At 37.8% G+C, this 138,717-nt stretch overlaps 16 protein-coding genes across 31 annotated transcripts; 8 read left to right on the top strand and 8 right to left on the bottom strand.

The window, feature by feature from the left end:
* The first annotated feature begins 19,124 nt into the window (after positions 1–19,124).
* Positions 19,125–30,954, top strand: mrtfbb (myocardin related transcription factor Bb). 5 transcript variants are annotated; one of them, XM_041977360.1, is made up of 14 exons: positions 19,125–19,317; positions 22,295–22,360; positions 23,624–23,679; positions 23,788–23,863; positions 24,086–24,247; positions 24,505–24,686; positions 25,030–25,170; positions 26,039–26,286; positions 26,631–26,763; positions 26,869–27,750; positions 28,311–28,421; positions 28,586–28,717; positions 28,798–28,858; positions 28,949–30,954. In XM_041977360.1, exons 1-14 carry the CDS (start codon positions 19,233–19,235, stop codon positions 29,422–29,424), a joined length of 2,811 nt encoding a protein of 936 aa, XP_041833294.1. In that variant the 5' UTR covers positions 19,125–19,232; the 3' UTR covers positions 29,425–30,954. The 5 variants fall into 5 exon arrangements, with proteins under 5 accessions (XP_041833294.1, XP_041833285.1, XP_041833277.1 ...); XM_041977351.1 differs by having other exon boundaries at positions 19,125–19,332; positions 22,295–22,348; XM_041977343.1 differs by having other exon boundaries at positions 19,125–19,332; positions 25,033–25,170.
* A 140-nt stretch (positions 30,955–31,094) lies between these two features.
* LOC121631717 lies at positions 31,095–34,209 on the bottom strand. Its single transcript, XM_041972754.1, has 6 exons — positions 34,193–34,209; positions 32,863–33,012; positions 32,615–32,743; positions 32,437–32,529; positions 32,029–32,176; positions 31,095–31,891 (listed from the first exon to the last, which is right to left on the bottom strand). The coding sequence occupies exons 2-6, from the start codon at positions 33,002–33,004 to the stop codon at positions 31,783–31,785; spliced, it is 621 nt and encodes a 206-aa protein (XP_041828688.1). The 5' UTR covers positions 33,005–33,012; positions 34,193–34,209; the 3' UTR covers positions 31,095–31,782.
* Positions 34,210–34,400: 191 nt separating this feature from the next.
* snrnp25 (small nuclear ribonucleoprotein 25) lies at positions 34,401–36,444 on the bottom strand. Its single transcript, XM_041975359.1, has 5 exons — positions 36,048–36,444; positions 35,157–35,247; positions 34,948–35,053; positions 34,785–34,859; positions 34,401–34,693 (listed from the first exon to the last, which is right to left on the bottom strand). Exons 1-5 carry the CDS (start codon positions 36,258–36,260, stop codon positions 34,636–34,638), a joined length of 543 nt encoding a protein of 180 aa, XP_041831293.1. The 5' UTR covers positions 36,261–36,444; the 3' UTR covers positions 34,401–34,635.
* Positions 36,445–36,639: 195 nt separating this feature from the next.
* Positions 36,640–38,311, top strand: polr3k (polymerase (RNA) III (DNA directed) polypeptide K). The gene is made up of 3 exons (XM_041975372.1): positions 36,640–36,862; positions 36,977–37,064; positions 37,878–38,311. The coding sequence occupies exons 1-3, from the start codon at positions 36,752–36,754 to the stop codon at positions 38,003–38,005; spliced, it is 327 nt and encodes a 108-aa protein (XP_041831306.1). The 5' UTR covers positions 36,640–36,751; the 3' UTR covers positions 38,006–38,311.
* Positions 38,312–39,318: 1,007 nt separating this feature from the next.
* LOC121633359 (cell death-inducing p53-target protein 1-like) lies at positions 39,319–49,740 on the bottom strand. Of its 6 annotated transcripts, none has more exons than XM_041975328.1 (5): positions 49,633–49,740; positions 47,479–47,600; positions 47,159–47,311; positions 46,171–46,447; positions 39,319–39,743 (listed from the first exon to the last, which is right to left on the bottom strand). In XM_041975328.1, the coding sequence occupies exons 2-5, from the start codon at positions 47,516–47,518 to the stop codon at positions 39,632–39,634; spliced, it is 582 nt and encodes a 193-aa protein (XP_041831262.1). In that variant the 5' UTR covers positions 47,519–47,600; positions 49,633–49,740; the 3' UTR covers positions 39,319–39,631. The 6 variants fall into 6 exon arrangements, with proteins under 6 accessions (XP_041831262.1, XP_041831237.1, XP_041831254.1 ...); XM_041975303.1 differs by having other exon boundaries at positions 47,507–47,600; XM_041975320.1 differs by having other exon boundaries at positions 47,159–47,308; positions 47,507–47,600.
* Positions 49,741–52,160: 2,420 nt separating this feature from the next.
* On the top strand, positions 52,161–76,576 carry mgrn1b (mahogunin, ring finger 1b). Of its 3 annotated transcripts, none has more exons than XM_041975272.1 (17): positions 52,161–52,549; positions 53,233–53,351; positions 53,478–53,566; positions 53,648–53,794; positions 54,347–54,464; positions 54,556–54,622; positions 54,740–54,783; positions 54,867–54,914; positions 55,298–55,366; positions 55,456–55,615; positions 55,716–55,825; positions 55,967–56,181; positions 56,354–56,465; positions 56,539–56,584; positions 56,664–56,768; positions 57,166–57,215; positions 76,562–76,576. In XM_041975272.1, exons 1-16 carry the CDS (start codon positions 52,462–52,464, stop codon positions 57,204–57,206), a joined length of 1,578 nt encoding a protein of 525 aa, XP_041831206.1. In that variant the 5' UTR covers positions 52,161–52,461; the 3' UTR covers positions 57,207–57,215; positions 76,562–76,576. The 3 variants fall into 3 exon arrangements, with proteins under 3 accessions (XP_041831206.1, XP_041831198.1, XP_041831191.1); XM_041975264.1 differs by lacking the exon at positions 76,562–76,576 and adding an exon at positions 57,428–57,545 and having other exon boundaries at positions 57,166–57,211; XM_041975257.1 differs by lacking the exons at positions 57,166–57,215; positions 76,562–76,576 and adding an exon at positions 57,428–59,194.
* Positions 61,448–62,823, top strand: aanat2 (arylalkylamine N-acetyltransferase 2). The gene is made up of 3 exons (XM_041975344.1): positions 61,448–61,676; positions 61,911–62,065; positions 62,168–62,823. Exons 1-3 carry the CDS (start codon positions 61,511–61,513, stop codon positions 62,471–62,473), a joined length of 627 nt encoding a protein of 208 aa, XP_041831278.1. The 5' UTR covers positions 61,448–61,510; the 3' UTR covers positions 62,474–62,823.
* On the bottom strand, positions 62,944–91,536 carry rhbdf1a (rhomboid 5 homolog 1a (Drosophila)). 3 transcript variants are annotated; one of them, XM_041975227.1, is made up of 19 exons: positions 91,169–91,536; positions 75,946–76,090; positions 75,700–75,839; positions 75,059–75,166; positions 72,454–72,667; positions 71,979–72,185; positions 71,628–71,750; positions 71,371–71,531; positions 70,684–70,935; positions 70,467–70,578; positions 70,275–70,349; positions 69,978–70,139; positions 69,771–69,871; positions 69,612–69,675; positions 68,991–69,085; positions 68,814–68,889; positions 65,473–65,573; positions 64,262–64,415; positions 62,944–64,111 (listed from the first exon to the last, which is right to left on the bottom strand). In XM_041975227.1, exons 2-19 carry the CDS (start codon positions 76,060–76,062, stop codon positions 63,692–63,694), a joined length of 2,682 nt encoding a protein of 893 aa, XP_041831161.1. In that variant the 5' UTR covers positions 76,063–76,090; positions 91,169–91,536; the 3' UTR covers positions 62,944–63,691. The 3 variants fall into 3 exon arrangements, with proteins under 3 accessions (XP_041831161.1, XP_041831170.1, XP_041831178.1); XM_041975236.1 differs by having other exon boundaries at positions 75,059–75,163; XM_041975244.1 differs by lacking the exon at positions 75,059–75,166 and having other exon boundaries at positions 62,946–64,111; positions 91,169–91,535.
* Positions 91,537–98,341: 6,805 nt separating this feature from the next.
* Positions 98,342–101,270, top strand: mpg (N-methylpurine DNA glycosylase). Its single transcript, XM_041969418.1, has 3 exons — positions 98,342–98,749; positions 100,142–100,346; positions 100,616–101,270. The coding sequence occupies exons 1-3, from the start codon at positions 98,501–98,503 to the stop codon at positions 101,065–101,067; spliced, it is 906 nt and encodes a 301-aa protein (XP_041825352.1). The 5' UTR covers positions 98,342–98,500; the 3' UTR covers positions 101,068–101,270.
* Positions 101,271–101,742: 472 nt separating this feature from the next.
* Positions 101,743–113,277, bottom strand: nprl3 (NPR3-like, GATOR1 complex subunit). Of its 3 annotated transcripts, none has more exons than XM_041969396.1 (14): positions 112,843–113,277; positions 112,248–112,317; positions 110,802–110,840; positions 109,983–110,115; positions 107,994–108,068; positions 105,920–106,073; positions 105,703–105,784; positions 105,480–105,617; positions 104,121–104,277; positions 103,643–103,749; positions 103,247–103,376; positions 102,752–102,941; positions 102,472–102,664; positions 101,743–102,116 (listed from the first exon to the last, which is right to left on the bottom strand). In XM_041969396.1, exons 1-14 carry the CDS (start codon positions 113,036–113,038, stop codon positions 101,951–101,953), a joined length of 1,830 nt encoding a protein of 609 aa, XP_041825330.1. In that variant the 5' UTR covers positions 113,039–113,277; the 3' UTR covers positions 101,743–101,950. The 3 variants fall into 3 exon arrangements, with proteins under 3 accessions (XP_041825330.1, XP_041825338.1, XP_041825339.1); XM_041969404.1 differs by having other exon boundaries at positions 105,703–105,781; XM_041969405.1 differs by lacking the exon at positions 110,802–110,840.
* A 1,299-nt stretch (positions 113,278–114,576) lies between these two features.
* LOC121632352 (hemoglobin subunit beta-A) lies at positions 114,577–115,513 on the bottom strand. The gene is made up of 3 exons (XM_041973782.1): positions 115,345–115,513; positions 114,943–115,165; positions 114,577–114,835 (listed from the first exon to the last, which is right to left on the bottom strand). Exons 1-3 carry the CDS (start codon positions 115,434–115,436, stop codon positions 114,704–114,706), a joined length of 447 nt encoding a protein of 148 aa, XP_041829716.1. The 5' UTR covers positions 115,437–115,513; the 3' UTR covers positions 114,577–114,703.
* A 6,110-nt stretch (positions 115,514–121,623) lies between these two features.
* On the top strand, positions 121,624–122,422 carry LOC121632364 (hemoglobin subunit alpha-A-like). Its single transcript, XM_041973807.1, has 3 exons — positions 121,624–121,788; positions 121,869–122,076; positions 122,193–122,422. The coding sequence occupies exons 1-3, from the start codon at positions 121,694–121,696 to the stop codon at positions 122,319–122,321; spliced, it is 432 nt and encodes a 143-aa protein (XP_041829741.1). The 5' UTR covers positions 121,624–121,693; the 3' UTR covers positions 122,322–122,422.
* A 4,733-nt stretch (positions 122,423–127,155) lies between these two features.
* Positions 127,156–127,955, bottom strand: LOC121633177 (hemoglobin subunit beta-2-like). Its single transcript, XM_041974998.1, has 3 exons — positions 127,758–127,955; positions 127,446–127,668; positions 127,156–127,348 (listed from the first exon to the last, which is right to left on the bottom strand). The coding sequence occupies exons 1-3, from the start codon at positions 127,847–127,849 to the stop codon at positions 127,220–127,222; spliced, it is 444 nt and encodes a 147-aa protein (XP_041830932.1). The 5' UTR covers positions 127,850–127,955; the 3' UTR covers positions 127,156–127,219.
* A 1,336-nt stretch (positions 127,956–129,291) lies between these two features.
* On the top strand, positions 129,292–130,062 carry LOC121633187 (hemoglobin subunit alpha-1-like). The gene is made up of 3 exons (XM_041975009.1): positions 129,292–129,511; positions 129,597–129,804; positions 129,934–130,062. Exons 1-3 carry the CDS (start codon positions 129,339–129,341, stop codon positions 130,060–130,062), a joined length of 510 nt encoding a protein of 169 aa, XP_041830943.1. The 5' UTR covers positions 129,292–129,338.
* Positions 130,063–131,809: 1,747 nt separating this feature from the next.
* LOC121629434 (hemoglobin subunit beta-like) lies at positions 131,810–132,594 on the top strand. Its single transcript, XM_041969109.1, has 3 exons — positions 131,810–131,901; positions 132,028–132,250; positions 132,349–132,594. The coding sequence occupies exons 1-3, from the start codon at positions 131,810–131,812 to the stop codon at positions 132,475–132,477; spliced, it is 444 nt and encodes a 147-aa protein (XP_041825043.1). The 3' UTR covers positions 132,478–132,594.
* Positions 132,595–135,442: 2,848 nt separating this feature from the next.
* On the bottom strand, positions 135,443–136,982 carry LOC121629139 (hemoglobin subunit alpha-1). Its single transcript, XM_041968718.1, has 3 exons — positions 136,863–136,982; positions 136,570–136,777; positions 135,443–135,666 (listed from the first exon to the last, which is right to left on the bottom strand). Exons 1-3 carry the CDS (start codon positions 136,955–136,957, stop codon positions 135,538–135,540), a joined length of 432 nt encoding a protein of 143 aa, XP_041824652.1. The 5' UTR covers positions 136,958–136,982; the 3' UTR covers positions 135,443–135,537.
* Positions 136,983–138,717: the final 1,735 nt, after the last annotated feature.

Below are 138,717 nucleotides of genomic sequence, written 5' to 3'. Positions count from 1 at the left end.
TTGAGCAATTGTAGAAAAAGCAAATGGATACTTTTGGTTGTCCAGTGTATTAACAAAAAGTACTGTTACCCCTCTTTTCACTCAGTGTAGTTTTAGGTGCCTCTTATGGTTCAGGGCACATTCACACCAGCTTTTTTTAATTTGAATCCTAGTCCATTTGCTTGGAAAATCCGCTTTGAGGAATTGTGAATGCACAAACTGCAAACAGGAAGCAGATTACAAAGCAAAGTGCATTGTGGATTCAATGTGTGGCATTGTAAGTAAACACAACCAAAACATATGCGTGTGGGACAATATGCAACTCTGGCCATGAGAAATTGCTTGCAGTCAGACATGGAAAAAATATGATCAACCCAAGACCTAGGATCTGATGCAGCTCAGTATTTTGCTGTTATATGGTGGAAACAAAAGTGGTCCTGCATTAACCAACAGGTTAGCAAGTTTTCTTCTCTATTGGATGTCTCATCTTCTCCTTCAGAAATGTGTTATGTTATTCAAAAGGTACATTTTGTTTGAGTAGTGCAGTGTGAACGCAAACTCAGTCTGGAAGAATGTTGCACCCCCAAATGAAACAAGTCCCCAAACGTATCAAGTCTAGCAGACTATCCTGGTGCAAATGCAGTCTCAGACTAATCTCTTTATTAGTATTGAAACAACCTCTATTTGCAGCTTCAGTCTCAAATCGTACTGGGCATTCTTCATAGAACAGTCCTACTTGAAGGCCGACAAACAAATCCAAATATTCTGCCAGCTGTGTTGCTGGTCAATGAAAATCCAAATGCTTCAACTGATCCAAGATCGCTGGGTGTCTAAAGAAGCTCAAAAGGGTTAACTTGCCCTTGCTCCCACACACATTGGCCCTCAATTTTCAAATGAACAAAAATCTTTGCGCGGCAAGCATTTCCATGCATTTCCATAATTTGGACATGAGATTGGGACACAATCAAATCTCAAGACAGGTCTGAGATTATGTATGCAAGTTTGAGTCAGTGTGGATTTGCATTGCAGCACAACAGATCCTGAAGATAATAATTAAAAAAACCTCAAACCGTCATCTAAGTATAAGCAGCCACATATGCAGTACTCAGACTTAACCCACTTGTAAAAATGCATATTAAAATGGAAATCCCAAAATGAATAAAATAAAATATCTTACTGATACCGTTTGGAGTGCACACCAACGCACTCAAAAGATGAATTGGGAAAACAAACATGATAAACAGCCTAAGCCCACACATGACAATTATAATAGCTCAAATTTAATTGTCCTATTACAATTTGAAACAATGATAAATAGAAACAGAGATGTGTGTTTGCAAACAAATTCATACCTATTTTCACTCTCAGAACATCCCCTCTGCCACAGAGAAGGAGCACAGGTTCAACAGTGCGCACACACGCGCACATGTGCCACTGTGGAGCGCTGCTTTGAGTTGCTGAAAGGAAGGTGGATGTGTCTTGGACCAGCGGGGGGAACGTTGCTGTATTCTCCAGAGAAGGTCTGCAACATAGTTCTGCCGTATGCAGTCTTGCACAATATTTCTCTGGCTAATGAAGCCTTTGGATGCCCCGGCTCAGCCAGAGGAGCGGATGCCCAGGGAACTGTGCCCAGCACAGCCTCCATTGGGGGCTGTACGAAGGAGACAGGAGCCAATCCATCTTTTCTTACAAGTAGTCTATACATTAAAGCACTCTATTTAGTCAGTAGGCTAATGTTTCCCATTCTGTGCTCTAAAATGTGCAGTTCTTTACTGGGCAGGTGGAAATTCTATAAGCTGTCCATTTTCTCTTTTGAGGCTACAAAAAGTGGTTCCATATAACAGAACCTTGAACACAGTAATGCTTAGCTAATGCAAGTAAACACACACAACATTTACTAGTTTGAAAACGTTCTATTTATTGTTCTTTAAAGTATTCAGTGATTGCTTAGTGTGTCGTTTAAGAATTGTGACTTTAAACAGACATGAGCTATTATCCAAATTAAAAACTGTATGTACTGTATATATTACTTATTAAGAATTTTATTCATACCTCAGCCGGAGTCGGGTCAACAACGGCGAGGCTTACTGCCTTCATGATACTGTTCCATGTAAGGTTTTTTATTTTTTATATTTTTTAGGCTGCCAAACAGCACCATTTATTCTTTTTCTACAGTTACTTTTGTTGGCATCTAAACTCAATGGTTTGACCTCACTGGGAGAGGCCTCGACCACAAATAATTAAGGGTGTAACATGTAAATGACGATGGATTTCAACCACCGCATTTATCAAGACCCGATCATTCCTATGGTGGGATCGGTCAGATACCAACGTTTCATGCATGACATGTGGATCCAATCGTAAGATCATTCCTCCAATAAAAAGCACACTCATTTCCACATTTGTTTGATAAATGAGGACCACTGCTTTAAGATGTCTCCAAAACAAAAACAGTGCAGTTGTTGCTTGGGATGCAAAAACATCTGCTTTTAAAATGATCATGATAGATAACATAGAACTGCCACAAGAATCTAATTATACAAGGAAATCCAAGAACTATGACATGATATTAACCCGAATACACACACACACACACACACACACACACAAAAACCTGATACATAGGAATATGCAATATATAAATTACATTTTGAAGTTTTGAAGGAGAAAGCCAGCAGTAACATACAATACAGTCGAGGCTCCCTATAACATGGCATTTAATGTGAAAGTGGTTTACTGTATTAGGGTTTTATAGTTTACTCTGGTGACAGTATGACCTTGACAGGAGTCTTGTAGGAGTCCAGACCTCAGTCTAGAAAATAGAAGAGGACATCAGTGAGAGCTTTAGCTGCTTGGGTCTCCTGAGCAATGTAATATGAAACACTATTCTTCGATCAGGCCTATTTTCAGCCCACACATTTTACTGGAGCAAAGCTGATCTCCCTAACATGCACCTGGGAGATTTTGGCAGGATTGCACACACACACACACGCACACACAGACACACACACACACACACACACACACACACACACACACACACACACACACATCAGAATATTTATGCTGCCACAACATGTTAATCCATGGTGGGGTTTTTGGGTTGTTTTTTTTTTGTTTGTTTTTTTTTTTTGTGACATGGCCAAGCTGTTTGTGTCAAAAGTAGAACAGTTTTCAGAACTCTTCTCTTTACAGCAGATACAGAAACTTATTTATCTGCTGTTTCTTTCCCTTTGCAAATGTAGATTTCCAAGATCATATATCTCTTCATATCTTGTCCAATATTTTCATTTATTAATTTCTCAAATTGGGATTATAGCCCTAAATTTGTCCAAAGATGTTTCCTTTTTACACAGATAGTTATACTTCTTATACTTCTCACATATACTATTACTTGTGTTGCTGAATACATGTATTAATGCCCAAAGAAAAAAGGTTCACTCTAGGAGTCAGTGTGAGCGCGAATGGTTGTTAGTCTCTGTGTTGGCCTTCCAACAGACTGGTGACCTGTCCAAGGTGTACCCCTCTTCTCACTTACTAATTGCTGGGATAGACTGCAGCCCCTGCAACCCTGAACTGGACTGAGCGCTATAGAAAAATGAAGGAATGAACGAACGAAAAAATAAAGTTATATGAAATATACTCATTACATATTAATTTAATGGAAATAGCAGGGGGAGACTTTCTGTATGTTTTCTCAGTTTTGTAAAATTTCTGACTTTTTTGTTTTTACTTGATACATAATAATGCAGGTTAATTTTGCATTCGTTTTGCACCCTATCTCTTATCTAAACTCTCTTCACTGAGTAAAAGTCAATTCAATGTTGACTCTTGTCTTATATCTTTCTCTGTCACTTTCTCGCTTTTTTGCCCTTGCTTCCTTTAATAGTGTCCTCTTGTGTTTCTTTGGTGAATAAACTAAAGTCCAAAATGTTTAGTGTGTTAATATCCAGTTGCTGGCATTTAACACGGTGCCATTAAAGAAAAGTTCCGTTTCCATCTGATTCTCCAGGCTGGACCACAAAGTTGTTAAATGCGGTTTCTCTGCCCCGGGATGCTGCAGGGCAACAATAGCCCCAGGAAGGTGCATAATAAATGTCACTATACAATCAAAACAGGTGAAAAGCACAGACTTATAAGGTTGGCACTTATATAGTATTCCTTTAATTAATTGATTATATAACCTTTTGCTTCATTAAGTACCTGTAAGAAGAACTGTTGTGAGTAAACCTGCAAGCTTGAACTTACCATACTTTAATATATCAACTTTATCTATAAAGTACTTTAAAACAAACACAGCTGAACAAAGATACAAACAAAAATCAAATAGAAAAATAAAATCAATGAAAACATCAGACATAAGAATAGCTAAAAATCAACACGCCGAAACCAATCAAAACATATACAAACAAATAAGTTCAAATAAAAAACTAAGTCTTTCTGACACTAAAAGCCAAAGAATAAAAATGGGTGTTAAGGGGAGTTTCAAAAGTGGACAGTGAAGGCTTCTCTAATGTGCAAAGGCAGCGTATTCCACAGTTGTGGAGCAACAATGGAAAACGCCTGTCCCATTTGAGGTTCCACCTGGACTTCGATACCTACAAGTACCGACGTCCAGGAGGAACTTAACTTCCATTTAAGGTTTAACTTCCATTAAACATTAATTGGGTTGGATGGGATGGAGTCAGTCCACATTTTCAGGTCTTTCTAGTGATGCTCTATTGGGACCAGATCCAGACTGTGGCTGTGTCAATCCAGGACATTCGCAGAGCTTTCCCAAAGCCACTTCTGTGTTTTCTTTACAGCTGGCCTTAAGTGTTGTCTTGCTAATAATGAAATCTGCCCCTGCCTGAGATCCCAAGGACTCAAAAGTTTTCACTCCATTATCCCTTAGTGCACCCATCTTTCAGAGTACAGTGTTTATCCAGATTAGTCTCCAGTTCCAGTCTGCTGAAAACTGCTGCAGTCTATTAAAAGCTCAAATCCAGACATAATACCTCCTCACTGGGGAAAACTAAGAACTGCCATGTGTGTTTTTCGTTAGAGCTAAAATTAGTGTCTAATTGTTGATTAGTTTGGAAAAAAATTAAGAAAAGATAACTGGACTGGTCACTGGTAGATTAAATGAAATGTAAATAGAAAATCTACTCTAGTCTATGATCCTGTCTGTGGAAAAGAGAGGTAGTTTTTCCCAATGCTCTGACATTTTATACCTAAAATATGAATATGGTAATTATGAGAACAACTGTGGAAAAAAAAACTGTGATGAAGATGATCAGATTTACACTGGAAGTTTTGATTTAAATTGTGTTGTTGGTACAACTCTGCAGAAAATAAATATTAATTGGTAAAAAAAAATACACTTGAAATGAATTAGGTGCTATATTCCAGTGTGCAGAAGCAAATAGCAACATCACAATATGCCAAACACTTTTTAAATAAACCAACTTTTGATATGAGCTTGTTCTTTCATGTCAGCATTGCTTTATTGTGAGAGCAAATGAACAACTCTGAGCTAAATGCAGCAAATGGAGAAAAGAACAGGGCTAATGAGCTGTACCCAGGAGGATTTCATATCATCCCTTCAACTCTTATCTGTTTAAAGCAAATGCAACACTTTTCCAGATGATAGTACCCTGAAACACCTCTGAGGCACCAGGGAGTTTTTTTTTCTTTGCTAAATGACACTCTGGCTTCTCAAATAGTTCTGACATTTACATTCAGTACAGGGAGTCAAGTCATGGCTGCAGTTTTGTCAGCCTTAATTTCTGCTGCAGACTCCGAGGACAGAACTATATTCATAGAAAGGGATTTTGCCAGTTCTGTTGCACTTATGTGTTTTGGCATATGCCACTGTTTTTCAGTGGATGCTTTAAAATAGTTGAGAATGCAAATGTGCACTTAGATTTATGTTTAAGATCCTTTTTTTTTCTATTTTACATTAAGTCGTAAGCATTGTCACTTTATGTGGGCAACTAAGGCCAGCGTTAGATGAGAGGTTTACTGGGAGCTATTTGATGATAAGGTTTGGTGTTGCATGGTGTTTTCTGCACATAGAATGCTTATTTCAAATGAGTGGTATTTCGAAGAACTGGAGTTTTTGGAAGCTCTGCATTAAACTGTTATCCCTGCAACAGAACCCAGATAAGCATTTGAAAATTAGCTGAATTAATTAAATTGAATTACATGAAAGTTAAAATCACTGACAAAATAGCCTGCTCTGCTTTTCATATCATTCCTGACCTAACTGTACCACAATGTGCCAGCTTTTATGACTGTCATGTAGCCACACAGCATGAATACCTGCCTGAAACTTATCTCAGTAAAATACATTTAGTATTGAACACAGCACTGTTACACTGTGACTTCATCATTGTAATTCTTTGGTATTTTAATTGCTTGTAACTGTTCGTGTATAAATGCAAAGCAGCATGCTGAGAGGAACTGACATTCAACCCTTTTTTTTAAGACTTCTGACAAATGTATAGTCTCTCTTCATACTTTAAAAAGATAGCATTTCAAAATGAGTAAAATTTGAGTAACTGTCTATTTAAATCAACTGTTATTTTAGAGAACTTGGACATCTTATAGCAGTACCATCCTGTATAATAATGATGGATTCCCTCCAACAATTTGCTTCGAGGGGAGAAAATCACTAACTAATATTATCACAGTCCTGTAACTCCACTTTGGGGACAGAGCTGACAGAAGGCATATGGACAGAAGGATTTTAAAATTATCTCTGTGTGGTGCAGAAGCAACACTTCAGAAATAATTTTGGCCTACTAGATTCAAAGGAGCCAAGTAACAAGCTATTGCTCATAAACACTTCAGTGCTCCTTTGGGTTTGTGATTAAATTTCAGTTCATGTGTAGTCCCTATGGTACGCTGTAAAAAGAGCCTTATTGGCTTATTCATTGATCTGTCTCTTTTGGTCATATGTTTATGTTAACTAGATCTAAGTGTCATATAGGTTGTCTTTATCTTTGATTATTTGCAGGTTTGCATGCACCTTATGAAGAAGGGTGAACTTTTTATAGGTCAAACTTCACTAGACTAAAATATTATGTTTCAGCGGCTTTATTGTAACACCAATTCTCCAGCTATAACAAAAAGAACCTAACTCTGACACACTAACCTACTCAATTATGACACTTAGGAAGTATAAAAAGTAGACATTTACGCAAGAACAGAAAAGCTATCTGTTGTTTTGGTATCATGAAATAATTTACACTGAATCCAAAGTTCGAATTTTTAATGTTTCCTGGAGGCAAAAAATAAAATAAAATAAAAAAATAAAGAAAATAGGTTATTCGACGGCATCTCATTTTATACACATATGCGCTGAAAACTGTTGATGATTTGGCCTGACAGGACAGTTTGAAGAAGTTTTACCTAAAACTGGCCAGGGTTCTTAGCATGTAGCAGCAGCATACCTGGTTATTTGTGCTTCTATTTACCTTTTTTTTAAATGTGCTCTTCTGTCTGATGTTTTCCTGACAACAGGTGACATAATTTGATTCCTTTTCACACTGTTTTTAATAGAAAGTTTACTAATCTGTTTTGAAATCTCTGTTCAATGAATAGAGAAGCATTTTGCTAATTTGCTGCAGCTGCTGGTGGTTTCACTCCATATTTAGCCGTCATAAAATATATCATTGCTTGCCATATCCTGCTACACTCATTATGTGTCACTATGAGGAACACTTATGCCTCCCGAGTAAAAACAGGGCAGCGATAATGGCTTCCTTCTCTCTCCTCTGCCTATCAGGAAGAAAAAGACGTGAGTTGTAGTAGTTGAAAATGGCTGAGGGCCCCTTCTGTATGACAGTCGTATTTCACCAGATGGCAGTGTAATTTAAATGAATGTGATTTGTTATGTTTGAACATACCTACACCTCCACAAATTCTGTTGTAACACTACTGTTCAGTAATATGATTTCAGAAACAAGATCTTTCCTAAGGGATATCATGATTTTATTTAAACAGTATTAAATATTGAAATTAATTGTTGTATCTATCCTCCAATGCCTGAAGGATAATGTAGCAAAATGAAGTATTATGAAGGAGCAGGAAATGTGCCAAATATGTGGACCAGGGCCAAGGAGATAAATTGAGGTATTGTTACTGATTATATGGGTCAGAAATATCACATGCAGTATAATAGCTTTTTTTAATGGAGGTCGATCATTGGATGTCTGCATGTTTATGTTGTATTTGTATTGTGAAAGTATCATTATATATTGTTTGCAAATAATATTGTTATCCCATGTCCTATATACCCATACATCATGAAAATATTTTATTATGTCTAAGCCACTTTACAGATGAGAAAGAAACACAAGTTCTTAGTGCCCCCTTCTGGTGAAAACTCACAAACAGTATCCTATTTAGGAAGAAGCACAGTTTTGTTTTCAAGTTACAGTAGGACTGCTTCACTTAAGAACAGAACAAACTGTCTTTTGAACTATACCTTGAAATAAATGTATTAAAAATAAATAAATAAACAACAGCAACACAGGGTATTTCATGTCTGCTACAGCAAATAATTTAGTTTGTTTTTGTTTGTTTTGTCTTTTAATGTTTTCCTTTACTAAGATATATATAAAGATTATGTAGCTTTTAAACCTGGGTTTGGGTTTTTTTTTTTTTAGGTAACTGTAAGCTAAGTCAATTAAAATAGCAAATAATTATTTATTTATTTTTTATTTATTTATTTATTTATTTTTAGCCTAAATGTTTCTCCTGATCTTAATTTTGCAGTAAGGCAAAAAAAACAAAAAAACACTTGTATTTAAGTTCAAATCTGCCAGAGTGGGGTTAATGTAATGAGCTGTGGGAAAAAGTGGGGTTTCAGATAACAATAAACACAATAAATTAGGCTCCTTATCGAGGAAAACAGTTCCTCCAAGATTGGTCAGTGAAATTCAGTTCTAGGTTTTCTCAGCAGCGCCATTAAGTCAACCAAAATATAAACCAGAGAAATGCCAACCAACATTTTCAGGTTATCTCATGGCATCGTGTATTTTGTGTAAAATAACATTTCTTCTTCTTTCTGGGTAAGGAAGAACTACTCTCCCAGGAACCCTTGGCCTCTGTAGCCCATGATGCATTTGCCATGTGGGTGTGGGATCTGCAGTTTACTGCTCCAGGCCTGAGTAAATAGTGCAGCAATTCCAGGCATTGCTGTGAATGGTGGAGGAAGGAAATGTCTGTAATCAGGGTAACTTCACTGTTTCCCATAGTGGAGTCAGGAAGTAAATCAGTTTCAGGGAGATGTCAGTAGATGAATAGAAGAAGCATATCTGACAGACACAAAAGCTCCCTTTTAGTGACCCTCCAATATTTTGGTAAGCCTAAAGTTTCCTGTAATTCATCATATATTTTCTCTCATGAAGTTCATCTTCAATTGAATTGTAAAGAATTAGTTAATAATAATAGTTTTTATTTTACTTTGCACTGCTTTCAGTTTATTAATTACAATATTCATAATCTGAAAGCAACATTGCATACTTTTTATTCCTGGGATTGATAGACCAGTTAATTCCTCCCTGTGGACTAGATTGTGTTCTTGCAGCCTGTTGCTCAGACTGTTCGTCTCTTGAGACTAAAACCATGGTTACACTACCTGTTATTCCAATGAGCAAATATTATTCCTGATATTTTTGCGGGACAAAAATGTTATGCATGTCATTTGGCTCAAAATTAACCTTAAGGAGATTTTCTGTTCACTAGGTTATAGCCCTCAAAACTAATATGGAACTACTCCATTTTTATAGCAGTCTGTTTACAGGTGGCAAGGAGCGCAACTGCATATGTAAATAAAGTTGTATGTTTTGTTTTTCCTAGATCGCTTGTCTCAGAAAATGTCACGTAAGACAGAATCTGTTAAATACAGATGCTAATGGAATGATATCAACAAAGGCTGGGAGGTGTGGTAAATAAGACACCTTTAGTCTGCCTTTTTTTTCAGCTGAAGTGGTACCAGTTTGATCTATGATATTTTTGTTGTGTTTTTTTAATCATTGTTAATATTCTAAGAGCACAAGAATGATTTGAGGAATTTCAACATACTGTGTTATTTGCACAACAAAACTGAGTCCTAAAGAATGATCCAGTGTAAGGAAAGAGGTTTTTGACTTTCCACTCAGGCATGGAAAAGTTATGTGGTGCCACCCTGCCTCTGTGCAAGTCTGGTGCATTAACAGTAATTTAGAATAATTACTTCTTTTACCACAAGGATCTCCACAAATCTCAGGATTTTTGATGACATCATGTTAGCTTGTACACACACACACATACAACTTTACACACGAAATCCAGATTTCTTTTAAAGTAATTTTATTTAACGGCATTCAACACCATATGAGGACTATAGCTGACGTAAACCATAAACTCTTGAGATGAAGCTGCATGCCTGTGGTTGTTATAGATGAAATGTAACATTACACAAAAATCCTGCTTGGCATAAATCTGCTCATGCTTGTTAAGATATCTTTAAAGATTTAGATTTTTAAAAAATGATAAATGTGGGAAAAAAATATCAAGAGCTAAAAAGGAAATTTGAGAAATGCAGATTGAATGTAATATATTCAGTGGCAGACAGGAGGCCTTCTGCAGCCATGTTGCTCTCTGGAAGCTGGCATCCTAACAGCATACAGTATCGATGTCTCTGGTTTCAAAGATCTATTTTGTTAGACCAAAACACAGAGTCCCTGTCTGGCTTTCTAAGCAACACGATAAGTTGCAGCATGCCAGTGAGCAAAGTTATTTTTGTCTGTGGCTGACCCCCAACCGACCCCCTGCCAAGCACACTTCTGGCTGGATCCAACAACGAGGAGAGAGGGGAGTGTCACACAATATGTGCAACTGCACACTGAGTAACAGCCACTGGAGGGTTAATTAGCCTTACAGGAATGTTATGGTTGTTGAAATCAGGGAATGTCAGAGGGGAAGTGTGACAGAGCTGCATATCCTTTGCCGTAGGTGTAACCTTTTATTGTAGGGATACCGTTACCCAGACGCACACATTTTTTCCCTTCATCCAGCTTGCTTTGGCTATACATTAAGCTATTTTTAACAGCACAGTCTTTGCCTGTTTTAAAACGTTGAGTTAATGGCTGGATAATGTGATGTGTTTTTTCATTGCAAGGCTTTTGTACTTCTGGTACTGTGAATCTAGCATTTGTTACATAAGTCGCTCAGCACTCCTTAATTGGTGTCATACCTTTACTAAACTCATATGAACCCATTTTAAATAAATCAATAACAGATGAACAACTGTAGTTCGTGACTCTAAATTACCTAATATAAGTTGATAATCTCTTACCACTCTATTTCAATGTTAAGGAAAACAATGCAGTTTGCAAACCTTTAAATAGCACCTCTGTTAATTGGTGTAAATATAATTTTGTGAAACAGATGGCTGAATTGGCAGTTTCTAGACCTATATTTTTATCCATTAGCTACACCTATTTTATCCTCTTGAGGGTCATGAGGGACTAGACCATATCCCACCAGTACATTTTCACATCCATGGTCAATTTAGTATTACCAGTTTCAACCTTTACGCATGTCTGTAGATGGAGGGAAGCAGTAGTGCCTAGAGAAAACCCACACCGGTGGAGGAAGAGCATGCGAACCCCTCACAGAAATAACTTTCTTGCATCACTGTGCTGCCCATAAACATACTTCTCAAAATTAAAAAGTTAGAAGGAATGTAAGCAATGACCACTGTCATGTTAGAAAGTAAATCCTTAACATATTCTTTGAGAAATGTTTAACTAAATATGGATACAATTTTTTTTTTTTTTTTTTTTTTTTTTTGTATCCAGCCATGAGTGCTAGTTGATAAATGTGATCAATTGCAGGTTTTCTGGTGATGGTTTTGATGTGGCCAAAGCTGCCACAGGCCGGCCTCTTTTAGCCTTTCACAACTGCTGCTTGTAACACAGCTTCAAAGAAAACTAGAGGCCTACAGGGATTTCCTTCTGGCTTTCCCACCATCTGCAATGGTCTGCATGGGATTTGTGGCTAGTGGGCGATGTGGAGGCTCCCTTGCAACCTCCTCAGCTTGTAGAATCCCTCTAAGCATTTTTTAATATATTCATACTTTTATATCCTTATCCATTTAAAGGCTGATGTTAACAGAACAGTCAGAAACATTTGATGTGCACCCCATCGTAAATGCACACTATGGGTATATTGTTTTCAAATTAGATCCAGGTTTAATACTATACCCCAAGCCTTTATTCAGGATAATACAATGGCAGGATTCCAGATTTTTTTTTTACCAACCTAACAAATAAGTCAGGATTCAGGCTTGAACTGTCACTGTTTTATAATCATGCAATCAGTCATCCACTTCCCAACACTTAATACTTTGGCTAATCCTTTGATTAACAGATTGAGACTTTTGATTAAACCAAACATCTGTTTTTGGTGCAACAGCACAGATTCAAGTCACCACACATGCGTTTGCTACACTAAATCCGTTTTATTGAATCTGACGACTTGGCTCACTCCGAGCAAGCTGAAAGGGTAGTGTGTTAAGGGGGGAGAGCTGTCCTCTCTTCATACCTGCACCTAGATTACTTTTAATGTGCATCTCATCCAGCCCTGCATGAGATTCTTCCTGGAACCACCCCCACTTAAAATCCACAAGGAATTTGACGCACTTTGGGTTTTGTAGAAAATACTTACATGAGCTGAAAGGGCCCATGTGAATGTCTCCTTCATCACAGCCCACCTGAACTTGATTACCGTGTGCCCATCAGCAGGCACCATCAGTAAAAGACAGAGTTACTACTAAAGCCTTTAAGAGTTTTTTTTTTTCTTCTGTTTTTTAATTGCTTCTGCTCTTTTCAGTGGTTTTATCTTTCATGTTATTCTTCCTATGTCGTGGAAGCTAAACTCAGTGTGTTTGCTGCAAAATGTTTTTTGACCTTAACTCTGAACTAAGAGTAAAAGTAAGCTAAGCATGATTTAGCAAATCTAAGCATGTGCGCTAGTTTGAAGCCTCACAAGAGAGTTGATTTTAATGACTGCTTTGATGATCAAAGAAACTTTATCTGGGGGGAAAAAAGTGTGGATTTTCAAGTAGAAGCATAATTTGGCAGAGGAGGTCAAGAAGAGTCTAATGAGATTGTCAGAGTGATGGGGTTGTGGTGCACTTTCTTACCAGGACAAGATTATAGCTTAGCCAGATTAACTATCTGACATGAGTGTTAAAAGTAATCTTAGGAAACATTGTAAAAGGTAAATGTGCAATTGTGTGCAAATGTGCAGAGCAAATATGCAAAAACAAAGAGTTTTAGCTTCTGTTTCAGCTAAACGCTGTAATATTTATATCATACGATATTTTGTACAAACACAAGATGTGACATCATAATGTTCTAAAATAATGTCACAGAGGGATTCAAGCAGAATATTAAACAGACTGAAAGGAATGCGCATTAGGTCATAAAAAGTGCAAGAATACTTAAATGGTATTAATGCATTAAGTTTGTTTTACATCCTGCTTCTTAAAATCCCCCCTCTTCTCCCCCCTTCCAGGGACTTGATCTTTCCGAATTCTATAATACTGAAGTCTTGATGGCATGCAGCCGAGAGGTGCTTTAAAACCTCAACAGATTACAAGAAAACAGAGGACACATAGTTATGCATGGTTCCACAGAGCAAGGTTTAGTGGATGATCAGCTACACCAACTTATACTCCATCTAAGATCCAATTTGTATCCAAATATGTATTTTACTTCACCACTTAAACATTGTGTGGGGTCAATTTTAACTTCTCTTCAGGAGCATCCTCATCAGAGGAAACAAAGCTGTTTGAAAAATCATTATGCTGTGAAGCCAGAAAGGAGGATGTTGTTGTGAACCCCTTGTGCCATCAGAGACTCCTTACATGGCTTCTTAGGTAGTGCTTCTTTAATTAACTCAAACAGCAGATGTAATTGATCATTTAAATGCTTTTTAGCAAGTTATTTCTTATCATTAAGGCAAGATCTGTGCCTTTTCGTCAGTAAACTCCTGTCTCATTAATAAACACAAATAGTTCATGATGCATTCTGCAGGAATAATATTTATTTCTGCTTTTCCAGTAGCAGTGCAACAATTGGTTGACCATGACCATGTATGACTAGGCCTTGCTTTGTTTGTCCTCCTGCTACAGCTGCAGGGATGGTGAGAATAAGATCTACAAGGGGTCAAGCATCACAGTTTAGTGACACATTATTCACACTGGCCATTTACGAGCAAAGCCACTGTGTAAAAACAAACCTTTTCAATGATTTGTTTTTGGAGTGAAATAAGGAATTAGATAAAAATTGACTTTGGATGCCAACCCATAATTACAGCTTAATCAGCTGCTTAAATCAGAGTTTTTCTTGGGAAAATAGCTTTGTTATGTATATACTGTTAAACTATTTTACACTGTTGTGAGACTGACTTTTTTTTTACCTATTATTATTTGCTGAAAATATTTATCTATAATTCTGTTTGACTTTGTATCCCCATAAGGGATAAAAATGGGATTATGTCCATCACTTTGTGTCTTGTTCTCAATAAGTCAGCGAGAAGCCTTTATCTTTAATCGTTTTATATAATTTATTACATACAGGGATTTCTGGGGAACATTAAAGTGTCATTTTATATACATGGGGAACCAAATAAAAATATGCCAAGTGTTGGTAAGTATGTAAGTACAGACATACTTTTTGGTGCCACAGCTCCAAAGAAGTGTGGTAATTGCATGTGTGTGAGCGCCTGGAAACATCTGAATAAGCCTGACTACCAAGTTTTCCAGCTATAAATTCAGCTAGAACACTGTTCATTTCTTTATTCATCTGTTTGAGGGTTTTGTAGAAAATACTTACATGAGCTGAAAGGGCCCATGTGAATGTCTCCTTCATCACAGCCCACCTGAACTTGATTACCGTGTGCCCATCAGCAGGCACCATCAGTAAAAGACAGAGTTACTACTAAAGCCTTTAAGAGTTTTTTTTTTTCTTCTGTTTTTTAATTGCTTCTGCTCTTTTCAGTGGTTTTATCTTTCATGTTATTCTTCCTATGTCGTGGAAGCTAAACTCAGTGTGTTTGCTGCAAAATGTTTTTTGACCTTAACTCTGAACTAAGAGTAAAAGTAAGCTAAGCATGATTTAGCAAATCTAAGCATGTGCGCTAGTTTGAAGCCTCACAAGAGAGTTGATTTTAATGACTGCTTTGATGATCAAAGAAACTTTATCTGGGGGGAAAAAAGTGTGGATTTTCAAGTAGAAGCATAATTTGGCAGAGGAGGTCAAGAAGAGTCTAATGAGATTGTCAGAGTGATGGGGTTGTGGTGCACTTTCTTACCAGGACAAGATTATAGCTTAGCCAGATTAACTATCTGACATGAGTGTTAAAAGTAATCTTAGGAAACATTGTAAAAGGTAAATGTGCAATTGTGTGCAAATGTGCAGAGCAAATATGCAAAAACAAAGAGTTTTAGCTTCTGTTTCAGCTAAACGCTGTAATATTTATATCATACGATATTTTGTACAAACACAAGATGTGACATCATAATGTTCTAAAATAATGTCACAGAGGGATTCAAGCAGAATATTAAACAGACTGAAAGGAATGCGCATTAGGTCATAAAAAGTGCAAGAATACTTAAATGGTATTAATGCATTAAGTTTGTTTTACATCCTGCTTCTTAAAATCCCCCCTCTTCTCCCCCCTTCCAGGGACTTGATCTTTCCGAATTCTATAATACTGAAGTCTTGATGGCATGCAGCCGAGAGGTGCTTTAAAACCTCAACAGATTACAAGAAAACAGAGGACACATAGTTATGCATGGTTCCACAGAGCAAGGTTTAGTGGATGATCAGCTACACCAACTTATACTCCATCTAAGATCCAATTTGTATCCAAATATGTATTTTACTTCACCACTTAAACATTGTGTGGGGTCAATTTTAACTTCTCTTCAGGAGCATCCTCATCAGAGGAAACAAAGCTGTTTGAAAAATCATTATGCTGTGAAGCCAGAAAGGAGGATGTTGTTGTGAACCCCTTGTGCCATCAGAGACTCCTTACATGGCTTCTTAGGTAGTGCTTCTTTAATTAACTCAAACAGCAGATGTAATTGATCATTTAAATGCTTTTTAGCAAGTTATTTCTTATCATTAAGGCAAGATCTGTGCCTTTTCGTCAGTAAACTCCTGTCTCATTAATAAACACAAATAGTTCATGATGCATTCTGCAGGAATAATATTTATTTCTGCTTTTCCAGTAGCAGTGCAACAATTGGTTGACCATGACCATGTATGACTAGGCCTTGCTTTGTTTGTCCTCCTGCTACAGCTGCAGGGATGGTGAGAATAAGATCTACAAGGGGTCAAGCATCACAGTTTAGTGACACATTATTCACACTGGCCATTTACGAGCAAAGCCACTGTGTAAAAACAAACCTTTTCAATGATTTGTTTTTGGAGTGAAATAAGGAATTAGATAAAAATTGACTTTGGATGCCAACCCATAATTACAGCTTAATCAGCTGCTTAAATCAGAGTTTTTCTTGGGAAAATAGCTTTGTTATGTATATACTGTTAAACTATTTTACACTGTTGTGAGACTGACTTTTTTTTTACCTATTATTATTTGCTGAAAATATTTATCTATAATTCTGTTTGACTTTGTATCCCCATAAGGGATAAAAATGGGATTATGTCCATCACTTTGTGTCTTGTTCTCAATAAGTCAGCGAGAAGCCTTTATCTTTAATCGTTTTATATAATTTATTACATACAGGGATTTCTGGGGAACATTAAAGTGTCATTTTATATACATGGGGAACCAAATAAAAATATGCCAAGTGTTGGTAAGTATGTAAGTACAGACATACTTTTTGGTGCCACAGCTCCAAAGAAGTGTGGTAATTGCATGTGTGTGAGCGCCTGGAAACATCTGAATAAGCCTGACTACCAAGTTTTCCAGCTATAAATTCAGCTAGAACACTGTTCATTTCTTTATTCATCTGTTTGAGGGGGTTTAGGGGGGCTATGTTCCTCTGTTACAGCTTACATAAACACAAAAAACCTCACTGCCTGTCTCTCTTTTCAGTCTGTCTGTTAAAAAACAGCAGCACGTTACCCAGGTCATTAATAAGAGGCTTTGGCATGGTATGCTCTAAAGCTCAGTAACATTCTTCATCCCTCCTAAACTCAAATGTTTCTTTCCTTTCTTACGTGAATAATTTTAGTAATATGTATCATTTAAAAGTAGAGTATTTGACCATGTATAAGTAACTGTTCAGTCTTGGCTATGGTCTAAAATTACCACCCACCCCACGCTCTCTCCACAGTGCTTTGACGTCTAATCATTTCGATTCAGTGTTAAGAACTGTACGGATTTGCTTAATGTGTTCCGGCTGCAGTAGATGTGTTGTGTGCTATGTGATGGTTGAACACTGGTGGGCAGTAAACAATCAAGACCACACATTTGGGGTTTGAAAGTAAAATTACCCAACCACTGTAGTTTGGCTTACAGTAGTATGTTATTTGGGAATCTTTTTTATAAGCTAAGTTAGTGTGTAACACAGTCCAAAAAGATAGTAGTTGTTCAATGGGTGAAGATGCCCTAAACAAAAGCCTGAAGCTCTTGAGGATAAAGAGTTTATTAGAGTGTTCTTCATCACAGACCTGCATCATGAATCCAACTGCTTAGCAGCCTCAAATGCAAACTTGTGCTATTGTTATAGCATTATTGTGTAGACTTATGTCAGTAAAAACATCTGGACAGATGTAAACACTTGTAAAAAGAAATGTGGTAATCATCAAATGACTGTTAATAACAGAAAATGATAACATTTTTGCGGAGCTGTGAAGATTCTAAGCTATAAATCATCAATGAAAATGACCTGAAACTGGATTTGTCTTCATACTGAAGCAGTCTTAATACGTTACATATAGAGATATAATTTCTGAATTTCTCAAGTTGATTTGAAACTGTATTTTTTGGCTAGTAAGACAAAAGTGCAAAGCAGATGAGGATAACAGATTATGTTTGTGGGACAGAAAAAAATTTGTAAATTCAGTTTTTTTTGTTTTTTTTTGTTTGTTTGTTTGTTTGTTTTTTGACTATTGGATTTAGAAAATGTGAACTCAGAGGAATTCTGTGTATGTGTGGACTCTGCTACACACTTCTTAATGTTTTTCCACATTCCTAAAGCTCATCCTACTATTGTCATGTATTTTTCATCTACTTGTTGTTAACCATTGTTCAGTCCCAGCAGTGAAGTGTTATAACATGTACCTGCATCAGTTCCCTTTCATTTATCAACACAGTATTTTCCCTGTCCCACACTATTTGATATGCATATTTCTAGATTCAACAAGTGAAAATTATTTATCCAAAACAAAGCAGTCAGTCCTCGTTTGCATACCTTGTCCTATTCAAAGACACGATAGAAAAACCATGAAAGACTGAGAGCATCTGCGTCTTCACCTTAACATCATCCTTGGGATAAAAAACTCCCTTCAATGCAAAAGTCCATCCTGATCCATCAGACATACGGAACTCATCACAATTAGTGTAATTCTCTGTTATCTCATTTCCTGTTAGTGTGACTGTACTCACAAATGATATCTAACCAACATCATTGCCCAAGACTAAAAATACTTTTGGACGAGCCGTTGAATCATTTGTTTGTCATTGTTCCTTTGTTTTTGTTTTTAAATCACATTCTTTATATGTAAGTAACAACATAGAAGTTGTATTCACCTCAGCAGAATAGCTCATATGAAACCAACATTGCTGTGAATCAGTGGTATTGCAACGGAAAGCAGCAATAAAAACTATGATCATACATGTAAAAACTCCTCTTAATTTGATTCCTGAGGACACAGTGTGAGTTTTCCTGTCATTGTTATTTAGTGCAACAAAATTTCGACACTCATGCTGTTTCTTGTGGATTTGTGTGTAAGTAAAATTCCAAACAGCTTGTTTTGATCAGCTTCTTCTTTTTTTTTCTTTTTTTTTGTGTGGTTTCATGCTGCACTCATCAGTGAGTGGAGCTATGTGACCCAGTGAGGGTTAATATGAGCAGCACTTTGTTCCCTCCTCCATGACGTTGACTGTGCACTCACACATTCTAACACACTTATACACAAAGTTTCCTCACTGAAGCCAGCAGACAGGCAGAGACACAGCAAACAGTCAGAGCCGGGTCTTTTTTCCCTCTCCGTGATCCCCACTGGCCTCATCACTCCATGGGACTCCAGACCTGGCCACCAAGCAAACCATCGCTGTCCTCCATGGCCTGCCTTGATGTGGAGACCCCTTCAATCTGCAGGGGTAAATTCAAATCAGGTGCTTCATCTTTCTGTAACTTATTTCTAATTTCTCATTTTGATTTTCTATTGCATTTACATCAGTATTGCACACCCCCACCCTTTTTTTCTTCCTTATACTTGTTCAGTTATACTGATACTTCTTGAAGCACACAGGTCGTGGTAAAAAAAAAAAAAAAAGGCAGCTTCATGACAACACTTATTCTTACAGGGACTAAATTTTTCACTAGACTTTTTATGTTAAAGGGACTGCTGTCCGCTTTTCTTCTGCTGACAGCTGTTCAGCTTTTTTACATTTCTTCTGTTTTATGTTAGCTCTCTTTGGATTGCTATTTTATTTTTTTTTGTCATGTGAGATATGCATGAATTCATTCCTGTAATTTATGTGCACACAATAAGCTTCTTTCAACTGAAGTGCAATAGTCAGATATGCTGCTGATCAAGACTCAGATCATTATTTGCATATTTTTAATCTTCTATGTTTGCATTCAGAATACTTTCTTTAAACTAGGGCTTGTGTAATAAAAAAGAGAGCAGGCTTGTTACTGGTGTTCAGGTCCGAGATGAAAGATCCAAGTTCCCTTATAGCACCTGCAAGTTAATATTGAAGCTTTTGTCTTATCTAACCTCTGTGGTGAGATGCAAGGTATGTGACAATGGGTTGGTTTTTTTTGTTTGTTTGTTTTTTTTGTTTGTTTTGTTTTGTTTTGTTTTTTTAATATATATATATATATATATAAATATATATATAAATTACAGTATTTGTAATAAAAATATATAGTAAATATAAATTCCTTTCCATAGGAGCCATCACATAAATAAATAAAAACAAAAAAAGATTAAAGTTCTGTGTTTTTAATAAATATTTAAGACATGACAATGTCTGTGTGCTTCACACAAAGTTGGACAACATACCCACTCATTGGGACTGAAGCTAATTAATTTACTTGTTGATTTGAATGTGGATCTATTTCTTAGGTTATTTTAGACAAAAAGTTTGTAGCCGATCCTAGTCAGTGATAGCTGACTGTATCATCTCATCTCTGTTTCTTTTTACACTATAACAGAATATTTCAGTTCATTTTAATCTAGGTTGACTTTTAACATCATATACATTTTTTTGCTAAATTAATACTGTCCAATGAGTTGTGCTTCAGTATATCTCTGGTTATGAATGCCTCCAGCTTTTCTAAAATGTTTATAGTCTCAGGATTTATAACAGCAGAAGTCAACATAACCCAGTGTCAGTCTGTTTCTAAACTAAATTCAGCTTTGTCTGGCAAGCACCAGTTTTTATTTGTACTATTTCATGGAAAAACAAAAGTCAAATAAAGTAAAATGACTGATGGGAGACCTCCAGGGATGATTTGCTGAGAACAACATTGGTCTGAGATTAGAGATTACATCAGTAGACAAGGATTCCAGCTGAGCCCCCTCTCTGTGTTTCTCCATAACCTCTGTTTACGCTTTGCTGGTGAGCAGGAGTACTGAGCCAGTTTGCATCACAGAAAGGTTAGCCAGGGTTCAGACTGAGCACAAGATGACACAAAGTGATGAGGACCCTGGGCATGAGCTGCACCCCCATAGTGATTCTCAAATTAAACCCTGCATTCTCTCCTGGTGCTGGAAGGCAGCTTTTTATATTATTGACATGTAGTAGTATGCACTCATAAATTTTCTTGCTCGTGGCATTCTTTCCAAGTCACAGTGGATATAAATATTGAAACAAACCAATAGTTATTTTTTTATAATCTGATATGATCAGTCTCAGGCTGAACATAACCCCCCATGGCCTGAGTTTGTAATAGGAAACACAGCGGGTGGAGCAGGCACACTATGTTCTCTGTTGTGGAGTTGATGGGCTACTGTGAGAGTGGACTCGGCCTTCCACCCTTTGCCGGCTCTTGTCACTCTGTGTTCCCTTGCCCACCAGCTGAAGCCCATGAGCATCCTCTTGATTCCTCATACAACTGGAGATCCCACCCCCTTAACTGCCCCCAAATTTCATGGTTCCCAGGCCTTGTTCTCACAGCTGCCTGGTTTATTTTTGCTCGAGTGAGTCACAGAGGCCTATTCGGACACAGCGCCTTTCCCAAGAGAGTTGGGCAGGTCTGTATTTGTGTGTGAGTGGGAGCTGTTTCCCTCAAGCCTCTGAGTAAATCGAGCTAAGTTGACTGCACTTCACTACAGTGGTTATGATAAGGACTTCTTGTACCTCACGCCACTGCCTCATTCATTACAATCACCTATTGCCTTCTCCAGAAAATTTTTTTTCTCTGCACTAGGCTATGTTTTTCTACTAAAGCAACATGCCCACGCTCACTTGTTTATAAATGTTTAAACTAGGATCTTACTAGAGTTTACATTTTTGGAAAAGGAAAAAAAAAAAACAGAGAACTATCCAAGTGCTGTATGTGAAGCACAGATGCAAAACTCAACAATTTCTTCTGGAAGATAGTCATGCCTTTGATGTTTCACACTAACATAACCAATTGCTGTTCATCCATCCAGAGCAAGATTATGCTATAAAAACAATTTATTAAATGGACACGAATGACTTGACTAAAACCAGATTTTCTTATTTTTGTGACAGCAGCCCTGACATTAATCCTTCTTGTATATGTCTGTATCCTGCTCTGGAGTTACCTTTTTCTCATTGCATTTGCAACCCACAGAGATATTGCCTGTCATCAGGAAGGATCTCAGTCAATCACACCTTTCAAGGCAAACTGCGGTACTCCTGACAACTCCAAGTCAAACCATACAGGAAGTGAATAAAATCTTTGTGGTGGTGACCAGGATTTACTGTTATACCTTCAGGGTAGCATGTTGATGGAGAAATAATGACTATTTTTGTTTCATTTGAAGGGTTGCAGGTTTCATAGTTTAAAACCAGAGATGATTGTGTGGTGACTCACATGAGTTGGTTCTGAATGGTAAATGTTTAACTCTGACCTCTGTGTCTCTCTGTTTTCTCATAGTCCTCCAGCTCTGTCTACAGCAGAGGAGAACTCGGGAGCAGCTTGTGGATCAAGGTATCATGCCACGTGAGTATTACTATTCCAGGTACAGCTCTAATGAATTTCCTGCTAATCATTTTTATCAGTTGGCTGCAGCTATAAGATAAGAAAAAGAAATTCTTCCATTATAAAAGCAAAATGAAACAAAACGTATATAAAGTGTAATACAATAGTTGTTTCGTTGTACTAATAAACTTTTAAAAAATTATCATTTAACCTGAAAAGACAAACTCTTCTTTTTTACCATCCTTTAGTGTTGCAAAACGGGAGCAGATTCAGTCCTTTTACTCTTTTCCTTGAGTGAGCATTTTGTCTAAGAGCACAACCAATAAAAGACAAGCTGAAAGTGTGACAAAATCCTGCTGGTATCTGGAAAGCTAGTGAGAGAAAAAGACATACCTCGGTGTCTTACCCTGCTCTGTCCTGAGAAGATTCCCGTGGACATGTTTTCTGCTCCTTTCTGGCTCCACACAGCCACATGAGTCAGCTACTGGGTCCTCAGTGGAGGTCATTCGCCCTCTTTGTTGGCCTAACCAACCGTGGCCTGGACACAAACCTCCCAGGACATTCTCCACTATGTACTCTGCTGCTCCTACACTTATAGGCTCGTGATAGGTATGCAGTGAACTTAAAGTAATAAGCAAGAATGTTTTGCTATACTCCTCTGACACACTCCTTAGAGTGCCCAATGGATGGTGTATCCCTAAACTAAACAAGAGCCAAAGTCAAAGGTGACTAGTTGATGAGGCAGACCTCAGCTGACGCAGGATGAGTTTATTCTGAGTGATCAAAGAGTAATTTGCCGCAGAATGGAAAAATCTTTTGAGTCAGTAGAGGTTATCCTTCCTGTTGGACTCCTCCTGTTTGTGAATCAAACTTTTTTGCAGACCAGCAAAGACAAAAATATGACCAGTATAAGTACAATGCAAATGAAGTTAATCGCTTATGTGAACATTCTTGCATAAATTAGAGATTGATGCATTACAGAGATTTTAACTTGTACCTTTTTTTACTTATACCTTAGAAGAAACTATTTGATAACTTTAAGCTACTCAAATACAATAAGTCTAGCTGGAAATGTGTGTTTTCGGCATTTTTGCATTTGTAGGAATATGTATCAGTATGTTATTCATTATGGCTTATAACTATAAACAAAGAAAAAACCTTTTCAACTCTAAAAATTGAAAAGAGGTGGAAATGATTGATGATAAAATACAGCTTTTTAATCTCTTAAAAGAAAAACAGAAAGAAAGAACCTAAAAGAAAACCTACTGATTTATATTTTCCCAGCTTTGAAAACACCTGCTGCCTTTCATGAGAAGATTCGCAGCCTGGAGAGAGCCAGGGTAAGACACAAACTCGTGTTTTCAACTTTAACATTGTCCAAGAAAGTGTTGGTCTTCCTTCAAGTTATGCCACCATAAAATTTTGATGAAACTTGTGTTTTTCAACAGACTGGGAATTTTTTAAAACACAAACTCTGCAGCAGGCCAGAGCGCTCTGAGCTGGTCCGTTTACACATCCTGGAAGGTAATCCTTAAGTGTGCACTCAGTGGTTAACGAGTTTTGGGTGAGGAGGAGAGTGAGGTAGCTATCCAACTGTCTTCACTTATTATTACTTGTTCAACAGTCTGTCCAGATAAATAGTTTGGAGGTTTACCAACTGTTTGAGTGGTGAACCTCTCAAACAGGTTCACCTCTGCATGAGATGCTGGCGAAATCATAAGTGAACATCATCTTTGTGTTTATCAGAAACACAGGTGGAGCCCTCCCTGCAGGCCACACAGATAAAGCTGAAAAGAGCCAGACTGGCTGATGATCTCAATGAGAAAATCGCCCAGCGGCCTGGACCTATGGAGCTGGTAGAGAAGAAAATCCTGCCGGTTGACTCCAATGTGGAAAAGCTCATAGATGGTAGATGTTCATCAGCTTATTTATTAAAAAATTACAGTGTTAACCAGAAGGTTGGCTCAAGTCAGCATGTCAATAGATACCCTTTTACCAGTATTTAGTGATATTTTGGCTGTAGATTCACAAATGCATCTATACATTGTGGCTATCAATTAAAAATGCCAAAAGTTCAGTCTCACAGTTACTTCATTCTCATTTTTTTGTTATCCTTAAAATATTTGATAATAAATGCTCTCTTTTTACTGATGCTGATCCTGCAGGTGGTAAGACCAATCAGTCAAATCCCTCAGATGTTTATAACTTTGATGAGGACAGCAGTGATACATCATCACCACAACTTCCTGCCAGCCAAGAATCTCCCTGCTCCATGCTGGCCTCTCCACAGGAGTCTGGAGGGACTGAGGCCACATATGCTTCTTCTAACTTGAACACCCCCATACAGGTACAACAGATATTATTAATCGATCGTTGGTTAAAAGATGATTATATGGTTGGGTGGACCAACTATTCCTGATAATTAAATGACTAATCAATACATTTTCATGCTTTAATAATCAATTTTAGTTTATAATTTCATTTTCATTTGTGTGAAAAATAAGATTTTATTGCTAAATTAGACTCAGTCAACTATATACACAATGTACAAACATATTGAATTTTCTCAGTGTTTCTCAAGCTGTTTTGGTTATGTTATCCCAACTGAGGAGCCTATCTTTCATGGAATGATAGTTAACAGACATAGCAGCTTTTCTGTACTAAATTAGCTCTGTCGTTGCTTTTCCCAGCAGTCCTCAACACTCAGCGCACAGTCTGCAGCAGATGTAGTCAACCTTGTACAAACCACCGAGCGGCAGAGCAACCAGCAGCCACGTCAGCCCAACAATGCTGTTGTGCCCAGCACTTCTTCAGGGCCAGTTCTTGTGAAGGTGACTCCTCCAAGCAATAGCTAATTCATTCAAAAGGTTTCTTAAACTTAGAGAACAAATAGTCTTTTGCTCATCTTTTTCATAGTCAGCTGCTATGACACTGACCTTTTCTACTCTCTGTCTCCGATCAGTTCAATCTATGTTTTGCGTTTTTGCATGTTTTCTTTGGACAGAGTCTTTTTGTCATACTGACAGTCACATTAGTTTAAGGGTGAATGAAAAGTCAGGGTTCAGCCAAGTAAAAGGCAGATCAGAGAGCAGAACACTCAAGATATTTTACACATCTTGCGACTTAAATCTGTGCCAGCAACAGTTTGTCTTCCATAAGGGTCAAATAACAGGCTAGTCATCCATGTTAAGGGTCTGTAAAATCTAAGCCATCAAAGAACAGGAGTAAAGCAATAATTCATGCATTTGTCATAATCCAGTTATAGTGTGTGCATAAAATAAACTCCCCTCTTTGGAATATGATATAGGCATTAATTTGACATATTGGAAGATTCATGCTTGTTTAACACGGCCTGAGTTTCTGGTTTCAGAGCTGCCTGTTGCTGAACCTGTTGCTCCTATGCCAAGCCATTTTCATGCATTTAACATGCTGTACTTTCAGGTGGTAAAACAATAAGGCTCATATTTACACTCTCCGTTTCCTCATCCTGTCGTTCTCATCAGGTGTCAGAACAATGTTCCATCTTAATGCTTGAAGCTATAAAAAGGCGGTATCAGTTCCAAGTCTTGCAGTGTTGGTACTGGCAAATGCAAAGTGTTGTCCTCAATAAAATGGACTGAGCTCACTGACAGAGATTGAATATCATCCAGATGTTTTTCTCCAGTTTTACATGCTACTCTTCTGTGATGTGCTCTGCAGCAAAGCTTGGCGAAGCTACCTGCTGACAAAAGCCGCAGCAAAAAGAGCAAAGAGCCCAAACCACAGGTGAAAAAGTTGAAGTACCATCAGTACATTCCACCCGACCAAAAGCAAGAGCTCAGTGAGTTGCCAATGGACTCCTCTTATGCTCGCCTCCTGCAACAACAGCAGCAGTTCCTGCAGCTCCAGATTCTAAGTCAGCAACAGCAGCAATACAACCACCAGGGCATCGTACCAGCCACTCTAAAGTATGGCACTAGTGATCAACACATGCTGTCCTTCACCACAGACAGATTTATAATCCTCCACATAGTTAAGATCATCCAAAAGTGGATATATTAACTTTCTCTACAGATCTCTATATAGGGTTTTTTTTGTTGTTGTTTGTTTGTTTTAATAAATCACATCAACACTATGTTTCACCATTTGCAAGGTTATCAGTCTTAATTGTTTAACAACAGCTGTTTTCTGTCTTAATTACTTAGCATTTCCTCCCCAAAGCTTCCTACACAGTAGCAACTCATTGTGAAAAATGGATGACTTATTTTCTTTCACGTCTCCACTCCCTTCTCTTCTTGTCTTATAACAACAGATCAACAACTGAGGCACAAACCAGCTGTTCTGTTCTTCTGAGAGGAAACACTCCGTCTGCTCCGGTGCAGCTCCACCACACTCAGACAAATCACAAACCAAATCATTTACCAGCTAATCTGGATGAGATGAAGGTGACGCATTCCTGCCTGGTCACAGTCTGATTATAACAACTACATGAATGCTGCAGCGGTAAACAAACATTTTGAGAAGTGACTCATAATCTGTTGTCTTTACAGGTTGCTGAGCTGAAAATGGAACTGAAACTCCGATTTTTGCCTGTTTCTGGGACTAAAACAGATCTTATAGAGCGGCTAAAGTTGTTTCAGGAGAGCTCTAACATCCATAGTGTTCCTGCCATGGAGACAGCAGCATCTCATTCTGAAAACACAAAGCTAACTCCTCCTGTTTCTGTCATAGCTTTTGAAGTGTCACATCTGGGAATAGAGGACAGTAATATAGCAGACAGCCCAGCAAAGCTGCTTTTTGATTCTCAAAGTCATACTGCTCCATACATAAGCCCCCCACACAGAGCATCACACGAACAACGTCTCACAGAGACAAAGTCCAATGAGAAGGACTCTGAAAAGGACAAGCGTCTGCATGAGAAGGAGCAACAGATTGAGGAGCTGAAGAGAAAGCTGGAGTATGAGCAGAAATTGGTGGAGGAACTGAAAATGCAACTGGAGGTGGAGAAAAGAAGTCAGCAGGGGGACTCTCCACCTCAACTTAGTCCCCTGGTTGAAGTCCAGGTTAAAGAGGAAAACAAGACGCTGTCAAACTGCACAATGTCCTGCAGCTCTCCTGGTTTGTCAGTATTGGTCAAACAGGAAGAATCTGCAGATCAAAACCATGTTACCAGTCCAAATAAATTCATCGTCAGTCACCAGACCATCACAGAGCCTGAAACCCTGCAGTCTCTCCAGGCTGGATCTCAGAACCTCCTGCCCACATCTCTTCCTGCCACTGTGAAGCTCCCTGCCAAAAACATTGAATTACGCACTACTGTTAGCGGCGCAGCCCCAGGCCACATACAGACCTCTGGACAGGTGCCACAGAAAATAAAGGTCTCAGCAGCAAAACAGCAACAATGCAGCACTCAAACACAGCAACTGACAAAGGTAAGAAAGCACTCAGCATCTGCATGAACTGCCTATATCTGTCTCCTTACTTTGTGGCCATTTTAGACAAATACATCTGATATGACATGCACATCTGGAATCTTCTTTTTTTTTGGAGGGGGGGGAGTAAATACAGAGTAAGTTTCACCTCACAAATGTGGTGCCATGTTTTCAATGGCACTGCCCAAAGTATAACATACCACATTTAACAATCATTTCTGTTCTGTGGGTAACGTGTCTTACTTGTTGCCTCAGTTATAACAGGCCTTAGCTGAGTGATGAAATCTTTTCCTACTTGCATCAAAAGAGGTAAAAATATGGTTATGCAAAACATAGGTGAGTGAAGGGTGACCAAACTGGCCTCACTGCCCTGTGTTGGTCCTCTGCTTTAAGCCCTATATGCATGCAGAATCAAACACAGTGTTCATGAGTTACACAGCACAGCACTGCTAATTTTACCATCCGATTCACACTTGTTTGGCCAGTTACACAAAAATAGTACTTCTAAATAAAACATTTTATTGACACTGATCATCTAATTTCTTCATTTTTCTCTGCAGACATGGAGTGTGAATACCAACACACAAAACTCTCTAAATACATTCCCAGTGAGTGGATGCACCGCAGTAGCCTCCACTAATAACGCTGTACCAAAAGGACCAAGAAAAAAGGTAGAACATTTTTATCTTTACTGCTTTTGTTTTTTCACTTTAGGAAATGTTACAAGTGCATACTAATTTTTGTAGGTGAAGAAGCTATTTAATAAAAAGTCATATCAAATGCTTCCTGTTTTCATTTGATTTGAGGGCCTCTTTTCTTTTTGCCTGTTAAACAGTCTCCCTGTTTCAGCCCAACTCCTGTGATTTTACAGCAGACAGAATTCACAAACCATGCGTCAAAAAGTAAAGATCCACCCCGCTATGAGGACGCAGTTAAACAGGCACGCAGCATGTCATCAGCTGCTCAGGTAAACCTGAACAAAAATTCAGATATATACTTTAAAACTGTTTTAAATAAGACCTCTTATGATGTTTTATTTCTATGCAGGGTCCCACTGCAGCTAGCCAGCAGATGGATGACCTGTTTGACGTGTTGATTGAAAGTGGTGGTGAGGAATATTTATTTTGGCACTAGTAACTTGGAAGATAAAGCCCTAATGATGTATTTACTCTTGCTATTTGTGCATTTGCTTTTTCAGAGATCTCCCCTTTCATCAGGCAGGACCCTCCTAGTTTGGACAAACCTCTCCCTGTGACAGCCAGTGTAACCACCCTTCCCATCAACACAGTTTTGTCCCGGCCACCACCCTTAATACAGGTGGCCCAGCTTCCTGCTGCACTGCTCAACCCTGCGAACAGCTTGGCAGCCTTGACCTCTGACAACCAGCTGGGAACCCTTCTGGATGGCACTCTAGTCACTGACACTGAGCCACAGGAACTAAAGCTGATGGAGGAATTAATTTCACCTGTGATCGTTATGGACGTGGACTTGAATGAAAACATGCCACCCTCTGCTCTGAATATGCAAAATACCACCACCACAGACAGTATGGATTGGCTGGACCTTACTCTGTCTGTGCCAGCAGAGGGTGTTAATCCTTTGGACATATCAGTGCCAGTAGGTGTCTTCTCCTCAGACTTCCTGGACTCTAATGAAATACACCTATGGGACTGAGTCTTGCTAAGGTGATTTTTTATTTTTTATTTTATTTTTTTTAATCTGTAAGGTAATTCATTCCTATTTCATTTTTACGTGTCCATGAGACAGTAAGGGCTGTTGGGCATTTTCATGACTCTGTTCTGCTTTTTGCCCATATATTTCAGCTCAATAATAATCTGATCATGCAATGTGAGCTTAGTTAGTTAGTTTAGTTATTTCTTTTTTTAATTTTTAAACACTGATTATATATAGGGTATAGAGTTGATGTAGATAAACGGTACTGGCAGGTTAAACTAAAAGTAGATTTAATTTCTAAGAATTCCATCTGAAATTATTTTATTGATTTATGAGTCTGCTTGTACTTAATCAGTTACACTCTGTGTGATGCAGCAGGCAGGACAAAAAAGATGTGCTAATCCTTTTTGAGGATGGACATTCACTGCTTATAGCCAAAGGTTGTTTATTGCCCTGTCTTATAATGATTAATGCTATCATAACAGACTATAAACACACAACGCCCTCATGTTCCTGATGTGTATGCAAACCTAAATCAGACATTTAATGGAAGCTGGAGAATGAATTTGACAACACAAGAGACCCAAAAGCAGAAGGCATAGCATCATCGACCAAACCAGTCCTTGTTGTTTCTTTCTTTCTTTCTTTCTTTCTTTCTTTCTTTCTTTCTTTCTTTCTTTCTTTCTTTCTTTCTTTCTTTTCCGTAGCCGAAGCCTCTAAGAGAATCTTTACCAACAGTTAAAAGAAACTTCTTACAAAAGTAATCTGTTGTGCAGTATTTACCTTTATTTGTTTCATTAAAGTAATCTTTTTTTTTTTTTTGCAGTTTACTCAGTAAGTGTACACATCTCATGATTTCTTTGCACAGTTATGGAGTTTCAGCCAAGTTACAGACTCAACCTAGACACAATGATAACATCAACACACTCAGATAACTTCATATATTATTGTATTTTAGTGACATCTGCTGGCTGGTTGACTTAAATTAGCTTCAGTTCAGGACTACAATGGTTTTTCTGTTATAGCAAAGGTCAAATTACATAACTGAGAAAAGTAATAACACTTATAGTCAAAGAAAACAAAGTGTACAGTGTAATGTAGGCAGTGCTCTGTATGTGTTTGGGTGTAAAATACAGTCAGTCTTTTTCTTTTTTTTCTGTCTTTTTTAAATAATCGTTTTTTTAACGTTGAAAAAAAAAATGTCTCTTTTTTGCCTTTGGAGTTACGTGCAGGAGTGAGAAATAGCTCCTCTTTTCTTTACGAGAATAGTTTATATGCTCTTCACACAAGGTATATTTGTTACTTTTTTTATACAAACATAGATTCAGCTGTTTTATAAATGCAACAACTATTTCAGATTTCACATTTTTCCTTTAGGTACAGATATACACATTTATTAGGTTGTCAATAAAAAAAAGATGCACAAGAAAATTTGTAAATTTTTGTAAACAAGTTAGAACAATTTAGGAAACACACACACACAATCATACTTTCTTTTTCTCACACACATACAGTATCTCACAGAAGTGAATACACCCCTCGCATTTTTGCAAATATTTCATTATATCTTATCATGGAAGACCACTATAGAAATGAAACTTTGATTTACAGGACACCAAACTATAAAAACTAAACTTTGATATTCTGTCAAAGTTTAATTTCTATGGTGTTGTCCCATGAAAAGATATAATGAAATATTAGCAAAAATGTGAAGGGTGTACTCACTTCTGCGAGATACTGTACACAAAAGCACTAAGCACACATAGAGCTCACACCCCCCCCCCCCCCCCCCCCCCCCCCCCCCCAACCACATTTTAAACAGTCTCTAACACAGTAAGTCTATAAAAATAACAACATAAACAGGTATATGTCTTGGCACAGATGAACCAGGTGAGGAAACAGTATCTTAAGGGTTCCTTAGGGATCCATTTACATCGAGAGCCACCACAGAGGCATGACCACAGAGGTCATCGCCACAGAAACTGCCCAGACCAGAGCAGACAGGGCCCAGACAGTAACCATAAAGCTGCCGTGCAGGGCCCCAGCCACCCAGATTATCACATCAATAGGAGAACTAAATGCCAAGCTCAGTTTCAGTATAATACACATTTACATACAGGCAAACATTACATGTCTCTGTTTACACATGCCCAGTTTAAATCACTAAAATATCATCCAAGTGCCCAAGCTGACAAGCATCGGTACTTACTCACTAATATTCAGTGCACTCTGCAATGAAGGATGATACCAAAGAAACTCTTTCGCAGTCTCAGCAGTGCTCAGTTGTTACATCATCATTAAATGTATTTCTGTTGTCTTCTCAGTGCAAACTTCAATCTCTCACCCACTGCTTCACTCTCAGAGTTTTTTTATTGTAACGATAGATGTCCGACACTTTGGACATCTGTGCGTGGTGGACTTGAACCTGTCCATGCAAAAAGGAAGGAGGCAACAACCAGCCACACAGCTGCAAAAGAAGAAACAGGAAGAAAAAAATGAAAGTAAGGCTGGAAGTAGCTACACAAACAAAACAGGTGCAACAAGGCCTGATCATATCTGTAAGCAAATATATCACCAAACAAAGGGGAGTGGAAGAGCTCTTACCCTATCAAAGCTGTCATAAAACACACCATCCATGTCACGCTGCTAACAGAAGTACAAATCTCTGTTGTGATGAACTGCCGGCACTCTGGGCACTGTGTCCTGGTTGGACTTGATGGAAGATTCTCCACGTCCAGGATCACTGCAGGGGCTGCAGATGGAGACATGTGCAAGTCGAAAATGTTTTAGTCCTGTACATGCACCAAATTCAAAGCATTTTAGTCTTTGTCATCCCAAATGTTTTTGATGAGTTCAGAATGATATAAATGAAGGGAACAATACATTATCAGCCTTTTTATCCTGTTTTCATCAAATGTGACAGCCATTAAGTGCATTTCGTAGAAGAATACTCACAAAAGTGAAGCAGTAATCTACAAAGTTACAGTGAGTTTATATGGATTGCTGGCTCACCGGGGTAGGCAGGAGGAGCCTCAACAAAGAAAACATTTGAGGCAGGAGCAGGAACACGAGGGCGTCCATCTTGACTGGAGGCAGAGGTAATCTCTGACAAAGAGAAAAAAACGTGGTTACAAGACAGAGTAATATAGGATGGAGTAACGATCTGCTAGAGTAAAGGTTTTTGACTAACTTTTTGAATTTTTGTCTTTGGCTTTCATAACGTTTTCGTAGCATTTTTGGAGTTCAGTCTTCCTTTCAGTGAGCTCTTTGAGTTTGTCACAAATTTCTTTAATTTCTTGCCTAGTGGCTGCTGCTTCCTCTGTAAATAAACAAAGCAGAATACAGAAAATACACACAGGTCATACATAAATTGTAAGAGAGCATATAAATTAGGTCAAGCTTAATATTCATTGCATTAGCTAAGGTTTCTTATGTCACCTGTTTCTCCAAATTCAGCACGATCCCTCAACTCCTGAAATATACACAGAATTTTCTTCCTCTCTTCAAGTTGTTGCCCCTTGAGTGAAATGTGTTTCAGCTCTTCAGATATTTTCTTCACCTCCATTTCTGAAGAAGTCATGATGGCAGCTGAAAAGGAAAAAAAGTCCAGCAAAGCCTTTGATTGTTTTCAGACTGCTAAGCTTCATATTTTAGAGCATGTGTTTACTGCGTGTTTATCCTTGTTTGGCGTGAGACATTTATGCAAACACACCTAAAGCACTAGTGATACTGTGGGTAAATAATTCTGCAGAATGTGAGGACAAGAATTTGAAACTTTACTTAACAGACTAATATTTACTCATTCATAGCCATCATGTGGCCCTTTCATCGCTCCAGAAGCTGGGTGGGCTCATAAGATGTGGAATTGCACACAGTTATAGTTATTCTTGTCTTGAGATGTGACCACCAAAATTCAATGGTTTCTAAACGTTTTTTTTTTTTACATAAGACACAAGGTTAAATACTGTGAAGATTAATTAACAGGATATGTGGTTTTTTGGTTTTTCAAATACCAAAATTATAAACACCCTTAATTATTAAATGCACTTGATGCAACATACTTAATCACTTAATCCCTGCCAATATTTTAAGAAAAGAAACTAAAGTAAATTAAGAATTGCTCACAATAAGGTCCACAATATTTGTTCTTTGTCTACAAGGATATCTAGAGACTACAAAGTTTATTTCCAGGGTAACAAAATATCTTTTTCTATGCCTGAGTAAATGCCTGTTTTGTTTCTCCCCCATTTGGCAGAAAATAAAACAATTCTTATAAAACCAGGCTAAAATGATACCATACACACAGATCCTGATGATGACCTGACCATGACGACAAGATATTTCAACACTGATGTTGCACTTAAACACATTTGTGGTCTGGTTTTGTGAACATTAGGATCTAAACTATCCAGAATCTTTAAACAGCAGCTGGAAATAAACAACATGTTGCTGCATTATTATTTTTCCAGTCAGTAATTTTTTCAAAAAGGCTTCAAAGGTCCATCCATCCAATTTTTTTTAGAGTTATACTTATTTAGATATATTATGCTCTATGATCTCCATTTAAATTAAGCAGCAAAAACATTAAAAAACAATAGCAGACTTGTCGTGCTGTCACGAAACAGGAGAAATAAAATTCACAACTACCACAAACCACTAGCGGTAAAATAAGAGAAATAATGTACTCATCAACAACTCCAATACTTCAACAAATAACTTAATAAAGCTGCTTAAAAACGGCATACTGAAGACAAAATTTCTGCATTACCTAACTCTCTCAGTTGCTCCTAGCGTGTCACTCACACCCATGCATGTGACATTCATACAAGCTGAACAAGTGAACAGTGTTCAAGCCTCTCAGGAAATATTCAAATCATCAGGAATTTATAACTGCCCTAGGTGGAAGATGACAGGATTTTTGGAGGATAAAAGTCCAGAAAAATGTACACATATACACACTGGTACGTTTTGATATTTTTATTCCAAAGATTTTTTATTTATTTAAAAGAAATGTTCTAGAAAGATATGGTCTCAGGAAATAGTAATGACAAAAATCCTTTTTGGAAATGCAACAGTTTATATAAACAATATTTATGAAGTGTTGAAATAGATAAAAAAATATCATTGTCAAGTCCATAAAACTGGTTTGACTGATACACTCCACAGGAATTGAGAAGATTTTTTCCCCTGATGTGGCAAATGTTGGTTCTGTCACTTCTTCTTAAGTCTCTTCATGAACGTCACCTCGTCTCTGTTCCTGATCCCATAACTGAAGATATAAAAGCATCCAAAGAAAGAAAAAAAGTAAAACAGTGTTGATGGTAAAGCAGTGACATTAAGTGCTATTTTTTTACACTCACTCTTTAAGTCTCATTGTGTCATCTTCAAGCTTCTCACCCTGAAATACTAGATGATAAGTTCTCCAAACATATCTCCTAGGAAAAAGGAAAGAGGAACATCAATGTAATAGTTTTCCACGTCTCTTTTATGTTCTTGTGTTGTGTGTTGGGTGAATATTCCTACCAGCTGACATGTTTCACTCCACCTTCTCGCTGCTGTTTCAGCTCCATGAATCTGCGAATGGCCTTCTTCAGATCAAGGACAGTTGCATTTTGCACCACTACTATGGCTGAAAATAAAGGAACCATATAAAAGATGCAGTGATGATCACAATATAGTAGCCAAAACATAGAAAAGAACTAGAATACAAAAGAAAAAATCTCAACACTTACGCATAATTTCCCCATCTGCCTTTGCAACCTTCACAGTCATTGCCTGGCCGTACTCCAAAGCAATCTGAGAATTCACCTCTTCTAGAGTCACCTGAAGATAAAAAATATTCCAGATTCAGACAAACCTTGATGTTTTGATGCCTAAGGTCAACAAACAAATTCATTCATTATCAGAGGTCTCACAAAAAAAAAAAAAAAAGCTTTAGAGACCAGGGAAACCATTTCAATAATCAATGCATTTTTTTAAGTAATCTTTTTCCATGAAAATGACCAGCAGTAGTTTAGTAGTTCCAGCAGAGGGTTTTCCATCTTGGGGTAAAGTAAGTTTTTAGACAAGGAAAGATACAGAAGATGGTCATTAAAGAATTATTAAATCAAACTGTATAGACAAGAACCTGCAAATGTGGTGGGCTGAATGTACCAGTCAAAAATCTGGATAGACATCTATTTTAATTAATTAATTTATTTATTTTCTCGGCTGTATAGAAACTTTCTACTGGTACTGTAAATCCAGTTTGAAGAAAAACTGTAGCCAGATTATATTTCACAGATTCTAAAATTCCTCTCAGAAGTATGAAAGAAAAAAGTAAAATGTTTTTCCACTTGAGTTGTTTAAAAAATGTGATCAGACTGTTGTAATAAAGCAGAAACAAAAACTGGACTTTTCACCACTATAATCCTAAAATACACATTTAAAAATGTAAGTTTACATTAAATCAAATACGAATATACTGTATGTGAATATACTGGATGTACTTTATAAGCAGGTTTGATTAAAATAGTATCTCGAAGCACCTGAATCTTTGACATGCTTTGATGATAAAGTTACAATTTAACATCCGTTTCGCTCCATTTTTGCGTCCTACTGAAAATATATGAGTAACAGAACACCTGGATTGGCAGATCACATAGTAAAGGATCCTGAACCAGTTGGGCAAGTCCCTCCTCGAAAATATCCAAAATTTCTGAATGCGGAAGAGAATCCTCATCTTCCTCTTCTGCATCTGGACCTGCGTCTTCTGTCAGCGTCTCCTTTTTAACCTCTTCAGTCTGTCCAAGTTGCTCTCCTCCGTCTCCAGCACTCGGATTCTGCTCCTCCTCCATCAACAGCCACGAAAATCCTTCAGCAAATATTAAGATGTCTGGTTATCCTCTGGGGCGTTTAAACTGACAGCAAACAACGGGAGAATTTTAAATTGTATTATTTAAAAGTTTGCCCAAAATAACTGCTGAAGACACTTTAACAAGGGTTTGTTGTTAGGTGTGCACAGTGTGAAATATTACACCGGAAGGGTAACATAGCACATCATACATGGTTCCACTTGGTGAAAGTAAAATATGATGTTGGTTAATCAATTATAAAATCATATACTAGACTGACCTAACATTATTTAACACAGTTTATATTTTTCTAATTGCTGCCAGAGCGTTGTTTGAAGAGAAGTCTGTACGCCTCTTGTTTCCCATCGAACTGTATAAAAAGGTACACTTGTTTTCATCTACTTCTTTTCCGCTGTGACATACGAACTAAACTTCATACAGTGGAGACTGAACAACTTGTTTAACAGCACAATTTGATTTAGTTTTCTGGGAACATGTTGCTTTTTTGTCCAACTTGTGGAAATGTTTTAATTGTCGAAGAAGGACAGAAGTGCATGAGATTCGCGTGTAACACCTGTCCTTACGTACATAACATCACAAGAAAGGCATGTTCCGATTAACTATATAGCTCTCACGTCCATGAGCGGTGAACACGTTTCTTGTTTTACAGATAGTTTGTTATGTGTGTGAGTTTAACATAAGACTCCTTTTTTTTGCAGGTAAATAATAGAAAATATCCTAAGATGAAAGAGGTGGATGATGTGCTTGGTGGAGCTGCTGCGTGGGAAAATGTGGATTCAACTGCAGGTAAGTCACGTTAAAACGATTCACAAACCCTTTATGTCTGGCAAGAAATTGAGCTTCCACAATCCACATCTTTTTTATTAATGTCAGTATCATGTTTATAATTACACATGTGAAATCACTGTTAGACCAAAGACAAAAATGGCTTATAAATCCAGAATTACGCATAGCAGACATCCCGATACGCCAAGTTAACAGCAGAGGACAGGAGTGCAACAGCGGCATCAACTTTAAGTCACTCAACATTATTAAAATGGTGGAAAACAAGGTGGAAATTTGACGTCACCAAAGTGCTTCCAAACAAATGCATGGGGACTTTTATGATTATGTAATCATGATCACAACTTGTAAATAATTGCAATCTCATTATTAATTTTAGCAGGTCCTCACAGTAGCCCTTTTAAGTTTTAGTCTGTTATGTAAAAATCTGTACACATCACACCGGTTATAAATTTTACACTGGCTTCCAGTCAGTCACAGAATAAATTTTAAAACCCTTCTGATTGTTTACAAATCCCAGAACTTTTTAGGCCCAGAATACATCTATAATGCTTTTATGTAAAGCACTTTGAATTGCCTTGTACATGAAATGTACAATACAAATAAACTTGCCTTGCCTAATATAATACTGTCACCATTATTTAATGTCATTACACAGTGTTTCCTTAAGAGACTATACATGGGTCAATAAATTTCCCAGATCCCAACTAATTAAACTAAGTCCTGGATGTACTGTAATGTTTGAATTTCTGCCCTATGTGTTTTGTTAACTCCCGACAGACTTGGATCCAGAATGACATTTATATCTCTTTACAGAAAAGTGTCCTAAGTGTGAACATCCTCGGGCGTATTTCATGCAGATTCAGACCAGATCAGCTGATGAACCCATGACAACTTTCTACAAATGCTGCAATGCCCAGTGTGGACATCGGTGGAGAGATTAACACTTCTGCACTTGTGGTTTTGGGATGTTTTAAGATCATTTGCAATGTCTTTTTTGCTTTTTGGCACATGTGTATATATAAGGGATGTATTCTTTTCCTCTGTATTTCATATTTATTTACAGCACTGACTTTACACTCATTCATGTTGTAGATGACATTAAAACAAGTTTCCTTAATGATTTTTATTGATAAAATAGTAGCTGTATACAACAGTCAAATTAATTGTCTTACATAGTTACATTGTCACGGACATATAGAGCAGTGCAGATCAGCAGTCTCCACATCAATATTAAAATTTTAATGCAATCTTTTAGCTCAAAGTGTTTTTTCTTGCAACAATCTTGCAACCTCAAGGAAAATTAAGCAAAAAAGGAAAAAGAAAAAATGATGCACATAGTCGGGGAGCCAGTAGGTAAAAATAGCGTTTTGTAATGTGAACTCATGCTGTTCACTGTTGGTGTATTTTGTGGAATTTGCTATTTGCAAGTCTAATTAAAGCTTATTCCTAAAAGAGAACTCAGTTTCATTCAAGAGACATCTATTTGTCATCTAGCATGCATCTGAGCAATGCAAGTAGCTGTAAAAAGGGCGGATGGCAAGTTCGCAGGAGAACATTGTGGGATTGCTGTTCCACCCCTTATTTTTTCTTTTCTTTACTACTTTACCAGTGAAAATATAATTACTCTGGAAAGGTGCAACAGCCTGACACAAAATGTTAAGAAATGTCATGCAGTCTTACTTGGTGACAAAAATCTGTCACGCCTACAGTGAGTCCTCTATTTTCTAAATAAGTGCAAGTGTGGTTGGGTTTATTCAGCTACCTACAAACAAGTTAAAGCCTAATTATGAGTTGCTTTTCTTTGCTGAATCAATTTTCCCCCAGTTGAGTAAGAGGGTGAAGTTTTTTACAAATGAAAGGGGGGTGTATTTGAACTTAAAGTGCAAATGTTGACTTTTATAAACTATAGCATGGACAGAGGGCCTAGGTAAGTAACAGCTGACTGGAGCCCAGAAGATTAATAATAAATAAATAAATTTCTTTGCTAACTAGGTAATCCTCTCACATTCCACAAGTGATGAGAAAAACGGGGAAAAAAAAGGACTGTTAAGATGATCAGACAGACGAATATTCACAGTTGTCAACATTAACTTAATAAAATAATTGATAAAATATCTGAAATTAAAAATAAAGATGCTAACCCCAAATGTTTGAAAACATGTACTACACAGCTAAATTCACAGATGAGTTCAAATAAAGTGACCGTTTTCACAGCTCTCTTTAAATAAGTTTTCTTCTTGTTTTTGTTTTTTTAAAATTCACATGCATACTTGCAGACAATATGTTTGCCTGCAGCTTGTCCACCTCTGGAACTCTTTGTAACCTTCATTCTCTGCAGTTCAGTCAGATTTTTACATTCCAAATCCATATTTATACATTTAAGAAGATTATGGAAATATATATACAGTAAATATTCTGTGAGCTAATGAGAAAACTGCACTAACAATGTAAGAGGGCTACACAACACTATGTAAAAATTGGGGGTGGGCTGTCACTATCAGCAGGAGGAGCTATGATTTCATTTGTCTGTGCATGTACATGGCTCTGTGGCATACAGCTGTCGGTGGTTAGCATATACGCTTGTATGTGTAAATGTAGCCCTTGCAGTTAGGGCAGGTGTGTGTCACATCCTTGAGGTCATCAATCAGGCAGGGAATCAAGCAGCAGCCGAGATCACATCTGTGGAAAAAGGAATAAAATTAAATTCAAGCACCTGAATGTGGTTATATCATGTATGTGCATTTATTCACAAAGGAAGAGGGTAACCGAGTGGAAGACAAACTTATTAATCTGAACAGTTGGGGAAATTCATAAAGCATCAGGGTAAAAAAAGTTGCTGCGTGTGAGAAAAATCCTAAAAAGTTTTAATGTTAATATACACTGCCTGGCCAAAAGAAAAAGTCTTCACCTGATTTAACTAAGAAATGGGTAGGAGCCTGCTATTAGATAATTCTGCATGGGTGAAACTACTAAAACTGGGTAAAGAACTGTCTAACTGATTGAAACTGGAAGAATAATGAGTAACCATCGCCTTCGAGGAGGAAATAGGGCAGAAAAAAATCCTGGATGGTGAACTGCGGGGAAATACCAGGGCTATGTTAAATAGTGAAAGTAAGAACATTTCCACACACACACAATGCAAAGGAAACTCAACGGACCAGGACTGAATAGCCTTGTAGACATAAGAAAGCCACTAATCAGCTAGGATAACCAGAGATAAAGGCTTCAATTTGCAAGGGAGCATAAAGATTGCACTCTGGAACAATGTAAGAAAGTCATGTGGTCTGATGAGTCCAGATTTACTTTGTTCCAGAGTGATGGGAGCATCAGGGTAAGAGAAGCAGATGAAATGATGCAGCCATCATGCCTAGTGCCTACTGTACAAGCCTGTGGGGGCAGTCTGTATGATCTGGGGTTGCTGCAGTTGGTCAGGTCTAGGTTCAGCAATATTATGTTCCCAAAGTATGAAGCCAGCTGATATCTGAATCTACTGAATGAGCAGCTTATTCCATCAATGGATGTTTTCTTCCCTGATAACACGGGAATATCACAAGATGCCAAGTGGGCTCAAGTTGTGAAAGAGTGGTTCAGGGAGCCATCCATCCATCCATTTTCTGCCGCTTATCCGGAGTAGGGTCGTGGGGGCAGTTGCCTAAGTAGGGAAACCCAAACTTCCCTCTCCCCGGCCACATTCACCAGCTCATCCGGAGGGATCCCGAAGCGTTCCCAGGCCAGCCAAGAGATGTAGTCCATCCAGCGTGTCCTATGTCTTCCCCGGGGCCTCTTTCCAGTGGGACGTGCCCAGAACACCTCACCAGGGAAGCGTCCAGGAGGCATCCTAACCAGATGCCTGAGCCACCTCATCTGGCTCCTCTCGATGTGGAGGAGCAGCGGCTCTACTCTGAGCCCCTCCCGGATCACCGAGCTTCTCACCATATCTCTAAGGGAGAGCCCCGCCACCCTGCGGAGAAAACTCATTTCGGACGCTTGTATTCATGATCTCGTTCTTTCGGTCACTACCCACAGCTCATGACCATAGGTGAGGGTAGGAACGTAGATCAACTGGTAAATCAAGAGCTTTGCCTTTTAGCTCAGCTCCCTCTTCACCACGACAGACCGATGCAGAGTCCGCATCACTGCAGACGCCACACCGATCCGCCTGTCGATCTCCTGCTCCACCCTTCCCTCACTCGTGAACAAGACCCCGAGATATGTGAACTCCTCCACTTGGGGCAGGACCCTATTGCAGACTCGGAGAGAGCACTCCACCCTTTTCCGGCTAAGAACCATGGTCTCGGACTTGGAGGTGCTGATTCTCATCCCAGCCGCTTCACACTCGGCTGCGAATCGCTCCAGTGAGAGCTGAAGATCACGGCCCGATGAAGCCAATAGAACCACATCATCCGCAAAGAGCAGAGACCCAATCCTGAGGTCACCGAACCGAATCCCCTCAACACCTTGGCTGCGCCTAGAAACTCTGTCCATAGAGGTTATGAACAGAATTGGTGACAGAGGGCAGCCTTGGCGGAGTCCAACCCACACTGGAAACTATTCTGATTTACTGCCGGCAATGCGGACCAAGCTCTGACACCGGTCGTACAGGGACCGGACAGCTCGTACAAGCGAATACGGCACTCCATACTCCCGGAGTACCCCCCACAGCAGTCCCCGGGGAACACGGTGAAATGCTTTCTCCAAGTCCACAAAACACATGTAGATTGGTTGGGCAAACCCCCATGCCCCCTCAAAGACCCTGAAGAGGGTGTAGATCTGGTCCACTGTTCCACGACCGGGACGAAAACCACACTGATCCTCCTCAATCCGAGGTTCGACTATCCGACGGACCCTCCTCTCAAGCACCACTGAATAGACCTTACCGGGGAGGATGAGGAGTGTGATCCCCCTGTAGTTGAAGCACACCCTCCGGTCCCCCTTTTTGAAGAGGGGGACCACCACCCGAGTCTGCCAGTTCAGGGGAACTGTCCCCGATGTCCACGCAATGCTGCAGAGGCGTGTCAACCAAGACAGCCCTACAGCATCCAGAGCCTTAAGGAACTCTGGGTGGACCTCATCCACCCCCTGGGCCTTGCCACTGAGGAGCTTTTTAACCACCTCAGCGACCTCAGCCCCAGAGATAGGAGAGCCAGCACCAGCTACCCCAGACTCTTCTTCTTCATCGGAAGAGGTGTTGGTGGGATTGAGAAGGTCTTTGAAGTATTCCCTCCACCGCCTCACGACCAGAATCTCCTCGAAGCCGTCCAGAAGTCATTCTCCATGGCCTCTCCAAACTCCTCCCATATCCGAGTTTTTGCCTTAGCGACCGCCGAAGCTGCGCTCCGCTTAGCCCGCCGATACCCATCAGCTGCCTCTGGAGTCCCACAGGCCAAAAAGGCCTGATAGGACTCCTTCTTCAGCTTGACGGCATCCCTTACTGCAGGTGCTCACCAACAAGTTCGGGGGTTACTGCCACGACAGGCACCGACGACCTTATGGCCACAGCTGCGGCTGGCCACCTCGACAATAGAGGCACGGAACACAGCCCATTTGGACTCAATGTCCCCTGCCTCGGCCGGGACATGGTTGAAGCTCTGCCGGAGATGGGAGTTGAAACTCTGACAGGGGACTCTGCCAGATGTTCCCAGCAGACCCTCACAACACGCTTGGGTCTGCCAGACCTGACCGGCATCCTCCCCCACCATCTGAGCCAACTCACCACCAGGTGGTGATCAGTTGACAGCTCCGCCCCTCTCTTCACCCGAGTGTTCAGGACATGCGGCCGCAAGTCCGACGACACGACTACAGAGTGGATCTTCGAACTGCGGCCTAGAGTGTCCTGGTGCCAAGCGCACATGTGGACACTCTTATGTCTGAACAAGGTGTTTGTTATGGACAGTCCATGACAAGCACAGAAGTCCAACAACAAAGCACCACTCGGATTTAGATTAGGGGGGCCGTTTCTCCCAATCATGCCCCTCCAGGTCTCGCTGTCATTGCCCACGTGAGCACTGAAGTCCCCCAGCAGAACGAGGGAGTCCCTGGAAGGAGTGCTCTCAAACACCCCCTCCAAGGACTCCAAAAAGGGTGGGTACTCTGAACTGCTATTTGGTGCATAAGCACAAACAACAGTCAGGACCCGTCCCCCCCCACCTGAAGGCGGAGGGAGGCTACCCTTTCGTCCACCGGGGTAAACCCCAACGTACAGGCGCCAAGTCAGGGGGCAATGAGCATGCCCACACCTGCTCGGCACCTCTCTCTTGGAGCAACTCCAGAATGGAGGAGGGTCCAGCCCCTCTCAAGGACAGTGGTTCCAGAGCCCAAGCCGTGCATCGAGGTGAGTCCAACTATATCTAGCCGGAACAGCTCAACCTCACGCACCAGCTCAGGCTCCTTCCCCCGCAAGAGAGGTGACATTCCACGTCCCTAGAGCTAGCTTTTGCAGCGGAAAATCAGACCGCTCCACCCTTTCAGGCTGAGCCCGACCGGGCCCCATGGGCAAAGGCCCGGCCACCAGGCCTCCAGGCCTGGCTCCAGAGGGTGATCATCATAGGGGTGATTTGAGCCACATTATTTTCACCAGTGAGTCCAGACTTGAACCCCCACTGAGAATCTGTACTGGAGAAGGCTTTGTGCAGTGGTCGGACTCTCCCATCATCAATACAAGATCTGGGTGAAACATTAATGCAACACTGGATGGAAATAAATCTTGTGACACTGCAGAAGCTTATGGACAGCAGTTTTGATTACGGCACATTCGCTGCCTCAAAACTGAAGTGGGTCCAACAAAATATTAGAGTGCGCAACCTTTTATTTATTTATTTTATTTTTTATTGGCCACTTTCTTTTTTTTTTTTTTTTTTTTTTTAAACCAGGCAGTGTACATGTCCCTGTTTAACAAAGCATAACATTAAAAAAGGAAAACAGTTAAGAGTATAGAGGAAGATTATTAAAATTTAAAGAGGCTAAGCACAATTTGTATAAGTATATTATACATTTGTATATTTGTATATTTGCAAGTGCACAAGTGTTAAGAGGATGATGAAATGTGTGCATAAAGCTCTGTGGGTGATGCACCCATCAATTAGCTGTGTTGGCTGGTAGTGTGCATGGCTACAATACCTCTATGTAAAATTGAACATCACAATGAGTACAATGTGTCTCTTAAGCACAGGACAAAATATCTATCGGAGTCAAATTTGTTTATTGCATAAAATGATCTATACAAATAAACTATTTGGGCCTTTTCATTTCAGTGTCGAACATTTGTAATTTGTCTATTTTTTTCTTTAAAAATAAATCTTAAAAACCCACCTACAGCAATCAATACAGATACTGATCAGACCTAACATTTCAGATTCAGTCACAGACAGACTGCTTACATCATGTTAAGATGGTCTGATTGTGTTGTCCCAGATTTTCAAATAGTAAAGGAAAAAGAGGCAGTTATACTAGGGGGTCATGGAAATGTACATGCTCTGATAGCAACGGCAACTTTCTGACGACAGCTTTTATACCACACACGCCCCAAAGCCTCGGAGTTTAACACAAGGCACAGCAACTTTGTGTTAAACTGCAGTCTTACCAAGTCTGACCATCTAACATTTATGCATCACTTTCAAAGCACAAAATCTGAACTGCATACAGTCACATTACTGACGGCAGATGCATTGATTTTCAGAAAAATTCAATACATTACATGATTAAAGGAAATGAACAAAGCTGTCTGAGCTGCTGATTTTGTTTCTATTTGTGGCGAGAGGACAGGAGACACTAGACTAATCAAATGTCTCAAATGTCTAGATGTGGCTGGGGTTTTAATACACACTGACTAACAGGCTATTACAACTCTAAAAAGAATATAGTCAAGTAGGGCTGCACAGTATCAGGAAAACATGCGATATGCAATAACACTGTTGAAAGTTGCGATGAAATTTGATCTGCTATAAATAAAATAAATAAAGCTGCTGCTATTATGTTTTCTCATACAGAGCTCCACTGGCAAAACTCTCATGCACAGACATCTGTTGAACTTTATAGCTCGTGCTATAATAACGCTAGTAGCGTGTTTTAGCTAACGCTAGATTTTAGTAAGTCTTGATAAAAATAATTTGGTCAAACACAAACAGATCATGTGCTATGGTGTCCTTCAGCCTAAAGACTAGAGATAAAATAGAAACTTTACCACCTTTGCAAAAGTTTAAAGACGTTTCTTTACCAACTTTTGATAAATTCTAAGGAGATTTGTTTTATATTCCAGTGTTGATTTTCAAAAGCAGTTTGTCAGATGAAGCAGAATTTTAGACATTAATGGATCGATGATGGATGACTGATATGAAAAATAGAATAACTTTGATAACGCCAAATAAGATGCCCACATCAGTTACAATGGACCAGTGTCTAAAGTCATGAGTCCAGAAATCCACAGTGCGTCCTTGTCGGCAGATATGAGATAATGAGGACTCGCAAAAAAGAGGCATCGCAACAAAACCTCAAGGGGGTTCGTCTATAGCTCCTTGTGGTTGTACTGTAGGTGGCAGTGGAGGTTAAACATGTCCTCTGATGTTTGCCACAAGTATGCCACATGTCTAATGTTTAAAGTGTCATCTTTCTTCTGACCAACGTAGTTCCAAATATCCGATGTGCTGTTCTGTTTATCTACACGTTCTTTTGCCATCAAAACACTCCATGTGCTCTAGTGTCGCAGCCATTAGCATCTACATAGAGCAGGTATCCTTTAGAGTCTCTTCGGTTCCCCATTAACATGCACAGAGCATGAACACTTAGTAGAGTTTGGAACAGTGTCATGTCACTTCCTTAAAATTTGCAAATGGGGACGACAGTTTAGGCAGTTGTTGCAATATGTATATTGCAATGGCTAATTAAGCAATGAAGGTAAAGTTTCAACATATTTTGCAGCTCTACAGTCCAGTCATGTCATATACGAACAGGAAGGTCTCCTTTGTGCTAAGATTAATGACTGGAGTTCCAATGGATGCATCAGAGAAAACTCCAGTTACAGCTCGGCCTTTTAAAACCTACTGCTAGAGTTACTGTTAGAGTTCTTAAATGACACACCTATTAAAACTTGTAACCTACAAAAAACACTTACCCTACAAAAAAGCAGAAGAGACAGAAAAGTGTGTTCATGAGGCCAACATCGTGGGAGATCCGGGTGACAATTGCCTGCTGGCAGTGTGGACACACAGTCTGCACTGGTGAGGTCTGGAACATTTCTCCCTGCAGTACTGTCACAGTGGTGGCTGCACCTGGAGGAGCCAGGACGGTCGCTGTGTGACCTCCCATGTGAACAAAGTGACTGGGACCAGGACCCATCTGTCCTGGCATTGAGTAAGCATAGTGACCAGGAGGAGGTGGGTAGGGACCGCCTGGAAAAAATTAATTCAGGATCTTAAATATAAACATAACTCTGCGATTTGAACTGACTTTGCTGAATAAACACATATTTAGAAAAACACAAAAAGAAAACCACAAAGACAGTCAAAGACGAGCATAAAAATTATATGAATACAAATTACAAACACATACATACATATATATCTATATATACATATATAGATATATATGTAGAAAGGATCTTTATTTCAGCTATGCAGGGGCAGGTCAAGAAAAGTTTTGATGGATGCCAGGCAGGACTTGTAAACAAGAAACCTATTTTATCAACAGTTGTTTACTTTAGGTGACGCTGCTGTAGCACTTTTATCACTGCTGCACAAACACTTACACTTCAGTGATAAAAGGCAAAACCTGTTTTTAATCCAGATCATCAGTTTTATCAGAATTTATATCAATGTTGACTGTTAAACTTCAGTCGTCACATCTGGTGGTAGTGCTATTATCACCATGGAGACGGCTGATGAGAAGCTGATATATGAATTATGAATTATGATCTAGAACATGGTAGAGATTATTTAGAACAACATATAGAAGTACATTACATGCTGCAAGTTAAGTTAAAAACATTTTTTCCTGGAAGTTGATGCTGGACTAAAGAAATGAGTAAAACAAATATAAACCAACTGTATGCAGCAGAAGCATGATGTTCTGTGTTCATGGTATTTGCAGAAAGTCTGCAGCACCTTGTGTTAGTGGAGGCATAGGCATTGGCATAGGCATGGGTCCTTCTCCTGGGACATGTGGGGGTAAGAAACCTGGCTGTGGTGCCTCATATGGTGGAGGACCATAGTCTGGAGGTAGCAGCTGTCCTTGTGAAGCAGCTGTTCTTACATTTTCTGAAAGATACAAAAATTATACTGAAAACAGCCCTGTACAAGTAGGAGTCAAAGCATTTCTAACCAGATTAATAAATTTAAGAACATGTAAGAAATTTAAAATTAGCCAAACAAAGAGAATCAAAGTTAAATCTGAGCCATTATTGTGAGTACTCATTAACATTCACCACAGTCCAGCATTTCTGGCGATATTACCAGGTTGTCCATTCTTCTCCTCAATGAGGGGGGCACTGGGACCTCCGGGGTACGGAGGGGGAGGATCACTGGACATACTGGCCGGATGTCTGGGCTGGAAGATGAGTTTAACACGTGAGCACTGATCTCAGCTTTATAAGTCCACATTCACTATGAAAAATAAAATATGAAAAGCTTTAAGTCTTGTCTAACTGCTGTCAGACACAGATTAATAAAAATGAACTACCAGAGACACTATCAAACTACTCTGTCATTGCTAATGTCACATAAATAAAAATTTAACATAAACAAAGTGAAATGAAAGTTTTATGTAATGAGAACTTTTCTGTAGCCCTAATGCATTGGATTGCATCACAATACTAAATAAATTAAACCTAAGCTGTTCCAAGCTTTAAATGTTGTAAAAATAAATAAATAAAAAACATATAATGAAGTAATTATGTTGATTATGTCTATTTATATACTATTAGCTCAGCAAATTTTAGTCAAACTAAACCTGGAATTAGAATTTACTGACTTATGATTACCAAACATAATGTTCCAAGGAAAAGTATGCAACAGAGAATACAAGAACAATCACAAGTACTTAACAAAAACCCTGTTGGTCATCAGAAAAGTCAAGAAGACAACATGTTCTTTTCTTCTAGTCTGTCTGAGAGCTCATGTTTCAGCTGGAAGTGCTGCTTTCTCTGTGTCTAAATAATGCATTGTGATGGAACGCAACGTCCAGCAAATGTTTCAGAAAAAAACGTAAAATGGATTAATGAAAAGAAAAAAAGAAAAAAAAAGGAAAAACAGAAGCAATTTTGTATCTGTTTCTTTGTACCTGTTTCTGGCTCAAAAATGTGTTAGATTTAGTCAAGAGTGTGTGTTCAAAACACACAATTAAAATTTACACTCAGTGAAAAGCACTGTGTTTTATCTTTAAACTGTTTACATCTAATTTGTCCAATGCATTCTGGGGCTCAGATGCAACACCTGTACAACAGACCTCTCAAAGGTTTATGTCCAACTTGATTATATCCATATAAAAAGGCGTTGCTGTATTTCAGAGAATTTTTACACATAGTCTATTAAATGGTAAATGGACGGTACTTTTCCAGTCATGTTGACCACTCAAAGCGCCTTTAACACACACTCTGTTTTCCTTTATTTGATTATTTATTAATCTATTTTATGTTTCTCTAAAACATTTGCTGGCCATTGCATTCAATCACAATACATTATACTTGTACACCTTTCACATCAAAACAATGTTTATAATGAAAGAACATCAAATGTGCAGCTTTATTATACACAAAAAACTGGTTAAAAACGATTACCTGTTGCTACTAGGAGAATATTCTACTTAAGAAGCCTAACACATCTGCCACAAGTTGTACATGACCTACAATCACTGCAAACACATATTATTAAGAAAATAATTTATGGATGAGGATATTTTTTAGCAATCAAATACAACAACAAATACTCACTATGTCTTTAGTAATTAATAATCTAGAAAAATTCAAACGAGAGAGAGAGAGAGAGCAAAAACATGTATCCCTGCAGTTACGAAAACATGATTGTTGCACTTGTTAACTACCAGTTTCTCAGCTAAAATAGCCACTAAGTTTATTAATACCAACGTAGATAATCCTGCTCAACTCCAGTGGCACAACTAAACATGAATGGTTTAGTTACGTAATATAAATTAACGGATGTCAGTGAATAAATGAAGCTTAAAACTATGATATCAATGAACACACTTGCTAGCTAAGAGAGAGGAAACATGAAGAAATTAAACAACCAGTTCTAGTGGCAGGTTAATCACTTGTTATTTCCTAATTCCTTTAGAAGACTGGAAGCTGACTGACGGCGAGTACTGAACTCAGTGAGGTAACTTTGACAACTATGTGTTTTTTATGCACGTCAAGCTACAAGAAACAGCTTAAAGCTAGCTGTTGCTAGCTTGCTAGCTAGCTTGCTAGCTAGCAACAGCTAGCGTCGCCATTCTTGACAGAAACAAGATAACAAGGATATGCAGAAAAGACGTGAAGTGAATCTCCAGAAAATTGTGGTTGACAAAGGCGCTTCTAGTCGTCACTGTAATTAACCAGGTGTCAATATGTTTGACGTCAAATTACCTGTTTCCAGGAGAAATGCCACCAGCAAGCGGTGTAACTGAAGTTGTTTGACGTTAGCTGCTCCGAAGCTCCTGTGGAGAGTCAACATCCGCTGAGACGGATTTACACTGACGTCATTAATTATGATGTACACCGGTGTCCTGACGATTTCTGTAACCTCTATTATTTACTCACTAGCACCAAAAAATAAAATTACAAATTGTAAGGTAGCACAAGCATCGTGACTGAATTTATCAAAAAGTTGAACAAATTTACGCGAATTTACATACTCCTGTGAGAGAATAAACACACCAAAAATAAACATCTGCTTAATCTTGACAGGTTGATTAATGCCTTATACTGTCATCTCTTATTCCCACTGTGAAATAATCACAAGTATTTTACATATTTTTTCATCTATGTTAGAATGTAAAAGGAAAAACAAATAAGGATGTTTGATTTTAAAGTATATGACGTAAAAGTTGGTTTGCCAGCTCATATTTGCACAAGCTAGTCACAAATATTGAAACAATCACTTTAGTTATCAGTATTGTCTTCATCTCATCAGTAACTTTTTAAGCTTTATTATATCAATCCTAAAAATTGGCTTATTGTTTGTATTGTTAACAATGTCAATCAGACATAAAATAGTGTTTTAAAATTCTTTAAGGACTGTGATGACCAACACAATTAAAAAATTTAATAACAGCTGATAACGATACCAGTGCTTCTCTAACATTAGTTTCGTAATAAAGAAAAATCTTTTCGTTACCAGAAAATTCTGGAAGGATTCTGGATGGAGTCAGTAAGCCCCTGCTGCAGTATACCCATTCACACCTGGATGGGGTTGGCGACACAATAAGAATCACTTTTTTATTTTGTTTTTTATTATTATTATTATTTTTTATCCAGTGCATTCAACACCATCCTGCCTCTGTGTCTGGGTGTCAGCTTGTCCACCATCTCCTGGGTCAATGACTATGACAGGTATAGGTACCTGACGTTTCTCCGGGAAGTGCTCTGTGTGACACGGTGGTGAGTGATGTGGGAGCTCCACAGGTGACTGTACTGTCTCCCTTCCTGTTTACCGTATACACCACAGACTTTCAGCACAACTCCAGTACGTGCCACCTGCAGAAGTTCTCTGAGGACTCTGCAATGGTGGGGTGTATAAATGGTGGACGGGAGGGAGAGTACAGGCAGGTGATGGACATTTTTGTGGAGTGGGCAAGTGAAAATCACCTGATGCTGAACCAGACTCTAAGACCAGAGAGATGGCAATTTCAGGATAACAATGGCAGCTACACTGCTCCTTTGCATCCTGAGGGGCAGTGGAGATGCAAAGGGGGAGGAACATTACCACTGTGGAGAACTTCAAGTACTTGGGTGTGAACATTAATAATAATAATTTTACCTGAATATTGTGAATAGTATATTGTAAATAGTACATTTTATCTATATTTTATATTTATATACAGTATATTTATATATGTATACGTATACAAGTGTGTATATATATTTTTTATACACACTCTCTCTCACACACATCTCTCTCTCTCTCTCTCTCTCTCTCTCTCTCTCTCTCTCTCTCTCTATATATATATATATATATATATATATATATATATATTTAACACCTCTTATCTTTTCTTTTTCTTATATAGTATTTTTGCGTCTTACTGTTTAATTTTACTCAATTTTTCTCTCTGACATTTATGCTATAGTATCACCGAAATTTCCCTTTCTGGGATTGATAAAGTAGCCTATGTCTGACTCAGATAGTGCACAACACGTGGGCAATGTGAAGCCTTCTCGTGGTCATATCGAAGAACTGCAAAATCAAATTAATCAAACGTGTCCAAACTAAAACGTACAACCTTAATGAACGGTAAGTCTGTTATTTTGAACCCTGACAAGAAACTAAAACAATTAACAGAAAATTGTAACATTCAAATTAGTTACTTACACAGATTATTTTTATAAACAGCTCAATCAGAAATTCGTGTTAAGGGAGCTCAAATGACTACCTAAAAAGCCAAGGAGTTGGGTATACGGAAAATCAAGGTTGTTTACTGCCCTCGTGTGTTCATAATTCAAAACTGCGACATTTAAACGAGTCGAGGTAGCGTTAATGTTAACGTGCACACATCCGGTGAGGCGAGTACTTAAAAAATAAAATATCTTATTGACGAACATTAAAAATAGCATTACGTTGATTACCCTTAATTTTAGAGGACACTGATATAAACTACATTTTCTTATGGCTCATTGGAAATTACGCAGTTCAATAATTATTTGCCTTTTCTCACAATTGACACAAATTAAGTTTGTTTGTATATGACGTAAAAAATGGTAAATGAACTGTAGTCATCTTGACCACTCAAAGATGTGTCTTGCCTAAGGACACTTCGGCATGTAGTCAGTAATCTGGAATCGATCCACCAACTTTCAGGTTGGCAGACGACTGCTCTTCCTCCATCAATCAATCACAAATACTATCTGCTCACCATTTCCTCCTGGTCAGGATTAATAAGTTCCGCGCACCCCTGTCCTGTCTCTTAAAGCGAACGTCAACACTTAACAGGAGACAGCCAATCAGCTTGACTCTCTGCTACGTTAGCGCAGCTCAGGCAAAACAACAAGCTCGTTCAGAAATTGTGTTCCTCTTAGCAACAAATCCACCGAGAATTCAAGCGTTGAACATGTCCAATTAACTAGGGATTTTATATCTGGTGGATGTTATATTTGTTTAGGCCTCGGTTTAGGCTAAAGTCAGAGCTAGTCTGAGCTACTGACGCGCCGTTAGCCACTAGCTAAGTGTTGCTAGCATCGGCGATCCAGCAGAGAAAGATGGGGTCCATCCTGAGTCGCAGGATCGCTGGTGTTGAGGACATCGATATCCAGGCTAACTCGGCCTATAGATTTCCACCTAAATCTGGTAAGTGACTGACAGAGGCGTCTGCTGCAGTCGTATATCTCATAAACACGGTTACACCGAGTGCAGTAGTTATTCGCTCATTATGTTTTTACTGTGAATGATCATCAGCCATATCTATTGATAATCGGATGATCGGTGTGGAGGAATTAGTATCTCGGTGTTTTCAGCCAGGACGTCACGTTTTGTTTATTTTTTATTATTTATCAGACACCGATCCTGTTGAGGAGTGTCAAATAACCGTACCCTTGTAAGCTCATAATGAAGTTGTTACAGAGCTGTGATCATGACTGTTGATCAATGATCATATTGAGTAACATTGTAAGGGAAAACACGCCATCCAATTATTTTATCTTTATGAGAGATGCTGCACGAGCTGAGAGTCATGACCATCATATGACTTTGTGTAACACCCATTAAAATCAGATTTAATTTACATGAAAACATTTCAATCAGCTGATTTTAAATTAAAAAAATAGCAGAGAAATATGTAAAATATAAGATTTTTACTACCAATCTCATTGAGGTTATGTAAAATATTGTTCAGGTAACTGTACTCCTGCTTCTGCAATGAAAGAATTATAATACATGAGCCCACTTTATTGTGCTAAAAGTAGTGTCTCCATGTCATATTGCTGGCAGTGCCTTAATTACTCATCCCCCCACCTGCTATTTTTTTTCTCCAGGGAATTACTTTGCTAGCCACTTCTTCATGGGAGGAGAGAAATTTGACACACCGCATCCAGAGGGATACCTCTTTGGGGAAAACATGGACCTGAATTTCCTTGGAAATAGGCCAGTGCAGGTGAAAATATAATTTCATGTTTCATTTAGCTTTCTGTAGTTCTCTACATTTTTTTAGTAGCAGTATTAACAATGAATGACAGTAACTTCACTTTAAAGATCACTCCTATTGCTGTTCTTTGACCAGTTTCCATATGTGACACCTGCACCTCATGAGCCTGTGAAAACCCTGAGGAGTCTGGTTAACATTAGAAAGGACTCTTTGCGTCTAGTCAGGTAAAGATGGTGAGATAAAGTGATAATACACAGTTTTAAGTCAAAGAGATTCTACAAATGCTTGTCAAATCTTGATTCTAGATATAAAGATGACTCTGACACATCATTGGAGGATGGTGGAAAACCAAAGGTCCAGTATGGTGTGGAGTTCACCTTTGACGCTGACGCTCGAGTAGCAATCACCCTCTACTGTCAGGCGTTTGAGGAGTTCTCCAATGGGATGGCTATGTAAGAATTTGATCTCATGACCTTTCATTTATGGGGCATATATTAAGTCTGAAACTAACATAAACAAAACCATATCCGACCTTTTATTCAGTAGTTTTCCATCCAAATGACACAAAGCGTCATTTCCATCTGTTTGTGTTCAGATCAGATTTAGTCAAGTCACACATGCACCTCTTCACGCAGCTTCTTTGTTTTAGTGTGAAACTTTGTGCTGGAACACTTAACGCCCTTTTTTATGATTGTTGAGATTCAAGCTTTAGAGCACAAAGTCTAGAATAGATACAATGGGTCCTTAGCAACAGTAGTCACCATGGATACCGTAGATAAGGCTTGGATGAAGATGAATGTAATAGTCTGATCTGAAGTTAATGTTTTATGATGAAACTTGGGATCAGATGTTGCTGCTGTTATGTTTCTCCATTTTAAATATGTTGATTAAATATGAAGTTACCAAATAAAGTGAATAAAACATCTCACACTTTTTTAAGTTTGTTTGAGCACAGGGGATTTAATTTCTGCACTGAAATGAAGACCAGACTCTTGCCTGTATAGTTACAGCCCAAAGGATCCATCCATGGTCTCTGAAACTGTGCATTACAAGCGAGGAGTGAGCCAGCAGTTCTCCATGCCATCTTTCAAAGTAGATTTCAGTGAGTGGAAAGAGGAAGATGTAAGTTTAGAGTTTGGTATTACATCACAAAAGCAGACTGCATTGATACATCAGCCAGTCAAACTAAATACAGTTATAATTTTCTTTAAAGCTGAACTTTGACCTGGACCGAGGAGTATTTCCCATGGTAATCCAAGCTGTGATCGATGAAGGGGATGGTAGGTCACAAGAGCTGCTTAACAATCAAAACATTTATTCTGTTACTGCAAATTTTTGCACTAAATCTCTCAATGTTCGTTATTAATGTTTGTGTATTCTGTTTTTGTCTTTTGAAGATTGTCTTGGGCATGCTCATGTACTTTTGGCAGCCTTTGAAAGAGTATGTACATGCTTATAAATAGTAAATTTGCAACACTTATGAAGCTTTCATTTGAGCTCAAACACATTTCTTTTTACTTGCAGCACGTTGATGGCAGTTTCTCCGTCAAGCCACTGAAGCAAAAGCAAATTGTAGGTCTAAAAATTTTCTTGCTTTGATACTGACTTTTTATATATTATTTAGTTTAGGAGTGAAATTTACTTTGGGTAAATTTTTCACTTGAAGCCTTACTAGTTCATCATCTGTGAGTTTTAATGTGCATTAATGTCATTAATTCAGTAAAGATACTTGAGCTTAATGTAAATACAGTGGAAAGCCACTGATGTTTGGATGTTGACAGTAGAACATCTTTAATGATGGAGACAGTGCAGGAAAATATTTTTTTTTATTTCACTTCAGTTTTCACCATCAAACTAAAAGCACCACTACAATCTGCAGGCAAACAAATCTGATTTATTTACAGGGTCAGTGGGTTCTGCAATATTGTCTCGTTTCCTTTTCTGTAATTTTATAGGTGGACCGTGTGAGCTACCTCTTACAGGAGATCTATGGTATTGAGAATAAAAACAACCAAGAAACCAAGGTAGCAGTTGACATATTACATATGTATGACTCATGATGCTGAATAAAGGCCAGCTATGCTTTATTTTGTTAAATTGTGCTTTCTTCTAGCCATCTGATGATGAGAACAGTGACAACAGCAATGAATGTGTTGTCTGTTTGTCTGATCTTCGCGACACACTCATCCTGCCCTGCAGACATCTGTGCCTCTGCAACTCTTGTGCAGACACTCTGCGTTATCAGGCCAACAACTGTCCCATCTGCAGGCTGCGTAAGAATGGCTGAATTGTTTCAGTTCTTTGAGTATGTTCAGTAATGACATGTACTAAATTATTATCATGTTTAATTGTACTTTGGTTTATTCTGACCAGCCTTCAGAGCCCTGCTGCAGATTAGAGCTGTGAGGAAAAAGCCTGGAGCTCTTTCTCCTGTGTCCTTCAGTCCTGTTCTGGCTCAGACTATGGACCATGATGAGCACTCTGTAGGTGTCAAGCACATCCTACACATTAAGATCTGCTAGTGTCAGCCGTGCCTCTTAGAGTTGCATATGAGGTCACATGTTATTTTTGTCTTAATTATAAAACTCCATAAACCTACCACCTCTGTCTGTAACTCCTCGCAGGGTTCAGATTCGGTCCCTCCCGGCTTTGAACCCATCTCGCTGTTGGAAGCTCTGAACGGTCTGCGGTCAGTGTCTCCTCCCATCCCATCTGCTCCCCTGTACGATGAAATTAACTTCTCTGGAGGTCTGGGAGGTGACAGCCGACAGCTGAGCTCTCCGGAGCATTTAAGTGATGGAAGTCTGCAAAAAGGCAAAGTTAGCAAATCACCTGACAGGTAATGAGAACATTGTCATGTACGTTCACGTCTGTTTAAGATAAGAAACAATAAATAGAACGATGGGTTCAAATTGTCTCACAAAAAAAGTTTAATTGTAACAAAACTCTAGGAGGAAGTTCATTTCATGTCATTGTAATTTCCTCATTTTTGTGCTTTGTTTTCTCTCCAGCACCCTTAGATCACCTTCTTCTCCCATCCAGGAGGAGGATGAAGAGAAGCTGTCAGAGTTGTCAGACGCTCAGCCACACACACTCCTCTCCAGCAGCCCTGCTCCCACAGACGTAAGCTTCCACTTCACAGCCTGATATTTCAACGTTGACACTGCTGCAGACTGAACCTCTGTTTTTCTCCCAGGCCACAGCAACCGAGGACGTGGCAGAATCCCTCTCTCCAGATGACGGTGAGTTTTCTCATTTTGGCACTTGGTCAGCAGATAATACGTTGTAATCTTGACATTGTTGCCGTCTTGGGTGATCCAGAGGACAGGATGCATTCTGGGGGAGACATCCTGCAGGACTGCAGCAGTGAACACTGCAGCTTGACCAAAACAGAGAGTGACCCAGCGGGTGATCTGTCTCTACCTGGTGAGAAATCCACTGTCAGGAAAACTCAGGAGATGTTCCCGTGTTGAAGCTTGAAATATTTTCCACACAGGAAAGGAAGTTGGTTGTTTAATATTTATATCATCTGTTTGGGAAGTAAGCACTGAAGTAACCTGTGCTTTCCGATGACAGAGCAGATCTGCTGACTGCTTCTCTTAAACAATATTATCTGCCTCTTGGTTACTTTTGACTCTATTAAAAGTTAAATCTCTATTCTGGTTCTTTAGCTCAGCGTCTTTCATCTTTAATAAAAGAATTTAGGGCTGTGATTTCCTGAGCTTTGCATCTAACCTGTGTGCTGTTGCCTCTGTGTGTTTTCCTAACACTCCTCTCCTGTTCCATGCCATCATTTTCTCTTGGTACTGGTTCACTTTTACAGCTCTAGGTCCTGATTCCTGCTCTATTGGTATGGAGGAGTAACTGTGGTATGTAGGCTTTTCTGTCTGCTTTGCTTCTGTACGTACAGGCTCTACTGCTCCCTCTTCATGAATACATTCACTATTCTCTACTGTAGTTAGGAAAAAAGTTTGCACTTTTAAGCAAGTTATGGCTGCTTGTCAAGCCTAATTTATTAGGATTAAGCTTTTTTTGTGTGCATCACTGGTCTTCCTGAAAGTCTGATGGTGTTTCTTCCTCCCCAGGGTCATCAGAGTCCACAGAAAGTCTGAAAAGTCAGAGCACAAACTGCTCCAGCCAGCCTCTCCTGTGTCCCACAAGCAGCCTTCATATGGAGGATGAACACCTCAACCCCTGATTCATTCCCAGCTTTATTTCACAAAGATAATCCAATCCCTTGATTATTTTCACACACACCCAGACCCCTTCCCCTGCCCCATCATCTGCTTGCGTTACGAGAGAAGATGGTAGCCCTGAAAAGAAGGTTAATGAGGGAGGATCCTGCTCATTCCATCAATTCTTCAGATGTTTTCAGTACCTTCCTCTGGAAAAAAAAGTTTAATTTTGAAGAGATTTCATTAACTCTCATGGTGTTTTGTGTCTTGGCTGGAATTGTGGTCTTTTACGTAGATTCCAGAGATGTATCACTACCTGCTATGGTGGTGCTTTTAAGCACACTTACTTTAAATTAAATGTGTATCACCTTCTTAACACTAAACTCAAAATATTTTATAAAAGCAGTTTGTTTAGGTATTGTATTAATTAGTGAAAGACATCAGATTAATGATTATGACTTGTTTTCCTCTGTCAGACTGAATGATTTATGAAGGCATTTGAAAGCATATTACTAGTGTGTCCATTTCAGATGATTTTGCAATAACAAAATCATTCATTATTCATTCCTTTTAACAAAAGTGTACAATGAAATTATGTTAAATCATTTACTGTCTTAAACATGACCATTGTCATAATTTAAAGTGTTTATATCTATGTATGATAACAACTAGAATCCTGTGTAGTTAGTTCCAAAACTGTATTCTTGCATATCTTGTAGGAAAAATCCAAAGTTGAAGTAATGAAACAACATTCAGTTAACATTTACATTATTTCTTTTATAATAAATAGGATAAATAGGACTATAGATTCACATTCTAACAGCTAAATTCAAAGATGTCTAAAGCCAGGAACAAGCATAGATGACCCACCTTCATGTATGCTGATGTAGTACTGCACAGCACGCGTGCTCGTCATTGATGTGGCCGATCTCTGTAGTCTTCTTTTTATTGTGGCAATGCCAGTGTTTGCTCATGTTGTAGCTGCAAAAACAAAAAAGGGGTTGCGTGTTTGTGTGGCTGCAGCGGCTTTCCTTACCTTGGTCCTGTATGTGTAGCACCATGCATATATATATATATATGTGCCTTGAATTAATATGGCTGCCTGCTTGTTGCAATGGACATTAGTGTTCTTAACAAATTCTACAATATACAACAGTTTCAGCCCATGGAAAGCATTTATGATGCTGATGTACAGAGCTTTTCTTGTTTTTATATTGCAAACTTCATGCTTCTGGAAAAGTGTATCTTGTCATTGATTAATATTAAGTTGAACTGTGCATTTACTTTATAATGACCAAGTATCAATTATGCATTTAATATTAGTATCTCAAGCTTGTATTTTACTGGAAGGAATAAATCCTTTACAACAGATGCAAACTTTTTTTTTTTTAAATATATATATATATATATATATATATAAAATCAGGCTCACATTTGCATGTGAAGTTTCACTTCCCCCTCCTCCGCCTTCCTTCTGTGGTTATTTTTTCTTTGTCCCTTTCTCTTCTGTGCCATTTCAACTTGACACTGTGCCTTCCTGTTCTGAACACTGTTGACCTGGTATCCAGGATAACCCCGCAGTAGGTGGTTTTTGGCTTTCTGTTAAATCAATACCTGTTTTTCTGTGTAAATAGCAGCATGTGTAAATCAATAAAGAACCAATATCCAGTACCTCAACTACCAGCTGTTTCTTTTTTTTTGTTGTTGTTTTTTTGTGTATTTGAGTCACTGCAAGACTTAATATGATTAAATGACTAACGTGTTTTATGATTTTCTAAGATGTGTCAATATTTAGATATAAAGGACTGTGTAACAGGTGAGTGATGATAAAACTCACAAAATGCTAAAAAAAAAAAAATTGGCTGCAACTTAAGGAAAATATTAAACTATTGTATGACCCTGTGGGTAAGCTCTAGCAAGAAACAGAGCTGTGCTGTTACTTTAGTCATTCTGCCCTTAGACTACCAGTCAAATGTTTGGACACTTTCCAAATGGATTTAATGGGAAAGTGTGTCCAAATTTTTTGATTGGTAGTGTATATTGCAAATAACATTTGAACTATGGATTGTTGTAAAAATGAAATCAGAAAGTTATTATGCAAATGTGCAGAGACTGATGGGAGCCAATAACCAAATTTGACTTGACAATGAATGTAAAATGTAAATGAAACAGCAGGTGTAAATGATTAAACAACGAGGACTGAACCTTTACTTTTATGATTTATTTTTTACTTTCACTCCCCTTTTTTTTAAATAAGAAAAAAAAGACACACACAACACTTCTGAACAAGCACATATAAACTGGTGTTTAATTCAGAGATAAATAAGGCACAGTGTGGCTCCAATATTGTTTGTAAAATTATACTTGACTGATTATTTATATATATATATATATATATATATATATATATGTGCAAGTATGTGGATACAAATATGCACTCAGTGAGATTAGAGCTTATGATGCTTTGAGCCAGCGAAGGTCAGTGTGTGAGATTAAACTGTAGACACAACGTCTGAGTATAACCAGCTCTTATTAATTCACAGCTGAAGTTCTGCTGCTTAAGCAAAAAGTGTGAAAGGTTGAAATGTCTTTTGTCTGCTGTTTCATCAACAGACTGGGTTTGTTTTTGTTTTTTTTGTTTGTTTGTTTGTTTTTGGGAAATGATGAGGAACTACTTAAAAACTTGTCCCTTCCCTCCCAGAACACACAGATGGGTGGTATTCCAGGCCAGAAAAGGTAATTTAACCCCCGGACAATCATGTTTGTCCCTCACATCAGATGATCACAAGAGATGTTCTCGCATTTGTGATTTGACCAGCTGTCCAGCTGACGTAGCTGATGGCTTATGAAAGGAGATTTCCCAAACATCACTGTATCCCAGACAAAAAGACAGCAGTGGGGTAAAACATTAATCTTTAAAGTTATTCTGATTTGGTTTGCCAACTCTGGGGGTTTAATTTTTGTAATGATTGCTTAACCTCAAGCCTGATTATTGTGTGAAGTCTAACTGCACAAAGTCTAACACAGCTCAAAATTAAATTACAGGTCTTTACTTTGATTAAGAGGGAAACAACTTAAAATAATACTAAACAAGAAAATGGCCTAGAACTAAAGGAGAATCAAGATTGCATGTAAGTTACTTTTATCTTATTTAGAGAGAATTTGTTGGGCCCTTTGAATAATACCATGTTGACATATTGTTGACAGTCTGTAAACAGGTTTACCTCAGTCTAGTAAAAGCATGTGCCCTCTCATTTTAATTAGTCTGTGCTAAATCTCTTTAAGGCATGAAATCATCCCGACAACAATCCACACAAATCTCCCTCCTCACTTTTGAACAGTTAAATTAGCCCACATGCCCTTGATCTCTTAAAACATGTGTATCACCCCATCCAATCGCACCATACCTTGTTCATTCCCACCCTGAAAAAACATACACCTAGTAGGCATATAGCAAAAAACACTTACAATACCTAGGTTTTTTTTTTTTTTTTTAGGTGAAAAGTTCTTGCTGTAACTACATTGACAAGAGGTTTATCAAATGTATCTTTAAGTAGATGCTGTAGCTATAAAGTTATCTGTCTCATCTACTTTGCTGAATCCATTTCCAATGTATAAAACATATGGAAAATGCATCAAGAGCACAACACAAGGTCTGTCATTGAAAATGGGGGGTGGGGGGGGTGGGGGGGATTTGAAGAATTTGGAGACACGTGCACAGACAGCTATCCTGCTTTGAGACAACCTCTTTGCATTAAGAGATCAGGCAGAAAGAGGAGGAGACAGCAGGAGAGGCACGAAGGTCAGCATCTAGCCTACTGACGTGAGTTAAGAGTACAGAGAGAGCTGTAGGACAAACAGATCAAAGAAGGTTTAACAGGCTTTCAATTCATTTGACTATTATATATAAATATACTTCTAACAGCAAAAGGCTGAAAACGAAGGAGGCAGATAATAATAGGAACCTTCTGTTCATTGTGATATTGCGATATCATGACAAAGCAGGTCAGCGGTTCACCTTTCCTCAAGCCCTTCTACATGAAGTCGACTGTCAGAGTGGTCAGCCCTCTGCAACAGAGACGACACACACTTCCTGCCAGCGAGTTCAGAAACCTCACGCCACAGGATGCCATCAGTGTGTTTGAAATCGAAAGGGAAGGTAAGTGTAATTTTCTATTCACAAACAGAACATCTTCATAATGTCTGCAAAATGTTAATTTCTGAATAAAAGCACAACGGACTTCCCAGATGTATTAATAAATACACTGTAGCAATGCTGCTTTTGGATTGTAAACTTAATTCTAATGCCATTTTAACCTTAAAGAGTTTTACTTTCATCCTTTTATTATAATTACTCCCTTGATAATAACTCACTGAAATAATTGCCTCCCAGCCTTTGTCTCTGTGTCTGGAGAGTGTCCACTTACCCTGGATGAAGTGCTTAATTTCCTGGGTCAGTGCCCTGAGCTGTCTCTGGGTTGGTTTGAAGAGGGACAGCTGGTGGCTTTCATCATTGGCTCTGGCTGGGACAAGGAAAGGCTCTCACAGGTATCAAACATTAAAAACTGAAAATTCCTCACAAATTCTGATTTCTGCGACTTATTATGCTTTGATATCATTACTGGTTTTATCTAATCCCCTTTTTTCTAGGCAGCCATGACTCAGCATGTCCCAAACACCCCAACTGTGCACATCCATGTGCTGTCTGTGCACCGCCACTGTCGACAGCAAGGCAAGGGCTCCATTCTCTTGTGGCGCTACTTGCAGTACCTGCGCTGTGTGCCAGGTCTCCGCCGAGCTCTGCTGATCTGCGAGGACTTTCTGGTGCCCTTCTACCTTAAGGCTGGCTTCAAGGAGAAAGGGCCATCAGAGATCTCTGTATCCAATATGCAGTTCCAAGAGATGGAGTACACACTTGGTGGGCAGGCATATGCAAGGCGGAACAGCGGCTGCTAACCTACCCCACCTTCCTTCTACTTAATCACCTCTAAAATGGACTCAGGACAGTATAAGATAAACAAAACATAGCAGAAAGATGAAAGAGCCAGTATGCATCATTGGCTTGGGTTCAGCATCATATTGTCAGTGTTTCCTTTGACCCACTGATAAAGGAGCAATGTCCATGTGAGGACAGAGGAAAGTAAGAGTGAATTTGTTTCTTCAAGCAACAAAATGAACTACTTGCTTTTTGCAGTTAATAATGTGGCTTATCAGACATCAGATCATATTCTCTGTTACCAGTAGCACACCAGCTTTGAGCTTAACGTTTTTCCAATCACTCTGGCTGCAGACTGTACTAAAAAGAAGATAAGCAGAAAAAATCTCACAAACAATATAATTTTGAGTTCTGAGATAAATATATTCTATTTTTGTAAGCAAATAAAATATAATAAATGTATCATCATCATCCATGACGGTGAAAGTTGCTAGAGGGGCTGCACACTGATCATTCAGCTTTTACAAGTTGACTGATGGATTGATTGTTAGTCGATAACTGAAATGTTTGTTGTTTGATTTTAATAAACTGCAAAACAACTTTAAGGAATCATTTCTGGCAAATAAGACAAGTAGCACACATTTTCATTTTGTAGATTTTTTTTTACTGTTTTTCCTTTTTTGTTGTTGTTTTCTTTTAGTTACATGTGTCTAGACAGGTAGCTAAAACACTACCATGTTCAAACAATAATCACTTCTTGAGAAGCAATAAACAAAAGGAAACATTCGAGTGCTCAGCATAATGTAACAAAAATATGGCAGTAGTTGGTAGATTTATCAACAAGGCACCAAAGGTATCAATATTTTTGTCCCTGCTTCTGTATGAGGTTGCCTGAATAATAATAAAAACCATATCTGGATTATAATTGTATAAAATGATCCTTCTCTTTGTACCAGCAATTGCTTCGTGTATTCCTGCCTCTCATGTAAAGGGCAACTTGGTGCTTGATGAGTTTCTGAGGTGCCATAGCTGTGGTTCACTGGACAGTGAAGGAGTGACAATGACTGCCTGTGATCAAGGAAACAAATAAATGAAGTCCTTATGGTGAAGGGTACAAGTATTCATAATGACAGTGAAAGAGCACAACCACATTGTTTTAGTTCACAGAGAAAAGGGGGTGACTGTCCCTTCAACCACTTCACACCCATTGACCTGATACCTTCTGCTATGCTCACACTTCAGTGGAGGTGAGCGTTGAGGTCATATTTCTCACAGAATTTGTCTGTAAAGGGGATGCACGTGAGTAATTCACACCAGTCGCACTTGATTGGGTAGACATAAAAGAGCACCACAAGGCCTGAAAAGAGACCAACAAACACCAACAGAAAGATGATAATCTGACAGCGTTTGCGGTAAAGGTCCATTCGGCCAAAGCTGATGTAGGGTAAAAAGGCGAAGGACAGGAAGAAGCCAGAGATGAAGCCACAAATGTGGGCAAAATTGTCAATCCAGGGCAACAGCCCAAAGGCAAAGAGGAAGAGCACCACACATAGCAGTTTGATGAAGGCCCTCCAGGGCTGCGCCAGGATCTGCCAGCTCTGAAACAGCTCCACAAACAAGCATGCCAGGATCCCAAACTGAGAACCTGCCGGACCCACCTGAGACAGAGACAGCAGAGAAAGGAAGTACCAGGTTAAAAAAAACTTTCAGAAACATGTATAACTAAGTCACAGAAAGATATATCTCATCATACAGATGACTAAATTATGTTATATTTTGTAATCTGTGCATATATTACAGGTGATCACCTCCGCTCTGTAGGGCAGGAAGATGGCTGAAGCCAAATTGCCAGTGATACCACTGAGGATGTAAATGATTGATATGCGCAGCCAGCCTGCCAATTTCTCCAAGTCCCGCAGGATGGTCATCTGGAAAGCCACCGACACCAGACAGTGAAGGATCCTGGGAAAGGAGACAAAAGTTCATGTGTGTGTGATACATGTGTGCGAATGTGGGTGCAAAGCTGCATGTGTTGAGAAGATAATCCCTCTGTGCACGAGAGGCAAGCCCCCCAATAGCCTAGCAGGCGTGACTTTGCACAACAGCAAAATCAGTCTTTATCTCACTAAAGCTTAATGAGTTCATGTAGTGAGGGCACTTTGTTTAATTACCCAGGAGAGAGATAACAGACAACAGAAGATGAAGCACTACTGTCCTTAGCTGTGAGGTCAGCTCTTTGTATGGACTGACTGACAGATTTAAGCTGCACCAAAGTAAAGCTTTCAGTCTCACATGGCGCACTCAATATATGACTGCAAGTGATGAGTTGGATCATGTGTTAAACATTTGTGACATCTGGAAGACAGCTGGAGCAACTCTAGCTAAGAGTAAGAAAGGACCTCATATGACAAGATGTTTCTCTCTTGGAATATTAGTGGTATATAGTAGAGAATGACATAGCCTGCAACTGGACAAACCAACTCTACTAAGATTTTTAAAAATTATTTATGCTGCTATAGTTTATAATACATAGTGTGCAGTGGGAATATGTGCATACATAATGCCACTATTTGTCTCCTACTCCCTTGCTTTATTTGTCCATTTTCTTTTACAGTTGTTTTTCTCTCATCTATTGATTATGTTGACTTACAAGTTCTGCTTATACACACACACACAACCAGACTCAATTTTCCCTGCACATCTAAATACATTTGATAAATAATCTGACTCAACAGCCCTTACAAACACTTATCTAGAAATATACATAGTTTTAAAGATGTATTTACAAACCAAACTGTACTTCTGAAGAGCAAAATTTGCTTTAATCTTTTTAATTGAATGCTAAATTGCTGTTCCGTGAATTTAAGGTGCCTTTATAAATTTACTTTGAAACAAAATTTGTTTATAAATTCTTGAAATATTACATTCAATTATTCCATTTCTCCTTTAGATTAATTTGTCAGGAAAATGGCAAAACAAACAAAAGTGCTTTGAGAGATCCTGCCAGCAGCCAACTCACCCAGCATGCAGAAAAAGAGAGAGCCAAAGCCTGTAAAACTGATCTGGAATCTCAGGGTTGAGGAAAGGCAACAGTCCACAGACATCATCCATGCAGTGCACCTGGAGAAGGACAGAACACGGCATAATAAGTTGTATTCCTCAAATGTGCTACATTTTATACAAAGTGAGGAAAAATATGACTCATACTATTTAAACAGAGATCAGAAGAAAACACATGATCCACATTTCTTAAAGAGAAATGTTTGATGAGCAAATCAAACAGCACACCACACTACAAATAGTGTGTGCTGTTTTCCCATCAGTACTGACAGAACAGATAGAGAACACACTGAAATATGCAGGTTTTTTTTGTTTTGTTTTGATAGATGGCTAATGGTCTGTGCCTCTTAGTGACGTGAAGATTTGTTCTTTTCAAAGATTCGGCTCTTTTGACTTGGCTTCCTTAGAAGAGTCTGCTCTTTCGGTTCCCAAATAGCTCTTCCTTTAGTATCATTCAGAGCTTCTGTTTTAGGGCTGGGATATACTAGCTGTGAACGCAAGCATACGTCTGCTGTAAACGACGAAATCACAACGCGGCCAAAACACTCAATACTGGAGGTCACCGCCAGGGGCAGTACACAGCACTTGGACTCTGAAATAGCAAAAAGGTCAATCTACTGGTCACATTGTATTTCCAGGATATTCAACCCCCCAAAACGCTTCCAATTTGTTGCCAACTGTTGAGGCATGATTGTTTGTCACTAAGCAACGAGGAGGAAAAATCATACAGATGCAGGTAGTTGAGGACAAGAACTGAAAGACAGCCTTCGAAACTATCTGCCCTTGTGTGTACTTCTGACAGGTCATGTTCATGCTCTTGTTCGCATGAGCGCCTCTAGCGTTCAAGTCAATATTACTACTCGCACATGCGACAGTTACCTGCTGAAACACTCGTAATTTATATCTGACTTCCCAGCTTTTTCTGAGTACCTGGGGACTCATTTATCAGCCGTGGATATGCACAGAAGTGTGCATAATGTGTGCGTACGAACACTTCCACACAAAGTATGGGATTTATCAACTTATACATAGAAAAATGTGCAAATTTAAGCTCAATTCTTACCATGCATAAGCACAAAACCTAGTGGTAGAACAGTGAAACTCCAAGTAAAACACACAGAGTCACAGTGTTCAGCAATCTCAAACCTCCCGTTACCTAATAAAAGTTCTCAACTAGTGATGTAGTATATAATTTGAATAATTGGTGTAACAGGTTTGAGACAGCTGTGACAGGGCAATTTAAAAAGAAAATTCATGTAACATGGCTTATCTTGCAATATTGGTGGGTATTGTGAACCGTGTGCTACGCAGGAAGCGTGTTTTTAAAGAGTGTGCTGAACTGTTCAGCGACCGCACAAAGTGGCTTCTCAGCATGTACTGCTTCCCCAAAAATATCCTGTTGAATTTATGCCATGATTTGCAACCCATGTTGGAGCGAGAGACAAAACACACCAAAGCCATCCCAGTGCACACCGAGCTCCTGTCCACCCTGGGATCCTTGGCCTCTGGAACATTATAATGGGAAATTGGACACACATGCGGAAATTTGCAGCCAACACTAAGCAGAATTATGCTGGCAGTGTTGGTTGCAGTAATTTCTTTGGCTCCAACTTACACGAAATTCTCATACAGACCTCACCAAGAAGCTGAAATTAATTAATTTCACGCCATTGCTGCATTTCCAAACATAATTGGAGTCATAGAGTGCACCCACATCTCAATAAAAGCACCATCAAATATAGAGTTCAGCTATGTGAACAGAAAAGGTTTCCATTCAATTAATGTCCAACTAATATGTGATACACATATGTCTCTGTTAAACATTGTTTCCTGGTGGCCTGGAGGAATATACGACTCATTTTTTCTGGAGAACAGCTCTGTGGGTGTATGCCTCCAAGCAGGAGCTGTGGAAGATGGCTGGCTGATTGGTGAGTGGTGCAACATTTCAAGATTAATTTCTGTGCTCCATAGGATTTATTATAGCATTTCTATAGGTGATCAGGAATATCCACTAAAGCCGTGGCTAATGACCCCCGTAGCCAACCCGAAAACCCAGGCGGATCAGACTTTGATGTTGAACCATTTCTTTTTTTATTTCTGAGACACCTCTTTCTTCTGATCCAACAGACTTAACTGCAGCCATTACCTTCTCCCAAGCCATATTTTTTCTTTTGTTGGTTGCATTAAGTGTTCCAAACAGTATTTTCTAATTCTTTCTACTTCTCATACAAGTACCTTAATTTCGGTGTCAAGAGAAATTGCTCTTCTTCGCCCTCTTAACCATGATTTCGGAGAGAAAAAAAGTCCATTCAAGCATTCTTAAAAGGGATTGTTGCTACCATATATAATCAATTAGAGGCATTTCTGAATGCAAATGAGCCTGAACATGCACGAGCATGGATATTTAAACAGAGTAAGCATGTTTGATAAATCAGGATTGTTTTTTTTCACTTACACACATTCTCAATTTCACTCCTACACAAGAATCTAGAACCTTTTTTATCAGTAGTTGATAAATGAGGACCGTGGTCTGACCACTACCCTCCCTGTCTTCTAAAGGTCCTTCCGCCTTTATATAGTGGGATGATCGTTGTCTTTCCTCGTATGTAACTGACCTCATGATGATCCCATTAAAATAAAGTCCCGCCCCTTCTAACGATTTGGCTCTCTTAGGCAGGAATCTGTGTTTCTCGTTCACTACAAAGAATCAAATCTTAGAGCTGGCTCATTCATGACGATACAACTTTACTGAGCACTGTGAGAGCTAAGCTGTGAAAGGAAAACACTGGGAGCCAGCTCTCACTCAATGCGAGTCGATTCTTCTGATTCACTACAAAGCATCGGCTCTCAGAGCCTCATCTTTTCCTCATGACACATCACTAGAGCCTCTCTGCTTGAGCGTGGCTCTGGTGGGGATGTCTCTCCAACCTTGGTGATCATGATCTGCGCCTGCTTTCAATCTCTTCATCAGCAACAGCATAGCTTTCTGGTCAACCTTGCACTTATTGCCTGCTCATCGGTTCACCTTGTAGCAACTAAATTAGGCCATTCAAGCTGCTAGCTCTATTTTTTTGTTTTGTTTTTCTTCTTCATCTCAACCAGTTGTCTAACACTCTTCTCTCTGCACCCCTCAGGATATCCACCCTGCCTATTGGCGCCAGTCCCTCTGTCAGCTCAGATCCAATTTGGTTCAGTATAAATTCAAACCTTCTATTACTACAACTCAGTTCTGTGTCGACTTTTGGATCCTTTTGACAACCTGTAACAGCGTCAATTTTTCTTTTGTGCAGAGCTACTTACTTGAGAGCAAAGAGTAGCCTCCTCATGAAAGTAGCCCTTCATAAAGTCGCAATATTCCCGGGATGTGATTTCACACCTTGAAGAAAGCAAGTATAAATTATTAGGTAAAAACTGTTAATTCATGTTAAGTATAATCACTCAAGAGTAAATGTTTCTCATATGATGAGCTCTCCTCACCTCCCTTTGGTTCCAATGCAGCAGGGTCGGCCTGTGATGGTGCAGTCTATATGAGGCAGGTTGGTATGGTTTCCTGTGTTGTACCTTGTACAAATCTACAGGCAAGATCAGAAAATAAACAGTCAGATCGCCAACTCTAAACCACAGGATATCTTTCAATAATATTAAACATTTATCTGCAGACACACCAAAATTGCAGTATTCTGTACCATTTGAAACATCACAACACTTTTAATACAAGTTAAAAGTTGACTTTTGGAATACCTTTTGAGATAAAACTATTAATTTAGATAATGCCCGGGTTTTGTGGATGTGTGCAGCTTCATAAGATGTCAAAATTAGATGAGAAACAATCCACTTTGAAAACTGTCACACCACATGCATGCATGCTTCAGTTTGAATAAAAAAGTAAGACTGTTACTTGTAATATTGCCAAAAGCAAACTTTTTTGCATTTCTATTCGTTTTGTGCCATTTAAAGAAAAAAAAGAGCCATTCTGGAGATTCTGTAACAAAGATTAAGATCAAATTGTGTAAATGATTTTAGGCAACCTGATACACAATTTCCACACTAAGTATTTACTCTATGTTGTAATACCACACAGTGTTAAGAAGTACTTACTGGCCACTGTGTGATGTCATCAGGCCATGCATGAGGCGACACTGAAGCAGGCTCCAGACATATCCTGTAAGCAGAGAGAGCAAAACAATACACATAAATGTTAAAACTAATGCCAGTAAATCATGCAAGTATTAAATTGAAGAAGTACTTGTGCCTTACCTGGGATCCTGATGGCACACTGAACCATACTGCCTGTCTTTACTATTCAACTGGGGAGTGCTGGAATGCTGTGGCCACTTCACCCACACAGCTAAAGTACTCTGTAACAACACAAACAGAGATCAGAACTGCCCATAACCTCTCTTTATAGCTAAATTATAAAGTTAAAGAGACAAAAAAAAAAAAAAAAGCTGTGTGTTTACAGACCGAGCATTCTTCTTCTGAGGTTTGGACACAGCCAGAGCGATCATTCCGCACACAACAGGCAGAGTTGCGTTCAACAGCTCTCTTTTCCCTGATTAGCTCATGCACCTGCTTGTCTTGTCGCATGCATGGAGAATATTTGGCCCCCAAGTGGATCAAGGCTTCCTTTAAAAAGAGATAAAGGTGCAAAAGAAAATTCAAATCTATTTCTATGCAATTATAAGTTGCATTGTTTATCAGACACTATGAGAAAATGCAAAAAAAATAAATAAAAAAATAAATAAAGTAAAATGTTCTTACTGAACTAGGCCCGATCCAAAAGTTCTCCTGCTGCACAAACTTGACATTTTCATACACACCTTTGTTTCTTAAAACCTAAATCAGATGATATTCAGACCAGAAACAGTACAATCAGCAATAAAAAGAATTTTGATTGGATGAAAATGTTGCCAAGGTGTCAGAGATCCTTAACACAGCTGAACCAGGACTCACAGAATCAACCGTCTCGTGCTGGGAGAAGCCCACTGGTGCAATACCATAAATGCATACAGCCAAGATAGTGATGAGTAAATGGACAAAGGTGATCCAGTATGTAAAAAAAGGCCTAAAAGAGACAAGGAATGTGTATTTAGAAACAACAACAGTATTTGTCATCTGTCAGTGTCAGACAGAGAAAAAGTATTGACTGGAGAAATATGAGGAGAAGTACCTGTGGTCATCCATATCCTCAATCTGCCTCTTGACATAACTGTCGATGCGCTTGCGGTAGGTGCGGTTTGTGAGTTTTCCTACCATGCCCAATCCATAAGGCCTCTTCTCACGGGCAAAAAGCTTCTTGACAGGTACAACAATGCGCTGTCCACGCCTCTGTCCATTAACACTCACCACCTCTTGACGCAAGGGCACCTTTGGTGGTCCCGGAGTTCCTTCTTTGGCTTTTCGCCATCCTCTCTCCAGAGGTCTGAAAGGGGCAAAAACAACGCAATCTGACTGATATAGGTCAGGGAATTATGAAAATGAAAACCGGAGGAGGTATCTGCTCCTCCATACCTGGACCCCTGATGTAGGTCATCTGTTGTCTAGAGGTTAAAAAACAGATTAAAACTTCTCATTTTTGTACACGATTTGTTATCAGTAGCGGAGAAAAAACTTTACTTCCCTTATCTTTTCCCCTGTTTTTATTCTCAATTGGTTCTCTTGTTCTCAATGTCTATACACAACACTTTTCCACAAAAATATAGCACAGATCTTTGTCGACTTAACTACCATGTGGTTTAGATATTGTATGTTCTTCTCACAGAAAAACTGCTTTCCAGTAACCAGAATCACTTTGAATTATTTTTAAAAATGTATCATTACAGCCTCACTGACTAGTACTGAGGAGGCAGTAACTCACAGCATGAGGTGACTTCTCTCTAGTTCAGTCTTATCTAGGGCGCTGCCAGTCAGCTCCATCTCATCTTTCTTGCCGCTGGGTTCTGCCTCTTTAATGGCTGCCTCAGATGGCGACTCAAATACTTCATCTGCATATGTGGACATCTCCTCGTGCATCATATCCTAGAAGAAACGTGGTTAGAAAAAAGTGAGCAGAGGAGCAAGAATTTATAATTTGCAATTTTAATTTTCATAAATGAAATGTAACTGTATTTTTACTCTGGCAAAAAAGGAAGTGTCCAGTTCATCAGGAAAATCAACAACATCTTCCTCCATGAAACTGGCAGGGGTGAAGCTTCGTCTCTGAGCTCGTTTTAGAGTGCTCTCCCGTAATGACCGTCCCTGAGAGATACATACATACATACAAACATAGACATGCACTTTTTTTATTATTACTGTTATTATTATAGAATGTCTCTAAGTTGATATTAATAAAATTCCTACAAATGCAGAAAAAAACATGAAAATACTCTTATGTTACCCTTGTTTCCTGTTTGTGCGTGTTAATTTGGTATGCAATGAGCATATTTGAATTTAATCTGCTCAGTGGATCATGTCCTGTTCACTCACTTTGACCAGCGCTGCTGCGGCCCTAAAGCTCATCTTTGCAACAGACTCCCTCTTACGGCGGCGAGGCAGCCGGTTAAGACCTGAGCGGGAGCTAGTAAAAGAGCAAATTGAGGCAGCTCCAGGGGTGATGGGGGTCTGAGGTACACTGTAGCCATCCACCTCCTCCACCATTCGAAAGGCCCTTCCACGCGCCAATGGATCCACAATCTAGAGACCAATAGTTTAGTTAAAAAGTTTAAAAATATGAAGAGATCAAGAGAGACATATTTGATATGACACATTGAGCACTTAAGGGATGTTTTTGTTATAATCTACCTCTTGTTTTTTTTAATACATAAAACTTTAATCATGAATATTATTAAAAGTCTAAAAAAAATGTAATTTTTCAGGTTAAAAAAAGACAAAACAAGATTGCCCACCTCTGCATTACACACTCCTTCATTTAACTTTCAGAAAAGCAGCCACATCCATTTACCTTCTGCATTCCATGCTGTGAGCTGGAAACATAGAGGGGAGGTGGAGTCTCAGTGCTGGTCAAGGATATGTTGTCCTGGCTGGGTAAATCCATCTCTCGGATCACCTGTGGTTTGAGCTTTCCATAGCGCATGCTGCAGTGACGCAGGCTTTTCCTCTGCCATTTTTGGGTGGCATCGCCATCCTTACTAACCCCAAACCAGTCCGCCGTTCCCCTAATATCACAAACACCAGCTTTTTAACTTAACTTTTCAATGTCAGATTAATTAAAATCTTAGCTCCTGAAAACATTTAGTGCTACACTATATTGCCAAAAGTATTTGCTCATCCGCCTTGACTCTCACATGAACTTAATAGACATCCCATTCTTAATCAAATGAGTTCAATATAACATTGGCCCATCCTTTGCAGCAAAAACAGCTTGAACTCTTCTAGGGAATTTTTCCAAAAGGTTTAGGAGTGTCTATAGGAATTTTTTACCATTTCTCCAAAAGCGCATTTGTGAGGTCAGACACTGATGGATGGACGAGCCGACTTGGCTCTCAGCTTCCGCTTTAATTTATCCCAAAGCTGTTCTGTCAGGTTGAGGTCAGGATTCTGTGCATGCCAATCAAGTTAATCCACACCAAACTCACTCCTCCATGCCTTTATGGACCTTGCTTTGAGCACTGGTGCACAGTCATGTTGAAAATGGAAAGGGCCATTCCCAAACTGTTACCACAAAGTTGGGAGCACGAAATTGTCCAGAATCTCTTGGTATGCTAAAGCATTCAGAGTTCCTTTCACTGGAACTAAGGGACCAAGCCCAGCTCATGAAAAACTACCCCAAACCATAATCCCCCCTCCACCAAACTTTACACTTGGTAAAATGTAGTCAGACAACTGCCATTCCCAGACTCTTCCATCAGATCGCCAGATGGTGAAGCGTGATTAATCGCTCCAGAGAACACGTCTCCGCTGATCCAGAGTCCAGTGGCGGCGTTCTCTACATCACGGCATCTAACGCTTTGCATTGCTGTTGGTGATGTATAGCTTGGACGCAGCTGCTCAGCAGTGGAAACCCAATCCATGAAGCTCTCTTTGCACTGTTTTTGAGCTGATCTGAAGGCCACATAAAGTTTGGAGGTCTGTAGCAATGGACTTTGCTGAAAGTTGCCGACCTTTACACACTATCTGCCTCAGCATCCGCCAACCCCGCTCAATCATTTTACAAGGCCTACCGCATCATGGTTGAGTTTCTGTCACATGTGGCATTTTATTACAGTACCACACTGGAATTCACTAAGCTTCTGAGAACGACTCATTCCTTCATAACTGTTTGTAGAAACAGTCTGCATGCCTCGATTCTTGATTTTTATACCCCTGTGGCCATGGAAGTGAGTAGAATGCTGATTTTCAGTTATTTGGATGGGTGAGTGAATACTTTGGCAATATAGTGTATATAGAGGACTGGGACAGCAAACATGAAACACTCCCAGGATGTAAAAAGGTGCCTAGATAGTGCAAGTAGTGGGCAAAGTAGAGAAAACAAGCCTTGACATGTTTATGTCAAACACACAAGCACACAGAGACCCAGAAATACTAAATTTCTGGGTCTCTATTGTCTCGTGTCTAGTGTCTCTTTCTGGCACTCTATCCAAGCCTTCGTGTTTAGAGAGAATAAAAGAGGGATTAGCGAAGTTCTGATGCTGCAAATAGAATACTGATTTTCTGAATCTTAATGAAGATCAGAAAACAGAAAATCCTATTCTGAAAATTCTAACAGACAATGAAGACTTCTTTGTTTCCCAAGTTTTATTTGCAATCTTTTCCACTCTGTGCATTCTGATAAACCTTGATGTATAAACATGCAGTCATGTTGTTGATGTGGCAGCTTAATAAGTACATGAACAACAGCTTTACTGCTCCCTGAGGCCAGGATGAGGAAGTTGAAGCATTCCTCAAAGGAAAGCTAAAACATGCAAGCTGTTTCTTCGCCAATTAAACGCTGTGAAGTGAGTTTTCAGTCAGTCAAGTCAAGTTCAGGTTAATTTATTTATCCTACTAGTCTCTCAGCTCTACAAATTTTTAACACATTCAAAGAACAGGTTATATTTTAGGATATTATGTCTGTGTCTTTCTTTACAACACCAACTTGTTTCTGTGAACATGATTGAATATTGTTTTTGCTTGCCCTTATCTAATCAAAAACCCCCAAAAGGGAGGTTCAGATCTGGTATGCTTTCCTGCAAATGATGACTCACAAGCTCAGCACATTTTTTCATTACTTCAGCTTAAAACAACTGTAGGAAAATGAGTAAACCATTCCAACTAACCAGCATAGCCCTAGTCAACTGTAAAAAATAAATAAATAAATAAATAAAATGAGGATGTATTTGTATAAAGGAACTACTGTTCATTTCAGGGCCTCTTATTAGTCACTTAAAAAAGAATATTTTATGGTATTATGACTAGCAGGAAACAGCTGGTGACAGATTTACAATTACTGAGAATTCTATGATGAACTCTCACCTAAAACTAATCATGACATAAGCATGACAGTCTTAGGGCACATCTTCATCTGTAATTCCAAAGCTCACAGTTTTGTGAAGCACTTCCTACCATACCTGAGCAGAGTTCTGGAGAGAGAGTGATGTTTCCTGGTGCTGCGTCGTGCAGCCCGCTGCCCCTTAATGGGGACAGTGTTAATCCGCTCAAAGTGCACTCTCCTGCTGCTGTGACCAGGCAGAACAGGGCCAGAAGGTGGCGAGAAGGGACAGAAGGAAGGATGACAAAAGAGAAAACAACAACAGGAAGTGAAAAGGAAAAAAATGCAGCCAAATAGTGCTGTAGCCATCATGCAAAGACAGCGAAGCAGGCAGTTAGTGTTCTGCTTAGCTCTGAATATTAGCAAAGTTAAAACCAGATTGTGATCATCAAGATTGTAATCACAGTTGTAAAATTAGCAGGAAAAAGGCTAAAGAAGGAGAAACACTACAGTTGTCAAGAAACATTTTGTCATTTGTTTTTTTTTTTTCCCTTCGCAGGTCACCAATATCCTTATCATAATATCATAATTGTCTGACTAAAGTTTCACACTGAAGCCTAAATGATTTAAGCAACAATATTTGCTTTCGGTTCTGCATAAGACATGATGTTTTATACCAGTCACAGAAATGAAATCATGAAATGTTAGCAATTAATCCTAAACTTGTGTATACTGTGTAATGGTAACATGCAAATTTAGTGATTTACTACGTGGTCTTACCTTTTTATGGTCTGTGTAATGGATGACTGACGTTGCAACACAGGCCGTCGGGTGTCAAACAGGTCACGTGGTGGAGACTGAAGGTGAGAGGTCTCCACCGGCATGCTTATACTGCGCAAAAACCCCTGCCTCTTCATCGGCTAAACAGGTGTGGATGCATTGGAAAAGTGAGAACACAAAGCATGCCGTAACAGTAAATGACAAAAGCGTTAAATACAGAGAAAGGCATTTATTGAAATGCAGCACCTGAACAAAGGTAGAAGGCTCGTCAAGGGACATCTGAGCCGTGGGAATGTCCAGTCTGAGCCAGGGAGGCTTCTTCCTCTGCAGGCTGCTGGTGCTTTCCCGCCGTGGTTCAGCCATGTTCTCCGTCCCACCCCAGGCCTGCCAGCTATGTATTCAGAGGACAGATGACATAATCTATGTCACACTCACTTTCAATTAGGCAAATCCAATCTTAAGAAATATCATAAAGTCAAAATTTGAATTTAAAAGTAATTGTGAAAGTGATTTTATGCCAAAATTGTTTCACAAGAGGGTGCTGAGGGTTCTGATTTGATTCAAATGTGGGAGTTCACATGTTTCTGTTCACTGGATAGTAAAGGGAAATCCACTGAGAATACTCTACAACTGTTTACCCCATCCCAAAAAGCATCACATTCAATTAAAGCCATGTGCTGAAGAGTGAGGAAGTTTGCAGTCTTAAAGATAATCCCTTAATTTTCATTTAAAATCAAACCTAATCCCTCTTTGTGGTCTAAAGTAGCTCTGCTTCCAGCAGACATCAATCAGAGACTAATGACTGTGTGCGCATTCCCATGATGAGGCTCGTGGGCCACAGGAGGTGCACAGTAAACCTCAGCATCAGACAGTCTGACTGTAGCTGCAGCCTTGTTATCACCAGCCCTACATTTTATTGTTCCACCATCTAACCTCACTTCTCTGGGCCTGTTTCCTGTCCTTTTCTTCCCACAATTACCATGGAAAAACTTAACTAGCTTGCCTTTTAAAAGCTAACATTTGCATTTCATGAGATATAGCATCCCATACACACAAAGTTAAAGAGGGTGCATCTTCTGTGGAGCTATTATAAAACTAAATGAATTAGAAATATCTATAGAATCTTTCCCATCCTCGTGTTAATTTTCCACTAGTATATTTTGTTAAGTTAAATTGCCTCATAAGATCATTCTCACAAAAATCTCCACATCAAGAGTTTTCACCAGTCAGACCAAGTCACACCCTCACTTCTCATGTTACAACTCAAGTGCCTTGAAGAAAAAGAAAAAAAAGTCAGTGGCATTTAGTGACCACATCTGTTTTACATTGGCATTTTAATGCACCACAGGTTTCTGTTTTAAACCATGTGATGATGGGAAGTGTTGTTAGTGAAGGAAAATCTCACACTGAGTGTGGCAGGGTTCACCGCCAGTATCTTTGCAGTTACAGTCTAGGTCTTTCTGACCGAGCTGACATTTCTGAAACAATACAGTGGTGGAGACAACTACAAATACCTGAGAAAGTTCAGTGTTTATAATAAAACTAGGCATACTTTAAGTTGTTGCAGCACTGTTTCATATTCATTTTTTATCTGTCTGGAATTGTTGGCCTTGCGCGCATTCTAGTTGTTTATCGAGAATATTGCGTGACCTCTAGTGACATTGTCAAGACTGTGATAAAAGATTAGCAAAGCAGAGTAGACTAAAGCTGACTAACACAAAGCCAGAAACAAGTCAGGAGAGAGATAAGACCTACAGACAGCATGACATCATTTTAAAATTATTTATTCGTTTTCTCTTTGGGCCTATATACAGTACTTTTTTGTGATTTAACATCATTTCACATTATTAAAAAAAAGGAAAACTAATAAAAACAAAATATAATATTTCTTATCAGATATTAGTATAAGGAAAATATAAATGTGCCACGAGTATTTCAGCTTTTGCAGGGCTCATTGTTGCAATAACAATTCTCTATCTTGCTCCAGGCTAGAATATCTAGCATTTGATTACTTTTGCCATTAGTTTAAACAGGGTTCCTGATACAGAGCAGATCAGTGAAGGGGGAAGGAGCATCCGCTTCTCAGCTACAGAACGAAACAGGCTTGGATGGGAAGCGGTTGACACGATGAGCTAATTTTACTTCAGGCTTAACCTCTGGTTGCTCTGAATGCTCACACACAATAAGTATAGCACATCATGCAACCAAATTTGATGCTGAAGCATTGATACAACCAAGCAGCTACTGTTATGGTTTCCAATAGTCTGCTGACCAGTGTAGTATAAGAGTGTACGCTTGAAGCCCATGGTAAACCTCCAAAGTTCAGCAAAAATCAAAGCCAAGAGACTGGGAACTCTATCCTTCTTTCCCTCTTGTCTGCTTCCAATGTCAACAAAGCAGTAAAACTGGCAATGGGCTGCAACTCGTGTTTAAGGAGGAGTTTAGCTGGAACAGTTGGCATAGTCATTGCTAAAATGCCAACACAAATATGATCACCTTCCATGCATTTCTCACTGTGAAAATTACAAATCACAGCACGGAGAAGGTTAGACTCAAGGCTGGTCCTTGCCTGAGAAAAATTAAGCATTATAAGCAGGAAGTCCTTCAAAAGCAGATATCCTTGGGGAAGAAGCATTGAATACAGTCTCTGGCAAATATCCAGGTTGGAGGATTAGCTCTTCCTTGACAGCATGTATTATCTAGGTTCATGAACGAGAGAAAATTAAAGAAGAAAAAGCAATAACTTGGTGATACAACACAACAGTATTCAAACTATTTTACTTGCTACTGTTTAATAAATGTACCATAATGTTTTGTCTTACTCTCAAGGTGGTTGTGTAGCTTTTTTTCTGCGATGGATAGTGTAGGGTAAAAATTTGAAGCATGTTAGTTTCCCACCATATTTACATTCCCAGTGCTGATTCGAGGCTCACATTCTTTTGACCACCATGATTTAATCTATTTTCTCAAAGGATTTGTTTTGACTTCCTGAGTCACATCTAAAGAGGGAAAACACTCGCATCAACAAGTGAGCATTGGGCCTTGTAAGACTGGCTTCCTGCTCTGTGTAAAAAAAAAAAACCTCACACTTCCCACTCAATCACAAGACCCACAGCTTCCCTACATAGATTGTTTTTCATTCTGGGGCTGACACTGCCTGTCCAGCACACATTAGGCAGCAGAGGACAGACAGGCAAACCAAAACACAGAGGACAAGCTTACATTTCTGCAGGTGCAAGAGACATTTGATGGACCACAATGACTGGGGTTGACAGGCATAACCAGTACCCTAGGTTGTTGCGGGGAGCTGCAAACTGTTACATTATATTCTGAATACAAACTCGGGCATGATGGAGTTTTCAGTGAAAACCTTTCAAATAATCACTTATTAATGGTCTCTAGCCATGTAGTGAAAGACGCTAGCTTATGGCAATAGCCGAGCTGTCACAGGTGAAACTTTCTGTAAAAGAGAAGACAAGCTCAGCTGAAAGAACTCCAATTACCAACTGGAATGCACTGAAGAGCATGAGAGAAAAGGTCTATGGAGAGGGGGCTGTGCTGCTGCTCTGTTATGTGCTTTATTAATGTCAGAACATAGTTATTTTTTTCTGATTGCTTTTATGCTTCAAACATGTGTATAGGCCTGCAAGACAGTGCTGCTCTCTTGTTTCACATACATCATAAATAAATAAAATAGTAATCAGGCAGAGGCCCTTTTATAGTAGTCTCTTTTCTAAAGATGCTTAGTCCCACAGGACAGAACATCATGAATTACCCAAGTACATGTGATTTTTAACATTTTGCAGGTAGAGAAAAATAATAGTTGACCAAAACAAATTCAAAGTAAGTTAGCCTTAAAAAATATTTGCATATTGTTGAAAAGCTCTCAATCCAAGGACATTTAAAATCTCTATGTGTTCCCTACCCACATTCCACATGATTCCTGGCTGAAACAGAACCAAGCTAAAATGGCAGAGCTGGAAACCAAATGTAGTCCAACCATAACGGACAAGAGCTGGCTGGTTTCCGGGCACTTTGTGTCTTCTACTGCTACGTCCTTCCTTCACAGGAGAGTGCAGCCACACTCAAGGTGGCTGAGAGAGCTGCATGAATGAGGCTCACAGAGCTACAGTGTTGTGCCAGGTAGGGTCCTGCTTGCTCACAGGAGGAATTTTTGAGCCAAGGTGGCCAGTGGAAAGGAAGAAAGCCTGCCTAGCATGCATAGACAGGATGGACGACCTTATTAATCTAAGTGGAGGAGAAGTCAGGAAACCTCATTCTTGAGACCTGCAGTGCTTCCTGGCCTCAGGCCCTTTTCCACCTTTCCCTGTGTTTCTGCTGCTATTTTTTTTCTAGCTTTCGAAAATTATGTAGCATTACACTTTTTATTGTATTAGCAAGGTTTTCTATGCTAAACAAAGTTTTAACGGTTGTTTAATATATGTAGTTTCCAGGTTGATAAATAGATTGCACACAAAAACTTGACAGCACAAACCGGTTATCATAGATTTTCCACATATTCTAACAGTTAGTCATTTACTATAAATGCTCCTACTATTCATTGTTTCTTATATCACTCTCCACACCGGAGGCAAGGCTTAACACTGGAAACAATGGAGTGAAATTGCACTCCCTAAGTTTTACTTTCAGCAGCAGAACTATGAAATTACAAAATATAAAGAGATTTAAAGATTTTTTCCTTTATTACCCAAATTAAATGACATTTAGATAAGATCACACTAACACTTCAGTCATGTGTAGTTTCTATAAGAATCTGAGGCCCAACTGCATATTAACTGCAGAACAAGGCTTTTGATCTTTATATAGCACATTGTGCCGCTAGCTGGAGAGAATTAAGAAGCTGGCAAAAACTACAAAGCTACTGATATTTCATTCAGGTGAGAAGAACAGTAACAAAACTGTGACAAGCACTAAAAATAAATGTGTTAAAAACAGAGCTGGCATTAATGCCAAAAGACTTTATAAGCTGTGGATGCTGATTTAAATACAGAATAACGACTGATGTAACAAAAGCAAATGTTCAGCTTAATGTTATAGAATCACTTATTTACAACAATGAAAGCAATGGCTCCTCACTCATCCAAACAAAAGCCACAATAAAGCATAAGACCCCTGTGTCTTTATTCTTCTTTTTAATTTAGTTAATGAAGGAAAATACTCTACAAGCAGCCACAGGCCAGAGGGAAGTGCAACTGAGCACTAGTAAAAGCTGCAGTCATCTGAATTAACCCTAGTGACATGTGACAGTCTGTCACACCAAACCAGCCCTTATGACATAAAAAAACACACAGAGAGACAGCAGAAATATCTGTTGCAGCTGACCCTGAGATCAAGTGTCACAGCAAGCCAGGGGGCATGCATGGTGGACAGGCAATGCTGCTGTGACTAGTAAGGTAAGGTAAATAGTGGGCATGGAGAAAACCTCAAGCCAAGAAAGGTGGAGCAGCTGTTTTGCAGTTTTCCCCATGTTTTTCTCACAGATCTTCTACTTCAAGCTATAAGCACTCTGTCTATTTTAACAATACAAACTCCCCATATCAGTTGCAGTGGTTTCAGTGTGGAGTGACAGATTTGTACACAGTCCAACAGTGGCTCTCTCACAATCAAAACACTGTTTACTAAGCGCCAGAGATATGAATAGCTCATAAAATTATAAATGGCTTCTTAAGAGCAGTCTGTGTGCATGTGATCTATTTAAAGAGCTCCTCTGCAAATCTACATTTGGATGAAACTGAACCCAACATAACAAACATCGGACAAAAATAAGACTACTCCTCTCAAATGCTGTGCTTATCAAGTTGATATAAAGAAGCAGATGTGTGCACTGATCTCTGTGAAAGAAATGACCACCTGTATTTGCCATTATTCAGCACACACTCCTTCCCTTCTGCTGCAAAGTCTTAAATGTTGCCAGACAAGTGCAAGAGCTAGATGATTGTGCTCTATTATTTTATCAGCACAAGACCAAGTCTTTCACTGTGAAGTAATATCCTGCATAGGAAATCAATATGGAGGAGTGGTGAGGCATGTTACATCACACAGAAACTAAAATAGCAAATGTAATAATGTTAATTTTAGTGTGTAAACCAACAGAGAATCATTCAACTGACTATTATCTCTCCTTAGGTTCAAGTTTTCATCCTTTCTTTTGCAATGAAGAAGAATAATTATTATATGTGTGGCTAATTCAGCACCTGAATTATTTAATCATGGTGCACAGGTAAATTATTTACAGTCTTTCTGGAGCTACTGTGCATATACTGGTAGCTGCACATGACATTTAGCTAGGCCATCTCTTTTCTCGCTACTGTTAACAAGCCTGTTTTCAGCTCCCTACGGGAGATTGCAAAGGCTTTTGGTGGAAAAGTAAAGCTCACTTTCTAAACCTGTGTAATATCTCACAGTGTTTGTCACTCTAATCTTCAGGAAGCAGCTGACAGCAAAGATTCCCTTACTATGGGCTATGTATTTATAACACGAGTCAAGACAACTAGATAGGGTATTGTACAATGACAAAACAACTGTGTGTATACTTTGAAACCACTTCAGTTAGATCAGGTAACACCCAGTTAAAAGAAAAATAAATTAAAAAACAAAATCAGCCCACAATGAAATGGCCTTAAATATTTGGGGATTAAGCAATTGGTAAGCAGCTAGTTTGAGGTTTGGATGCTAGAAACCTTTTGTTTGCCATAAAAGCTCATCATCAGCTTACTGTATCTCTACCTGTGGCCTACAAGAGTGGGAAAATCTGGTAGCTCCTTAGACCTACTGCACAATTTCACACTGGAGTATAGAGAGTATGTGCCAGGACAGATAAAGTGTGTGTTGAGTGCAGTTAATGAAATTCAACAAGATGATACTGACCAGAGACAGATATTTAAAACTGACTGGAAAGTCTAATTTATGATCTAGTTTATTCTGCTCGTAGGGTTGAAAGGATAATTAGATTTAGTAAAACATGCATGCAGTATTGCTCTTATGATGCAATGAGTAAAATGAATAACTTTGTTTTCTAAATGTTTTTCCAAGCAATTATATAATTTTATAGGCAATAAGTTCCATAAATCTAAAAGCCTTTGTTAAGGCTTGGAAATACTTTTGCTGCAATATGAAATTTCCAAATCAAATAATAGGCTGTCAAACCAGATTGACATCATGACAAAGATGAACATTATAAATCTCTATTTGCAACTCTCTCTATAATCATGAGATCAACAGCATTAGCATCAGAATTTTTAGTTATCTTTCCCTTCTCTGTAACGTACCCTTGTTACATGCACTTTTTTAAATTTAAAGTTTTAAATGAACATTTGTTTTAGACAAAGGGAGGTAAGTCCTGTTTTTTCTTCCCCCTAATCCCTGTCCTCCAAAATGTGTCCTGAGACTTCATACAAGCATCTTATTGTCTACAGGAGAGTTGGCATTCTCTTGTTAAGTTAGTAAGAGAAGAATTTATGAAATAGCGTGTCTTGACAACATGTGATCCCCATCTAAATAGTTTCCAGCATGATATCAGCCTGAATCAAGGGTACAAAAGGCTTCATTGTATGGGCTGATGTGAACTGAGCTTGAACAGGGGTCATTGTGCAGTCTGATCTTAGTTAGAAAAAGGAGGAACAGGCTCTAGTTTTTATTCTTCCATCAATGGAAATGGCTCACCAAGCAAATTCCCAGCTTAGAAAATTACTCAGTGTGAGGCACAAGACAAGTTAACTTAATAATACTACTGCAAATACATATGGATGATTATATAGAAAGTTGAATTCAGAAGAGTAATTAAAAAAGTTTTCAAGCTGTGTTACCACTATCGTAACTGCTATCTGATCTATCATCAGGAATAAAAATACTTCACAAAAGGACAGCCATTAGCTTTGTCATGTCACATCCTCTGGAGGAGACCACCAGCATGAAGAGGTCAGGTTACTGCTTGTTTTACTGGTGAGAGCTAGGAGGAAGGAAATGCAGAACAGAGGAGGGGTCAATGTGTAAATGAAGGCAGGAAACATGCTCCAGACTAGCTGCATTCTCTGTGTCCGGTCCACACGACCACGGAAACAACATACATTTGCTCACATGCACAGGAACACATCTACACTGCATGTGTAAACATACACATCCCATCCCTGTCATGATGGGATGTACGTCACCTTATGCCATAAATAAAAGACCTTCTTTAAGGCTGGCCTGCTGCAAATTCATGTGCAAGAATGAGGGCAGCAAGAGATTCCAATGTAGTGGGAAGTCAAAGCTGACATGGCCTGTAGTAGTCAGATTAGCCATAGTAGAATAGACTGAAATTTGGAATAGATTTTGTATGATCTTTAGGAGTCATCCAAAGTCAAGTGTTGTTTGAAGGAGTTTCCAAAGAAGATCAAGTGTAGATAAGAAGTGTAGAATACAGAATTCTAATTCAGGTTATACACAATGACAACAGAACTCAATTGTTCTTCACCATGTTGCTCAGAAGCCATCCAAATTGTCATGCTTCCTTTTTATTGATTTATTTATTAAAGTAACCTTCATAGCACTTTAATAAAGATCATTATGAAGTCATTTCATGGAGTTGTTGAAATTAGTCAAAGGCTTCAAGGGATATGTACACTTGGGCACATGTGGGTTGTGAATTTTGAACATAATGTATATGTCAAGGAGCATACAGATGTGCATGCAGTTGTGCACATAGCATGCAACACCAGTACCTTCATCCCTTACCAAAACACATTTAGCATAACTAATCACCGTCACAGAGCCTCTGTGAGGGATATTATAATACAAACTTGATTTTCTGCAGGTAGGAGGATTAAATTTTATTTTATTGTAGAGATAACAGCAACAGAGACCTATTTAATCTTCAGGTCCATCTCTGGATTAGAGAGAGGGAAAGCCATTAAAGTTCCACATAAAACCGCTACGTAATTTTAATAAAGCTACCAAATTTGAATCCCTTTCATCTGTTGTACAGGCCAACACACGGATGAAAGAAAAGCCAGAGATGCAGGGAGCTACCATAATGAGTGTTACAAAGTTATTCTGGTTGGGCATTATTTGATTGACAAATAAGAACATATTTCACCATTTCTGTGATGTGGTGGGAATCACACAGATCAAACATCAAACAAAAAAAAAAACAAACAAAAAAAAAAAAGATTATAATACGTGTTTCTGATATAGTCCTTGGCATTTCAGTCCACAGGAGAAATCTTTTGACTTGACAGAGAAGCAAATGTGGGTCACCAGACATTTTAGCAGAGAACATAAACAGTGTAGATTAGGGAGCAATGACTCAGAAAAATGTGAGATGAGATTCAGTGCTCTGTGTCACAACAAGTGATAATCATTTAATGATGTCAATGGCCTACTCAGGAGAATCTCACACAGATTACAGATGTGTGGCTGTTGGTTGGACTATCTATTGGTTTGAATATCACTGAACTCTTAAAATCTGAATTACTAGCACACTTTTAGATGATTACTACAATTATACCAAGTCTTTTCAGGGAAAATAACATGAATATTTAACCATTCTCTTCTAACATCAAAATGGTTTTAACATGGATACAATTGCACCAACAAAAGATAATGCACATCATTGCGTTGTAAGGGAACACCGAGTTGATCACGTACAGGCAGAACTGCTAACTTTGAGCTGGGCTCAGAGTTGTAAATCTGACGATGAAAGCTGAGGAAGAAGAAAGGCTGAAATCAAGCAACAGGGACAACAGATCTGTGGAAAACTCCTGACAAAAGCACAGGAAAAGAGGGAAGCCTAGGGCAGGTCCTCTGGGACAATCACAGATTCAGTAAAGAGAAGGCCTCCTCACTCCTGATGTCACACAAGAAAACACAGACTCTTTGTATAAGAAACTAAAGTCAGTTTTTCCCTCAGGTCACAACACACACACACACACACACACACACACACACAGGGGCACTTTAATAACCCCATTTATGGTTTGACAACCTTGAAAAATACTGTCATGAAATTATTAGGAAATATGTTGGTGAGTAGACAGAGTGTCTGATTAAAAAAAAGAGAGAGAGAAGTGAAACCAAGAACTTGTTGATCCAAATACAGAGTGTACAGCAATGAATTACTTTTCATTTTCATTAGTGTTCAAGTTTGTTTTTGCCCCTTTCTGTGGGCGTATATTACACCACATAGTGATCCTCCAAAAAGATGCCTTCACTATAACTGGGTGTGATCATCTGGGCACCATAAATGAAATGCTTTACATCATTTTCCCTGGCATGCAGCATTACAAGCTCTGTCTACTGGCAAATGAAAAGTTGGTAGTGTGATGAAGAAGAAAGATGTTAACAAAGGAAGTGTAGTTACTTGATCAAGTTCATTAAAATGTGTAAAATAGTGTCTGGATTGATGCCATATCATTTACTTTGACAAACAAAATAAATAAAGAAGAAAAGAAAAAAAAACAGATACACACACCACCAGTCAAAGTACACACTTTCTCATTAAATCCAAAGAGAAAGTGTGTCCAAACGTTGGACTGATAGTGTACATGATCAATTACCTTAAATCTATTTGTGTTAAACAGTTCAATATTCATGTAGTACGACTGCATTTTATGACTCCTCAGCAGTAGTTTTTAATGTTATAAAAGTTCTGTTTCAGGCAAACCTATTCATACTCTTACTGGATCCACCTCTTCTGGAAAAATAAAAGCAGTAAAAAAAAAAAAAAAAAGTCACAGGAGTCCAAAACACACCCTAATTTTTGGGAAAGCTGCTGGAATGAGTTTGGTGCATGGTATGTCATGTTGGTGGGACTGTTGAAACACTCCAGATATAAATGTGTGTGCACTTCCATTCTGGGAACAGTCAACTTAAGTTTAGCAGTCTAGTACACAATAAGGATTCATAGCCTGTGGGTATGACGACTGGCTGCGCCAAAGATAGAGGGGTGGGAGTGAAGAAGGGGTGGTGGAGTGGAGTGGGCCAGGGGGAAGGCTATCCTATTTAAAACACTCGCTGCTGTATCAGGGCTTGGATACTGTATCAGTTAGGGTGTTCCTTGAACTGGCCCTCTGGTTGACAGTGAGCTAAGGAAAAGTAAACACACTTTTCAGTGCTGCCATTACAACAATGTGGAAACGGAAACATAAAAAAAGGTACACTATATTCTAAATGAGCTAAATCTGTTTGTGTGTAACAAAAGACATGCACTTCATGCATGCTCTGACTGGCAAACTCTTTACTTTATAAACAATGACACTGATCTACACAAAAATGAAGTACACTTCCAACAAGGACACTGCATCAGTTTTTCAAAACTTAACAAGTTAGCTTAACTACTGTAATTTAAGCCTGTGTGAACTGTGACTGTTACGGTCTCTTACAGGAAAAACTTTGCATTTGCTAAATTCCTGGCATTTACATTTCTGTCTGGAAGTGTCTGGTAAGGATAAATATTTCTTGAGTTACTTGCAGACACACCCTCTGAGAAACTCTTAACACTCAAAAAGGAAGATCAAAGGTCAAAAAGCCATTGCTGTGTGTCTGCTGCACAGTCTCTGAAATACATGCAGTATTCCTACAGCTCTGAAAATGAGCTTTGCGTTGAGGTGAAAAAACTGCAGATACCAAGTCAGCGAGAACACCAGCCATGAGACTAAAAACACCCTGTAACTAATAACTACAAATTAGATGTTTTCATCTTTGACACTGCTTGATGCTGACCTTAGCTAAATTAAAAGTGAAAATAATTCGCAGTGACATGTATTTTCTTTGTGGTAACATATACAACCTTCTTCCCAACCTGTGCATCAAAGGTTTCTGGACAGTTTGTGAAAGTTGGTTGTAATGTGGCTGTACAGCTCATGGCAGATGAGGTGCTGACTGAGAAAAAGGCAAGGTGGCATGCTGGCAGATGGAAGCCTTGGAAGCTTAGAGGTAGACCTGAAATAGCCCTTCTGCATTACAACATTGCATCACAACTGACTTCATTGTCATGGCCACTGCTGCATCATGCAGCCACAAAGGTGTCAAAGGAATGGTATAATTGTATGCAACGAGCCAACAACAAGGGAATACAATGGCATTGTGCAATACTTTGTGTACTGTATTTCCAGGAAACCTAGCAGCCATAGGATGATGATCTGTACAAACAGTAAGCACTTTAATTAAACTCCTGTACCAAAACCACTGTATACTGTGTTGTTTTGCATAACCTGATGTCAAAGCTGGATCTACCTTCTTACATTCCCCAAAGCAAATGAACAGCAGACACAAGTGACAGCGCTATGCATGCCAAACTATTAAAAACAAAAGAAAAAAAAATCACTTTTCTTCTTTGACAACTCAGTCGAAACTAGAACCACATCAGTGTCAATCATATCCGAGCTTAGCAGTGACGACGACAGTGATCAAATGCCGCCTGTGGAGTCTCCTGACATCATACATACTTGACAAGCTTTTAAGCAAGTGTCGGTTAAAGCTCAGTTGTGAAATCAGTTGTAACCCATTTACTTGGCAGGAATGTATTCATACTGTTTCTCAAGTGGAAGAACGAGTTTGATAACATGCTTGACTTCTTTAGCTACTGCTACTGTGGCCTATATTAAAAGAGATCATCGCAGTATACAAGTCTCAGTCGCACCTTCCATGCAGAACAGACCCTGACAATGAAGAGAGATGCATAATATTCTAACTGATCAGTTTTATTTTGCTATAAAATCGTTAATTTCTTACAAACATTAGGTTTTCAGTGCTGTACAGTCAGAGTCACTCATGACCAGTATATATATATATATATATATATATATATATATATATATTAGGGGTGTCAAATTATCGCATTAATTGCAATTAATTAATTACAGTCGTATTAAGCGCCGTATGTTTTTTAATCGCGTTAATCTATTTTTTGATCTCTAATTTTACTGTTATTGTATGTGAGTTTATATATATATATATATATATATATATACATACACTACCGTTCAAAAGTTTGGGGTCACTTTGCCATGGGATTCAATAGGGAAGTGACCCCAAACTTTTGAACGGTAGTGTATATATATATACACACACACACAGTCTTTTTTAAGTAGAATTGATTATTTTGCAATGAATAAGGTCAAATCTGTATGCAATAGGCAAAAACTCACAAGAAAGACAGAAAGAAGAAAATGCCCTAGGAAAAATGAGAAGAATACTATCAGTGTTTATAAGAATGTGAAGATCTGAGATACATAAATAGAAAGCATTCAAATCATAGTAAATAAAAGAACCATCAATAACAGAGACAGATAATACTAGATAATAGTAAATTTCCCAAATTTCCCAATAGTAAACATTAATTTCAAGAACAATCAGAACAATCATAGACCTCTACATTATATCCTCTTGCCACATGTTCTTGAAGCTACTGATCAGAGGCAATTTTACAAAACGAAGAAAATAATGTAAACTTGAGAATGTCTAAAAAAAGGGGGATTCTTTAGTAAGCAAGTTTAGTAATAAAGAAGTGTCTGTGGGTTAAATAGCCCAAGGTTATTTAGAGAACCATGTGCTCTGCACACATGGAACTGTTCAGCTCAGTGACGTTTGTTTCTTGTTAACTCAGACAGGCAAACTCAAGAAAAAGACCAACAATCGCAGAGGGTACGCCCAAGTATGAGAACAGGCAGTGTTCTTCCAGGAAATCTAGTTGCTTTGCAGTCTTCTAAAAACTGCATCATCTCATCAAATCTACATCAGTGCCCACTGTATGGCAAGTATGTAGACACACACACACATTCACCAGGAAATAAACATGTTCTAAAGGATAGCAGTGAATTAAGTTTGATAACATGACCACCAAGCATGAAATCTTGCTCCCTAGTTTATTTGAAGGCAACATCATGAAGAATTTATACAGAACTATGCACTTGGCCAGAATGACAGACAGATACTGCACTATGAGTCATGCAGGCATGACTACAGTGTGGTCCCCTCAACAACCCCCTGAAAACTTGCATACCAGCTAGTCAACAAAGACCAGACTGAATGATAGACCTGCTTTAGCATAGCTACTCCCAGCTCCTTCCTGGTATCACTTACCCATATAAACATCCAGACATACACACAGTTTGGTATGCCCAGAGTCCAGTTGGAGCAGATACAGAGGATGAGCATGATTGCCACTGTCACACATCAGGAGCTTGCTTTATTGGTGTGATTACATCACCCTTAGCTATGATCCCCCTGCTGCATGTGATAGTGTTTCAGGAACACTGGGCACACAACCCAGGCCATGTGCACTTGTGTCCTGTCTGCCAAAATAACTCAGCAATTTCTAATACAGTATGTCTACAGTTTCACTTTAGTCTGCCCAGGTATTGTAGGCCAGCGGTGCGTGTAACCTGTCAACATTGTAGTTTGTTAATATGTAGGCTGCTTGAGCCTCCATCCTGGAATGTTTGACTTCTGGTGAGTCAAATTTAGACATTTAACTGGTATCTGTCAGTGTATGATTTGGTGACTTTCTACAATGAGTCATTTTGAGTCACATTGTATTAGTAACACACAAAGACCACAATTCAGAAGAAAACAAAGATCTACGGATAAAATAACATGTTGAGGTTCAACAAGGCTTTCAATAAGATGATGTGACATTGCTTCTTTTCTAAACTCATGAATTATGTAATATATATATATATATATATATATATATATATATATATATATATATACGTATATACGTAAGGAAATGTGTGACACTAATATGAGCCTATTAATATGAGTTTAAAAACTGTCATCAAGAAGAAAGGTGGAGATGCTGATGATGACCAGAAGGAAGAGGACTAGGAGTGGGAGTAGGAAGGGTTATGGTGGGACTTTACGTGACGTGTTGCACGATTATTCACGTTTGCACGATGCTCATTGATGCTCAGTCTTTTTGTTCTCCTGTAGTCAACCTCCAACCACATAATGTAATAATAATAATAATAATAATAATAATAATAATAATAATAATAATAATAATAAATGAAAACAACCAGCTCATATGGCTTTCCTGCGGAAAATAAAGTAAGTAAACAATTCACTCTGTGTATTATTGTGTACAGAAGGCACATTTTACATGCCATTAATTCCACTAGAAAATCTATTTGATGTGTTGTCTTTATCGTACTTTTTAAATAGTTGATTGGGCCTTAAGGTGGACCCAATTACAGGCTACAGTATAAGCACTTTAAATTACAGACTTTGACAATGACAACTCTGCTACAAGCAACTCAAATTGCGCAGCACTTTCCGTTCTTACGAGTGTCGTTTGTTAGGAACCAATTAAATATAAAGGATTCCCATGCTGACCAGTTAATTGATCAGTAATTCAGTCGACTAGTACACGCTAGTTTCTCTCGATCACGACGCGTGAGCGCTTCTTCCGACTGCTGCCTTTCGTATGGGCGATCCCACATAGTAACCAAAAAATTACACAACTTACCCTTATAACAACCAGCTCAGTTGATGTCCACCAGTAAACAAAATATCCGGATTCAGAGATTTTTTCCTCCCACAGGCAGCAGATTTCTGATTTGTCACATCATCCTGGCTGCGGCGCAGCAATAAACGCGCTCCTTTTACACCCCGCAGATATTTAAGCCAATCCCGGTGCCGTAGTATACAATCGTGTCACTCCTGATCACAGCAGCAGCAGAGGGAAAATAGGACGATGTAGCCGAAATGTGGCTGCTGTCCAGTCCTGTGCTTCGCTGCTACGGACAGAGCATTCCCATACTGCTCCATGAAGCGACCGGGTAAGTTCCCCTCTGCCGGTTGTAGCCTAATTCAGCTTGGTGGAGAGGCAGCCCCGCCCTGGACTGAAGACGGTCTGTGGGGAAGTCAAGCCCATCTACAACTCTAACCAATCAGTGTGTACACAGGGAGGCGCTGCTTCTCCCAGGTTAAACTGGGGGTGACTAAGCGATATCCTAACCAATAATGCGTAAGGAACTAAGCCTTGACCATCATGACCCACACTGATTTCTACACTAAAACTTTACATTTTCTGCAGGCTGCATATCACACAACTCAGTAGGTTTGCAGTTTAGACCATAACACATTGGGAGGAATAAATAAATAAATAAATAATCCATAGTTTTGACGATTTTGTCTGCTGTTCATTTTTAAATCTTTAGAGTCAGTCTGGAGTTCCTTTGTGACTAACAGGAAGAGACCGTAAAAACACACAGAATGTCAAATTATTTGTAATAAATAGGCTACATAACATTTTTCTCATCACAGAGATATCACTGTCAATTGTTATCTTCTGGGATTGTATTGTTTATTTTTGTACAAAGAGCCAGAATGTCACACTTTGAGCAAACTTCAAAAAGAAAGTTGCAAGGATAGGACATTTTGTACTGAGAGCGGTCTCCTTCCTATTGATTTTAGTATTATAAACTTCACTGCGGTCTTTTTTACCCATAGTTTACCAAGTTGCTTTTGAACTGCATCTTTAATATCTGGAAAATTGTTAGAGGACTAAAATATGTGGATGTTTTAAAAATAACCTCCTTTCATCTGAAAGACATCAAAATCATATTTCAGCAAACCTGTGTTAGAGTATGGGTAAGATAGGGATAATTGCTTCTCTGAAAAAAGGTTTAATGACAACAACAAAGTTTAAAACACAAATCTTCACATTTTTCTACTTTTAGGCCTCTTTTTGGACAAACCATGCGGTGTTTGCCACATGACACAATGATCATCACAACCCATGAATCACATGCCCATGAATGCTGTGCTGTCAGTACGTTTTACTGAAATTACGTAATCCTGCATCATTATGGATCAAGTGAAAAAACTGAATGAGCATCTACATAATGAAGCTTCACACTAGGCTTTATTCTGGATCTGCTGAGCTAACTAAAGCAAACTTCACCTGAGAACTGTGTGCATGTGCAATGTCACTAAATATATCAGTCATAATCAGAATCTACTGTAATCTGCAACACGTGCAGTATGTTGGCTATGCATCACACAAGGTGGAAATATTAACAGCAACATAAAATAATATAATTATGCTGTTTTGTAACAAAACCAAATCCAAATGGAAAATCAAAAACTCTTTTCTTTTACTGCAAAGGTGGGAATTTAATTTGTTCGAAAAAGCCTCTTCTGCTGCAATGGGTAATACACCCCGTGGCTCCATTTAATGAAAAGACCATTACACTGCATTCCATCAGTGAAAGCTCAGATCCACCGGGAATATTCTTCAGGAGTGAGATGGATGTTAGGAAGCAGAGAGGATCTGAGTTGCTGACAAGGGGCACCAAGCATGAGGTTTTCCTCAGATGGGATTTTGAGGCACAAGTATCTTAGTTATCTGGAGAAGTCTTTATGTGTCTTAGTTTATTTTTGGATAAGATATTCTTCATCTATTGTGCTTTTTCATAGTAAAATTAAAAAAAAGTGTTTGCTGTAAACTATTGTTATTTTCTATTTCACAGGAGCCTACGTGTTAGTCAACTTAAAATTTATCCTGCATTTGTTTGCCACAACTTGAACTGGGGGTGTTTACTAACGAGCCCCTATTCCTAAAGCAATTAACATTCTTTCTGACATTGCACAATTCTGATACAGGAAATATAACTATGTGGTTTTGAGATTTTGTAACTCCTCCTACACAGCTCTTTTCCCAAAAGAGAAATCTGCTTCAATAATCATCCTGTTTTTTCTTTTTCTTTTTTTTTTTTTACTATCACCACTGAATTTTGTAATTGGGCATCAAACCCTACAGATACAAACCAGTCACCAGCTGGTACACAAGGTTCTGAATAAAATAAAAAAAGAAATAAAAAAAATAAATCTACAGCTTTCCTATTCATCTCACACACATGAATGTCGGCTAGCATGAGCAACACTTCAAATCAATCTCATTCAGAAACATCCTCCTGCATTAAATAAGCGATCATATTTCCACCTCTGGAATGAGTTTATCAGACCTCATCAACTCTTTTACATATACTCTGCTTTGTAAGGGTGGTTCAATGACCTACCAGGAGTTGCTGATTGATATACCATGAAGTCACAGTAATTAATAGTGAAGTTTCCCCTGAGACTAAGGAGGGTTGAAGCTGGGTCAAAGCAGCTTTACGGAAGCTACACAGAACCTGTACGAGCACTCAAGGCCCCCCGAAGGCCCATCAGTCAAACTCAGATAAAAGGGTTGAGTGCAAGGATAATGTTTAACTAAAGGGACAGTGTCAAACGGTCCATAAACTGCTTCCTCTTTCCTCAGAGACAAAGGAAAGACAATCCTTTCTGGGGTAAAAAATTTATTTTTGCTCGCAAAGGGATGACATGATTTACCACGTCACTCTCTACTCTCTCATCTCTCTACATCTCTACATCAACACGTTTTCTCAGCATTGGATGAGGTGCGACTTCAAATGTGGTTTGAAGTCATTCTGATGGAACATTCAAGGCTTATGGTGTTAAATTATGTTGCAGTATTAATGATAAAGGCAACTTATTACTATAATATGTTCCAGCGGTAGGAGTATGAGCAGCTTTCACTGTGTGGTAGATATTATGTAGATTTATATGCCCTTGTTTTTTAGATAAGTAAGATCTGAGGCAGGAATTTCCCTCCCTGTGTGACTCAACAGCTACTCTCTCTTAGAGCTACAGGTGTTAGCTGACACATAGATATTGTTATCATCCAAGAAAGGTCAGAGGGCTGAATAAATCAATCAATAAACCAAACTGCCGAAAGTTTTTGTCTTTAAATGATCAACTAAAACAACCCTAATGTACAATGTACACTCACATATGGCCATATAACTTGCATGCACTTGTAGATCCCCAGATGTGGACAGAGACAATCTTGTTTCTTCCAGTGCATAACTTTATTGTGCACTTGTGTAAACTAGGTCACATTTGAAGTAATGCTTCCATCTTCCAGTGAGAGACCAGCCACCTGTGCAGCACACAACACACCTCTGTTGCAAACAAGGAAAGACGGTCATGAATCATTCATTATCATCAATTATTAATCCCATTGCATGTAAATAGCTACCAGATTCCACTGCCTACAGTCTTAGCAACAGACAATCTTTCAAAATTCCTTTTTCTTATGTAGGGATGTTACTTAGATTAATGTTAGTTACATGTTCCTTTTCCAAGCAAGAAATAGTACAGCTGACATGAAGAAATAGTCAGTTTTCCTTACATGGGGTCCATGTTTATAAATAAATAAATAATAATAAAAAAAAACTTAAATAATAAATTATTTTGTAAAAGGTAGATTAAATATGGCTGTTTTTTTATTCTAATTTGTTTTTCTCATCACTATAAAAACATCTCTGAAAAAAGTTTATAAGGATTGCTCATGCAACAACACAACCGAGCGCAGACTGAGACAAGAGGTTACTTCAGCATCTCAAATGCTATGATGCATTGCCACTAATAGTCTATCAGGTTTATTTACACCAACTAACATCATGTCCCTTTTAAACCTGGCTGTCATTAAAGCAATTAAACTGTAAGTCTGTAAAAGTAAAACTAGCAGTGTTTCACTAAAAACTGCAACACTGCCATCATGCAGCTGGATTGGTTTCTGTAATATGTGACACTTGATCTGTTAAGTGTTGCTATTCTGATTTGGGATTCAATTACTTGTAAAGATTTTTGTAAAGAGAAAAAAAAATCAAACTATATGAGCAAGCCAAGGATTAAAACTGTCATTTTATATTTTCTTTAAACTTACAGTTTATGCAGGAAAGCACATCATTGTTAAAAATATATGTCTTTAATGTTTCCAATTACGATATTTAAAACTTACATTTCACATAAAAGACAAAAATAGTCTTATTATTTTAGCTTGTTACTTCATTTCAGTCAAGTGTGAGATGCAATATTTTAGGGAGCTAGTTATAAACCAAAGATAGCAATTAGCCACTGTGAAACTATATACAGCTTATAAATGTATTTTTACAGATTAAAGACATGTTATAAAAAATTCAGACATGAACTTAAGCTAATCATACACCCAATGAAAAATCTCTTTCTAATTTGCCCTGTATAACAAGAACCATATACGCTAAAAGTTAAATCCATATCCAGTATATGTTTCTCTGACTCATATTTTAGTAAGATATTTATAGTCAGACAGCATTCTGCTTGTCCATCTGCACAAACAGATGAGTCTCTAGTGTTCCTGCTCAGTGTCGCAAGCGGCGAGGTGCCTGCTGGAGATGAAAGTGATCCAGAATGCAATGCCAAAATGTGATTACTAAGATTATCAGTGGCAGCAACAATGACAGTGGCATGGCCCAATCTGCATAGTACTCCTGAAAGGCAATGGAAACACAGTCATTGCAGACAATGGCCCTCACTGGTTCACTAGTGATGACAAAGTCAACAGCCCATGCCAAGAGACTTCTGCTGCACATGATCAGCAGATTTTTGTCTGGAACTTCAACAGATCACTGCAGTTCTTTAGGGTCATAATTACTGAATGGGTTTTTGTCATATTTTTCAATCATAAATGCAAATATTCTAATACGGCTCATTTCTTTTATGGTCCACTTTGTTAAATAAATAAATGAAATCACAACAAATTTTGCTTGAATGGTTCTGTAAAATAAGATAATTGCATAGAAACTAATATAGAAATATACAGAAATAGCATCAAAACACCAACTGAGCTGCAAGATGCAAGAAAGGGCTTCATTATCATATGTGGGGGATTTCAGAACTCACTCTGTGCAGAAGAATCTGCAGCAAAACACTGTCAACATTAAGCACAGCAGGCAGAGGAACATCAGAACCACAGGGAGGCTTGACAAATGGCACTGTGGGGCAAACTTGCAGCAGCAGAGCCACAAAAGGAACAGCTCTTACAGTGTAGAAAATGATGTAGCATCTATCTGACCCAGTCAACAAAGGTTTTCCTTGTGAATAAACTTAAATTCTGCTAAAACTAGCAAGAAAGAAGATTGCCCCTTGAGTGTACAACCTAAACAAGTTGGTTAGCTAAGTTTTCAGAGCTCCTGCAACTGATGAATTCTTTTGGATGTTGATCTGATGGTGTTATAGCTGCATAGGCAGACAAATACACAGAAAAATCAGAGGTGTGGGTGTTGTTGATTGCATGTCAATATCAAAGTAACCTACAAGTGTTTCTTTTTTTATATTTAAATCCATCATCTATCTAAAATAGGCCAGATAAAAGTGTTTTTCTTACTTAAAAAAAAGAACCTAACAAAAACAAACTTAGGTGGGTTTAATTCAATCACATCGTCATCATAAACATGCAGCCATGTACACTTTACAATCAGCACTTTGTCTCCTCAGTACACTTGTACTCTACTCATGAAGCTAAAATATGTGGCACAGACATGTCACACACAATTAGTCTTCCAAAGAGTCACATGGAGCAGCAGTCCTTGGGGCCAAACTGGCGCCATCTACTTCCTCAGCAGAGGCAGTCTAAAGCAACCAAGAGCACGCATTCTCTATTTATAACCTATCATTATCCAAATGAGGTTGAAAAGATAAGACAGCAGCAGGAGAAGGCCACAGGTTGCAAAGTAGCTGTTAAGGTCAATTCCCTTCCATTCAGTTCAGCTTAATTTGTATACTGCCAATTCACAACGTCATCTTAGGGCATTTTAAGGACAAATCAGTTCAAACCAGTTCATTGTGATCCAGTCAGGACTCATACAAGCCAAATCATGAACAATAATAGTCTAGCTAAGGAAACCAACGGATTCCATCAAATCATAACTTTGATTTAGTCCCCCATCATAAGAATGCACGGGGTGGCAGGTGACAGTGGAAAGGAAAAATCTCTGGAAGAACCCGGCTCAGGGTGGGCGGCCATCTGCCTGGACCAGTTGGAGTGAAGAGGACAGGAAAGAGACATCAACAGGCACTGCAACTTTTAGTAAGGGAGACCTGCTGAGAAGAGGGGATGCCAATGTTCTCATAAGTTTATACATGGAAAATAGAGTGCTGAGACAAAAAGGGAAGGAAGTACTCAGGGCATCATGAGACTTCGCTCTGCAGTGCAAGCCTATGACAGCATAACTAAGGGATGGCTTACCACCCCTAACTGTAAGGTTTACCAAAGAGGAAGGTTTTAAGCCTAATCTTAAATGCAGAGTGGGTGTCTGTCTCCCAAGAAAAAGAAACCAATTCTATAAACCTGATTTATAAGTGAACCAAAGGACAAATCCTGGTCAAAAATAACTCCAAGGTTGCTCGCTGTAGTCCAAGCCAAATTAATGCCATCCAGTTTAATTACATAGACCATTTTGTTCTAAGTTTATTTCAGGTCCAAAGACAATAACCTCAGTTTTGTCTGAATTTAAAAGGAGAAAATTTAGAGTCATCCAGGTCTTTAGTCTTTAAGATTTGTAATCTGACCATCTGATTGGTTGCATCAGGCTTCATGGATAAGTATTGTATATTAGTGTCATAGCACAATAATATATAGTTTTCTCTTTTTCTCTAGAGTTAACAGCAAAGACATGTTTAACTTTAAAAAAACTGCGAGGACATGAGATGAATCATGCATAACTATAACAATTACACTTCCTATTAAATAGCAATAAGATATAAAGCATTGATCTAATTTTCGTACTCAAAATAGGGAGCGGGCCCTTTAAGAAACACAAAACAACCGTTTACTTCCTGTGTGTTAGCACGAGCCAATTATTACTGAGGTCACAGTGTCTGCAAATACTTAAAGGTATTGCCGAGTTTATCAAGATACAGTCAATGAAAATATTTTACTTTTAAGTCTGACGAAATTTACAGTAAGGTTATGGCAGGAAGAAAGAGAAAGATGCTAACATTAACAGTAGCACATGAACAGTCAGGATCATTGAACAACCACAGAAACCGGACGGAACAGAAACTTAAAGATTCACCTGCCAAGCTTAAATGTGAAAATGAGAAAAGTGTTGAGACCGAACAAAGTTATTATTTCAGAAACAATGATCAACAGCCCAGACTGGGGGAGGGTTTCTTCAGCCAGCCTTGCATCAGTTTGGCTAAAGCATTCCTTGGCAAGGTACTGCTCATTATTATTATTTTTTTTATTATTATCATTGTGAATTTGAGAAGGTACACAGATCCCATACAATTGCTATTTTAAAACGGTGTCGTTTCCGGTAACTATAGTCTTAACGTAGTAGTCTACGTAGCTTTATATTAACTTGCCAATTCAGTATTTATTTATTTAAATACTGATATAAAAAGTGAATTCTACGTCGTCTTGTGTGAAACATGCCCATTCCATGTTTCCAGAACAAGCACTGACAAAACGATTCCCACATTTCAAAGACATGTTTAATTTCAATATTGGTAGGCCCTATAAATGCAACTGAGAAAAGAAAAACAAACAAAAACAACAACTTAGAGGGAAATTCAAATAGAAATACCACAGTATTACAGGCCAAACAGGGGTTTTGGCATCCGAACCTCAAGTCTCAGATGAGTATCTGACCCTTCCAACGCTAGATTTATCAAGAGTGGTGATCACAATCCATATTTCATAACACTGAAAAGTAATCAACAAGACTGTAAACCATGTGTGATTGTCTCTGACCTGCTGTGCTTGTGTTGCCTTCTCCTAATGGCAGCATTATGAGACGTTTAATCACCATTTTTTTAAATGATTTTATCAAACCTTCTACATTAGAGGGCGTAGCTGTGAAAATATCTTGCTATTGCTTTGTGGTTTCACTGCCATTTCAACTTGAAATGCTTGCAAACAAAAATAAATACCCATACGTGTTATATATAGTGGTAGAGGAAATGACACTTATATCTGAGCTAAAGTCAAATGCGTCATTAGGAATAATCTTCTCAGAGCAACAACAATTTCTTAATCTGACACTAACTAGAAATACTTACTATACCATTTTTTTCTTCTGTAGTTATTGACAAATTTATCAATCAAATGATAAATTGGGAGCCAATTAATATGCAGTATGAAAACCATTTGTAATAGCTGAAAACCAAGGCCGTCAATCTAAAGGTTATTTAAAAGAAACATTGCTCTTTACAAAAGACATGTAATATATTTTAATTCAACCAACCTAACTAACATTTTGACCAAACCATATTGTTATACACAAATCATGCTTCTACAGGCACATTTTTGGAGTTGAGAGTAGGATTTTTTGGCCCGCACCATCAGGGTTTTTATCATCAATCAATTTTAGGTTGATTGATGTATATATTTAAGTAAGTATGAGCATGCATGGATGTCTTGTTTGTCTGTGTTGGCTGTGTGATGGACTGGTGACCTGACCAGAGTGTACCCTGCTGAGATACACTCCACTACAGTCAAATCACAATAGTCAAAAGCAAAACAGAGTGTTTTACAAAATAACATTTGAACACTTTCCCTATGTGATGAACAGTCATAATAGAAACAAAATTGGCCTTCTCCTGATAGGTGCTGGTCCGCAAGTGTGCAGATGGTACCGAGTTGCGAGGGAGGATAGTTGAAACTGAAGCCTACCTTGGAGGGGAGGATAAGGCGTCACACTCAGCAGGAGGCAAACGTACCAAGAGGAACACAGCCATGTTTATGAAGCCAGGCACAATTTATGTGTATCCAATCTATGGCATCTATCTTTGTATGAATGTCTCCAGTGAAGGTAAGGACATTACACACCAACTATGTCTCATTATGTGGACATTTTACCATTTATTATGTTTACTGGTTCCCTCTGATGCTAGCGTGATATTGGAAAGATGCTGAAAGGCCTACTTTGGTTAATTTTCCCCTCCTTTACATGATTGTCATTAATGTGACAATACTAACTTAACAAAACTACTTAGCTGTTTGTGTTTTTTATTATTTGTTAATAAAAAGGAAGATAGTGTGGAGTCTTGCTGACTGATGCATATTGTGTGATTTACATAGGGGAGGGTGCTGCTGTGCTGCTACGTTCACTGGAGCCCCTGCAGGGCCAGCCCATCATGAGGGAGCTGAGGGCAGCCAGACGCAAGGAGGGAGCCAGTCAACTGAAGGACAAAGAGCTCTGCAACGGGCCTTCAAAGCTCTGCCAGGCTCTAAATATACTCCGTTGTTTTGACCGTCGGGACTTGGCTTCAGATCCAGAGGTGTGGCTGGAGAGAGATCCATATCCAAGTCCAACAAAACCCCAGGATATAGTATCAGCACCACGCATTGGAATTGAGTCCCATGGGGATTGGGCCAAGAAGCCCTGGCGGTTCTATCTTCGTGGGCACCCCTGTGTTAGTGTTGTGAATAAAGAAGCAGAGAGACAGTCTTTGTCTGGAAATCTAATGAACGATTTAGGTCCCTCAGATGTGAAGTCTGAGACGGGACAACCTAATGTCAAAAAAACTTAACAGGAATATTCCTGGAACTACTCTGCCATCTGTTCCCTTTTTAAAGTTAACCATTTAGACCGAACCAAAAGCGGAATTTTCTGTTTGCTTTTTGGAGATACACTGTTCCTTACACAAGAAAATAGTACTTGAAAAATGTACTTTTTTTATGTTGGCACCTCTGTTAAGTGTCAAATATTTGGTTGGCAATTTAATTATATGTATATATATATATAAAAAAAAAAAAAAAAAAAAAAAAGGTTTCCTAGCTAATCATGACACAATGTGTTAACTGATGGGAATTTTTACATAAAAGTAATGGATTATATGTGAACAAAAGTAAAATTCAGCTCATCTGTGCTAGTGGGGAAAGAAGGAATTGTGCATATACATACTCTACAGTCTTTCTGATTTTAGTTTCATCTGTGTTTCTCAATAAACATTCACACTTGGGAAATTCTCTCAGTGATTTCACAGATGTTTGGAACACTCCATTTCCCTCAGAGAAAAACAGACTCTCTGATGTTTTAGACTCTTCTGTTTCTTTTTGTAGTCGGTCTCTCACCACCTTTGGGATACCTAAGCAGAGATAACTGAAAAGCCTGGAATAATCATTACTCATTATGCCTCTCTGAATGGTAATATCAAATATGTGCATCCTTCCAGTATTCACAGTGAATACCCTAAAGGCATATCCGGTATGTAAAAAATAATTTAATACTGTAAACAATTATTTTGCTCAGGAAGAAAATAGTTTCTACATTTTGTAAATTTGCACACATTTATGTAGTCATGCCAGTCTGTTGTAAAACAGCATCTTTGAGCAAGTGCACTTAGCTGTGAGCAACTGCTTTTAAGCTGGCACGTTTTCCAGTCACTGAGTGTTGATGCTGTCTATGTGTCACTACTCCATGGGTGACTGAAAGATGGAAATAATGGGATCTTCATGATTGGTCACAACAAGGACACTTCGGAACTTGTCAAACAGCGTCTTTAGCTGCGATCTCCTCATGTTTTCATTGAACATAATTTCTTCCAGGTGGTGATGTCCCCGGAAATAGTGCAGCAACCTGGAGGCAAACAATATAACAGGCAAATAAGAAAGAAAGAAAGAAAAAAAGCGAATGTAGTTTCATTCAATGAGACATGACTTCTGCAGCTTTGATGGTGGTTTCCTTTAGTTCACACACATCACTGATTTCCATGTTCACAGTATTCGCAGTCAAACAATTCTAAATAAAATGTCACAATATTTTGTTGACATTATTACAGTAACAATTATCCTTTGTCAAAGAAACAAAGCTTTAAGTTGATTTATAACATCATGAGTAACCACATCTGCAGTTACAGTGTTAGGAGTTTTTGCATAAAAACCAAAACAAAACAAGCGCTGTTCTTGTCTGATGAAAGCAAAAACTCAGTTACCTGGCAAACATTCGCAGATCCTCTGGATTTTGCGCGGCAGGTATGTTGAGAATAACCTGCCTTTCGTGCTCTGACAGGCTTGTAAGCAGTGTTTCTGTCATCCTTTTGTTGAGTGGGGAGTCTCCACCAGGCAGCAGCTCTGCACTGGAGTTGTCCATACTGGGACTGGTTAAGGTCATGTCATCACTGCTGGCTGCACACGTGGAGAAGACAGAAATTCATACATTTGATATAATCGATTAAATGTCTGAGCAAAGGAGAGAGCTGAGGGAGGGCATACTTGGTGAACCAAAACTAAGAGCACTTGGAGTGCTGAGACTCCGGCCTCCCACTCGTGCAGCTAGTGGAAGTTCTTCATCTTTCAGTCCAGGCTCATCCTCACTGGGTGGTACCAAAAGGCAAACATAGGTGTGCAGTTGGATAAGCAGACGATGCTGGAGCATCCAAACCACCATCTGGATCAACTGGGCCTAGTCAGAATCAAAAAAGCAAACTTCAGTACAGCTGTGTTCAGACTAAAATTGAAGTAAAACTGAACAAGTTTATGTAACCAGGTTACATGTTTTAAACCTTATTTAGGTCAATAATTCAAGTCATGATGCTGATCTTGTTCTCATAAAAATGAAGGTTGGGAATTTAATTAGATTATTTCACCAAAATACACACTAACGATACATTTTAAAGCCAGGGGACTTCTTTTCCTAATATTTTCATTATCTATATTCTGTTTTTTTTTAGGGAATTCACTTTATTTCACCTGTTACAAGAATCTTACCTCCTGTGCAGGTGCTTCAAGGGGGTTTCTAAACTCTGACAGTGAGACAGGCAGTGAGAACTTGGCCAACATGGAGGGCAAATCATGACCAGAAAACTGCTGGGCAAACTGCTCAGCCGGTGAAGAGTATCTATTTAGAGAAAAAATGGTGAACAAGGTTTAAAAAAAAAATCATAACCAAAACTCATTGTCAGAGGAGTGATACTGTTAATATGTTTGATATAGCCCATGTTAAAATGAATTAACAAGTTTTGGAAATCAGAATGTAACAGTTATAAAAATCTGCTTTTGAAACCTTTATTAAGCATTGTCACGGACAAATAGTATAATTATGATTAATTAGCTTTTCTGTGACTGATACAACCAACTAAATTACATCAGATTAAACATACTCACAGGCAGATGTTGGCATGAGGAGACAACATGTAGACATTATTCTCACAAAGTGGGTAGATGATGATTGCCTTGCCCCAATAAACCAAGTGAGCAGCAATTTGAAAGATCTGAGTAAAGACATAAAAGTTATTTATGATGTGAAATAACATGAAACAAGGGAGAAAATTTGCTACTAAAGCGAAATTTAAGTGCTATACAAAACGTAAATGATCTATTTACAATCTGCCTCTTGTCCACTAGATGGCGGTAAGATGCCAAAAATAAAACAGCAAAACAATTTTATGTATTTATTTGTGACTCAGTGAACATCACTCCAGTTACAGAAATAGGCACTCTGCATCTATTTTCTTTCTTTATTTTCATTATTATTTCAATAGTATAACATATACCTAAAGGGATCTATCTATCTATCTATCTATTTATCTCATATATATATATGGTGCATGTGAAAAGTGTGAATGAGGTGAAGGATGTGCACCTGAAGTAAGGCCAGGTCAGCATCCTGTGCAAGCTGCTGCAGGTTTTTCACTGCTGAACAGGTTTTTATTAGCCGCACCATCGCAGGTGAGCAGTCCAATGGAAGCTGGTTAAGTAATGCCTTTTCATTTTCCAGTAGCAGCAGAGCATGATATGGCCTGCAAGATCAAAGATATTATATATATATAAAATTGCAGATATAAATTTGTCCAGAAGCAAACTGGCTACTTTTATAAACAGGTGTAGATCTGTTGAAGTCTGTAGTCTGCAGCAATATGAGCAATTATTTTCAAGCCACACATTAAAAATATATATAAAAAAAATAGAAAACATTCTAATTTAAGGTTTTCTAAACAAAGCATTGGGTCTGAATGATTCAATCAAATAGAAAATAACACCTCAAAGCATCATAAAATATCCCAGCTGGCACTCATTCACATTCATTTTAACTTGAAAAAACACAACAAAAGAGACTAATGTTGATCAAAAACTAGGCCAAGTTCAGTTTGCTGAACTGGCAGTAGGTGGCAGTATGATCCACAGAAAGCATGGTATGGATTTTCCATATAATATCTATACTAAATACTAATTCTCACTCAACTTTAGAATCCTAATTTAAATACAGCTTTATGAGAACTGGTAAAAACAAATCTGTCTTTGATCTAACACACTGATATGAGATTAGACAAAAAGTTTCAAAGGCAAAAGACTTTTTAACCAGTTCAGCGGATTTGTGGCTCAACACTTTGTCCAGTAACATAGATCAAGGAAATAGGTTAAAAACACAGACACTTGAAGATTGCATAAATGTTTATTTATTGGTCAACTCAATGTATCTGTGTGTTTGTGTGGGTTCATATAATTAATTTATTACTTGTAATGAGTCTTTTTTCCTAAATCAAGTAAGGGGAATACATTGTACCTACCGGTACAAATTGTCAGATTTTGTAAAACTTTTAACCAGCTAGAAAGTTTTACAAAATACAATCAGTCTGTGACAGTAATCAGACAATATGTACCGGTATATATATATAGTTACTTACTGCAATAGTAAATATTGGCTAAGAAAAAGCTTTATCTTTATTGACATATCTTCTAACTTCTTACATGTGTTGATGTGTTGAGAAGGGGCTTGCTGGGTGGAGTACATGTGGCTGCTTATGATAGGCCATTTTAAATATCACAGCCAGAAGAACCACAATTGTAGTTCATGGTTTTATTTTACACACAAGAGTTAAGACTTTCTATACATCAATTTATTGCAAAGAAGTCACTTCTAATAATACTGCAAGTCTAATAAAGTTCTATGTCAGAGATGCCAAAGGGGAAAAAAATGTTTAAAACAAAAATCCTCATATACCTTATGGCCTTCAAACTCCGTTCTAATGCCTCTGGGGGGATATAGTTGCCACCAATCCTGTGGATCTTATGTGGTAAACAGAAGCTCACCTCTAGCCAGTTGTTAATATGTAGTCGCACCACACCAGTTGTACAAAGGCTGAAAAACCATCCATATTAGAATCAATATGTCTTTTAGGGTCAGAAAATCTTTTTAAAAGATGTCTAAGTGTTTAGGCACACACCTGTCATAAGCCTCCTTCAGATCCCTTGCAAGCTTACATTTAGGAAGAATTTGCCTAAATGGGGACTGGGGGATTCCATCTGCTGACATGGGGAGAAATAAAGCACAGTTTGAATATGCTGGCAAGCCACCGCTTTACATTTATCAATGAAAAAATTACAATAGATTCTTTTATTTTGGTTAATTATTCTTTTGTTAATACTGAGTGGGTGTCTCACTCTCAGTCATCGTGGTAATCTCATCTTGGACAGCCAGCATCAGTTTGGCTTCTCTGGTCAGGTAGTGGCAGCGGCGCTCCTCGTGCTGCAGGGCTATAGCAATGCGCCGAGACAAGTTATGCATGCAGCTGATGACAGATGGGTCAGCATTTGCCTAAAAGACCAAATAAGAGACAGACAATTTAAAGTTTTGGAATTAGACCATAAAAATATAAATGAATAAAAAACAGCAGCATCTATGTATTATGTATGAAACAAGGTGATTACTACTTGCTGCATGTGCATCCCATGCTCTTTAATCTGTAGCTCAGATCAGTTAGGTACATTGTAAGCTAAAATATTGAAAATACTCTGTGTATGCCTTTTAAATCTACAATATATGACAATTTAGCTCCATATATAAGAATATTGTCTGATAGCAAGCAAGATCAAGCAGATTAATTGTACAGCTGCAATTATTCCAAATAATCATAAACAATATATTCTTCACTCAGTTATATTTCCACGTTGTGTTTAACCATTTAATACAGTTTATTGAAAAGGTCGACACCCTTTTAATGATTATCTTGTTGCATATTTGTCCTCTGCTGTGAACATGGCATAATAGCAATTTTAGCTCTTGTATTCCTTTCCAAACATATCTGTTATTCTTTATGAAGGTCAGGTGAGCTATCAAATTATTAATAGGCTTATAGTATAATAGTCATATAATAATACACATCATCTACTAAAACTTTCTAATCATGTCAACCCTACAACACTGGTGCAAACAATTGCATGAATTATTACAAAACAGTAAATTTTTTTAAATAAAATTTTACTTCTACAAAGATGCACATTGATGTTTTTCTGTTTTTTAACCTTATTTTAACTTTTACTCAGTATAATGTTTTTTCTATTTGATCTATTATAAATATTTATATTATAATATTTATAAAATAATATCTTGTCATATTAATATAAATTTTCTATAAAAACACCTGGATCATTTTCTTGTCCTGTTTATCACTGAAGCAAACGTGGATAATTACAATGAATGTATATATACTTTATCAAATGTATTTATTTATGGCATAGTATTGGTGACTCACTAATGTCCAATGAAGTTGCTAATGTACGCTCCACACCCATTCATACATTTAAAAATGGCCTTTAAATATGATTAATCTGTAGTGGACACTATGCATCAAAGGGTTAATATCAAAATATATATCTGAAACAATATTCTTTATATAATTCTATACAATAAGTCTTGCAATATACAACTATCACCTATAATGTGCTGAGTTATACTTTGCATCATCTGGGTTGTAGTTCTAGAGTTTAATATTAGTGGTGTGTTGCATTGAATAATAATTATAATTTCTGTTTAAACAAAGCACTGACAACACAAAATAAACAGTCAGGGTGAAAATATAATAAATAAGTACAAATAATACATAGCTCAGTTGCTAAAATGTTATTATAGAAGGGAATTATATATAAAAACAATTTAACACCAGGGTCATATACAATTTTGAATAAAAAGGAACAGAACTGCTCAATCACACTGTCATTTTCATAAAATTTAGACAGACTTTTGTCCATTTGGAGCTGTCAGCTGTAAAAATATCACAGTTTCTGGGCAAATATTATGCACCAAACATGACAGAGCACTTTTAACCCCATTTTAGCAATGCTGGAACTTACTTAGTACCATGACTCAGCATGGGGAGGAACGGGGCTGTGCCTTGTTAAAAAGCATGATTAAGCGTTAAAAAGTAGCCCCTCCTCCCTTGTTTCCCAGGCTGTCAGAGATAATGGAGTGTTATCACTCTCACACCACTCCCATTCACAGAATTCAGATTAAAAGAAACATAAACTCTACATGTCCCACCCACAGTCAGCTAAAATAAGCCAAATAATAATAAAAATAATTAAATTTGTTTTGCTGTTAATGTAAATCCTAGTAATGAAACATGAAATGAGCTTTAAGGCTACAATATTAACATTTATACATAGACCAAAATGTTTTTTTATTATTATAATATAGTAATTAACTATATAAAAAAAGAAAGAAAGGTCTTGTTTATACCCTTAGTGCAAACACCACATTAAACAAGATCATCGTAGGCATTTCTCTTTTAGGTGAAGGATCTGCTTTGGAGACCTGCAAAACAAAAAGGACAGTGTATTTATTTGTATTTATCAGACAGAAAAACAAGCTAAGTTGAAATTTAAAAAGTGGGTCTCTTATTTAATAAATAAAAAAAGTTTAGCATTCTGTTGCATTTGCTTTCAAAGATTTGAAACAAACAATCATAAAAAAAGAATAGAAAATAAATAAAGCTGTTTCAACACAGTATCATATAACCTGTTTACACTAGAGGTTTTGACATTGTCATAATTAAAATGTTAAGTTCAGACTCAGCCTGCATCACAGAAATGCTTAGGTCATTTTCATATTTCCATACAGTAAGTGTTCTTGAATTCTTTTTATTTTCACAGGGGGTATTGAAGAGGGATTGAAAAGTTTAGTGTATTTCACATTTTATCATGACCTATACCAGGGCTACTCAATTCAGTTCTATGAGGACCACAGTCTTTAATGTTTCCCTGCTCCAACACACCTGCCTCTAATTAATAAGTCATTGAGCATAACTTCATAGGCTGCTGGATCCATTTAATTTGATTCAAATGTGTTGAAGCAGGACTGCAGCCCTTGCAGGACCGAACTGGGTAGCCCTGGTTTATGCCCTCAATTAAATATCCTGGAAATGGATTTAGGGAATTGAAACCCTTAAAAGTAGTCAGTAGGGGGCACTGCTTAAGTTAGAATTAACCTGAAAAAATGTAAAGCTGGTTTAAACTTAAGAGGGCTATGGTACAAAAAATAGGTTTCAACAAAGCCAGAAATAAAATAGAATTCAAAATAGATAATAAATTGGCAATAAATAATAAATGAATAATAACAAATAAAGCAAACAAGTTAAAAAAAAACATACAATGATGCAAAATGACCATATAAATTCACTTGGTAGAGAAAAGTAGTAAATTGTGTCTTGCAGGATAAGAATTGGGAGAGCACATTGCTCACTGAAATATTTGGAATTAGATAAAGTTTGGATACGCCTACAAATTTATCTAAATGAGTGTGCATGTCCAAACTTCTAACTCAACAGAATATACTGTTATTCTGAGCAACAAATTACTGATCAAATGGACAGTGTTTACACGAATATTCTGCATATGTACAGCATTTTTCTAGTATTGCTAACTGTAGGTCCCACTCACCCATTCACACACAAACTCAAACAGCACTGTATAGTAAATAGTATTAATACTATTAGCAGCCAAGAACTGAATATAATTCAGGTGTACTGTGGATTTGTCAATGAGTAATGTAAGCTCCACCAGTGTGCCATCTTCAGGATGAAAAAATCAGTCTTCTACATTCTTCAAGCAGAGGAAACACCCAAAGGGTCCATATGAAATATCTAATAGACAACCACTGGACAAATATAAGAGGGTGCAGAGGAATTCACCTAACAAAGAGGGTCTTGGAGGCTCACCGGGAGCAGGATAACAAGAAAAGCAACACAGAAATAAAACAGCAGATCAAATTAAGGACTATGCATACCGGGACAGTAATAACAGCAATTATGTGCCACTTTCAACAGAAACAAGTTGTGATTTCCAATAACCCAGCTAAAAATAATATAAGTACTTCAGATTATTTGAATGTTTACACGGTTGAGCTTACTGAACAACTGTTAGCATTAATGTAGGTGGAAGAAGAGAGAATTCTAAATGCTCAATGGTTTATATAAGGACAGGGCGAGTGAAGGCTAGGGATGTGTGGGTACAGAGCAGAGGGAAGAAAATGGATATTTAGGTACATAAAAGCACAACCAGCCAGAAGGCAGTAATTCTACTCAAAAGGATAGTAACTGTAAAACCCTGAAGAGGAAGACAAAGATGTCAAAGCAAAAACTGAAATGACAAAAACATCTTGTTTACATTTTATGGTACACTAGTTCAACTCAAAAGCTGAAAGTGTTGATCAGACTTCATTTGTTCTTACCTGGATGATGGGAGGATGCTGAAGGAGGGTAGGGTGACCCACAAATCGAACATTGTCAATTTTCAGTTCAAACTTCTTTCCACACATGTCAGACTTGGTGGCCAGGATGGTGGCCAGGATGATGTCTGAGAACCTCAAAGATGGAAAAACAGACTCAATAAACAACTGTGAGGAAAGACAGGTTAAAGCATAGGAACAGCTGAGACAAGTGAAAAAGATTAGATTAGGTATTTGCATACAGTTTCAACAACCCTGTCTATAACAGGGGCAGCATTTTTCATTTGTATCTGATTATAATATAATTTAACAGTCAGACAATAAATAAAAAGGCTTGTGTGGCTACTGGAAAGGAGAGAAGCGGAAGAGGCCTCCTGGCAGAAAAAAGTGAATTTGGTATATGAATGAGGAACGTGAAAGACTCATGCTGGTTTGACTTAAGTAATTCATGCTGCAATCAAAGGGATTAAAATTAAGGTGTTAACTTCCAGAAAAAAAAAACACATTATGGACTTACTCCACCACCACAATTTAAAAAAAAATGTAAAGTATTTGCTTAACAGTAGTTTGCATTTGATTTTAATTTTGTCTTGTAATGCCGAATCTACAAGGTAGAGAAAATATAGACAGCGACAATTAAAAGTAGCTTTAAACTAAATTTCTCTAATCCAAGCACTAATTCATCCTCAGTTCATCATTTCAAGGGATTTTACTGAGATTAGGGTTGGAGATCCATACGGGACACAAAATAGGAAAGAAGGGATAAAAAAGACAGGGGTGATCTAAGCGAAGGGAAGGTGGTTGAGAATGATTTGGTCTTACCCTGCTACCAACTGTTCATCAGTTAGAGGAGTTTGCTCTCTGAAATGGGAATTGGGCCACAAAAAAAGAAGAAAAAAAGCAAACAAAAGGGAAAATGCAACACACATTTGGGCTAAATGCATTAAATGGACATTAAAACAACCCAAACAAACATGTGATGTGAAAATGCTGGTGTGTACTGATTCGAGCACATTACTCATTTACCCGTGATTAAGCTGTAATGTCAGTAAAATTCACATCTCTCTCTTTGAATATTTGAAAGAGAACCTAAATACCAGCCTCAAATAATCATAAATAGAACTATTATTCTAAACACCATTCAAAATAATAAAACCATGACTTTTTATACAGTCATGACCAGCCACTTTACAATATCCACCATTTTGCTGGTCATTATAATCCAGCTGCCACATGACTCGACTACCTAAAACGCTTTTGGTTTTTAACAAAGATTTAACGTTAACAATAACATTATGAATTTATATAGGCCACAATTCAATTGTATGGCTCTGCTGTGTCATGAACATTTGGAAACCAATGAACCTAAGACTGACAGACAGCTGTTTCTGCTCATTCCTTAGTTGCTAATTTGATAGAAAATGGTGGAATTCTTACTATGGCAGCCTAATAAAGCCTTCTAAGCAAATCACACCAACTATGACTATGGATGACCAGCATTACCATCTGCAAAATAGCAACACAATGAAAATAAAACAAAAGACAAGACTGAAAGGTTTATTGTTTGGGTTTTGGGATTTTCATTGACATGGGTAATGAATAACCTAAACATAACATAGCTGTTGACAAATCTGCTGGATTACTGTGAAGCACTCTCAGACTTATTTTATTAAGTAAATTAAAAAGACTTTACATAATTTCATGACATATGGATATTTACAAAAGGATGTAGTACGGTTAAAATTCCCTCTTTTTTTCCCTTTATCTCTTCTTTAAAAGTTTATGACCAATTCAGTGATGGAGCAGCATTTTCCTCACCATTTAGGTTTAACTAGGAAAAGGTCTGATGAGGTTTTAATATGCACTGCATGAAGCTGTTTACTTAACATATGTAGAAATAAATGGTGCATATAACATATTAATGCATAAAACCATTAAAAGTGGTGATTTTAATGGCTTATTTATAATTTATAAACTCAGATAAGCAAGAATTCTAAACCAACAAATGGAAAGATAACATTTAGACAAATGAGGATATAGTTTAACATTTGAATAATTTGTTCTATAAGCTTAATTATTATGTTCATTAAGTTTTTGATGGAAAAAAGCACTTATCAAAAGTGAAAAGGTGGGGTGGGGTATAATAAACCTAAAAAAATTTGTTTGAAGCTCAAAATTAGCTGTGCCACTTGTAGTCAATTTATTGATCCTTTCATGTTATATGAAGACCAAATAAAATAAATAAATAATATATATATATATATATACCTTGAATCACCATCTTGGTCTTCAACAACTTCACCAGCTGTGTTCAGTGCATACGGATTCCGCTGTTTCCCTTGAAGAGATATGAATTGTATTGGCTAGTCAGTACTGAAACAAGTCAAAAATATGCTAGCTCGCTAGCATAGATCTATCTATGTCTATGTATCTATGGTTTTGTTATCTATCTATCTATCTATCTATCTATCTATCTATCTATCTATCTATCTATCTATCTATCTATCTATCTATCTATCTATCTATACAAGGATATTTACAATGAAACTCAACTAATGTACCGATTGTCTCTTGTATAAGGATATTATTCCTATTGCATGTTTGTCAAGGATTTAAAGAATGTGGCTTAGACAGCCAGTTACACGATGTACTTTAAAGATGCCCAATTTTGTACATAGTGATTTAGGATTAAGTAACTGAGACCGCACATATTTTTTGTAGTATTATCAAATTATTTATTTATTTATGATAAGCCGTGAACATGCATATACCTCTCAACAACACTAGGTTGTTAGGATGATTCTAAGTAATTGGGTATGGCTGGGTACGAATTTTCTCAGATTGATGCTAATGCTACGCCTACCTGTAAGAGATGACGGACAGTCAGCGACTCGTTGGAAGGGGTACCGAAATAGAAGTTTGTTCCCTCTGCTGCCAGAGCTCACCAGTATGACGCTAATAGGGCTGGTTTTATCCCCACTTTTGTATGTGTTATTTTGTGACTCACTATACATGGATTTTCGGCCATCTAGTGACCCGCCTGATGGGTTAAGCATCATGTTAGCATTCTAGCTAAAGTTACGTTAGCTGCAACCCAATGAACCGTGTCTCCGATGTGACAGCAGTGTTTAGCTTTTTTTTTTTTTTTAGCGGAAGCTCATATAAATATGAACGTTTGCCACACAAAGACACAGACCCTACACTGATTTTAGTTTATATATAGACCATCTAAACCTCACTATTATCGCTTATACAGTAGCCATATTGTTGAGATTGTTATGTGTCGCCTTGAAAAAGGTCCGGCTTGGAAAAGGTTGTCGACCAGGTTCCCCCTATTTACCCATTTTCCTCCAACGTCAGCACTGTATGGATACAGCCTGCACTTCACAACAAGTCAGCATTTTACTTACATGAAATGCAATCTGATTATTAGTACTTTACAATAATAGTTACAAATATAGTATAATGTAACAATATAATCATCTTAAGAGTGATTTAGAGACTAATTACCTTACAAATATTTTCCCCGGTGAAGCTTAGTAAATTGTCAGCTTTACAACTAAAACATTCTTTAATGGAAATATAATTAAATTTATTATTAAGGAAAAAGAGAGAAAGAGAAAAAAAAGAGAAATTCACGATTTAGTATCTCTTCATCCATCCATGTTAGGGTTTAATCAGTCTGTAACCACTAGATGGCGCATTTTCCTGACATCGAGAACTTTGAGATTGAACCTTATCCTAAAAAAAAGAAGAAGAAAAAACTCATGTTCTGGTTTTACATAAATTGTTTCTCAGGTGGGTTATTTACTTCACTTTATAAGACTTTACATCCACAATTCCTTTTTACATAAGGTATTTTATACGTCAGTTCAATCTCTTTGTTCAGTTTAATCGTTGTCTGCCACTCCTCAAATACAATTGTGCACATAAGTATCTTTCTTATCTTCACCCCAATCCGGGTGTTTAATGGGGACAGCTGTAGAATTAAGATAAAACTGTAAAACATTTTAACAGAAATATTTTCCTTGTGAAAATATACTTAAATTGCTATGTGCTGAATGTCACTTTTGAAAGTGGGATGAAACAGAAGGTCCCTCTAGTAAAAGCCAGGTTTTTTTTCTGGGAAATCACCCACAGTTTTAAAAAGGTCAGAATAACCAACAGTGTTCACTCAAAGATGTCATAATAAATTATAATTAACTTAAATGATAAGAAGTGACTTCTTAGCCAGATTGCTTGGCTTGTTTATTTTATTAACTGAAACTTTAATATGCTCTGTAGTTAACCTGGGATGGATTAACCCATCAATAACAGTTTGTTTATTGGATAATAGTCTAACCGTTAAAAATAGCACTTTCTAAACCTTTTTACCTTCTCTTGTGTTTTTATTTTCATTTCCATCAACCTATTTTACCAAATCCGTTTAAATCTTTTTGCTTGCCAGATGGAAACGAGCTAGAAAGCTATAATCTGGTGCAGTGCTACTTAGTCTGGTCTGAGTCTGGTGTTTTTTCTGTACATAGTCCCTGAAGAATACACAATTGAAAAAAAAAATCAGTGGAGATTGTTACAAGCAATAATACAAAACGATATGTAGGCTTTATGTTGAATTTTATTTAGAGTTTGCAACAGTTTCCAGACAGTAAATTTGTAATTTTGACTACTGTAAAAAGACTGCTGCTCATCAAATTATTGTGAATGTGAAATGCCACTCCAGAGACTTAGTGGTACTGTCTGCCCAGGGCGGAGACGACCACAGCAAGGAACTTCTGCCAGGCCTCCTGGACACCGGGGGTGAAGACGCTGGGCCCAAACTTGGCAGCTACAACCACGGAGATGCATTCAGCAAGAGTCTGAAATAAAAGTAATATGGTCATTTATCAGTGAAATTAGGAACTTTGATTAATATAATAAAATGTGCCCGCAATCGCAATAAACGGAACCCGAGTTGGTAACTTACCCTGAAGTTATCAGGATCCACATGAAGCTTTTCGGAGTGCATTACGCTCAGTTTGGCGTAGGTATTCTTGATGTTGTCCAAGTTCTTCACAGCGCTTTCCAGCCCACCCATAACTACCTTTCCATGTTGGGCCACCTTAGGATTTCCGAGGATGGCAGCGTTGGTAGACAGGTTGCCGAATGACCCGAAGTGTCTTTGAGTCCACGGATACACAATCAGAAGTCTGAAATCATTCGATTTAAGACAGGGAAAAATCAGGAAATTACTATTTAAACTGTTTTCAAAGTAATATACAACAGTCAAATAATAATTTAGGCAAAACGTTTGCAAGAAAATAGGAATCACGCAAAAAGCTTTTATTAAGCAAATGAATAAATAAACCTAAGTGTTGTTAGGGGTCACCTGGTCAAAGCCTGGGGTCCAATTTCCCCAACATCGATCTTTCCCCACAGGGTTGAGATGGCGGTGCGCTCAGCATCTGTCCACTCGACCATTTTGACGACGTCAAGGTTCTCTTTTTTCTATTTAGAATATGTTAAGTTTATGATTACACACTTTTTGCAAAGGTTAATCTTCTAGAGCTTTTTATTAATTTCACAGTGCCACTCCTCTCAGATTTGGAAGAGTCTGATTGGACAAGAGTGGACAAGATGTTGGGCTGCTACCCATAATGAGCTAGATAAGATTTTTGCCGGTAAACCTACTGGAAAAAGCTGATAAGAATGTTTTTTTTTTTGGAGAAAAAAAATAGAATTATCAAAACTTATTAATATTTCAATTTAGGCTAACTTAAAAAAATAGCCGATATTAATAAAACAGAAAATACATGTGTTATCTAATTAAAGGTATGGGTTTTGCATCACTGGCTTGATAAGATATCAAAACGTGGGGCCATTAAAGGTTGTGGAATGTAATGTATTGATCAAATATTTTGTTAAAGTAACCTAATAATTTGGGCACGTCTTCTTTTGAAAGGTGATTGAACATGTCACAATATAAATTCTATGCCTTTTTAATTAGACAATCTAAAATAGCTGATATGAGTGTAGAACGGGTGTGTTTTTTTAAACTATTGATTTAATAAACATATGTTTTACATTTGATCATCTGTGTGGTGCAATTAGATTAAATTAACACAAAGAAAAGAAGTCATTTGCAAATTGAATGCACATGCATTTACATGCCAATGTTATCTACTTGTTTAGAATTTCAAGAATTTAATTTCTTCTTTTTTCTTTTCTTTTCTTTTCTTTCTACTTTGATAAGATAATGATAGCATAATAACCAAGGGTGGAATTAAAACTTCAAGTCAAGGGGGGGATGGCCACCCCCGGCCACCACTAACTTCAGCCCGGCCACCCCACACTACTCAAAGCAAAATCCTTCAAAGAAGTAGACATATACCAACAGAACAGGAATTGCATTCTCATTGTTTTTCTTGTTATCATGAAATTGGCAGGTTTTATTTGTATAGCTTATCATTCTATATGTTATGCAATTTGCTTTATACAGTCCAAAAGCAAAACATGGCAGAAACTACACACACACACACACATACACACACACACACATATACATATGTATATATATATATATATATATATATATATATATATATATATATATATATATATATATATATATATATATATATATATATATATATGCTTTAAGTCTAATGAGAAAACACTAGGGAAAAATAAATGCCTTGCCAAATTACTCAAATCGAAAATCCTAAGAGGAGGAACCATAAACATGAACAAAATTAAGTTAAATATGAAGGAAATACATGTAATTTTTGTGGTAGCTACTAGATAAACTAATAAATATAATTATAAATATATAGCATTAAACTAGAGATCAAAGATAAAATATTTTACATCTATATATCTGTATATATACTAAAATAATGTACATGTTGCCCCTGGGGTCTCTGGGGGTCCATTGTTGTCCAAAATACAACATTCCGTTTCACTGCTTTACAGATGACTTACAGATTTATTTGCCCTTAAAAGCAGGGACAGATTCATTTAATCTTTTATTGTATTGTCTTGAAGATGTTAAACAGTGGATGTCCTAAATGAAAACAAAACAGAAATGGTCATTGTTGGCAACTCTGTTAGTCCAGGTATTGACAATGTTCTGGGCCCTTTATTTTCATACTGTAAGAAAAATGTACCGAGCCTCTGTGTGTACCTTGATAGTTCCTTTAGGAGAGTACAATAGTCCCGTCTGGCTTTTTCCATCTAAGACAGCTGGCTAAGATAAAGCCATACCTTCCAGCTAATGTCTCTGAACATGTAATCCATCTATTCATTACTTGCAGGTTGGACTACTGCAAGTCCTTGTACTTTTGCTTGGATCAATCTTCTGGTTATCACCTCCAGCTAATCCAGAATGCAGCTGCTCGTCTACTGACTGGTACAAAATGGAGGGAGTACATAACACCAGTTTTGGCATCTCTTCATCTCTTACAGGATCCAATCCAAAATCCTACTTTTTGTTTATAAAGAACTAAATGGTCGAGCTTCTTCTTCTAAGTTCCTGTTTATCTATGGTCCAGCAAGATCCATGAGATCCAGCTCCCAGCTGATGTTATCCATTCCAAGGATGAAATTTAAGTCTTGAGGTGACATTGCCTTTTTTGTGACAGGTCCCATATTCTGGAACGATTTGCATGATCACTCAAACATTTTAAATCTCTCTTAAAGATGCATTTTTATCGACTGGCTTTCATCACAAGTTGGCCTAAACATTTTTTTTACCTGTCCTAGTCATTGTTGTCTTAATTGTTTTTAATTTGCCATTATTTTTTTAAAGTGCCTTATTGTATTGCTTAATTTTTATTGCTCTACTACTATTCTTTTTTTTTATTTTAGATGTATTTTAGTTTGTAAAGCACTTTGGGGCAGCATGACCTGTTGGAAATGTGCTATATAAATAGACCTAACCTGACCTGACCTAAATAAAGACATAAAAGAAGTAATACCGGCTGCAGCCTATTAAATGATAAACAATTCACTAAACCTGAGCTGAGCAATGCACATGCTTAGTTATTATATGGAGATTATTGTGATATTCTCAAGATTTTTCTCAGCAAATCAGAAAGCTTAAATGTAGAAACTGCCCCATTCTCATTTGTTTTCTCATGGGTTGCATAAACATTTTGTCCTTTGACATGGCGGTCTGCCTGCATTTTAAAGAAGAATATAAGAATGACAAAAGCATGGGGGGAAAGAAAGGATAGTGACATCACTTTCTGTGCCACCCAAATGAAACTGATTGAAGTCATGGCCACCCCATTAAATTGTTCTCCACACAATAATTATTTTCATCCATTCCATCTATGCAGGATGACAAGAGCAACTTTAGGTTCTGGTTTGATCCGAGCTGTGATTCTACACAAGTGAAAATTTGCAGTGCCACTGCTGTTGCATGCTGTCTAAAGAATTGAAGCCTTTTGTTTGCCGTCTCTTGTAACTGGGTGTTCAGCATGCCTTCACACTTTATGGGGTCCCTGTCATCTCCAAGGTTAACCCCTTGAAGAAATGAACAGCAAGTTCAACAGGTATTAAAATTAAACAAGCTCATTTTCATCATCTGTCGTGGGTCACGAGAAGGCTTTCGAGACTCTGTCTCTTTCTAATTTGAATTAATTTGTGTTTCTTGTACAACAGATCCTCTCACACAACCTCATTTTGACGATGGCCTTGTATTTTTCTAAAGATTTCACTTCAAAAGTCCATGTCTCCATTGACAAGCTCTTACGGAACCCGGCTTTAAGTTTGTTAGAGAGATCCCATTAAAATCCATCAATCCGGGGACAAAGACGATGTTATGCCATCCAAAATCTTGTCTCACTTAAACTGAACAATTGAATAAATGTAACATTAGAACATAACTTTTTTGTCTTCAGCCCCATATCCCCCATGTTTGACATGTCTTGGCATTTCAAAATATTGTTAGCTAATTTATCATCACATATTGATTATTGATTTCTCACCATGGTAACAGAATTATTCCATTAACACAGTCAGTGAATGATACAACAAACAACAACAAAAAAAGAAATGAAAGATTAATGAAGAACATTAGAAGAAAATAGACTCACAGAGTCAATGTTACAGATGAATTATTTCTGTTATAACAGCCATCCTGGGCTATTTCGCAGGCATTGGGTTATTCTTGTTTTCCTATTGAAAGTCAAGATGAACATAAACAATTATTGTATTACTCAGAATTGACAGCGCTGGGTGAAGAAAGAAAGACTTGGGAATAAATGGACTTATACTGGAGGCCTTGACATGAAGTAAAGATTCAATGCTTTTTGACCTACATTTCTTCACTTCAAAGCCAGCATAGTCTTCCCCTTAATGACAACATCTTAAACACCATATAGCAGGTATCAGATTGAAAGCATCAAATACAATTTACTTGCCATTATACATCTCCTTGTATCATCTGAGTGGTGATAGTACAATATAATATAACTGAATATCTTATTTAATTGACACATTAGATCTCTAAATAAAAATTAGTTAAATTTATTGGGTCAATTTTGATGCACAACTGACACACTGAAATAAAGCAGAATAAGCAAAGCAATGTTTTAAAAAATATATTATTAAGCTCTAGGCTGAGAGATCAGACTTCAACATTTATAACAAATAAAGTTCTCATTTACAAGAAATTGATAAGACACACATTATGTTATCAACATCCAGTTTTTGGCTGTATCATTGGAGGTTTAGTATTTTTCATGCGCTGTTATCATTAATTTCAGATGGCCGCACCCATTTATATCAAACTGCACATTTTGTGAGGGGCCAGAATAATCAGCAGAAGTGCTTACTCTTGCAATGATAAATAATTTATCACTGTATTCAGTATGAGGCCCCTCATTTCTAAATGTGAAACATCTTCATTAAGCCACCTGTTATCCGATAGATTTTGTAAAATAACATTAGGCATAGTATGTCTGCTCAGAAGATGACCAAATACCATACACAAGTCCCCTTCTTGTATTACAATTTTTCCCAGTCACTTTAATGCATTTTAACATGAGATTTAGTAGTCTCATAACTACTAGATCAAAGCATTTGTTATTGCATTGATCAAATTGCAAATGCTTTTAGACATGTCTGCTATTTCATGACAATTTAATTTGCTTTGATCATATTAGTCAAAATGAATGATTCATAACTGCAGAATAATCGGTCCCCATAAAACCAATAGTCCTAAATTCATTGCTTGAGTGATTACAAACAAAATAGTTAAACATCAAAATCTGTCAAGCAAACAGATGAACATTTTGATGCACAGGGGTGATGAAGTGAATATGTGAAACAAATATATTCTGTCATGTATTCAGTTACCCTACCATCAACAATTAGTCCTGTCTTTTCTCATTTTGTTTCATTTTCAGGTAGGATCTCAGTCTGTCATAATGAAAACATGACTAAGTTATTGGAGTACTTAGTTAGTACTCAATGGTGACAGGACATTTCATTTTGATGGAGCTGACATTGTAATTGACATAAATAATTGCTTTTAAGGAATAAACTATTTTTAGTAAGTGACATGCTTTTGCAGGTTATCCACTTTTGTTCTGCAGTTTGTACTACCTGTTTTGAGAAAAGCACCAATTGCTGTGCAAATGTTAATTCCTATGTGAGAAATGTACCAAAGTGACTGAGAAAAACTGTAAATCTACTTTTTTATGCTACACCTGTCTTTGTACTGTGTACCATTGTCTGTGCTCATGAGGCAATGAAGGGGTAATCTCACAGTTAAAATGTTTTACATACATTGTTAATATTTGTTATTTGCTTTGACTCACTTTACAGTTGAGTCAAACAGAAGTCAGCATTCTGCCACGATCTTTAAGGATAGATAGATAGATAGATAGATAGATAGATAGATAGATAGATAGACAGACAGACAGACAGACAGACAGACAGACAGACAGACAGACAGACATCACAACATCACGATCCCTTCTCTAAAAGGACCAAATTATTATAAGACACATTTACTAGTTTAGGAGAAAATTAATAAGAACAACTCAGGTATCTTGTTAAACTGTCCTTGCAGGAAGATATAAAATTTTGAACTGTAATTACAAAGGACAAAACTGAAATAATAAAGCATATAAAATGGCATGAATCTCAATCTAGCACTGCTGTACTGTTGCAATGCAAATCAATTTTATTGACAGTAGATTTGCTTGTGTTGGAAGCCATTACTGACTATGACTAACTTGCAGTTCCTTGTATGTAATGTTCACTTTTTAACTGAATGAACCAAGCTTTTTGTGAGATATATGCAAGCAACTACTTTTATTTTCATTACAAAATTCTCCACAAGATAATTTTTGCATGTCACAACAAGTTAAAATGATTCTGCAGACCTTTCAACATTGAATGTGAAGCCTTTAAAAATGACACAATCACATTTTGTTTATATGAATATTCATATAATAACAATCTAGAGCTAAATTACGCTCAAAATATTAAATGTAAACTATTAATTGACAGAAATATACTACTTCAGTACAGGGTGTGGTTACTTTTATCTCAAGAATTAACTCAGAAACTTCTGGCAATTTCTGTAACAGAGGTGTGGTTTAGATTTGACACTGGGCGTGACCCAGTTTGGTTTGATATAAAAAAAAGTCAGTTAAAATCGTCCTCACCAGAATTTCATTGCAGAGAACTTTCTTAAGTAAAGAAAACTTGAAGAAAAGGCCAAAATGAGTCTTACTGGAAAGGACAAGACCGTGGTGAAGGCTTTCTGGGAAAAGGTGGCCGCTAAATCTCCTGAGATTGGAGGCGAGGCCCTGGGGAGGTTAGTTTTACTTTATCAATTTCATTTAATTTAATTTTTATTTTTTTGAACTGAAAATGATATATATGCCATTTTTCCAGAATGCTGACCTCATATCCGCAAACCAAGACCTACTTTTCCCACTGGTCTGATCTGAGCCCTGAATCTCCTCAAGTGAGAAAGCATGGAGCAACCATTATGGGAGCCATCGGAGAAGCCGTCGGAAAGATTGACGACCTTACAGGGGCGCTGTCCAAGCTCAGCGAGCTGCATGCCTTCAAGCTTCGCGTCGACCCTGCCAACTTTAAGGTAAACATCACGTCATAGACTGGATGCAATCCAAACTGAGTATTTTGAAAGACAGTTCATTTAATCACAGTCGCTCTCTTTCTAACTTGAATTAATTTGTGTTTCTTGCACAACAGATACTGGCACACAACATCATCTTGGTGATGGCCATGTACTTCCCTGGAGAGTTCACCCCAGAAATCCATGTCTCCGTTGACAAGTTCTTGAACAACCTGGCTCTGGCTCTGTCTGAGAGATATCGCTAAAACCTGGCGATCCTGGAGCATCGACTGCATACGTCACCCAAAACAATACGAGCACCACCTTTAACCTTAAGGGCTTGGTGAATAAATCGAATAAATAATAATTGTGTCAGTTTTTTTCCTGTTTGTCTTCAATCCGAAATGTCTTGTCATTGATAATAAAATTTATTTAATATTTTTGTAAAAGTTAGTAATAGTATAAGTTAATGGAAATTAGTTTATTTTATTGCTTCAATTATTAAAATGTGTAATGCACAATAATCAAATTAATTATGTCGCTGTATGTTTTATATTATTACCATTTAGCCTGTCAAGTGTCTAAACTCTTGACAGGAAGCGTGAGTGAATTTATTTAAACGTAAAACTTTATTCACACACTATTTAATGAGCGAACTTTTCTGAAATTAAATAGTATATTTACAATAAATTGTGCCCTCACATGGGCAATGAAAGACTTAGGACTATAAACTATAAATAACTAACAGGGAAAACTTACCACAAGAGTTCAATGCAAAGACACGATAAATAAAAGAAGAAGAAGAAGAAGAAGAAGAAGAAGAAGAAGAAACAGTAATAAATCATACTCTAACGGGATGTTAAAAGGAGATCAACAGTTATTTACAAAAGCCACCATGATGGTCGAAATTACAGTGGCTAATGGTGAAAGACAAAAACTGATATGCTTCTGAAGATAGGTATAGGTTACTTGTGAAAATTACTCCAGATTTTACACCAAGAAAGCTTCGCCACCTTTGAAAATTGAGTCCAGTGATAAATACTGAAAAGAAAGATTAAAATAAATTAATGGGAACCTGGGAAACAAAAACACACACACAATTCTAAAATCAATCTCATTATCCTTTGAAAGCCAGTTCAAATGAGTCAGAACTTTTGTCTTTTCTATGGTTAAAAAAACTCTGGCATCTTTATTTTGAACTTAACGTAGTCCAGAAACGTTGGCTTGTTGTGTAAGGGTTTTGGCTGAAACAATTTGTGGTAGCAAGACAGCAGAAAGAAGATGTGGTTCTGGTCCAAGCACCTTGGACAGCTCCTCATCTTGCGGCTGATACCCAGCATCTGTTCAAGAGATGACGGAGCTCTCACTTAAGTTTATGTACTATGATAGGTTGTTATCTGATGTTCGTTAACTGGAAAATTCCATCTCTTTTCGTACACAATGAGAACAGGCCTAATTTTTAATGTGCCAACATAATAGAATTAGACCAGGGTTCTGCAACCTTTAAAATTCAAAGAGCCATTTTCCTTCAGTCCAGCTAAATAAAACTTAGAGCCGCAAATGTTACAGACCCTTTGAAAAAATAGAACTTATAAGTTTTGATAAATATCTACTATAGGAAAAAGAAAACATTCTTATTTGTATTTTTAGGTATTAAAATAAAGAAAACCATCAAACCTTTGTTAAAAAAAAAAAAAAAAAAAAAATCCAAGCTAATGACAAGAAAAACATTACTGGTAAATTCCAGTGTTACTTTAACACCCATCAAAACCACAGATCCGTAAATATTTCATCAGAAACTGTGGAAGAATAGAAGTCTGAAACTAGCAAATTTACACCTTATATATTCACATCCGTTTTGCGTTGATGGGCGTGGTTTTCTATGTCTGCAAGCGAGGATCCGCCTATTTACATCTGGAGGGTTGTGAGGTTTTAAACATTTTCTCGTGACGTAGAAAAGCACCAAGTATGGCTCAGCATCACTAAAAACAAAACCTGGTTTTACCCTGTAGGGGGCGTTATGAGCTATTTTGACTGACAAAATCCTTTTATTAATTTTTTTTATTAAAAATTACAAATTTTATCAACAGTATTGGTGGTTTACATCACAGTTAAGTAATACTATAGTTTATAGGTCAAAAAACACATTTTAGGGTGCACTACCCCTTTAATGAACCACAGTTGAACTAATATTCAGGATACTTTTTTTCCAGGGGCGAGTCAGTGAATGAGTCAGTGGGGAAGAGGAATCGTGATTCACAAGTCAGTAAAGTAATTCTCGAGTACTGAACGATTCGTTCAACTAATTAACAGGAGTATTTTCACCATCTTCTCCTTTTTAGCAGTCTGTGAGCAGTGCAGTCAAGGCTTTAATTGTTCTTTCAACTGTTCTTTAATGTGTTTTAAGAGCGTTTGGCTTGTATGTATTTCCAACAACATAACCCCAACACTACTCCAAACACCACAACTTCTGTTGGTGTATGGCAGCATCTCAGATTCATTGCTGTCCTCATAAAAGTCAAGGATAATGCTTTTCAGACTTGGCTCTGGTGTCCAATATCTCAGAGACAGTGGGAACAGCTTAGTTGTGCCACAATAAGATGTGATGCATCTGAAGAAAATAAAAAAAATAAAAAATAAAAAAATTGGGCCTTTTTGTCACTTGGGAAATCTTGAATAACTGGTGACTTTAATTCTCCCAAACAGATCTCTACAGAGGCAGGTGGACGCACATCTGTATGGATGCTTCAAGTTACAAATATGGAGATACAAGTCCCAAAACGTATATCCTTATTCTAGTTCCATATTCCTCTTCTGCATTGGCGTATGCGAAACAAGGAGCATGTGTTGCAGCAGCGTTGGTTCACTCTCTACTTAGTGATCAGTCTGACACACAGTGATGAGTGGAGATGTTTCAGCTTCGATGCGCAGTTTGATGTCTGTGTACAACAAAATGTCTTTTTTTTGTATTCATATGTAAATTAGTATGTAGTTCCTATTCCACGTGGACCAACTGGACTGGAGATGTTTGATGTTGGATCAGATATTCTCCTTTCACTGTGTGAGCCCTGCCAGTAGTCTTGATTCTCACTTTCTCCTTCATCATTTTGCAGGTAGGTCCACTTGTAGTCTTAAATTACGTCACCGCTGTGGTCTTCTGCCACGAGGTCCCTAATCATCATTACAGTGAGTCTGAAGTTAGGTTTAAGGTAGACATGATAGATTAATAGATTTTCACCACAGTAATGTGAGAGACTCAGAGACTAAAACAAGTAAGCAATGTTGATGGAGGCGATTTAGAGAAAGAAGAGCAACAGAACTGTAGTTTTATTTCTTTTTTTTTGTGAAAATAAAGAAATGGAAAGCCTAATTTCCTCATTAATTCATTAGATTACAAAAGCATTAATGAATTTAGTTTTCATGGTGGTGGTCAGCAGAACAGGAGCACTACAAGTGACTCACAACTTTTCTCTTCACACTACACACCTGTACACGAATGGAGTTCTGACATCTAGAAATACTCTGACGACCCTGCAGTCATGGGGTGTTTCAGTGATGGACAAGAAGCTGAGAAAAGAGAACTGGTCAGTCAGTTTGTGAGAAGGTACAAAAACAGTCACCTCATCTTGAATATAAACAAAACAAAAGAGATGATTATTAACTTCAGAATGAACAAGAGTTAACAAGCAATCAGCTTTGCAGCCATCAGTTAGAGCAGCAGCATCAGAGTCAGAGACTGCAAGAGACTGAATAAACTGAATAAACTGATCAAGAGGGCTGGTTCTGTGCTGGGAAGCCACTAGTGCTGATTGTCCACAAAAGAATGCTGCACAAGCTGCTGTAACTAATGAACAATTCTTCACATCCTGAAGAAACAAGCGTGTGTTCAGTGTGAGGCTTTCTAATTAATCTAATTTCTAATTAATTCTTATTGTTTTTGTTACGACCCAACGTTGAGGACAGGTGGTAAAATTAAACCGAGCACATTTTATTGGCACTGGTGTGGAACAGAGGGTAAAGCCTGTAACAAAAAGAAAACACGAAATGAATGAGTGTTGGGGTTAGCGGACCTGCTGAAAGAAACATACCAGAACATATACCAGAACCCACCGAGTGAAACCAAAAGAATGTACAGAACTCGGTGAAACTAAAACCAAACAAAAGAGCAGCAGATCCATAAACTAATGTGACCGTCGTCACAAACAAAAACACCCTAACAGCCCAACACCAAACTAAACATAACCACTATGGCAGAAACACAAACTAAAGTGTAGCAAAGGTTGAACTAAAACTGAGTGTAAAACAAAAGGTAAGTCCAGACTAAAACGGACTGATCTACCGTCCCCCGGGAACACCCAAGCAGCCAGGATTTATCCTGCTGCACTCAATCAGCGGTGGCCGTAACAGTTTTTAATTAAAAAAAAATATTTCTACCATATTGTAATTTCCCCCAGCAAGCGCAAAAACTTTATTAATCACACATAAGAGCACAAAATGTATCTTAAAATGAGAGCACATTATGCAGCTCTGGTGAGCGCCACCTGAATGTCAGTTAAAGACGAGAGACGGGTACCCGATGCTTGAATATGTGCCGGACCAAGAAAATGTAAAACTTTTATTTATGCATGAATTACAGGGACCAAGGCAAAACAAAGGTTAACAGGAAATAAATAAATAAGACTGAGGTGAAAAATGATACCGATGCTTAGCCTATCTGATTACTAAGTATGCGTCAGGTTCAGACGGAAATCAGTATTACTTTCTACATCTACGGGTGAAAGGCTACTCACAAAGTCTGAATTTATTTCCATCAATGCAACCTGTACATATATAAGCTATGATTTTAGAATCCTCATCTTTTGTTCAGGTCAAATTTAAAGTAGGTTTTATACTTTTTCTTTCTTTCTTTATTCTATTTATTTTTATGTGCCAAAATATAACAGACACTCTGGGGTTTTTTCTGACAAAGCATTTAGGTGTATTGATAGAGACATAAAAAACATTAAAGTTTTTTTTTTAAATGTAAATGAAAGGGATTGGTCTTTAATCCCACAAATCTCCTGAAAACGCAAATGCAGAAAACCAGGCAATTTGAAAATATTCATTGTTTAATTTATTCAGAGCCTTTTCTGATTCATGATGAAAGGTTATTTGCTGAAGCTCTCTAGTGGTATTGTTTCCTCAGGGCAGACACCACCACGGCAAGGAACTTCTGAAAAGCTGCCTGGATCTCAGGAGTGAATTCTTTACCCAACTGTCCAGCAACCACAATGGTCAGGCAGTCAGCCAGGAGCTGCAAGAACACACACACACACGATACAATTAGAAAGCAGCAACAATATAAACAGCATTATCACCAAGAAAAAAAAAAAAAAAAACACCAGTCCAACCTTAAAGTTGTCAGAATCCACGTGCAGTTTCTCGGAGTGCAGCACGCTCAGCTCTGCATATGTTTCTTTGATGTTGTCCATGTTACTGAGAGCTCGTTCCAGACCAGCAAGGACAACCTTTCCGTGAGCTGCAACCTTCGGATTTGACTTGATAGCTGCAGCATTGTAGAGGTTTCCAAAACTACTAAAGTACCTTTGAGTCCAGGGGTAGACAATCAGGCACCTGAGAAAACATTGAATTAACTTTCACGTTTTTTTACAAAAATAAAAATATACTAATTATTCTTTAATGAGTCTTAAATCATGTCCCACCTGGAAAGAGCTGCAGGACCCACAACATCCTTATCTATCTTCGAGAAGATGTCCTGGATAGTGGTACGTTCGAAGTCGGACCATTTGACCATTTTGGCTTATTGATTTTCTCTCCACTCGTGCTCTGTTGGTCACAACACGCATCTTTTAAATGGACAGTTTTACTCCACCCAAAATTATCTGATGGGTGCATTTGGACAGTGGGTTGGTCAAGTATTGATCAATGGATTTCAACAAGCGATAAGGACAGACCTCGTGTCCACTGATCGAATTTGATTATTAACACCTTTAGCTTCTCCCACATTGTCATTATAAATAATAAGTTGAATGAAGTAGTCGTATTATCAACCCATTTATATTTTTTTAACCAAAGTTCGAGTGAATCAGCAAAAAATAATTGCAGATCAAGTATTTTTGCCATATTTCCTTTCTGAAATTGTGCAAGATAAAATTTTCTTTTTTAAAATTTCATAAAAAAAACAATCAGATCAAGTCAAGTTAATCTGTGTGATTAGAATAATAACCAAAAATTCTTATGCACAGAGATTTTTATTTAAAACCCAAAGGGAAAGAGGAAAGGGTCCCTACTGCAAATTAAAATGTACCATTTTCCCTATAGATGCTACATCTTCCCTGTATTAAATGGAAAGTTTAAGCAAAATATTTAACCTGCAAAATAATGTATCTGACCCACCGATTCACCCTATAAGGGAAAACTGCGTGAAATTGATCATTTTTCAAAACTGTGTAATTTTGAAAGTGTAAATGTAGAAATGTCAAATTTGTAGGTAAAAAAATACTTTAAAAAAAGCAGCACTTTAGACTCTTTATATTAATAAAAATCACAGCGATAAAGAAACAAAGTAAAACAAAATGTGGATATTTGTGTTAATATTTTTGTGTCAAACAGCTTTTATCATATATATTATTATATATATATTATTATCATATACAATATAATATTCTTGGTTAAAGATTTCAGGATTTTTTGGTTCATAAAAAGAGAAAAAACAGTCTACATTACTTTTCTTTTTTTGTTTCAAATAAGTCCTTTATCTTTAAAAATTTTAAAGTTCTGGATATTTTCAGCTTTTGGGTATATCTGAGTTCCTGTAGAACTGTTGGCTGAATCTAATAGCTTGATAATAAGGGTGGATGACAGTTGAGAGGGAAGTCTGAACTTTTTTAGTTCAAATTTAAATAAAAAAAAAGTTTGCCATTTCTTCATTAAAAACAGAATACAGGCAAATCTTTAAACGGATGTGCCTAACTAACGTATGATAAAGTTGATTAAGTGCCATATACATACATACATACATATATATATATATATATATATATATATATATATATATATATATATACACACACACACACACACACACACACACATATATATATATATATATATATATATACATATACTCCCCCCAGACCCTGCACCCCTCTTGCTGTAACTTCTTACCTACATTCTTTAAATGGGTTATTATCAGACCCTAATTTTTGTTTTTAATTTATCTCTTACTAGCTGTTAACAAATCACTTGGAATACGTTCAAGCTTCTTTATCTCTGAGGTGGACATGGGTGTGTCCATGTCCTGTTTCATGTATAAAAAACCCCTCTGTTTGCACTCGTCACAACAACAATCACCAGGCAAGATGAGTCTTACTGCTAAGGACAAGGACACAGTCAAGGCCTTCTGGGCTAAAGTGTCCATCAGAGGGGGAGAAATTGGCTCTGATGCTCTTTCCAGGTAAATATGAAGCCAAACTCATTGATACAACCTTGTGTTACAATTTGATCAATTTGTTAACTTAATTATTATGTGTTTTACCCAGAATGCTGTTGGTGTACCCTCAGACCAAGACTTACTTCTCTCACTGGAAGGACTTGAGCCTTGGCTCTGCCCCGGTCTTGAAGCATGGAAAGACTGTGATGGGTGGAGTTGCTGATGCCGTGGCCAAAATCGACAATCTGGCGTCTGGTCTTCTAGACCTCAGTGAGCTGCATGCCTTTACTCTGCGAGTGGATCCTGCTAACTTTAAGGTAAATAGGCTGAATACAGTCCGCTTTCACTTTAAAACATGAAGGAAGTTGTATATTTTTAAGCTTATTGGACTTGAAACAAAACAGAAATTGTTAATTGCATCAAACATCTTGATTATTTTTTCACAGATTCTCTCTCACAACATCCTTGTGGTTATGGCCATCATGTTTCCTGATGACTTCACCCCTGAGGTCCATGTGGCTATGGACAAGTTCCTGGCTGCGCTGTCCCGTGCTCTGGCTGAGAAATACAGATAAACTGCAGACAGAAGCAGGAGATGATGGAAAGTGATGTTAAATACTTAAACCCTTTCTGTCTGTCTCAATTTCAATAAATCTTTGAATGCAATTAAAATGTTTGTGTGCTGATGTCAATATGTCTGCTCCTGAGTTTATGCCAAAAATGAAAGGAGAAATAAATGTAATAGTTTTTCAATCCTTTCTTTTTTAATTGCAAAAAAATATGGAAGAAATTTTCAATAGTTATGCATCAAAGAGGATTTTAAAATGGTCATACAATATGTTGCAATAAACATGAATTTGTCTGCATGGTAACATCTTGATTTGGCAAGTGTCCTCATCTCCTTTAGCAGTAAATAACTTTGTAAAAACAACTTTACAAGTATTCGATTATTATAAAACAAAATTAAAACAACATACATGGTCTATCTTAGTGGTTCCCAGACTTTTTCTGCAGGACTGCCTTTCAATTACAGCAAAATATAGAAATTGAGTAGTTATTTTTTATTATATTTCTTCTAAAGTTATTAGCAGGCTTTTCTTTTTTGTTAAGGAAAAGAATTCCCCAATTGATGTTTTAACTTGTTTGGCTCCATACTGCCAGATGTTGATATTTGGAGACATTGGGGTCTCTCTTCAGCCTTTCAGTCTTGTAATATCAGCAGGTCTTGTCTTGTTTTTTTTGTTTTTGCTTTTATTACTTGTTGCAATGCCTGCTGTTAATTCATCATTGTTTACTTTGACAAACGTTCCTAGATTTTGGTAGAGGTGAGTGGAAAAAAAACTATGTTTTACTTAGCCTATAGCTTGGTTTTCAATTTGCTTCTCTTCAGGTGACCTATGCTTTTAGGAGGGTAGTGTGAAAATGAAATACAATAATACAAACAAAGTAAAGAAAAATAACATGTTGATCATAGCAGAACTGTCATAACAAGTGCTGCAAGAGAAACATGCCACAGAAATCTCCCTGAGTAAAAACTTTAAGAGGATAAAAAGGTAATGAATGAATAAATAAATAAATAAACATTAGATTTAGGAAAAGAATAATGGAATTTTACGTCTTCATTGGATCAATGAAGTACTTTTCATTCATTCATTTTCAAATTTCTTTCTTTCTTTCTTTCTTTCTTTCTTTCTTTCTTTCTTTCTTTCTTTCTTTCTTTCTTTGATAAATAAATAAAAATCACACAAGAATAAATATCGAGTGTGTATTATGATTGTTACTAGTACTAATATCATTGTTGCTATTATTATTATTATTATTAATCAGGGCCAAACGGTGGTGTGGTGATTAGCACCGCGGCCTCACAGCAAAAAGATCGCTGATTGGAGCCAGCAGCTTTTTTTCACATCTTGGTGTCCATAATGTCCACTCCTTTCTTTATTAAGAAAATTGTTCGTCCAATGTATGAAACACTGTGGGTTTTACTTGTTCTTTTTTTTTGAGCTCCTACAGCACCTATAACGGATTTGTTTCACTCAAAGGGCTCTAAACAGCTCCACTGCACCCACATTGGTCTCACAAAGCAGCTTCACAGAAACTTTAAAACAGTTAAATCCAACAGTTACACGAAGGGTAATTCAAGCAGTGGACGTTTGATCTTTCCTTATCACTTTTGTAAAATCATAAATCAATCATTACAAGCGTCACACTGTCAGACTCCACCCATCTGGTAATCTTGGGAGGGACGAATCCGTTCCTTTAAAAATGCATGTGGTCAGCCTACTGACACTCAAGACCAGGGCAACAAATCTATTAGGCAAAATGGTCAAATGGACAGACTTCGAGCGCGCCACCATCTCGGACATCTTCTCAAAGATAGATTCTGACATTGTGGGCCCTGCAGCTTTCGCCAGGTGAGACGTCTTCATTTTTACAAATACATAAATGAATGGACCTGCATGTATGATTTAGTATGATTAAGCTTATATGACTGAAAGTGATTTTTTAAATTTATTTGTTTATTTTACGTGTTTCCTCAGGTGCCTAATTGTCTACCCCTGGACCCAGAGATACTTTCGTGGTTTTGGAAATCTCTACAATGCTGCTGCTATACAATCAAATCCGAAGGTTGCAGCTCACGGAAAGGTTGTCCTTGCTGGTCTGGAGCAAGCACTGAATAACATGGACAATATCAAACAAACATATGAAAAGCTGAGCATTCTGCACTCCGAGGAACTGCAAGTGGACCCTGACAACTTTAAGGTATATTTTGTATTAAACGCGAATGACTGACTACAATAACAATAACATCCATTTATATGCTATAAATTCTGAAGTTTGTGAATTATGTGTTGTTGCAGCTCCTGGCTGACTGCCTGACCATTGTGATTGCCAGCCAGCTGGGTAAAGACTTCACTCCTGAGGTCCAGGCAGCTTTTCAGAAGTTCCTTGCAGTGGTGGTGTCCGCCCTGAGGAAGCAGTACTACTAGCAATCTTTCTCAAAGAATCATTACTCTGTACCTACCTAGTGAATCAGAAAAGGCTCTTGATGAAAAGTTGTTTCTTTGTCCGTGTATTTGTGATCAATAAAGATGCTCTAAAATGAACAGTCTCATTGTTATTAAAAAAAACTGAAAAATTAAGTGCAACTTATCTTGAGAGAAATCTGTGAATGAGTCTAACAATCAAACATTGGCTAGTTAACGTTTGCGTCATTATTTTATTCATTGATTGCTTACGATAAGAAAAACAGGAAAACAAAACTAATGAAAGGCTAATAATTAACAAAGTAATTAGCCCAATAATTTATGAGAAGTTAAGCTGCAGGAATCCTCAGCGATTATGCTTTTAAACAGTGACGCAATCGTCTCAATAAGTTATAACGATGATCACATTATTTTTCTCTTAATTAAATATTTTAAGGACGTTAATCTTATTATCTTTATGTCTTTTGCATTGTGGGAAAACATTTTCTTTATGAAATCAAACATCATTTAAACGAAAATCCCAAATGTGATTGTTTTATTAATTCTTGCATTGTAGTGATTTGGTATTCAAGCTATTTAGAATAGCCTATTCAATATACATATTAGCGTAGTCTAAACAAGGCACATGTGGTGGAATTGGAGAAATCCACTTAGTGGAAGATAATTAATAAAATCTGTGGACCTGCTCGTTATTTTGGTAGAAAGAAGAGAGTGAATATGTTCAGATTAATTGTGGCACATGTATGTCCGTTTTGGAGTGTGTATATTTATTTATTTGTAGTGGGTCCGCTCCTTTATCCTCAGTCGGGGAGTAAGTGAAGAAGGTGGAGTTTGCTGTTTAAATGGAGGGGAAAACGTTTGCCGGTGCGGAACAAGACTTTACCAAAACAAAAGAGGCATGGATCTTTCTGAGAGAAATTGATCATAACAATGATTAAAAAGAGTTAATAATAAAGATGATAACAAAGATATAATAAAGATGATACAACGATTAAAAAAAGTTAATAATAAAGCCATAAAGAGGGTCAGCATTGACAAACACCTGGAGACTCGGGCTGTTAAAATCACCGACCAAGTTTGTAACCTTGGAGTGTTGATAGACTCAGACCTGACTTTCAGCAGCCACATCAAAGCTTCACTAAGAAGCTTTTTACCAGCTCAGAAACATCAACAGAAATAAAAATTTAGTCACCCAGAAAGACCAAGAGAAACTCATCCATGCATTCATCTCCAGTAGGCTGGATTACTGTAATGGTCTTTTAACAGGACTTCCTAAAAAGAGCATTAAACATCTACAGCTCATCCAAAACGCTGCTGCTAGAGTTTTAACCAGGACTAAGAGATCTGAACACATCACACCAGTTTTGAAATCTTTACACTGGCTTCCAGTCAGTCACAGAATAAATTTTAAAACCCTTCTGATTGTTTACAAATTCCAGAATGGTTTAGGCCCAGAATACATCTGTAATGTGTTCAGAGAAAATAAACCTAACAGAGCTCTTAGGTCCAAAGACTCTGGTCAACTAGTCCAGACCAGAGTCCAGACTAAACATGGAGAAGCAGCATTTAGCTGTTATGCTGCAAGCAAGTGGAATAAACTGCCAGTGGAGATTAAACTTTCACCAAATGTAGACATTTTTAAATCCAGGTTAAAAACATTTCTTTTCTCATGCATGAAATCTGCACGGTAACGTTTTAACTTGTTTTGTTTTTATTCATTTTAATATAATTTATTTTTTTATTGTGATTCTTGCTATGTGTTTTATGCCTTTGTTTTATGTAAAGCACTTTGAATTGTCCTGTACATTAAATGTGCTATACAAATAAACTCCCTTGCCCTTGCCATAATTTTATATTTCCGGTTGTATCAAAGTGCAACATCGTCCATTGGAGGTTGACATATAAGGACCATTTTTAAATTGGAACATAAAATCACTCCCTAGAGCAGCTGAAAAGATCACTAAATCAACAGAATTTGATTAAGGAATCATAATAGGGCAAAGTTATCTACTCAACAAATGAATGTCACACATGACATCAACATTACTTTTACAGGTTGGAACATAAGTGGCCTATCCGCAAACCGATGGTGTGATTATAAAGGGCTCAAGAGCAAGTATGGAATATCCTTTGCACACTGGAGATCATTCTATGCATTTCACTCAGCTATAAATGGAAATTGTAATATTTTACTGAAATGAGCTGTAGTTTAACTTTGGACCCGACTAGAGTTGGTTTGTTCGGCGTCACTGTTAAGGACATTTCAAACGTTTTGAAGTTGTGTGGTTTCGGTGCAGTGGTGCGCCACTAATTGTATTCAAAAACAATTACAAACATCTGACCAACTCGGTGGAGGTTGTGCATCAAGAATGAGTTACAAATATGAGAACTGTAAACTCAGCACCAAAAATGTTTCTCGTGCACAAGAAGCCAGTATTTGATTTTTTTTTTTTTTTTTTTTTGTTCTTACAGGCTCCATTGTCACAAACTACAATTCCAGAATTATAAAGTTGATACTGCCACTTAAAACTCCAAATAGGCTTTTGGGTTTTCAAATTTAAGCTCCTGCCTTCATTTCAAAGAGCGCATTTTGTACGCAGTGCTCTGCCTGGAGAGACAGAAGAAGCGCACTTGATGAGCTTCATCGTCAGGGCAATGGCAGCGAGGCCCAGAGGAAAGTTCAAATAGCTGTAATAAAATCCCTACAAGAATAAAAATGACCAAGAACTGAAAGAGTAAATGTCAAAAGGCAATTGAGTTACAAACAAATATGTTGTATAAGCTAAACCTCACTATTTTCCAGTTCGTCAGAATGGTTTAAATTCTGCTGGAATCAATATAAAATTACACCTGATGAATCAACCCTATATTTTCCATGCTTTTTAGATTATGTGAACTTTCAGATGTTGGCTGAGTGTGTTCTTGAAATTAAACAAAAATCAAAGAAATACAGCAAACCACACAATCAGTCACTGCAATGACTCTTTAATTAAAATTCAGACTGATACAGTGTATCTGCGTCGATTATGCTGCCCATCATCTGGTCCTGCTCTTGTTTGCTGTTTATCTGTATTTCTCAGCCAGAGCACGGGACAGAGCAGCCAGGAACTTGTCCATAGCCACATGGACCTCGGGGGTGAACTCATCAGGAAACATGATGGCCATAACCACAAGGATGTTGTGAGAGAGAATCTGTGAAAAAATAATCAAGATGTTTGATGCAATTAACAAAAGAAAAGATTATAAGAATGTTAAAAAGAGTCACGCTGTTACAAACAAAAAACACGTCAGGACTAATATAATTTTGAACTCCTGCTGTCCTTCATTTTATATGTGTTTATTTAGTTTTAAAATGTTAAGGAAACCAGACTAAAGTGCACGGGTCGTGTTATTTAAATTTTGTCAGAGACAAACACTTGTATTGTGGAAGAATAAGCGAAAACACAAAACGCGCAAGAGACGTGGTGTACTCATCAGGGTGTACATTTTTAGTAAATATGACTCAAATCATACATTAAAATGTTTTTTTTATGGCATATAAAGCTGGTTTGGCTATTCATATTAATCTCTGAATATGGTTTCCAGGTTTTCAACAGAGACTGTTCAAAACTTGGATTTTATGGACAACACACAACAAAAACAGATCTATTTACTCCAAAAACCTTAGAATCTTGTTAATGTATAAAAAGCAACTTCCTTCCTCAAAATCATACTGTCAGTGTATTGCTTTTTGTTTTATTTATTTATTTATTTATTTATTTATTTATTTATTTATTTATTTATTTATTTATTTATTTATTTGTTTATTTGTTTATTTATATTATGTGTTAATCTTATTAAAATCATTGGTCTTCAAAATATCTTGAAACTTAATGTATTAATTAATAGAATCTGGTCTTCAACACATCATTCGATGACAGAGGATCAAAACATTCTAGATTTATTAAATGTTTAAATGTGTTTAACTAAAAAAAACTTATCATTATTATTATTTGCTAATTACATCCTTAAATGAAGGGTGAGCATCCATTCATTTTAGATCACAGCAGCGTAAAAATGTTTCAGATAGCTCCAGGTGTTCATTATCCTTAGTACCTTGAAATTAGCAGGATCCACTCTCAGGGTAAAGGCATGCAATTCACTGAGGTTAAGCAGACCACCTGTCAGATCGTCGATTTTGGCCACAGCATCAGCAACTCCACCCATCACAGTCTTTCCATGCTTCTTCACCGGGGCAGAGCCGGGGCTCAAGTCTTTCCAGTGGGAGAAGTAAGTCTTGGTCTGAGGGTACACGATCAGCATTCTAGATAAAACACATAACAACTGAATTAACAAATTGATAAAATAGTAGCACAAGGTTGTACCAATGAGTTTGGGCTTATATTTACCTGGAAAGAGCATCAGTGCCAACTGCCTCCGCCTTGCCACCCACTTTGGCCCAGAAGCCCTTGACTGCGTCCTTGTCCTTAGCAGTAAGACTCATCTTGTTCGTTGATTGCTTGGTTTGAATGCCGCAATCAACACTAACCACGGGGGGTTTTATACACGTAACAGGGCATGGGCACACCAGAATTACTGCCAAGATACGTGCGTTTGGATGGGTTCCAAGTCGTATGCTACAGCTCACAAGAGATAAGCCCACAAACAAAAAACAAAGTACTGTGTCTGAAGACCCACGGTATGCCACGAAGTTACGTGTCAATCATTAATATTTGTGAAAAGGAGCTTCAGTCATGAAACTTCAAGTAAAGTAAATTCAGTCAGCAAATAGGGAATCTAAAGCGAATTTTCAGTGGCAGCTGGAAAATATATTTTTATTCATTAGTTTTAACACACAACGTCCACATTTCAAGTGTTTTATTGTTTAGATTATTATGTATTAGATTACTATTATTATTATTATTATTTATTATTATTATTATCATTAATAACAACAATAATAATAATAATAATAATAATAATAATAATAATAATAATAATAATAATAATAATAATAATAATAATAATAATAAGCTTGTTTTAACAAGAAAACCACCAATTTATGGTTCGCCTACAACCAAACTTAAAAGCCATCAGAAATATTTGACCTCATTTAAATCTGTGTGTGATCACCCTGGAAATTTGATTTCAAATCTAAGCTGTGTAATTAATGCATATTTGTTATCAGTTGATACCCATGGGATGGGGTCATCCGCGGCGACGGCTGTTGCCAACACATGGGGTGTTTCCTGCCTTATCTAAACTTGAGAGGGCGGATCCGCAGAGAGGAGCAGATAACTTTATAGCGAGTATAAAACACCCTATGCAGCAAGAGTGGAGCTGAAGTTAAGGATGTCACTTCCTGTCTCATTCATTCAATCACACTACGGTTTTATCAATGCCCAGGCAGGCCAATATTCGTCACGTGACTTTGTCGTCTTGACAACAACTTTACGTGAAAGCTGAGATTGATTGAAGCCTGGTGATCCACGTGTACCAAAATCAACTGTTGTAATCTAACACCAGTAGATAAATAAATAGAAAATTTACTAAATAAATAAATAAATAAATAACGTTCTAACTATGGGCATTACTGTTTGACGTTGGTGCAACCAAACGCTTGTCTTGATTTCTCTTTGATAATGGCAACATTGATAAACTAATGCAGTGTATTCTGCAGGATAAAGAGTGTGAATGAAAGTTATATTTCTCTGCACTTCTGAATACACAATGCCACACAGAAAACATCAAAGTAAAATGCAAAGATTGCTTCAGAGATCTTTGTTAAAAGTCCGTCTTTGTTAGTTTCAAATTGAAACTGAGTCTGTTGTGTACTATTTTCACTTCCGCAAATAGGGTGCATTTAAAAATCTAGACCATCAATCACCCGCTTTTTATGCTTGTGAGAATTTCGACATTTACAAAGACTTTTGAGTATCGTCTTTTGGTTCAAATAAGTATCTGATCCCCTTCAAGGCTCCATAGACTTAATTACAACAATGTGACTGAATTATCCTTCATAGCTTTTCACCTGTTAAAACAGATTAGTTGTCATAACGGACATGACAATAAGACAACTAGTTTAAAAGCAGTTATTTGTTATTTATTTTTAGCAGGATTAATGACCACCTTGCAAATGTAAAAATGCAAATGACAATTCAGTGAGTTTTCTTATTCCAGTAAATCAAAACAGTATAGCAGGGATCTCCAACTCCGGTCCTTGTCCTGCAGGTTTTGGATTGTTGCAACACACCTGACTCAAAT

The sequence above is a fragment of the Melanotaenia boesemani genome, chromosome 2, assembly GCF_017639745.1.
Source record: "Melanotaenia boesemani isolate fMelBoe1 chromosome 2, fMelBoe1.pri, whole genome shotgun sequence".
NCBI lineage: Eukaryota > Metazoa > Chordata > Actinopteri > Atheriniformes > Melanotaeniidae > Melanotaenia > Melanotaenia boesemani.
This window is presented reverse-complemented; position numbering and strand designations above follow the sequence as displayed.

Bases quoted from the DNA above. Each gene is read 5' to 3' on its own strand.
- LOC121631717 (XM_041972754.1), bottom strand. From the start codon at position 33,004: ATGACTTCTTCAGAAATGGAGGTGAAGAAAATATCTGAAGAGCTGAAA. The intron at 32,530-32,614 runs GTTAGTCAAAAA...TCTCTTTGTCAG, and splicing joins CAAAGACAAAAATTCAAAAA to AGATTACCTCTGCCTCCAGT. The intron at 32,177-32,436 runs GTGAGCCAGCAA...CTCCATCTGCAG, and splicing joins GGCTCCTCCTGCCTACCCCG to CCCCTGCAGTGATCCTGGAC.
- LOC121629139 (XM_041968718.1), bottom strand. From the start codon at position 136,957: ATGAGTCTTACTGCTAAGGACAAGGACGCAGTCAAGGGCTTCTGGGCC. The intron at 136,778-136,862 runs GTAAATATAAGC...TGTTTTATCTAG, and splicing joins GGCACTGATGCTCTTTCCAG to AATGCTGATCGTGTACCCTC. The intron at 135,667-136,569 runs GTACTAAGGATA...ATTTTTTCACAG, and splicing joins TGGATCCTGCTAATTTCAAG to ATTCTCTCTCACAACATCCT.
- LOC121633177 (XM_041974998.1), bottom strand. From the start codon at position 127,849: ATGGTCAAATGGTCCGACTTCGAACGTACCACTATCCAGGACATCTTC. The intron at 127,669-127,757 runs GTGGGACATGAT...ATGTTTTCTCAG, and splicing joins GGTCCTGCAGCTCTTTCCAG to GTGCCTGATTGTCTACCCCT. The intron at 127,349-127,445 runs GTTGGACTGGTG...GTGTTCTTGCAG, and splicing joins TGGATTCTGACAACTTTAAG to CTCCTGGCTGACTGCCTGAC.
- LOC121632364 (XM_041973807.1), top strand. From the start codon at position 121,694: ATGAGTCTTACTGGAAAGGACAAGACCGTGGTGAAGGCTTTCTGGGAA. The intron at 121,789-121,868 runs GTTAGTTTTACT...CCATTTTTCCAG, and splicing joins GGAGGCGAGGCCCTGGGGAG to AATGCTGACCTCATATCCGC. The intron at 122,077-122,192 runs GTAAACATCACG...CTTGCACAACAG, and splicing joins TCGACCCTGCCAACTTTAAG to ATACTGGCACACAACATCAT.
- LOC121632352 (XM_041973782.1), bottom strand. From the start codon at position 115,436: ATGGTCGAGTGGACAGATGCTGAGCGCACCGCCATCTCAACCCTGTGG. The intron at 115,166-115,344 runs GTGACCCCTAAC...GAATGATTTCAG, and splicing joins GGACCCCAGGCTTTGACCAG to ACTTCTGATTGTGTATCCGT. The intron at 114,836-114,942 runs GTAAGTTACCAA...CTTTTATTTCAG, and splicing joins TGGATCCTGATAACTTCAGG to ACTCTTGCTGAATGCATCTC.
- rhbdf1a (XM_041975227.1), bottom strand. From the start codon at position 76,062: ATGGCTGAACCACGGCGGGAAAGCACCAGCAGCCTGCAGAGGAAGAAG. The intron at 72,186-72,453 runs GTAAATGGATGT...ATTGGTCTCTAG, and splicing joins CACAGCATGGAATGCAGAAG to ATTGTGGATCCATTGGCGCG. The intron at 71,751-71,978 runs GTGAGTGAACAG...TGTATCTCTCAG, and splicing joins CCGCAGCAGCGCTGGTCAAA to GGACGGTCATTACGGGAGAG.
- LOC121629434 (XM_041969109.1), top strand. From the start codon at position 131,810: ATGGTCAAATGGACAGACTTCGAGCGCGCCACCATCTCGGACATCTTC. The intron at 131,902-132,027 runs GTGAGACGTCTT...GTGTTTCCTCAG, and splicing joins GGCCCTGCAGCTTTCGCCAG to GTGCCTAATTGTCTACCCCT. The intron at 132,251-132,348 runs GTATATTTTGTA...GTGTTGTTGCAG, and splicing joins TGGACCCTGACAACTTTAAG to CTCCTGGCTGACTGCCTGAC.
- snrnp25 (XM_041975359.1), bottom strand. From the start codon at position 36,260: ATGGAGGAGGAGCAGAATCCGAGTGCTGGAGACGGAGGAGAGCAACTT. The intron at 35,248-36,047 runs GTGTTCTGTTAC...TTTTATCTTCAG, and splicing joins TATGTGATCTGCCAATCCAG to GTGACTCTAGAAGAGGTGAA. The intron at 35,054-35,156 runs GTAAGTGTTGAG...CTTTATTTTCAG, and splicing joins GGCAGATGGGGAAATTATGC to CCATAGTAGTGGTGCAAAAT.
- mpg (XM_041969418.1), top strand. From the start codon at position 98,501: ATGGCAGGAAGAAAGAGAAAGATGCTAACATTAACAGTAGCACATGAA. The intron at 98,750-100,141 runs GTACTGCTCATT...TTCTCCTGATAG, and splicing joins CTAAAGCATTCCTTGGCAAG to GTGCTGGTCCGCAAGTGTGC. The intron at 100,347-100,615 runs GTAAGGACATTA...TGATTTACATAG, and splicing joins TATGAATGTCTCCAGTGAAG to GGGAGGGTGCTGCTGTGCTG.
- LOC121633187 (XM_041975009.1), top strand. From the start codon at position 129,339: ATGGGTGTGTCCATGTCCTGTTTCATGTATAAAAAACCCCTCTGTTTG. The intron at 129,512-129,596 runs GTAAATATGAAG...TGTTTTACCCAG, and splicing joins GGCTCTGATGCTCTTTCCAG to AATGCTGTTGGTGTACCCTC. The intron at 129,805-129,933 runs GTAAATAGGCTG...ATTTTTTCACAG, and splicing joins TGGATCCTGCTAACTTTAAG to ATTCTCTCTCACAACATCCT.
- LOC121633359 (XM_041975285.1), bottom strand. From the start codon at position 47,653: ATGTGGACTTATAAAGCTGAGATCAGTGCTCACGTGTTAAACTCATCT. The intron at 46,448-47,158 runs GTGCTGCAGACT...AATTTTTTCCAG, and splicing joins TATGCCTCCACTAACACAAG to GCGGTCCCTACCCACCTCCT. The intron at 39,744-46,170 runs GTAAGTGTTTTT...CTTTTTCCACAG, and splicing joins CTCTTCTGCTTTTTTGTAGG to ATGTGATCTCGGCTGCTGCT.
- polr3k (XM_041975372.1), top strand. From the start codon at position 36,752: ATGTTGCTTTTTTGTCCAACTTGTGGAAATGTTTTAATTGTCGAAGAA. The intron at 36,863-36,976 runs GCATGTTCCGAT...TTTTTTTTGCAG, and splicing joins TACATAACATCACAAGAAAG to GTAAATAATAGAAAATATCC. The intron at 37,065-37,877 runs GTAAGTCACGTT...ATCTCTTTACAG, and splicing joins AAATGTGGATTCAACTGCAG to AAAAGTGTCCTAAGTGTGAA.
- nprl3 (XM_041969396.1), bottom strand. From the start codon at position 113,038: ATGATGCTTAACCCATCAGGCGGGTCACTAGATGGCCGAAAATCCATG. The intron at 105,785-105,919 runs GTGAGACACCCA...TCCCCATGTCAG, and splicing joins GATTACCACGATGACTGAGA to CAGATGGAATCCCCCAGTCC. The intron at 103,377-103,642 runs GTGAGTATGTTT...TTCTCTAAATAG, and splicing joins CCTCATGCCAACATCTGCCT to ATACTCTTCACCGGCTGAGC.
- mgrn1b (XM_041975257.1), top strand. From the start codon at position 52,462: ATGGGGTCCATCCTGAGTCGCAGGATCGCTGGTGTTGAGGACATCGAT. The intron at 53,567-53,647 runs GTAAAGATGGTG...TCTTGATTCTAG, and splicing joins GACTCTTTGCGTCTAGTCAG to ATATAAAGATGACTCTGACA. The intron at 53,795-54,346 runs GTAAGAATTTGA...TTGCCTGTATAG, and splicing joins TTCTCCAATGGGATGGCTAT to TTACAGCCCAAAGGATCCAT.
- mrtfbb (XM_041977336.1), top strand. From the start codon at position 19,233: ATGGGACTCCAGACCTGGCCACCAAGCAAACCATCGCTGTCCTCCATG. The intron at 23,680-23,787 runs GTAAGACACAAA...GTTTTTCAACAG, and splicing joins GCAGCCTGGAGAGAGCCAGG to ACTGGGAATTTTTTAAAACA. The intron at 27,751-28,310 runs GTAAGAAAGCAC...TTTTCTCTGCAG, and splicing joins AAACACAGCAACTGACAAAG to ACATGGAGTGTGAATACCAA.
- aanat2 (XM_041975344.1), top strand. From the start codon at position 61,511: ATGACAAAGCAGGTCAGCGGTTCACCTTTCCTCAAGCCCTTCTACATG. The intron at 61,677-61,910 runs GTAAGTGTAATT...ATTGCCTCCCAG, and splicing joins GTTTGAAATCGAAAGGGAAG to CCTTTGTCTCTGTGTCTGGA. The intron at 62,066-62,167 runs GTATCAAACATT...CCTTTTTTCTAG, and splicing joins ACAAGGAAAGGCTCTCACAG to GCAGCCATGACTCAGCATGT.